The sequence below is a fragment of the Polyodon spathula genome, chromosome 22 (assembly GCF_017654505.1).
Source record: "Polyodon spathula isolate WHYD16114869_AA chromosome 22, ASM1765450v1, whole genome shotgun sequence".
Lineage (NCBI taxonomy): Eukaryota > Metazoa > Chordata > Actinopteri > Acipenseriformes > Polyodontidae > Polyodon > Polyodon spathula.
This window is the reverse complement of record NC_054555.1, coordinates 7,893,602-8,037,780: the sequence shown is the minus strand read 5'-3', so window position 1 is coordinate 8,037,780 and position 144,179 is coordinate 7,893,602. Positions and strand designations below refer to the sequence as shown.

The 144,179-nt window shown below is 38.0% G+C and overlaps 3 protein-coding genes across 8 annotated transcripts; 1 reads left to right on the top strand and 2 right to left on the bottom strand.

Moving 5' to 3' along the window:
• Positions 1-18,135: 18,135 nt before the first annotated feature.
• Positions 18,136-42,176, bottom strand: LOC121297478 (histamine H2 receptor-like). 5 transcript variants are annotated; one of them, XR_005947176.1, is made up of 5 exons: positions 41,984-42,176; positions 33,431-35,097; positions 26,004-26,447; positions 25,197-25,294; positions 23,352-24,486 (listed from the first exon to the last, which is right to left on the bottom strand). XR_005947176.1 is itself a non-coding variant. In XM_041223828.1 (3 exons), the coding sequence occupies exons 2-3, from the start codon at positions 34,561-34,563 to the stop codon at positions 26,297-26,299; spliced, it is 1,284 nt and encodes a 427-aa protein (XP_041079762.1). In that variant the 5' UTR covers positions 34,564-35,097; positions 41,984-42,176; the 3' UTR covers positions 25,756-26,296. The 5 variants fall into 5 exon arrangements, 1 of the variants encoding a protein (XP_041079762.1); XR_005947175.1 differs by lacking the exons at positions 23,352-24,486; positions 25,197-25,294 and adding an exon at positions 18,136-19,641; XR_005947174.1 differs by lacking the exon at positions 23,352-24,486 and having other exon boundaries at positions 24,585-25,294.
• Positions 42,177-64,156: 21,980 nt separating this feature from the next.
• Positions 64,157-141,896, top strand: LOC121297270 (dedicator of cytokinesis protein 2-like). Its single transcript, XM_041223479.1, is given in 52 exon segments — positions 64,157-64,290; positions 66,123-66,206; positions 66,944-66,984; positions 67,861-67,916; positions 68,315-68,411; positions 69,006-69,154; positions 69,319-69,454; positions 70,730-70,887; positions 71,265-71,346; positions 72,315-72,450; positions 72,758-72,833; positions 73,269-73,345; positions 73,581-73,831; positions 74,436-74,534; positions 74,995-75,067; positions 75,600-75,703; positions 75,946-76,132; positions 76,241-76,338; positions 77,039-77,105; positions 77,108-77,127; positions 77,225-77,325; positions 78,204-78,338; positions 81,224-81,332; positions 82,187-82,257; positions 82,720-82,826; positions 91,348-91,481; positions 96,982-97,077; positions 124,238-124,336; positions 127,913-128,007; positions 128,193-128,271; positions 128,572-128,672; positions 128,859-128,917; positions 129,310-129,458; positions 130,969-131,054; positions 131,773-131,929; positions 132,152-132,192; positions 133,576-133,666; positions 134,194-134,313; positions 135,118-135,207; positions 135,369-135,473; positions 135,651-135,792; positions 136,209-136,290; positions 136,737-136,821; positions 137,764-137,850; positions 138,154-138,330; positions 138,569-138,652; positions 139,005-139,142; positions 139,471-139,595; positions 139,864-140,047; positions 140,207-140,324; positions 140,753-140,925; positions 141,368-141,896. Coding segments are annotated over 52 exon segments (5,529 nt in total). The 5' UTR covers positions 64,157-64,247; the 3' UTR covers positions 141,443-141,896.
• Positions 101,853-117,473, bottom strand: LOC121297271. 2 transcript variants are annotated; one of them, XM_041223481.1, is made up of 5 exons: positions 117,113-117,473; positions 116,644-116,712; positions 108,546-110,508; positions 107,198-107,272; positions 101,853-102,893 (listed from the first exon to the last, which is right to left on the bottom strand). In XM_041223481.1, exons 3-5 carry the CDS (start codon positions 109,700-109,702, stop codon positions 102,689-102,691), a joined length of 1,437 nt encoding a protein of 478 aa, XP_041079415.1. In that variant the 5' UTR covers positions 109,703-110,508; positions 116,644-116,712; positions 117,113-117,473; the 3' UTR covers positions 101,853-102,688. The 2 variants fall into 2 exon arrangements, with proteins under 2 accessions (XP_041079415.1, XP_041079414.1); XM_041223480.1 differs by lacking the exon at positions 116,644-116,712.
• Positions 141,897-144,179: the final 2,283 nt, after the last annotated feature.

Genomic DNA, 144,179 nt, shown 5'->3' with positions numbered 1-144,179 from the left:
TTTTAATAGTTTTGGTCCAGTCAGCGGTTTTGGTTCTGCTCCAGTTTTCATATTTGCATAAACCCAGCTCAAAGGTGTGACAGGAGTAAAATTTCAATCAGAGTAAGAATTAATAGTTGCAGCTGAGAAGTCATATGAGTTGGAATTATTAAAGGGTATGTTACCACCGTCATTGCAACTGGGCACTAAAGGGAAGATTAACACAATAATTATTGAAAGCACCGGTCTGTAGCAATTCTGATGTAATTCTTCTGCCTCAAGCTGCTTGGATGCAAGGCCGTGTGAAAAAGATGAAAAATTTTTACTGAACCCCCCCCCACACTTTTCACATATATGTAAGAAATTAAAAAATCTGGTATGTACTATACTACCGGTCTTCTGTTTTGAATTTATCCTGTATTAATTCCCGCTTTTAAACAGAGGTAATGGATGACATATACATTGTGAATAAATCAATTCATTCCAAACACCTCAGAACTCTAAAGTTATTAACTGTGATAGCTGTTCCTGTTGGTTGGTACTGTAGGAATACATACAACTTTGTCATTCCAGTAACCAAAGACACCTCAAGGACACATCTTGTATGTATGTGTGTTTTCCTAAATAACCCAATAAACAAACAAACAGCAAGGAGAAATGAGCACTTCTGGTTTACTCTGAATTAAAGTTGCTGGCTAATGATATAGTAGATGAGTATGTAACTGAGGGGAGAGCAGGCCTTGAGATATTTTGTAGTGGGTATGTATTGAGTGTGCCTGACTGAACTCTGGAGACAAAGGAAGCCAATGGCAGCATAACTACTATTTCGTTTTTTGCCAGAGCTTCGAGGCCTAAGAGTGGCTGCACTGTTGAGTGTTCAAGGCCATTCGGAATTTGGATAATTTCAAAAGCACCTTTGTTGCTACAGTAATATTTTAAGGTCAGGCCTAGACTTGCATGCCAAGCCTGAATGACATTGGTTGTCCGGAAACCATTAAACATCACTCTGCCTGTGGTGCTCTGCATGTTTCTGTTTACCATGCCCCCTGTGGAACCTCTCAACAAGACTCTGGGGTTCTTTTTATAGAAGAATGTGCCATTTATGCCAAGCTTTGTGAAATGTTGCTGTGCTTTTCAGTATACTATCCACTGAGGTCTCAGTTAAGACCACCAAAATCCTTTCAGATATGACATAAAACATAATACAGCCCAGGCCTCCAGAGATGAAAATCTGGAGGTGGTGGAGGGAATTTCAGCGAATTTGCTTTTTTAAAGTGAAAGGAGCAGTATGTTATGGAAAAGCAACAATCTAAAAACCTCTCTTTACACTAATATGTTCTTAAAGTGGTCGAGAGAGCATACATATGGACAAAGGGATCAATGGTGTATGGTGGTAAGCTTGGATAAGTCAATTTATCATTTTTTAAATATATTAGTTTTTTTTTTTTTTTTTGTGCTGGCACTGTCTGTGAACTGTGATTGATCCGGTCCATCCCATGATGCACACCTTAATGACCCTATTATTTTCAAGATGAGAATGCCCCTTTACATAGTGTATGACTTCCGTCTCCTGTGACCAGCCTCTGTACCAGATGTGAACGTTATTGATCCCCTATTGTCCATTCTAAAGAACAGTTTTTGTGGTTAATTTCCAATCTTCAAATTTCCAGCAGGAACACAGGCTGTGGTATTGCTTCAGAAAAAATTAAACACATTGCAGACTAGATGCCATTTCAAATCAGTGTTTTAAGCTGCCCATGGTGGCCCACTCCTTATTTATAGTAATATGGCAAGTGTTTCTCATCTTAAAGTAAACTCAAATAACAGTGTGAGCTCTGTTCTGCAAGAACATCTTGTCTCTTTTTAACCAAAAGTTTGGTCACACACACACGCACACACACAAACCTACAGATTGAAGGATCAAACTGCTGGCCTGGCAATCAGAAAAATGGTATTAATATAGAATATATATATATATATATATATATATATATATATATATATATATAATATATATATATATTATATATATATATATAAGTTTGCCAGTTTTCAACAGTCAAGCTTCTCCTCTGGCCGACCCTTCTGTTTACAGCCAGGGGACTCCATTAAACGGATACAACCGCAAACAAGATGTCAGAACGTGCCCGAAGTTTGCAATTCACCATCCAAAGCGGTGATTGAAAAGGTGACAGCACTGTTTCAGGAGTGCTTAGTATGAGCATCACGAATCATACTCGTACGACAGTTCACCGTCTATTTGTAAAAATTATTTAAAGCGGAATAGACTTACAGTTTACATAATGGCAAAATTACACAGAGGCATTGACTTATTATTTGCGGGGGGTGGGGGGTGGGGGGTATCTTTGGTCCCTGCTTTTTGTCATTTAAGCTTTAAATCAAGGTCTGGCAGTTGAAGCAAAACAAGGCGGAACAATTAATGTCAGAAGCTATTACTGGTGGCCCTGTAATCCTCGTAAATGTGAGATTGCTAATGGTGTCTGCAATTAGGGCAAACAAAGTTGCTTTGCCATTAAGCCTATGAGATAATATTGAATATGTAACAATGCAATCTGGGGATAGATGTGGTTTTTAAAAAACCCTTGTTTTATACCTTTTCTGAAAGATGTTTTTAATGAGGGCTTAAATCTATGTATTAAAATGCACTCTTCTGGAATTGGTGTAATTTAATTAATTGTCAGAATTGTATTACTGTTGGCCCTGGGTCCCACATAATGAACAGCTAAATCAGCCCATCTTTGTGCTCAATTAAAGCGAATACTTACAGTTTCATAATGGCATAAATACACTAGACCTCGTAAATTGGCTAAATCAGCCCATCTTTGTGCTCAATTAAAGCGAATACTTACAGTGAGATTGCTAATGGTGTCTGCAATTAGGGCAAACAAAGTTGCTTTGCCATTAAGCCTATGAGATAATATTGAATATGTAACAATGCAATCTGGGGATAGATGTGGTTTTTAAAAAACCCTTGTTTTATACCTTTTCTGAAAGATGTTTTTAATGAGGGCTTAAATCTATGTATTAAAATGCACTCTTCTGGAATTGTGTGTAATTTATACTTAATTGTGTATAATTGTATTAATGCTGTTTCATAAGGTCTGGGTCCCACATTGTTCATTTCAAACCTGAGTTTACCTTGCTGGTATTCCAGGTGGTTTTCTTGTTTATTTTTTGCAATACTGGACTGTTCCATTTTTGTTTTCAAAATAAAACCCTGCCCTGAACCACTTGGTACAGTTTCTAAGGACTATAAATTTCCGGCTCCTGTGTGCTGCATGCCTATATGCATTTGCGAACAACATTCATAAAATAAACTTTTCTGTGCTATCATTTCATTATAGGAAGGGAATTTGTGTAAGCAATCAGTATTTGAAACTTTTAATTAGGTGTTTATGACCCTTCAAACAAATGACAAGCATAATATTTCTGAAATCAACTGACATGAAAATAAGTTATAATACAAAATTGTAATTTAAATCTGCTTGCACAGATTTAACAGTACAAAATGGTCTTTTTTTTTTTTTTAAACCAAAAATATTTTAAACTCAGCATTCACCAAACCATGTCCAGCCCTACTGCAATCAACATAGGACAGTTTTAAACCTGGAATTAATTAATTAAAACATTCCACTACTTTGTTTTAGCCAGGTCTTTTAATTGTTTAATTGGACCTAGGTGTTCAATTCAGTAATTAAGGACCTGGTTTGGAAAAGCTCCTGGATTGGAGCATGCTGAAAGATCAATGATTTAGTACTGATAGTAATATGTGTTTGTTTCATTTAGCTGCTTTCTGATTAGAACAGGTGTGAATGAGAGGCTGTGTACTGTTACAATCTGGAGAGACTGAAAATGAACCTATGGGGGGTTTTGAACTATTTATTCAGGTAGACCATCCCAAACAACTAATATGGAGTGCTTATTAATACTGTTTCCCATAGCTATAATAATACTTGTTTTACTCTTTCAGTACCAAGTATTACTAGCAAATAGCATCAAGTATCAGTGAGTACTTCAAATAAATACAACAGAGCTCACAAAACAACTGGTATCCCGAGACTCCATCAGAAAACCAATTCCACTGTAAACACTGCCGAGAGACAGTTAAAATAAACACACAATTAAGGATCATGCACGTTGTACGTCTGCTTGAGGACTATCCCTAATACTTTAACACGCTTGTTTTTACAGTAAAAACAACAAGAAAATGGTTCTCCTTGTGGGTGACAGAGCTTCTCTTGCGGTATAAAAATATGTTTAATGTGTTTGCAATCTTTGTACGACTCATCTGCTTTAAATGCAGTACTGTAAAAGATCCTAGGGTCCTACATTTTTAGTTTGTATCATGTCATGATTTTGTGACACAGACATCTGGATTCTCAGGCTGTATGCAGGCAGTGGATAGAGTTTTATGGGGTCATACTTTAATTTAAGAATCCATAAACAAGTGATTAAAGGTAGAGACTGTTATTAACAAGAAATCAGTTTATTATAATAAAGATTGAATTACGCCCTTCAGGAAGATGTTTTTGTGATTTGCTATAAAGTACCATAGGTGCATATCTTAAAAATCACTGAGATTTTATATAAATATATTTATAAATTCATTGAACCCTTCTTGTTGCTACTTTGTGAACTAAACAGTCTCCTCACTGCAGTTTAATCAGTTTATGTGTGATGTTTTCATTATATTTGTGTTATTTTACAACTAACACCGGAACAACTGATGTTTTTAACGAGGCCCTTTAAGCTAACAATCTATATGTAAAATCGTTTTTTAACACCATGAGGAGCTCTGCGGCATTAATAAACATGTCACAACATGTCCGGTTGAAATAATGCGTTGAAGTATAGGAGAGTATGTCGGGTCTGTAAGCTTGTGCCAGTGAGCCTGGCTCTTTTTAATAAGCGTTTATATCTGGGGATGAAGAGCACAAGGCTTCTCTCCCTAGTCTGAAGATTGTTCATGCTCCCGATGTCATTTTATGAAATAACCAAATTAATATTTGCAATAAAATGGAAATTGGTGAAATATTCATGGATAGTCATTCAGCATTTAAAAAAAAAGTAATATTGTGCATACTGCAACCACAGAAAGAAATGATTAAATGTGTATTTTATTCATTTTAACGTTAACTTCCTTTAAATATTTCTTTATGTTTTATTTTGTTCTAAAGCACATGTGATATACACAAAGACTGGTGTCAATTTTGTTAAAATGTTTGAAAAGGAGCAATCCCTGTAGAATGAGTCGTGATGGACTCTTAACAGCGCTACAGTCAAAAACACATTTACCTTTGATGCTGTATTTTCACAAATGCTCATGATGCAGTACAATAAGCCTGCTATCAAAGCAGCTGTTCTGAAGCTTCTTACATTTTTCAGCAACTGCAATCCAGGCTTGATATTACTTTCACATAGCCTCTAGCATACAATAATGTGTTACTCCTTTCAAGGTGGTCAGTACTGGCACATCAATAAGCTTTTTTTTTTTATAACATTGGTGCTGTATATCATTTGGTGACATAGTAAGGGTTACTAAGCAATAGTGGGAGCTATAATGCATTATGTAGATTGGATTTCAGTTGCAGTAGCTCTCACAGATGAACAAAAACAAAACTCCTAATATTTCATATAGCAACATTTTATCAAGGATGTAGAGCTACTATACTTCTCTCTGTACTCTTCTAATGAGGAAAATGGATGACAAGTGGAAAATTACGCAAATGGGTTGTATGTGAATATTGGTTTCGTACTTATTACAGTGGAATGTTAACACTGGCAAGCAAGTTGTTGTTTACTTCACTAAGAAAGGCTCTGGAAAAATTTAAGGCTTCATTTATGACACAGGCTGAACGCGTCTGCAATGCTTCTGTGCACAAACTAACCCATGTTTTTTTTTTTAACTCCTCATGTTCTGCACAGTGTAAAGCTTTTATGTGCCATTCGGAGACTTGCAGCAATAAGGAAACAGCAACCTGAAGCTTAAAGATAATAGTCCAATCTTTTAGTGACACTTGGTTTATGTGTAGGAACTCCTGGATTTGCGGGTGTACCTGGGGTCTTTTCCACTAGATACATTTCTAACCTTCCATTTACAATGAATGATTGGCCAGTGTAATATCCACAGTAAGAGAGTGAAACAAACATGTGTGTGAGCTGACAATGGACAAAATAGATCTGTTCTTTGTTATAGGCAATTAGATAAAGCAAAGCCTTGGTGTTTGTGTAAGTTTGTATTTATTTATTTATTTATTTTGGTCCTGTCAGAGCTGACAGCTTTGGCTGCTGAAGGAAGTGACATGTGAAGATGCTAACAGCATTTGAAAGAATTGAGTGGTTGCCGTAGGAGAATGAGCTCCCTGTAGAGGCCATCTTACTTATGGGGTCTGGAGGTGTCATTTCCTCCACTATTCAACGTGGTTCACTGGGACTTCTCAGCACTGGTAATAATCCTTGTCTGATAAGACATAAAAAAGTAAACTGCAGCAGTGGGAAAAGATGTTAAATCAATAAAAGATATAGTGAAAATTGAGTTGTATTGTATCCCTTTTCGTCCTATTGGCGTGTCATTTGACAGATCTTCACACTCCACTATGAACTCAAAAGACTGTAACAAGCATTTATAGCACCCCGGGGTGGTGTACTAAGCATCTTTACAATAAGAGCTCTTCATTTTACCTCAAATTAAAATACTAAAGCCAGTCAGACATGAACATCACATGACAACAAAACAAAACACAGCAGTTACAGTGAACCTAAACTGCCATCAGTGTTTGTCATTAGTACAGGTTACTGCATCGTCACTCCAGACTCACTCTAACCAGACAACAGAAACATAACCAACAGCATCCTGTATCGTGGGTGTGTGAATATCTTGTTTGAAGATTAAGTACCCTATAAAAATAAGGTCACACTTTATTTTAAGGGCTGCCTATGAACTATTAATAGAGCACTATGTTTTTCGCAAATACGAAATAGCACGAAATAAAACGAAATGCAACATATAAAACACAATAAAACAAAAAATCATTATAAAGCAAATATAGAATGACATTTTATAAGTTTATACAATACTTTAAATAATTACTTGCAATCGTAGTTGTCAAGGCTCAGCCGTTACCATAGACACGGATGGAAGAGAAGAGATGTTTGTTTATAAAATGCCTAAATCGCGCATAACAATTAAACAGCGCTGCAAAGAATTTCTCCTGACTTCTCTTAGCCAACTGTTTAATTGGGCATCAGTGGATAAGAATATTTTGTAGGAATGTATTGTGAACCTGCCACTGGTGAGGGAAGTGGAAATACATTATTGTGTGATGTGGTACCTGAAACTAAACGACAGTGTGAAAGATGCAGTTAACAATAACTTTGACGGCTCTGTAGATATTATTGGCATGCTGTTTGGGCTCAGGTGTCAGAATGACAGATTATTCAATAGCATGATTTCTTGTCTCATGTACCCTGTGGTTTCCATTTGAAAGTGAACTGAATTCACTGTTTGTAAATGACAGATGACAAACCATGAAAAAAGAAAATGTAGAGTTCTGTTGTATGCTTGCGTTTAATTCTTAATTTGAATATTTATGCTATTTTTGAGTTAATGCTGATATGTACAACATTCTAAAATAATCATTTTTTTTGTGTTTGTTGATTTAATATCTTTCATGCTGATTTGATTTCCATTTGCAGCAATACAAGTATTTTTTGTGTTATCTTATTGCATTATATATAGAGAGGGCATGGGCAGTATTTACTCCCAATAGGCAGTTAATTAAAAATAGTGGGGGACTTCACATATGTTACTGTTAATGAGAAATTATGGTAACTAAATTATTTTTCTGAGCTAGGTCTGTTTATGTCAAAATGATAATAAAAAAAAAATGATAATATTTAATAAAAAATATGTATACAGTTAAAATACAGGCTTGTCTGCATTTGTGGTGACAGAGCTTTTAACCTCATCTCACCTACAGAATCCATAACGGCAGAGCTTCCCTCAACACTGCCAGTTACGTTAGTTTAGAAATATCTTAATGCACAACCATTAGCTCAAAATGAACAACGCTAACAGTTAATGAATTAAAATAAAAATGTGACCAAAAACAGTTTAAAAAGATTATTACCTAATGACCATGTGTATATCAGCTGCAGTCACCACAAACTGATATGAAAATGTAATGTAAAATAAATCATTGTAAGATAATGCCATAGAAAATATGATAGGCATCTTGAATGTTTGATATAATAGTGCTTTTTAAAGCTCAGTCTAAAAAACAAAAAAAGAAGGCAAAATATAAAAAATATAGTTCTTGTTTTTCAAATGTATTTCTTACTACTCTCGCTAGGACCATGGTACCTCAGTCACAAGTCACTCAGGGATTAATCAAACTTGATCACTTCCTTCACACTTGTATTGCAAGTCTTAACAATTGAACAATGCATCATTTGATTAAAAGCTTTTTCACTGTATAATTAAAAAAAAAAAAAAAAAAAAAAAGCAACTGCCAAAAAGGCATTGAAATGGCTAGAAAGTGCCGGGAAGATAATTATAAAACTCATCAAGTGCCTAACATTCTCACATTGTTTATTGCACAAATTCAGTGTATGACTGAAGCACAGCGGAATGGATTCACAGTTTAAATGAAACTGACAGTGTCACATTCTTCTGACACCAGCCTCCTGTGTGTGTGTGTGTGTGTGTGTATGTGTATATATATATATATATATATATATATATATATATATATATATATATATATATATATATATATATATATATAGTGCTGTGGGTTCCTGTGGCACATTAATACTCTGGCCCTGTCTCCTAAGTTCTACTTTTCATTTCAGAAAAGAGCAAAGAAAGGGGGATAAGAACTAGGTTTTTTAAATGGATTTCATAATGAGCATTTGGAATTGTAATCACTTTGTGACCTTGTTATAATTCACACACAGTGCACTGTTACTTAACACAATTTACACAAAGTAGTTATTCTACCCAACAGGTAGCCTTTCCATCCTATTATTTTCATTAAATGTCTCTAAATGGCTACAGTGCATGTATGGCTTTTCTAAAAACGTGCTTGTGCCATTTAGGCTGACCCTTTTTGAGGCAACGAATGGCGCCATTTACCAGAAACTTTTGTAATAATAATCCAACATTTAAATAGGGCTTTAGATATATGTATAAAGTGCTTTACACAGCAATAAAGTGACTGTAGCAAGCATTTATGGTGAAGGACTGTATATCAGCAATAACATTTCCACTTTACTATGTTGTTTCTTGATGCTCAAGGCAGAAAAGATAGGATGTCTTGAAATCTGACAATGAGTGGAGGATGAATGGATGGAGGAGTAAAAGAAAACTCCAGCTCATGAAAGTCAGAGGGAAAGGGTTGGATTGTAGTAGACATCTAGCAGCAGTAAGATGTTAGTATCAGACCCAGCCCCAGCATGCTGCCAGTGTAACAAGAGATGTTGTTGGCAGCACAATGCAAGGGAAGCTGTGGCATAAGCAAGAAGCAGGCATATAGAATGACATCAGTGGTTGGGGGCCCCCATGGGAAGGGTCCAGCCGCAGGCGTTGATTGGCGAGGTAACGTTAACGACAAATGACTTGTAAGGTTGTGTTCAACAGTGCATGACAAGAGGAGCACGGGACCCAACAGGTTCAAGTGGAAGCAAAAAAGTTGATTCCGTTAAGATTGTGTCAGGTGACTTAATGCAGGAGGACATGAGAGCTGTACGTAATGGGGCGTGTTGGGTTCTGTGGTGAAGAGAACAAGGAAGAAAGTATTGGAGAGAACTGGAAGCTAAGAAATCAACAACATACAAGCTTTTAAATACGGGTTTCCTTTTTTTCTCTTCACAAATTGGATTGCGTGAGGATTTGATTAGATTAACGGACAGGAAGAATAATACAAGAGAGAGAGCTTTTTTGAAAGGGACATAAAATAAGTGGTGACAGTTCAGCATTTTGAATGTGTAAAAAAGTCAGCATTTAATTCAGAAATTATTGTTAGGTTATAAGGCTGCAGACTTAAGTGTTCTCCACAGATGATCTTATGATACACAAAATATGAGGAAGAATACGCAAAAGCAATACAAATACTGTTTGAATTAAGCACCTTAGGTAAACTGTTTTCCTTTTTAAAGGGGTTTTTCCCCATGATATATATATATATATATATATATATATATATATATATATATATATATATATATATATATATATATATATACTGGTAACTTGGCTATAATGAAGGGTATCAGACTGACATTTCTTAGCAACCTTAAGAGGCTTATGTTAGGAAGATTGTTCAGAGTAACATAATCTAGGTTTTGTCGACAGTTGAATTATGGGGACAGTTTCCTGAGTTAGCGTAAGCGTCACATTTATATTTGTTCAGAAGTAGCTGAAATAACTACCATAATAAATAGACAGGAGTACTGTAACCAGGGGCGATCAGGTTTACACTGTTACAATTGTTTCCTTTGTTTTCTATATTTTACTTTAATATTTGACCATGAATTGCTAGAAATTGAAATTATTAAGACAGTAGCATGCACAGTAGTTATAAACTAACATACTTCAGCCAGCCAGCATTTAAAAATAAACAAGTGTGTCGTTTTCAAAACATGATCAAAGTGACAGAAACTAAACAGTTGTCGATCACTGTTAAGGAAATAATTGCTCTCACCTTGATCATCCGTCATAGTTGCAGTTTCAAGGATGAAATATTAAATGCAATATTAAAGCTTTGGAGCTTGTTCGCGGCTGACAATGTTATTGAAGGAACGTAAAAACAAATGGTATTTTTGTTTTCTGATCATAGTATGGTTTTGACAGTAGAATATTTAATTTCTCTCATTCCATTTCCCATTGCATCGGTTTAGAAATTGGAGTATAGAACAATACACAATATCATTCTGAAGGTGCAACGGTGCCCCCTGTGGTTTACAGACACAGAACTTTAGGAATTATTCAGTCAAAGATAAGAAGGCGTAGGTCTGAGGCAGTGGTCTTCAGCCCCGGTCCTGACGAGCTACTGGGTCTGCTGGTTTTCATTTCAACCAAGTTCTCAGTTATTTAATTGCACCAATTATTGTCTCAATTAGTCAAGATTAAGAGGTGTTCCAGATCTTTAGCCACCAATAACACCTGCAGGATAGGGGATGTCCAGGACCAGGGTCGGAGACCACTGGTCTAAGGTATATGTTTATGTATAAAATGGAAAAAAGAATTCCTTGTAATATATCATTATTATTATTTTTATCTCAAGGAATTTGTTTTTCCATTTTTGAGTTCTTCAACTGTTGTTTTCCTAATTCTTCAATGAATAATAGCGGTAAATAGTTTTTAATACATGCACATTTGCCTCTCAAACAATATTATTTAGATTAACACATTTTTGTTGTTTATTTAATTGAGCCCTTCGTGCCTCAGATGCAGCCTCATGTCATAAAGTGAGTCCATGCTTTTAAAGGGGAATAAGTTGAATACATTTGCAGTGCAATTATCACTTAACATTCTTAAGTTTCAACAAATGGAAAAATAGTGTGAAAAAAGTAAAAATAATAATTAAGTATCAGATAAGCATGATAAAAAGCATATACAATACAGAATCAAGCATGGTTACAAATGATACCTCACAATACCATATTAAAGAAGAGAGATGTACCACAGCAAAACTTTTTTTTTTTTTTAATAGAGAACCAAACTAAATTACCATTTTGTAAACAAATAAATAAATATACAAAAAACGTTTTTTTTTTTAATTACGCTGAAGAAGCTGGGGGCTGGATTCTTAAGGTTTTGAAGAGGCTGGGGGCAATCAATCTTTTGCTTTTTAATATTCCCTCAGAACCACAAGAAAAACACACATATTTTGCCTCTAGCATCAATTTCCACCCATTTTAAATTGAACTTCGAAGCGCCTTTGTTGGAAGAGTTCCTGCTCATCAGAGGCACATAGAGCCAGTGGAGTAGCCTGACCCACTCTGCCTTGCACTAAAGCAACAGAATGGGTCACGAGTGGGCCAATACAATAGGAAAGCCTTTCAGGGCATTTGCGTTGGAGCTTCTTGTTCTATTTTTTTTCCCCAGTTGTATAATTAAAAGTAAACAGAAAAGGTTGAGAAAAGTATTTATGCTGAAAATCATGGTCAACTCATAACTCTTTACCAGCTCATTACTAAACAGCTAGAGGCTGCTACAAATGATTGAAAAAAAGAAAACCTGTCATGATGAACTTTAGAATTCTATCTCTCATTCTCTCCCTCTCTCTTTTTCTCTCCTGGGCAAGTAATGTATGATGCCAAAGCTAATGTTCCATAATGGTTTCCTGCTGATAAAGCCTAAGCCTTTTTAGTTTCCCCCTTGGATACTCAGGGTGACAGGTTTCACAGTTAAATAGAGGATAAACCATGAATGTTGTTTACTGTTGTTCTACTGAGTGAAATAACCACAGCACTCTAGTGCAGGGGTGTCCAAGCACAGTCCTGGAGGGCCATTCCACTCCAGGTTTAACAGGTAAAATGATTTAATGACCTACTTCAGGGTCTGCATGGAGTTAATTGGTTCAATAAAACAATTCAGAATAGTACTGGAACAAAGACCAGGAGTGGAAGGGCCTTCTTTGGCCACCCCTGATCTACTGTATGAAAGTGATGAGTATTACAAGTACAACGTACTTCATGGAAAATAAAATATGTATATAACTAAATTAAAAAGATAAGGGTTGGCAGAATTTGGAACTGTGCAATTTGCCCCCAGTCATCAGTCATTTTAACTGAATGCAAGACAGATTCCAAATGAGATCTGGATTAAGAAGAAGAAAAGAAAATCTCTCTGCAATGTTGAATACAAAAACTGTTGGATTCAATGTGCAATCCCCGAAGACTTGTATAAACATGAATTGCCTACAGATAAAATAAACATATTGTTAACTATTAAAGGGAATATTTTCAAAAAACTTTATAGTTCAATCCGTTGATGAAAAAGAGTGTCCGCTCTGAGGGAATTACTACACAAAACCCTTCCACTCCAAGAAGGTGCTTGTAACGGCATTGTCCACCAAAAGCCATTTGAAAAGTCCCTGTGAAGAAGCAGGAGTCTCTGTGAGAATGCCGGGACTACGGGAGCTTAAAAGTAATTCAGTTTAGGGGATGTTGACCCCAACAGTATAAAGAGGGTTTGCACAGAGTAGCAGGTTCCTGCAGGGAACTCCAGGACAGTGCTGAACGCTTATAACTGTTAATTAAGATAATACAGTCTGGGAGAGGCTGTGGCAGGGCTGAGGCCTGCCCCTTGATTTTCTGTAATAAAAATTTATAATTTTCTAAATCATGTGCTAGATATGGCATGGCAGGGAGATTAATTCATGTGCTAGATATGGCATGGCAGGAAGATTAATCCTTTTAATATCGATTCATTTGTGTTTTAGAGTCGATTTAAAAAACTTGACTTGCCTTAGGGTCCAGGAATTATGGGGTCACTTGGCAACCCTAATCCCTCCCCAGTTTATTTAGGGGGTGGTAGGGAGACGGTCCCTGAAGCAGAGCCTCCCTTTTAGTGGGAGTAGCATTGAGCCATTGGATGGCAAACTTTGGTTTTAGTTGTTTTGCCCACTGTGTTTTGTGTTGTGTTTTTGTATTATGTACACATGTGTGCATGTCATCCCGCAGTAGGGATACCATTGCTGGTACCCTAGTGGTGGCCACTGACCACTGCAACTGCCTGTTTGTTAATAAAACCTGGATGGCTGAGCAGCATGTGAACTGCAATCCTCTGTGTCTCTCTACATATCTCAGTGGATACCCGCACCATGATCCCCTGTTACAGAGGTATAAAACAGTAAGGTTTATCAGAGCATGTTATTAATTATCCCTGTTACCGTGACTTGTGGCTTCATAAAGAGGGTCTTCACCCACCAGAAAAGTTAATCCACGCTGCTTTGAAGCATTAAAATCACTCAAATTAGTGCCAGAAAACAAAAAGTCAAAGAGCAAATAATCTCTCTGCACTATCTCTCACAAGGATAATGACTGTCTTCATTATCCAAAATATCTTATCCTTGGCAGCCTCAAAAATAATGGCATGACTGATCTGATCTCCCCATGCCTGAGGAAGACAGAGAATTGCAGCACTTCTGTACTCAGTGTGTATGAATAGACTGTGCTGCTCCCCTGAGACACTTCACTCGCCTACTAGTTTGTTCCACCATTATGGGATTAGTCATGAGATGACTTTCATCCTGAGACATGGGGTATACCAGGCAACCCTCTCTGATAACACCAGCTCTGCTGATTTCTCTCTTTTCAAGCAGGTTCCTACTGCTCCCTGCTGGAGAAATGGCTACCTGCACCTTAACAATCTCATACACATTGCTCACATCATACACAGCATACTGTACATTAGTCCATCCTAAATGTAGGATAAGGACTTATTACTACTTGCCATGGATGCTTCCACAAAGATGATAACTATGACTTTTAAAGCTTTTTACTGCAATGTGCAAATTACTTGGTAGAAAGTAACACTGCAGCGATTCATTTTTAAGGTCTTTTAAGTACAATTATTTATTTTGTATTACAGAACTTGAAATAGTGTTTCTTTTAAATAAATGAATATGTTAATTTACAATTTTTACACCTTGCTGTGGGGTGGTTGACTATTTTTAGAAGTAACCTTAATTATGAAATCATGGTGTGATTAAACAGCATTAAAAAAATACATAGCAATTGTTAATGGGGATTTAAACAGGGAGGCCCAGGGAGACAGAGTTTTGGAGTAAAATTGCAACTTACAGCCAAACATATGGAAACTTCAAGAGGTTAAAACCCTATTGATCTGGCATCTGTTACAGGAAAAGTGCCAGGTATTTTCCGAGTTGAGCTGAAAGAGGACAGGATGGCATTAAGGAGACCATTCCCTGTGGAAATTGATGCTTTAATATATACTTATAAAATAAGTACAGTGCTTCATACAGCCTGTGGAGATACATCAGAGTAGATAGTAAGAAGAGAGCCCTGTCAGCTGTATCTAATGCATTTCCAGTGTCTGTAATGGTAGGGCAGAGGTCACTCAGCAGTGGAAAAAGCTACATTAATGTATGACTACAAACCGAAGCAAGTACTGCACAATGCCACCACAGCAATGCAAATTATACAGTGACCATAAACTATAGCACTGCCAAAGTAATGAAGTCAGTTGTGCTTTTTATGTGAGATTATAGACTGAAAGAACATCAAAACTCATGCTTGTAATGAAACCATACAGGGAAATGCTTTGTCATACACTATATACACCCTAGAAATACTGACTGTAGTTGAGGGCTATGGAGAAGCTCTATCCCTAGCGCTGAAAGCCAGGGGGTCTGCCACTTTGCTCTCTTACCTGAAGGTCAATAATATCTACTGCAGCCTTATCTGTTTATATAAATCACTAAAGAGAAAGCAAACTCTCGGCAGGCAAGTTTCAGTTTAACCTTCAGATTGCCAACTTGAGAACATTTATCCTTCAAGTGCAGGTGTTCCAAAGCATATTTATTTGACATGTTTTAATAACCTTCTCCTTACTTTCCACACTCTAGTCAGACATGCAGTTTTGCAGTTCTCTGTGTTTGTTCTACAGCCGGTTCTGGTGTAGTTATTTATTTGTCCTTTGGAGGAAAAAAAAACCCACACAATAATAAAATGGGCACTGGGCAGAATATAACACCCAGCTATATTATGACACCAAACTTGTTTTCCACAGAGGATTTTCAACCTGTTTTTGTAAGAGCTGATTGAGGAAAGTCTCAGGTACCCAAATTGACAACCAAAGCTGTACTGAGTATACATAGACAGGAATCCTCTGTGTTAAAAGACAGCACACTTGTCTACTAGTATTACTTCCAATTCTTTTCTGTACTACTTTGAATCTCTGAAGTAGATATATAGATGTACAGTGTAGATAGACATATAGACTTTATTGAACCGAAAAGTTCCTATTTAAAAAAAAATAAGCACATAGTATTCTGTAACAATTCCAAGCAAGGCAAATGGAGGATGCTTCAGAGAAAATATGGGCTATGACCCATAATTAGTAGCATATTTTATGCATTATGTTAATATATATGTAAATGGAAATGTAAGTCTATTTATTGGATTTACTGTATGTGTGAGAAGTAGGTCTCCACTTGCTACATCAGAAATGTCTAAATGTTTAAATATAATTGGAAAACAGAAAGTTAATTATAACTGGATCATTATAACATAAATATAAATTATTTTAGACTACTAATGTATGCAGTTACTAATACAAGGTTTTTTTGTTTGTTTGTTTTTTTATAGTGTGGCCAATTATTTTAGCCCAAAATAGGAATATCCAATACTTTTTTCTCTTTACCAAAGCAATTCCCCACATGGCTCAGGATATCCGAAGGTTCAGTGTGCATCTCCTATCCCACACCAAGCCAGCTTCCTCTTCACACTCAGGAACTCCAGAGCTACTGGCCTCTAGAGGACAAAAGCCAGTCCTGCAAGGTGTCCGCTCTGAGCTCATTGGGCGTCTGGCCAGCAGGGTTCGCTGTAGCACAATGAGGAGAAACAGTTCAATTAATTTAAGCTTTTTCTCATTACAAACTTCTAAGTACATTTGAATATGGGGGGAGTGCACATGCTTATGTGAATCATATCAGTTGATTCACAATCAATTGATTACCCACAATAACAGTTCTGAAGCCAAAGAGACAACACAAATAGTTTGTTTAGGTTTTCTTTTTTTTTAATATAGTGTTTCCTGACAGACTTTCAGATAAACGAGTTTGACTATGCTGACTTATTGTAATCTGTTATGGTAAAATGCAGAAAATCTTATTTCTTCCTCAGGTATTGAATATATTGTCTGGTTTTATGAGTAATTTTCCTTCATTTCTTCTTGTCAGCTTCGTTTTGAGGAGGCAGTACGTGATATGAAGAATACTTCACAGCTTAACCCTGGTTGGGAAATTTTCCAATCGTACCTGGTATGAACCCAAATGGTGGTTGATCAATTAAAGTTGAAGTGTGCCACTCATAACTATGGAAACGTAATTTGGCTGAGGGCATGGGGGTTAAGTTTTCTTTTATTTATTCATTTACTTTTATAATAATGTTCCATGTACCATGCATTTCTTTTTAACCTTTTTTTGTTACATTGTTTATAATTTTTAATGGCTTTTCAGATGTTTATTTACATAAAGAGCAAGATTGTTGTTCATGTTGATTGGCTTTGTGTGGGCGCTTATGGTTTGAGCTTAACATATGCATCTGGAAACTCTTTGTATTGTCATTCATAAATGAACCTAGGCTACACAGAGTCAAATAACATAAGTTGAAGCAGAAATAGCGTTTCAACTCCAGAAGTGTGATTCTTATTGATAGAGCAGTTGAATTTACCCAGATAGACCAGATACTCCAAGGATTACCTAGTTTTTTTATGCCAGCTTGGTGACAAAACCGCTTTGACAAGGGAATAATAGCAGACATGTAGCTTTATTAAATCTACCAGGGACTGTTGGAACATTTTGGATATGTTACACCTCTTGGGGATAATGGATCTTAATGTAAGGTAGACACCATTAAAACCACTGAGCAGCCTGATACAACCCATATTTACAAAAGGCAGCAGCCCTGTATCCTTCTTATTTTTGTTCTTTTAGCTGGTAGCTGTTTGCTTTCCATTGTTGTGCCCTGGCTTTCTGCACTAAAGAAATTGCCTTTTCTGGGTTAGCCTCTTTCCTTCATGCAGTAATATGCTCAATTTTGTTTCAGAGGCCCAAGGGGCTTAAGCTAATAGATGCTGCCTTGTGGAGTAAGGTTTACAGTGCCGTATTGATGTTGCTAGGGACTCGGCTGGAAAGAAGCTATTTACTTTATTATCCCCTCAAGTCGTAACACGTAGCACAACAAAAACTTTTAATACCTGCAAAATGAAGAAAGCCATGCAGATTATTGGTATGGTCACTGGAGGTGAGCTCAGACACTTACAGTAGTCATTATCTGACCCGAGGAACTAGTCCTTGCCTCCTGTCCCTAATATATATATATATATATATATATATATATATATATATATTTTTTTTTTTTTAATGTTTTTTATGTTGGATTTATCTGAGACTGCTCCAATTTTACTCAGATTAAATGTTTATAATTATGGATATCCCTCAGTTCCCCACAGCAGAAATTACTTCAAATTGTATTGGTGTTATGGGCAGTCTTGTGGGCAACACCATTACAGATTCTGGCCTGTGCCAATGTGGTGAGGTTTAAAGTCAGTCTGTTTTGTGCAATGGTGCATGTTTGTGGTGTATAGAATGTATAGTATGTGGTAGTTTTCACCCAGACATGTTACATTAGTGTCCCTAAGAAAATACAGTCACTTGAAAACTGGATTTTTAATTTTTTTATTTTTTCAATTGTATGGAATGAGTTTTTGAGATCCATTTCAAAGTTACTGCCAATCTAAGTTTAAGGAGAGAACACTTTTCAAAGCATACAGTACATAACTTAAAAGTGACATGCAACACTGTCAAGTCTGAAAAGAAAATGGTCAAGAAATGATAGCAGGCAGAATGTGACTTCATTCAGCATGCAGAGTATAACAGCTGTTGACTGGATTTCTAAAAATGTAGCAGTCCATATGACTTAGAACATTTCTAAGAGCAGATTCTGCATGATGTTGATTAGTTGCAAGCCATACTATTAACTAGATATCTGTTATACATGGCCAGAACTGTTTCAATGCCTAATCATCACAGAGTACAGTGTCTTTAGCTTTTCGAAGTGGACAAATGCTTACAGAAAAACTAGCAATCTGTTTAACTATTCAGTTTGTTAATCATTTTCAACAATCAGTTTATCTAAATGGTTTCATACTTTTATGACTATTTGAATCCTATTTAATGCTAGACATGTTAGATTCCCCAGTTCAATAACATTCAATTCCCCATCTTGTGTATTTTAATAGACATTTCTACTTAAACTGCAGTGGTTCTGCTGAAGATAGCTGACACAGTGTAATGATTCAATCTTCCCATTAAATAAGATCAAAATCTGCTCAGAAGCTGTTTTTATTCTCAAAAGCTGGGCATCGATTTTTCAAGAATATTTTTGCTTTGTAATACCAACAATTTTATTTTCACGGAATATGTTCTAGATTTGACTGTAAATTTAATCGCATCGGAAGACAATTTTGAGTGTCAAGGATCCTAACCTTACTGTTAAGCCTTCATTGTCATTAAAAACATCTTCATTGAAAACTTATTAAAAACAACACCAATAATTTTGGGGGGAGGGGGGGTTGCCTTGGCACCACAAATGGGATTTAATGATTAACAAAGAATAAGTACTCATCCTAGGTGAAAAGTAAAGGTTTCTGGAGTCCCTGCATATCAAAAACATCTCTGAAAGGCTCTCTTAAGATGTGCAGCCACCTGTAACTCTATGTGCCCTGTCTGTCTCACAAGCCACACAATTTAGAATAACCATTTATTAACAGTGCAAAGATGTTGCCCTCAGTCGCTCAGAGATGTCACTTGCATCGCCACGCTCCAGTGCTGCTGTGGCACCTCCATTCTCAGCTCCTGAATTTTAATACAGGGCTATCATATGAGCCTGGGGGAAGAAAGAAGAAAATAAAGTCATATTTTTCTTTCAAAGTGCTGAATACCGATAATCTGCATTCTCCGAGGCCAGCTGACATTTCTCATCGAGGTGTCAGGATGCATTAATTTCTCTAGCAAGGCGGCAGCCCAATAATTTGTTTAGAGAGATACAAATCTGGACAGAAATAAGAGGGGTATGATTCTCGCATCCTTTAATCAGGGTAGAAAATGTCGGATCTGGAAGCAGTTTGGTTCCATTTGTATTTTCACCCATTCATCTAAATGAAAACATTAGAGTTTAATTTAAATGTCAATCAACTCTTCTTTGCACTGAGAGATCATTTTCTTAGCAGGGAGTGAAAGACACTTTATTCATCTAGATGTTTTCAAAAGGCCAATCACCCAGTACATGTAGTATCTGAAAAGCTTTTATTTTTATAAATACCATCTTTTATTGGTGACCAGGTTAATGCCTGAGATCTCACCATTCAAAAACTATAACAATGCCCAGTGAAGAAAAACTTATACAGTAATACATTATAAAAGAAAATAAATTATCATTGTAATTCTGTTCATGAATAATAAATAAAATACGAGAATAAAAAATCCATACTGTTTGTAATAAACAAGATACACATGTATACATGTGTGATATTATAATAATCTATAATTGCTTTTTAATAATAGGCAACACCTAAAACATTCTGCCGAGTCTAGCCTGGGAATTTCTGTACTGGGCTGCTCTCTCGAATTGTGGTTTAGAGAACATTTTTATTATTATTATTTCAGATAAAATAACCAACTCTGCTTGGGGGACTTCAGAATTGATAGAGCACTATAGGTTAGCTTGCTTGCTGGAAGTTCTGAAGACGTGTGAAAAAGCTCTTCCCACACATTTAGGTAAATACTGTTTATTAATACCACTACCCCTGCCACCCAACTACTCCTAACCATCTACATCTCATAACACATTTAGATCCTCAAGGACATTATCCCATTTGAGGTGAATCATGAATGCATATGTATATTTATGAGGACATTTAAAACCAATGTTTCTTTAAATTACAGTTCATAATTTTTATGGTAGTATGTAGTTTGCAAGAAACCTGTTCAGATTTATTTACTCAGTAATACTTGGAATTAATTTCTCGTTGGAGCGAGATGTACATGTATGCTAAATAAATCTTATTCCACAGCTGATACCCAATGATTTGGAGCCAAATTGGGATGTAATAACATAGCTTTAGTGCATCCGTAATAACACTGAAGCTCTATATATTTTCTGGCATACTTTATCCTCAAAGTCTTCTAATCACATCGAGACAAATTTCTAGCAGAGACTAATTGTACTTTTAATTTTAAATGTTTTACCATCTAGCTTTATAGTCAGTTACCTCCACTAATGTATTCTTCTTGTTGTTTAGAATCATTTTTTTCAGTCGTCATGATAAAAACCCTGACGTCAAAAGCCTCTATAAACCTTTGTCATGTCTTCACCCTGGTAGACCAGAGTGTGGGCATCCATCTGCCATCCCTTGCAATCCCCTGCCCCCAGATGATGTAACAAATGCCACATGTGTTCTTTGAGGAGACTTGTTTCAGTTCTATAAAGGCCATAGGGGTAACTACTGATTTTTAAAGGGTCACAAAGGTCATGACAAACAGAAAATAACATGCAAAGTTAACCCAGACAGAAAGATGAATGGGATATTTGACACCCATGCCAAGTGGGGTTTTAGGTTTACACTTTTAAAAACTCATTTTGTGGTTCTTTTTTGGCAATATATTCTATGAATAAACCCTGATTCCTAATGTGAAGAACCTTTTTCATTACCAGGAAAATGCAGTGGCTGGTCACCAAGAGTGCCTGACAGTTGTTAACAGCCTGGTCTCTCTTTAATTTGATAAGGCTGTGTGTAGTTTAATTTTAATATGAAAAGAATCTGCATTGCTTAATTTCCTGCTGGACAATGAAAGTGCATTCTATTGGGGTCATTTGTTTACACTTCATTTGCTTTTCAATTCCCTGCCATTTGCAGATGGTAATTTTCTAATTGGCTGATCTGGCCTGCTCCTTATAACTCGCGTCACTGTCTATTAGCATCTGGTAGCAGTCACTGTGTACTCACAGTTTTTTTTTTTTTTTAATGGAATGCAAATCAACTCTTTGATATATAGCATTCTACTCAAAGCAGTATGTAATTGGCATAGCAGAATATATTATATATGACTACAGTTTAGATGAGTTACATTTTAAGCAGTGAAGCATAAATTATACCCAGATCTTGAGTATAACTTATCCACCTTCAGCCAGCAAGCTTTTATCAGATGGCATCAACTGAATCTAACTTAAAATCTGAGCAAGTGCTGGTGTCTTCATTTTGACTTGCCTTAATGAAAGCTTAGCTTACATCAATGGACATCATGTACTGAATAAAGACATGATTGATCCAAATGTATTTTATTATCCACCAAAACTAACCAATCAATACTTTGTACGAAGCAAACATATTAAAACTTCTCCATATTATAAGCCAGTGAAAGCCCAACAACTTATAAAGAAGACATTAATAGTAAGAAATAAAATGAAAAGCTAACAAATGCATCATTGTATTCTGAAACAAAAAAGAGAGACTTTTGAGATCTATGTATTTAAGGGTAAAAAAAATGCTGTGCTGCTGCAGTCCCTCTATTCCACACTCAGCTGCCATCTGCAGAATAGAAATATTACTGCATCGGCTGCAGTATTCATAATTGTAATAAAGCCAATAAATACAATATTGTAGTCATGGAATTGTTCAAATGACCATTGAAATTAGAAAATCTTTCTCTATTTACTGTAGCTAGTAAAAGTGAACTGCGCACAAGTAGATTATTTGCTTATAGATGCAGGTATTCAGTGTTACTTTACATGGTGTTTTGGCTTTCTAAGTACTGTAGCATTTCATTTGACTGTGTTTCCAGTGTTTCCTATGTGCAGTTCTAACTTTATGCTAAAACATTGTGACTGCTGGCCTTAAAGGGTACCTAAGGACCTTTTTTTTTTTTTTTTTTATTGTGTTACATGTTCTCATGTGTTGCTACAACTGGTTATGTAAGGTGTGTCTATTGTTTACATTTTTTTTTTTTTTTTTTTTTTTTTTTTTTTACATTTGACCACTTTTTTAAACTTTGAAATTGCATTCCCTGCCTCAAGATGACTTCCGATATACCTGCATGGACCTCTCAGAACTACATTTCCCATCATCCTCCTGCTCACTGGTAAATCCAAACAGTTGTAGGGAACATGTAATACAATAAAATAAAAAGGTCTTTATCTACCCTTTAAAATGATTAAAATATCGTCAGGAGGCACATTGTGTTTGGAATCTGTATAAAACAGAAGCTGAAATAACAGCACCTGACAGCAGATGGTAGCAGTATATTAGATTTTAGGTTAGTGTTTATAGTGTTTACAGTATTGTATAATATTTTACATAAAATTTTACACAAGTGTAACAGTCAGGTGTGTTCATGTGTTCTGTGTGCAAAGTGTTTCCAAAACAAAGGTTATGGGATATATATATATATCATTAATAATATATACATATTATGACATATTATATTATAATTATATATATATAATACTATATTATCATGTATACAAACAATGTTAAAGATGACGAAAAAATAAGAAAAGAAAAAATCCATAAAAGGTATTTTATTAAATGTAAAAACAATGCTATGTGTTTGTTTACAGCTTTCCTAGGTTTTTCATTTTTACAATGTGTTGTACATTTGCAGAAAGATATTTTGATGACCTCTCCAAAGGCTATTTTAATCCATGCAATATTTAGTACTGCATTATAGTTACATACCCTAACAGGAATATTTGTTGTCAACACTTCTTTTATCAGGTTATTAGGGAACACCTCTTAAAGTCAACCCCACTTATTGTCATCCTTTAAGCTCAGTCCCTTTATTGCTATTACATGGGAAAACAGTTAAATGAAAACCAATACTTATTTTACAAAATACCAGAAAACAAAACACAGTATTAGCACAGATTTACAGTTTGTAAAAGGAAAAGTGCCATTTATAGCACATACTTTGTTATGTAAATGGACTGCTCCTAACATGAATGGTTAATTCTGCAAATGTTACCTATGATATGAATGCTGCAATATAAAAGTTGCATCTCCCTGTTTCAAGACTTTAACAGAGATTTCTCAGTTGGCAGGTTCTTCTGTAGCTAACAGTGCATGTGGGTCATTTTAGAGAATAGACTTAGCTGCTCCCAAATGGAGTAATACAGGATGGTATCCATTGAGAAATTGTCATGCATCCAGAAAAATGTAAACACCTTAAGCTGAGGGGACACACTAGTCTACATGTTACCAGAAAATGTAGAACACAATCTGTTGCTTCTACAATGTTGAGTCTAGTTTCATTCTACAACTTGTAGAAACAATAGAAAGACATTTTAAGTATTTTGTTTTAAAACATACACAGAATGCTGGTGCATGCTGTTTTTTTGTTTTCTGTTTTTTCTTTTTTTTTTGCTAAAATGACAAATGTTGTTTGAATTTTCCCAAACTGTTTTTATTTAGTTTAAGCGTGAAAAATATCAGAAAAACAGCATTCAGCCTACATTACAAGACACAACAAACCTTCACCCAGCATCAACAATTAATATTAAGATTATATAAATACAATTTTTCAAGCTAATTGTGCATTATTTATGTATCTGAACCCACACCCAAAATCATGTAAACCCAGATATATTTATATTTATGAGCCCCCAAAACACCATACTACCCAATATTGAAACTGCTTGCATAAAAAAAACAACACTCACTTGATCTGTTTACTGTCACTAGAAAAGGAAAAACAATAAAAACGATAACTTTTATTAGGCTATTTATATATTAAGTAATATATATATATATATATATATATATATATATATATATATATATATATATATATATATATATATAAGACAATCAAAAATTGATCATGAGACTTTCCCTGACGAAATACCACACTGGCTTTGCCGCCATTATTTCTCAGCCTTTCTCCTGCAAGATAGCCAGTCACATGACTTTCCTCATGATTTTTCATTGGTTGACTAATCCTATGATGTAATGTTGCTTCTACAAAATCAATTCTCATTTGACAAAGTTGCTTCCAACAAAGCTGCTTGAAACTTGTAGTTTGCACGTCACTTCTACAAAAAAAAATTTCCCTTCCTACAGTTTTTTGGCAACATGTAGACTAGAGGCTTTAAAGTCTCTGTGAGATTTCTATGAGATATGTTTTCTCTCTCTATCTCTCTCTCTCTCTCTCTCCCTCTCTCTCCTTCCTGTCCATGTGTTTACAATCAGAACCACCTCTGACCTCTACAAGCAAAGAGTCTCTTGGGGATCAGACACTATTCTTGCATGGACACAAATTATTCTGAGCATTAGCCCTTGCTTTTTAAGTACTCTGACAGCTAGTCTTACCAGGATTTATTAATTCACAGTGCCCATTATTACCAGTGGCACTGTTAGGATTTTTGAATTGTATCTATTGAAAACTCACAACTCAGGAGTCACATTATACTTTTGCAGTTCCTGTTCTTGAACGGTGCTTCTAAAATCAGACCATTGGTACTTCCAGTGGAAAGATGTATTCTTGCGCTGGGAGACAAAGAGTGATGATTGTTTATAACAATGAGTGATGATTTATTTCCTTTTTTTATTTTTTAATTTAGTAGTCAATTGTTTTTATCATTATCTCTCCACTTTGGTATAGCCAATTATTTTTAGACTCACTGCTACCACCCCCGCGCTGACTCAGGAGCAGCGAAGTTGAACACACACTGTCCTCTGAAGCATGTGCCATCAGCTGAGCGCTTCTTTTACACACTGCAGGCCCACCATGCAGCCATCTCAGAGCTACAGCATCTGAAGTAAATGCAGCTTACTGGCAAGACTGCAGGTGCCTGGCCTGACCTCAGGGGTCGCTGGTGTGCGCTGAGCCGAGGATACCCTGGCCAACCTAAGTCATCTCCACCCAGGACAGCGATCAGCCAATTGTGTGCCGCCCCCTGGGAGCTCCCATCCATGTTCAGCAGCAGAATAGCCTGGACTTGAACTGGCGCCGTCCAGGCTATAGGGCGCATTCTGCACTCCACAAGGAGCACCTTTACCAGATACGCCACTCGGGAGCCCCCTACATTTCCTTTTATGCTCATTTGTTGGCATTCACTGTATCAAAAGCAACAGCAGATAAAGCTCAGTGAAAGTGCAGTTGTCTGGTACAAAAGGGCAGGGTGTTAGTTTAACTTTACTATGTGCAAACAGATGTAATGTGCTGTTTAAAATGTCTGCAGTAGACTCCACTCACCTTCATAGTGGTTTACAGCACTTAAACAGCAGCTCATCTTCAGGTGCTTTATTTATTCAATTATTTATTTATTTATTTATTTGTCTGTTTGTTTATTTACCATGACAAGATTAATTTGATAGCAAGAAAGTAGCTCAAATTGGAACAGTTCAATTCAGCATTCACCATGTTCTGGAGTTCTGTTTTAAAATAGTACATGTTCTGGCATTCTGTAATTCCAAGATTCCCTCTTAAAAGATGAATTATGTTTTTTTTTTTTTTTATTCAGTTTTTTTCTGTTCTGAGGTTCTGTATTAAGGCTCAACCATCTTCTGAGATTTGATGAGCTCAGCTCCATTCTCCTCAAAGATCCACCTGTTCTGCGCTGGCACTACCTTTGCCAGCCACACGTCCTGGCAGAAGGACAGGATCCACATTGACTTGCTACAGGAAACTGGCAGACCCCTGCAGCAAAGAGAAGACATTTAGACTTATTCAGCTAAAGCAAGTCATGAACCATTCTTAACAACCATGCATTTTTAAAATGCTGCAGCCATAATTTATAATAAATAACATTATGGGCCCTATTCACAAAGCTTTTAGTTGTAAATTATTTAATTAATGTTTTTTTTTTTTATTATCAATAAAAAAAAGGTTGATAACAACAAAGCTATTATAACACAGCACTCAAACAGGGCATACAATACATATGCTGGTAATCATGTTAAACTGATTTGATATGTTATCAATTAGAACAGACTGAAATAAAAACACATCTTTGTGAATACCATTGTACTGTATATCACACTTATAGATAGATCTGTAGAGCAGTGCCGGCTTTTGCCTCACGGTAACCCCGTGCAAAACTCGATTCTGGTGCCCATATTCCCTGTTCTTACCAGTAATATTACGCTACGATACAATGACTTTCAAACAGGGCAACAACGACACTGTTAAATGTATTGCATTTTACTACACACTCACAGAGACTGTTAGAAATGAACCTTTAGTGCTTTTGCAGCGGCAAAGTGCAATTATACCTGAACAAAAAGCATTTATGTGTTTATAGTGAGTCGAAATGAATACATTTTAAAATGTATTACTGTTTTTAGCTTAAACGTGGATTATATGATTACGAGGCACATAGTGACATAAATTTGGCACGGTTTTTAACCCTAACATGATCTGGTTTTTTTTATGGCTTGTGGCGTATCAATACAAAGAACGATAAAATGGCTAAGGCCAATCATTCTGGTCCAGACTTGAGGTGAATACAAGCTTTTTTTTATAGTAACTGAGCTACGACAATAGGTGGTCTTGGGGACCCATGCAATTGGTTGCATGTGCCTAAAACTGCTGCTGCTGTAGGACCTAAGTTACTGTGCTCCAGATAAGGGGAGTACCGTCGTAATTCCAGACTGAAAACAGCCATTTACACCCCCCCCCCCCCAAAAAAAATATTGAGGATTGGTTTACAGCCGTGGAAAAACAGATACAACCCCCGGCAAGCAAGTGTTTAGTTTCTCTGCGATGCCAGAAGCTTCTACTGGTACACTCGAGAATGACCGATTCATGTCACGACCGAGAACTGTGTAGTTTGTGTAAACATTAAAAAAACATATGATACTAACTAGATCCTCCTTCCTCTTATTACCGGTCTTTGAAAGACCTACAGCGGATAGACTACCGTTGCAACACTATAAAACTACGGATATTAATAAAAAAAAGCACGTTCTATACATGAGTAACAGCAAAATGAAAAATAACGTAGACATTAAAAATAAAGAATACAGTGGAAAATACAGGAAATCAACAGGAAATGGCTCACCGAGTGGTCTGGCCTGCGTTGTGGCTGCTGGATAACCACATAGCATTTTGAATTATCTCAAGCCAGCCATCTCAAAACTAGTCTACAGCCTGCTGAAAAAATCTTAAGATATAATTGACATGGTTCTACAGGATGTTAAAAACTACCAAAAATCAAAAACATGAAAAAAAACATGCTCATGAAAAGAACAACTGATGATTGGAAAGCCAAATTTAATTGGCTTGTTATTGATTCCAGTAGTACAGAAGATGGCAAAGAGACAGCAGAAAAGCTCAGCCCGACTATTTGAAAATATGTACTTATACTTTAATAAGCCTGTCAGTATTGTAAAAACATGTACATATACAAAAAGTGTAAAGCACAGTTATAACGTCATTATTTTGGTTTATTATGACTACATTTTCATGACTACAAATTCAGCAAATTACTCCTGTGCAAAATATCAGAAAATAATAAGTAACTGTACTAATTGTGACTTATTTTATTATAGTAAAAATGTACTATTGCAGTTCGTAAGCAATTTAAAATCACTGCTGCTGACAAATTTCTGGGAATGATAACTACTGACAAAAAAAAAATATCTGGGGCACTGCTTATGTAAGTATTGAGAAGATGGCTTGTGCATCTCCCAGTGCTTCATTAAAACTAATTGTATAAAATTAAAGCATAGCATGAGTCAGTATAACTAAATTAGCCAATTGGATTATTTAACAGTAGGTTTCTGACTTGACCAAATCAATGTAGCCAAACAGACCGAATCAGGCCGCTAATTATAGCATGTAGCTGCCCTCCCTTGGAGTCCCAGACTGCTCCAGCAAGCCTGTACGAAAGAACAAGATGGAACTGACTCAGCAGCTCATTTGAAATAAGGCACTGCCACATAATCATTGAGGAGAAGCTCGATATGCAGTATAGGGGAGTATTTATTAATTGATATATCAACATAATAAAAAAAATGGAAGAACATCTAATTGTTTCTCGAATGGTGTGGGGTGGCTCTAAATACTGTTACAGTGTTGGCTGTGCAACACACACATTCAAATGAATTTGTTTATTTATTGATTTGCATTTCTTTCCCCAAGGTACAGTACCTCTCTGTAACATGTTATCGCAGTGTCTCATTTCCACAGTGTAATCAGTGTAAAAGTCCTTGTTCAAGGATAATTGATAATAAATGAGTCAGTGAATGGCATGTGGTTTCTCTCCTGGAAGGTGTCAACAGACTGGACAGATAAAGGTGAGAGAGAAGGCCCTGCCAAAGCACAAAAACCCTTCCAACATTGAAATGAGCAAATTACTCTAACTCACAGCAACCACACCCTACGCTTTCAAATGCAAACTATCATTTCAGCTGTCTAACCCAATCAATAAAACTGTCAAGCCTTGCAAGCATGTTTTTTAGAAGTCAATTTTGTCTGCAGTCAAGAGTTCAAACACTATTTTACACACATATTTAACAAAGCACAGATTTAACAATGCATATATTGACTGTAATAAAGCCCACATTGGTCACTGAATAGGTCGTTTTTTCAAGCAAAAAGGAACAGTGTTAATATGGGTTTTATTAATAGTTACAAATCTGTTGCTTTTTCAGCCCTCTATGCAATGATTTTCCACTATACAGTAAGACTCAACTCAACAGCATATATCTCCTTGAGCGAAACTGGACTGGGTCCTGTGCTTTCCGGTGCCAATAACAGGCTCTTAGTTAATCCTTTCCATTCGCAGAGTTACTGAGTTTGGTCATACTCACCGCCATTCTGAATATGTTTTTTTTTCTGAATAAAATGCTTTTCAGCCTCCAATCATTTCATGGTGGGCTTGCGACCAGGAGTCGTGAGGCAAGGTTCAAGAGACAATAGGCTGAAGCAACTCTAAGGGGCAGATTCTAAGCTGGAAAGGGTTAAATAAAGAAAAATCAAATAATGAAAATGAAATAATAATAATAATATAATAATAATAATAATAATAATAATAATAATAATAATAATAATAATAATAATTTTAAAGTGGGCATTATAAACCATGGGAAATCACCATTAAGGGTTTGTTTACATTCCAGTACGTTCTATCTTGTGTATAGAGGTCATCCCGTGCATGGAACTCATGGCAGGTTTCTCAAGTTAAAAAACTAAAACACTTTTTTTTTTTTGTCTAATAGTAGTTCCTGAGTACAATCTTAATTTTTATGTGGTTTATAATAAGGTAGTACATTGCTTGTACATTGTCTCTTTTTATATATCTTCAAGACATCCTACACACAATCTATTAACTTTAGAAGAGATTGATTTAATAATGAGGATGGATCTTTCCATAAAATAAGAGGGTCCAGTGATGACAAGCTTGCCAGTGCTGTCACCTTTATGAGCAAGTATGCTAAACGTTAATGGAGATAAAGAGTGCCAAACTATTTAAAGAATAAATAACTAATGAACTGAAATATTTATTTTTAAAAACAGAAAGTAGAATTGATCATGGTAGGTAAATGAAAAGTCTGCACATTTCTAGGTACTTTTGAGAAACCAGGTAACTCAGCCATGACACAGAGTTTGTTTTCACTAAACAGGCTGTTCTATTATTTGCCGTCATTGATGTGCCTGAGCAACACTTCAGGCTAATGCTGTGCATACAGGGTGAGAATGAGATACTTCACTGGCCAGACCTCCTCTCCTGTTGAAATTCCTGGATGCAAAGAAGGAATTTTAATGGTAATGCAAAGGTGGCGAGCATTAGTTATGTTCAACACTCATGAAGAAAAGAAAGCAAGGCCCTAGATTTCGAATATACTTGGCACAGGGTCTTTTTATCTGTATGGTTAGGGCCAATCTGTATGAAAGTAGGGCTAATCAAAATGATTAGAATAAATTATTCAAGTTGGTGATTGTTTGAAATACATTTTAGCATCTGTTGGCACAAACAATTATTTTTATTCTCAAGCACATTTCCATTTGGTTTTCAATCAATGAAGCTTATGTTTAATCAGATTGATGTTTTAGTAATTAAAAAACACAAATTAAAAACCACCTTGTGTGGGTAGCTCCTCTTGGGTTTTGTTTGAATAAATTCTTTGTAGTGTCCATACTTATATACTGTATGAGGACTGGTTACAACAGTTTATCTTGCCTGTTTCTGCTTAATGCTCTACAAAAATAATTGTGTACAGTACCAATGCAAAACATTCTCAAGACACCACGTGTGCAGTTTTAAAGAATCATTGACCTTTTTAACTCTGACACACTGATGTCCTTGGAATACCATTCTGACCTGTTTGAATGACCCCCAAAAGGTTGGTTTACAATGGAAAATGATATGAACCTGCTTTTATATTATCTTTCCGTGTACAGTATAGTAACTCTAATGCATGGAAAAAAAGATAGCATGCTCTGTAAATACAGGAGTTCTGCCAATAAATAGTGTGGCAGGCCTTTCAAAAGATTCCAAAATTTATGTTTAGGTGGAATAGAAAATATTGTAAATGGTTGCTAAGCTACTTTTATTCTTTCTTTTCTAACATACCACAGTACAGTATGTGTCAGTTTTAGTATTAGTGGTTTGTTACTTTTGTTATGTAAGATTCTTACATTGATTTTACTTTATAAAATGGAGCAAATTGGATTTTAGTGTACGGATGGTGATCAATCTAGCCCTATACATTGTTGATACAACTGTCTTATTTTCTAAGTGCTTTCTAGAAGTCTCTGTGCTTTCTTGAATGGTAAAAGTTAGTCCATTTTCAGTTAAAATTAAAATGTTAGGAAATTGGTAACATATTTTGTAACTACACTATATTTACACATGTTGTTGTGTACATTTTATGTACAGTAATTACAAGATAGCATTATGTGTAAGTAAGGTGAAGTCAGTGACTCAATGAAAGAGTTAATCATGTATGTTTAATTAAAAAAGATATGCTCGTAAACAAAAGACAGTGCAGTAATAGTGAACAGTGCTGAATGTGTAATTTAGTTGCAAAAACAGAACCTGCTGTAAAAAATAAAATGTGATTTATGAGGAAGTGGGATAAGCTGAATAATTCCCACAGACATTTTCCCACAATCCAAACTAGCTGTTATTTGCAAAAATACATGACAAAAACACATAGCTGAAAGGACTGTGTTTTAAAATAAGTAGGATTCAATTTAGATGTACTGTATTTGGTTTTGTTGGTACAGTACTGTATTTTACTATAGAAATGAGTAAAACATAACAGGCAACACAATTTAGCAAAAGATACACAGTTTCCAGAATTAAAACAGTAGCCAAAGTCAGTATTCAAAATTGCAGAATATAGTGCTCGGCCCTAATGTCACAGTTCACCTGCAAATGAAAATGCACAAAAGCAACTAAAGATCACGGATTTTTAAAAAATCCATCACAGTATCTGAAACTGTTTAATGGTTAATTGTTTTACAATGCAGTAGCTGGTCTCATTCTCTTTGTTTTTGCTGCATTTTCGTCAGGTGAAACTGGAGGAAGCACTGTGTAAATGCACAATAAAGACTGATTTGTGCATGTAAGAATAAAAATGCACAAGCTGTGACGGATAATCAAATAAATTGTAACACTGAAGAGATGGGCTTTGTATTAGAAAACTGGTGACGGAGTCGAAGATCGCGCACGACGGGTAAGTGCATTTATTTGTTACATATATATACAGTATAAATAAAATGGGAATTGATTTGTTTCTTAATACAAGGATGGTAAAACACGACTGATGTGTATCTGAGTGTTGTATATGCCTGTATGCCTTGCAGTGAGTGTGATGCACTGATGTCTTGTCGCTGAGATGAGGCTAAAAGCTCTAACCATGAATGTAGATGAGCCTGGCTCTTTTGCATAGTGGTTAAGACGCTCACCTGCGGTGTGTGGGGTCGCTGGTTCACACCGAGCCTCCACTCTGTTACATCAACTGCAGTAACAGGTTCAAGTACTGTAGATGTAAGGCATGTATTCTTTGTCTATGCATTACTACTACATCCTGTTTAAAACCTGCACAGCACAGATCACAGGTAAAGTGGTCACATGCGATCCAGTGAAATCACCTTATTATCTTGATAAAGCGAATAATTGCCTCTGGGAGACACCACTCAGTATTAATCTACAGTCGTGGGGGAACAAACAGCAACAGTTTTCAACAAGTCTTAACATGTTTTATTGCAATCAATGCAATATTGTAGTCAAATTCCAAACAGATTGACTGAGTTTCCCAAACCCATGACTTTATGAGCTCTATAGTTTTTTAGAACCCATTCCACCAACCAGCTCTATTGTCTGTGCTTCTGCAGCTGTGTACCATAGTACCGTAGTTAAATTCAATGTGCTTTTTCCAGTTTTTCTCGCATAGCCTTTCAAAATACAGGCCAACTTTTGGGTCAATCCAGTATTTTGATTTTAAATGAAACATTTTTTTAATTCAAATTGTGTTTATCTTTCTGCTTTGAGGCATTTGTGATGTTGCTTGTCTAATCAAAAGCAAACTTAATCAAGCTTTGTGACAAGGACCCTGCAGGACCAATTCATCAGGATCAACAAATATTTAAGGATTACCTTGAAACATAAGAATAAGTCATGGTTTTGTCAATAGGACCCAATTAGTGTTAAGCTCAGTGGACAGTATTACCTTTCTGCGGTTTCACTGATGAAGGGGTTCTCCTTTCCATTTCTGTCCTGCATGGTGAGTGCTCTCTCCTCCAGTAGGCTTCCCTTACAGTCGGGGCTGTGTTGTTGGTGACTACCCCTGGGGACCTCTGCTCTTCCCTGGTGAGAATGAGGGGAGGCTGTGGCTGGGCCCACTTTGTGGCAGTGGAGCAGGCTGCTGTAGGCAGTGCGGAAGTCCCGGTTCAGAGCTGCGTAGAGGATGGGGTTGAGGGCAGAGTTGGCGTAGCCGAGCCATAGCACGATGGCAAAGGTCATTTCATCCACTTCCTCCTCACTAAGGCCCTGGTAGGTGAATACAGTGAAGTAGGGGAACCAGCAGATGATGAAGGCTCCCATGACGGTGGCTAGGGTCACCGTGGCCTTATGCTCTTTTGCGGGCAGAGAACAGTGGTTATTGAGCGAGGAGGAAGCGGTGCAGCAGTTGATTCGCTTGGCCTGTTCCCGTGCAATCTTGAATATGCGGTAGTAGGTGCTGCACATGACAACCAGCGGGAGGTAAAATGTGCCAACGGCGTCCACAAGCACGTAACCCTTGTTTAGCTCGAGCCTACATTTGTCCTCCTTGTCCTTTTCGCCTTTGTTCTGAACTGTGAGGTCCGGTGTGTTCCACCCCATATGGATAGGCAAGAAGGACACCATGAGTGACACCACCCAGATGAACCCCATGGCCACAGCCACACGACAGTGGGTCACCAGCGTGGAGTAGCGTAGGGGGGCAGTGACGGCATAGTATCGGTCCAAACTGATCATGAAGAGATTAAGGATGGAGGCAGTGCAGAGCATGACATCCAGGCTGGTGTAAATGTTACAGAAAGTGGCCCCAAATGGCCAGCTCCTGTGCAGTTCAATGACAGCAGAGAAGGGCAGCACTAGCAGCCCCAGGAGCAGGTCAGTGGTAGCCAGAGACACGATAAAGCAGTTGGTAAGGCTACGCAGCTTGCGGTTTATGCCCACAGCTAGGCACACCACCACATTGCCACAGATTGTGAGCACGATCACTGCTCCAAGAATGAAGCCAAGCATTACTGTAGATAACATGCTTCGTTTAAGACACAGGTCTGTAGCGGCCATTGTGTTGTTCAAGCATTTTTCCATTCCTTCAAACTGCTATTGTTCACTTAGATTGGACATCCCAGTTCTCCACAAATTAGGCATTTTGGCTTCAGTTTGGGGGTGTTTATGTGGAGGTGCACTCTTTATCCTGATGTAATGTCTTGTCAAAGGAGGGAGGGTTAAACTTGAATAGGGTTATTACTGTTAGAATTGACTATAGTACTGAATACTGTCCAAGAGGTCATTACAAATCCCCTTCTATTTATTTGCTTCTGTTGGTTGCTTCCAACTAGATTTTAATCTTGGAAAGTACTGGATCCAAAACTATTATGTAAGGCAATTTATTTATTTTTTGTAATTTAAAGGTGTACCATGTAATGGAGGAAGAATCAACAACGACATTCTGTTTTGGTATCTCTGCTCTAGAAAGAATAGCCTGTTTCTGCACTAACTGGTATCCAAGGCAACAGGCTCCCTCACAGTCTGCCTGGGTGCGGGCGGAGGGATAGATGGCTCAGTGCCTCAACATGTTCCTTCTGTCTTGCTCCCAAAATGTGTGAAACAACCTCCAAACACCTGCAAAAAATGAAAAAGAAAAATGACAAAGGTGTCACATGCACAGAAGTATTTTTTACTTTATTTTTTATTGAAAATCCTGCCAAGTTTTAAATTGCTCAGCCAACACAGTTGTGTTTACTGCAGTCTTTAAGTTTTGTAACCTTTAACATAATATTACAAAACTAGCAGAACCAAAGGATTGAGGTCCGTAAAGAGTTCTCCATTTTGGATTTCAGTTCATTTAATACTGGAGTAAATATTTTGAAGATAAACCACATTGCCTCTAAATATTCAGTCATGCTTTATTTAAAATGGATTACAGACACATTGATGGGGTAATATCATGTACACATCTCTTCTCCTTTTTTTCCTAAAAGGAGAACAAAACTAAATCATGCAAAACAAGAAATTCTTGTTTCTTATCTACATTATGAAGCACATAAAATTCTGAAATGACATAAACCTAGCAACATCATTATTGTGTTCTACTGTGATGTGCTTGTGTTATACAGTACAGGCACACAATATATTAATTTCATGGTTCAGGTTAACTAGCTTCCTGTCTGCTTCTCAGTGATGATTCAGTTTGTGAATCACAGGAGTGCCTGAACTAGAGTCGAAAGTCCAGAAGTCTAATAGAATTCCTATTTACGGAATGATCTATATATTCTTTTTTATTCTTTTTTTTTAAACACCAGAGGTTTTTAGATTTATCTTAAAAGATCTAGTGTTTAAGACTTTCCTATCCAGCACCTGATCGAATTTTGGGATCTGTCCCTTATTCATTCAAATCAAACTGAACTGACTAAGTGAAGTCTATAGTTTCGTCAAGTTTTTAGGCAGATGTGGATCTTGAATTCAGCTTGTTTAATTTAGGTTTAAATATATGTTCCTTTCAATACATTGCTATGTAAATAGAATACTGCAAGGATGTTCATAGAGTGATGTGGTTATTGCTCTCAAGTGGATGACTGTAATTCAGTTAGTGTCTGTCACCTTCTGAAGCTTTTAATAAAGTATTCAAAATGGATCCTAATATTATAGGCTATATGTTTTAGCACTGTAGTAAGCCCTACAGGATTTGATGCATACTGTACTGTAGGTTTCCCATGCATTTACAATAGCCTATTGTAGTGGTCATCAATGTAGTGGTATTAATGTAATCTTTTTTATTTTCCAGTATATATTATCATAAGGAGATTCAACATAAGGATATTTTAAAACTTTTAAGTACCACAGTACCAGTCCTTATTCATTGATTATTTGTATTGAAGTTTTAAAGGACTGTTTGCCAGTTGTACTGTATTTAACTTTTGGCCAAAGGTCTATGCTGTAAATACACAATTACAAATTTTCCAGTCATTTTTTTTTTGTTCTTTTTCTTTTTTCCAGCTCCACCCTCTATTATAACAGCTACACAATGATTACCCGCAACAAATTGTATTTGCTTTGGAAAAGTCAACACATTATAAAATTCTTCAAAGATTCCTCATGTTTTTGTTTTTTTTTTTTTTTTAAGTTATGCAGCAAAAACTATGGAACTACAAACAAAAACTTTATTTGTAATTTATTTACTTATAAAATGTGCACAAATCTGTATAACAAATTAACGCCAATGTTTAGCGATTGGGCTCTGTTTTGAATGGGCGCTTTCACTTCTTTAACAGTTCTGGATAAGCCTGCTCTGCATTAATCATCTTTTGTGGGGATTCAAAGAGATTATTATGATAAAAAAAACAGTAAAAATAATCCTGTTAAGACTTGTGGCCAGCACTGGTGCAGTTGTAATGATACAGTAATAGTAACTATATGGAAGTTTTGTTAATTGATAACAATCTGAATTAAATCAAATTCATTAAAGATTCATTATTCATTAAAAATAAATTCATTATTGCAAAGGAAAAATATTCCAATCATAATCCTAAAATGAATTAGAAATATATATTTAAGACTGTTATAAACCCCAGCATTAATGTCTGCGTTATCTACTCCTCCTTTAGTTTCTTTATTCGATTAGCCATCACATGCAGAATACAAAGTAATTTTCTGTCTATGTTAAAAAGAATTTAAATAGATAATTCTTCTTGTTCAGCTTTTTTTGTGTTTAACCACAGAGCTATGTGTTGACCTCAATTGAGAAAAGGTAAACTACAATAACGCTTCTTCTTAGCTTAATAGATTTAACATCAACAGACATGGTCTTTAGAGACACTGAACATGTTTTATTGCTGCACTAATAAATGGAAGAGAATTGTTATTACCTTTTTTTTTTTTAAAGATTGTGTTTTTATCCAGAAGTAAAGAAAGGCTTTGAAATGAAAGCTAACATTTCCCTATTAGTTAGGCAAAGAAATGTACAAAACCTTGTTTACAGTGTTTTAATCAGACACCCTGCCGGGAAGCTGAGAGGCAGTAAATCAGAAAGAGGAAGTTGGTGTTTGGTGGTGAGGAATTTTTTTGCTCTGTATAAACCATACACTTTATGCAGTATACAGACACATACAGTATGGAAACATACAGAGGCAATATGTTCATCAGTTAACCAAAAGCTAGAAATACTAACCAATTTTTGCTGTAAGCAGCAGATGTTGCCAAGCTCCATATTGAGCCCCTGAGATCAGTAGCCTGTTTGTAAAGACCGATGCAGCACTTTCTGTGCGTCCCCAACCAAGATCACCAAAACAACAAGGACAGGGTTTGAACCAGCCAGCCCCTGGCCATATGACTCTCCCCACAATCAGTACAGCAGGTGCGCCTGTGTATCCCAGAAGCACACTTTTGTGTAAACTGGCTGCAACCCTGAACTGTTGCATTAATATTGTGTCCAAATAAGGTGAACAGTGTATAAGGGCCATTTGCCAAGCTGAACAATCTATTTTATTTGACAAAAAGTTTGATCGATGTGGTGCTGGCTGCCCTGACCAGTGTTTATCAACATTAAAGATGAGGACCAGGCCACTGCAGAGGAAAGGCAGATATTGTGTAACAACATCACTGTAGCGGATTGCACAGTGAGAAATGTACGTAATGTAAGTGTCCATGTAACAGGAAACCAAAGCACGACACAGACTTTATTCAATAAAGAAGCTGCAGTAGAAGATTGATTTAGAAAACACATAGGTTCCTTCTGGTCAACAGCCCTTGAATACAGTTCTGAAAACCCCTGGGATCTGGAAATAGTCAAATCAGTTCAGTATGTTGATCTCAGCCAGATAATTAAAACCCATATAGAGAACTCAGTTTTGGGGATCTGAGAGCCAGCAAATCTAATACAGTATACAGACCTTAGTCAGGAGAGCGGATAATCAACAAATTCAATACAATATAGAGAACTCAGTACTGGTGCTAGCAAATCCTAATATAGAGTTTAGTTTGCAGTAGGTCTAAAATACAGAAATATCTTAAGGCTATATCTGATGAAAGCCAAGGCACTGGGTTATGGCTTATCTTTTTTTTTTTTTTTTTTTTTTTTTTTTTTTTTAATTAATTCACGCTCCTCAGAAATCTCTTAATAGAAATAAGACCACATATTTGCACTTGATAAGTAGATAGCTATCATACATTTGATTCCAGGAACATTATCTGATCCATTGACAATTTAAAGTTTTGTGAACAGGACACAAAGGGTATCTCGTCAAGGTCTTACATCAAATTGTAATTTGCACCATTCATTGTAAAAGGAAAATGAAACTCTTAATGTAAGAGTAACAAGCAGTGCTAACGTTTACTTCAGAAAGTGTGAAGTGTGCCTGAGATGGTTTTGTAAAGATTGATAAATCTGGTCTATGTGCCTTTTCATTAGAAAGGTTTGCACAACATTCAAAAATGCAATTACAATAATAGAAGAAGAAAGCTTATTCAGTATAATGTGTGGTGTTAACTTTGTGATGCTAAATCACAAAGACATACAGTATATATTTTGACAAAATGTATGCTAAAACTTGTTAGAGGATAAAACCAAACAGGAAATGCATTTAAAAACAAGTCTATTCTGTTCCTGCCTGTTTCAGTGTATTGTAGCATGTGATGGTATCTACTAGTTGGACCTCTCTGCAATACTCGGCAATATTGATCCAGTTCGAAATAACTCAATTGTTAGAAAAAAAAGGGAGCTTTTGGATTGATTCCTTAAAAGCAGGTTGTTTTTGTATAATCTCAAACTTTGACATCATGTGCCCGAAGAGAAGCATTCATAATGTCTGTTGTTTTAAGCATTTTTACTCGACATGAAAAAACGCTGTTGTAACTATGTTAGTAAAATGTCAATAAAGGGAACCTGATCTGTGTCAATAAGCGAGGTCACACAAGTCATAAATGGCAGCAAATTCAGATATGCATGATTTAATAGAAATTTCTGCCTTGCTATATTAATAATGCATCATACATACTAGCCCTTGATTCTCAAAGTGAACTGGCTTGTAGTATTTTCTTAATATGTTAGTGTTACAAAAATAATCTGAAATTGATAATATTAATATTCTAGGACAACGCTAAGTTTTGCCTTCAGCAGGATGTTTTTGTAATGCAATCTCTTCCTCGGATAAAGATTCAATTCAGTAATTTTTTCCATGCTACAAAACAAGGCAGAACAGCCATTCTCTGTTTAAATGTAAAATACATACAATTAAATAAGATTGGGCGAAATATTTAGCAAGTATCAGCTATTTAGTAATGTTTTGCAAATTATTGTATTCATTTCGAAATTGGTTAATACAGTAATAATCAAGCTCTTCAGCACAGTGTGTGTGTGTGTGTGTGTGTGTGTGTGTGTGTGTGTGTGTGTGTGTGTGTGTGTGTGTGTGTGTGAGTAAGCAAGTCGAAACCTGCGACAGCCAGGCGAGTAGCCAGAGTTTGTTTATTATTGAATAGAGAAGATTAGTTCAGAGATTTTAGATCCCACCAAAGTTTTCATGCACTGTGTTGTATGTACTCCGTGCGTTACCATTGCTGGTAGAGTCACGTGAGATGTTCAGTGTGTTGACATGTAAATAAATCCTGTTCACCTGCGGGGCGTAGAGAAGACTTCAACCTCCGTCTCATTCTGCTGCCTGACACTCAACAGAGAATGCAAGCACCCACACGGCGGACGACTACCCTGTCACAAGCATTACCTTGTATATTCTAAACAATGGATTTATGGGAGCTCCCTAATAAAAGTTGAATCTCAAAACAATAATTGTTTAAATATAGTAATTGTTACCGCTGTGTATAACGGTATTCATTTATCCGACTTTTTACATATCCGCTCTTACTCTGGTCCCACCTCAATCGAATGCATTACGGACTACTGTATATATATATATTTCAATAAAACTGTTTTGTTGTTTTTATATATTCATTTAAAATGGGCTCCAGGTCATGTATATGTAGATTAAACATATAAATTAAAAATCAGTCTTTAGATGTATTCAACTCGTATTATGCCAGCTTGTTTGGTGATATTAGTTGAAATCACCAAATTAATTTCACTTGACCTAAGCCGCCATTAGAGTATGACTAATACACTTTATAAACAAGCACCATTGCCCTGGGCCATATCCCCATTGCTTATCCGTCCTTAGTTCAAAGACAGAAGGCTCAAGAGACAAGAATGTAGAATAGTTTTTCTTCTATGGTCTAGAGTTTTTCTTCTAGGGAGAGATTTGTATCCTATAAACAAGGTCATAGGCATTTCTTAATTGGAATGACTGGGATTTAAAAAAACTTTTACAGAAAACATTCTCCCTCTGAATTCTGATTCATTAACCTTTTTCCTAAATGGTGTGAAATATAGATTCATTTTATTAATAATAATAATAATAATAATAATAATAATAATAATAATAATAATAATAATAATAATAATAATATGTTATTAATGTAAGTGAAATCTTTCAGAAAATATATATTTTTAATATTTTTAACAATGTACTATATCCATATATACCATTCTCACACTTACTTCAGGAAAATTGTAGAATAAAACTGTGCATCAGAAATGAAGCAAATGCAGTATCTATCATTCAAAAGCCATAAAGCCACAATGCCACAACATGGCACATTAGATACCGTACAAGATGTTTATGAAGGTGTGTTAACATGTAGTACATATACAGTAAGAATTACAGAATGTATTAAATTAAATAAAACCACAAACACGTGTATTATACAGAGTTGTCTCTTCTCTAAGGCAAAAATGACATGTATGTAAACTTTGCGAGCAATAACAAGAATGAGGGCTATCTTATTAAAGTAATTAAGACTCAAGGGTAAGAACTGAGGAGGAACCATTAACAGGGCCTTCAAAAGCAGAGCTATTCGAAATTAATCACTGGGACATTAGTCACTTTTAATATTCACTGCTGTGAACAATTTTTTCTCTCAAAATCAGCTACTTGAAGCTTTAGAGATCCCCCCCCCACACACACACACACACACACACACACACACACACACACACACACACACACACACACACACACAGAATCGGTAGAAAATAGAAGTAAAGCTAGAAAGTCTATTCTCCAGTGGCTCAGAAAGTGTATTTCTGTGGGAAGATGCAAATCTCAGTATAAGTGCCCAATTCAAACATTACATTTAGTTTTATTAATAATCACCCTCATAAAAGTTTACCTTAGAGTCTATTCTCTCTGCTTTACTCTTTAAAAAAAAAAGTGGCCATGATTTCTCAATGCAACTAAAACAATGCTATACAGTATATAACGCTCTACGACAAAATCTCTGAACCAATTCTTACTTTAAACCTATTGATTTACAGTTATATATTTGGTCAAGGATTTCGGTATACAGTAAGTTGTAGCCAAGCTCACATATTCAATCAAATCTATAGACACCTGTAGCATACCGATACAACATCTGTTGTAGCCATTTTCACCATCCCTTAAAAAATGGAGCAGTCCCTTACCTTGAAAAGTACATTGAGCCAGTCCTGCTAGCCCAGTGATACTCAATGTTGCTTCTCTGTGATGTCCCCCACACTCCCCCTACTTGTTGCTTTCCCAAGACTGGAGCAGTTTGTGTTTGTGTGTTTAAGTGGAGAGAAGTCTAGTGAGTTAGAGCCTGTCCCCTAATACTGTAACACTTTCACTGAGCCCAGAGAAGGGGCGGGATCAGCTTTCACAGTCTTAATACACACACACACACACACACACACACACAAAGAATGCTACTGTGCATCAAAGGATTTACACTGCATAAAATTAATATGTTTTCAACTTTTTTTTTAGTTAATTAGCTTTTTTGTTATACAGTAGGCTATGTGTGTGTGCTAATATGCAAGCAAGTCAGGGGCTGTGTTCTCTTAAATAAATAGCTTACAATAGTGTCCTGTTGTAGAGAAGCTATCTAGTAAATCCATATGAAGATGTTCTTGCTTTACAATTTAAACAGACACAGCAAGCTTTATCTATAAAATCTTCTTGAAAAACCAGTGCTTCGTTAGCATACTTCACCGGCATGGAGGAAAACATATTTGCATCTATGGAACTTGATTTCTTTCCAAGAGGTTTTATCAGATTAGTTTATATTTGAGTTGAGTGTTAGGATGATAATATGCAATGCCAAACAGATCCAGCAAATTGAAAAGATCCTGAGGTTAACCTCTAAATTCCAGAGGTGGATATATAGATGAAAAAACGTTCCCTGAAAAGTAAATATTTCATCTTTCCCTCCAATTGCGCAGGCAAACCATACATGCGAAATAGATGGTTTAAATGGAAGCTCTGTCTTAATTTACCATGTATGAAAAGCAGTCTAGCTAAATTGGATCATTAATTGCCAATTTACCCACATGTATAAAAGCATAGTTGAGTCTGTGTTTCCTGGGGAAAACCAGAGACCAAAAATCATACTGGTACAAATATCTAAGACAATCTACCTCAATACCTTTACGGGGAGACAGTTTTTGCTGTGTTATTCCTTTGGACCACTCGCCTGATTATCCTTAGGTTAGCATCATTATTAACTGCATTTAAGAAAGTGCTGTTTGAGTATCTCTATTCTGGGTACTGCTCTGATTGAGTGTATTGATTTATGTTCATGGTGTTATGATTTGATGATTGCAAGACCAACCTAGAAGTTTAGTTCAGGAGAGGAACTTGTGTGAAGAGGACAATTGGGGATGTCTTCTCATAGCTTTGCAATAAAAAATCCATAACCTTTATAAAAGGCTATTATTGTTTTGTGTCTTGTTTTGTTAATAAATAGAATTGTGTGGCTGTTTTTGCTTGACGTCCTGGCAAAAGAACATACACCGCAGGTGCATGGCACAGGTCGGGGGAATCACAGGGGGATAAGAAGCCTCTCAGCCCTTGGACACCCCCTTTTCTGTTCCAAGCCATTCACACACACACACACACACACACACACACACACACACACACACACACACACACACACACACAGAGAGCAGCTGGTTCAGTTTTAAATTCTTCCCATCACTTCTGGGAAATGTAAATATTAGAAGGGATTTTTTGTATTTTCTTACACTAATTGAATCATGCACTGTATTGTGCCTGTGTGGTTCTCTGCAATTATTTCTAATATATCTTAACTGTAAAATTTAGATGGAGCTTGTGAATCGACTCTAGGAACCAGCCATTCATTTGCATATGCATGCAGAATAATGACTGCCTGTAATTGCCTGTGTAGATTTCAATTTCTAAATAAAAAGTTTAAGAAAGGCCTAAGCTGTCAAATGTGTTTGTTATATACTGTACAGTACCTACACTGTTTGTATTTGAGGGAAAAAGCAATGTAGAATTAAATATGTGATGTGTTTATTTCTAATTCTGTAACTTCAACAGGTGTTTTTAACCTTTTGAAAATTGAATAATTTACCCTTTGACTAAAAAGCTTTGAAAATCTTTTTTTGTTTGTATTGTTTTGTTTTTTTTGCAAATTTTGATGGAAACGTCTATAGCAGACCATTGAGTAAATGATCTTGACATTTTTCTGTAATGAATAAAAGCTGCCTCTTCCTTCTGAAAGGCAAGACAGTAGGGCCAACAGACTTTGAGGGTGTTCCCTTGGCAAGTGATTAGAACAGTCTCAATAGCAGTCTCATCAGACCAGCTATTTCAACCATATTATACACTGAACAAAAATATAAACGCAACATGCAACAATTTCAAAGATTTTACAGTTACAGTTCATATTAGGAAATCAGTCAATTGAAATAAATTCATTAGGTCCTAATCTATGGATTTCACATGACTGGAAATACAGATATGCATCTGTTGGTAACATATACCTTAAAAAAAATGTAGGGACGTGGATCAGAAAACCAGTCAGTATCTGGAGTGACCACCATTTGCCTCATGCTGCACGACACATCTCCTTTGCATAGAGTAGATCAGGCTGTTGATTGTGGTCTGTGGAGTGTTGTCCCACTCCTCTTCAATGGCTGTGCGAAGTTGCTGGATATTGGCGGGAATTGGAACACGCTGTCGTACACATCGATCAGAGCATCCCAGATATGCTCAATGGGTGACATGCAAGAACTGGGACATTTTCAGCTTCCAGGAATTGTGTACAGATCCTAGTGACATGGGGCTGTGCATTATCATGCCGAAACATGAGGTGATGGCGGCGGATGAATGGCACGACAATGGGCCTCTCGTCGCGGTATCTCTGTGCATTCAAGTTGCCATCGATAAAATGCAATTGTGTTCGTTGTCCATAGCTTATGCCTGCCCATACCATAAGCCCACCACCACAATGGGGCACTCTGTTCACAATGTTGACATCAGCAAACCGCTCGCCCACACAACGCCATACACGCTATCTGCCATCTGCCTGGTACAGACTCCAACGTGTCAGTGGCCATCGAAGGTGAGCATTTGCCCACTGAAGTGGGTAAGGATGCCAAACTGCAGTCAGGTGACTTTGACACTGAACCCCTGAACAGTGCTGAGGACATTTTTTCAAGAGTCTGGAAGGTAAGATGGAGCTGTTGTACAAGGAGAAGTTATACGAAGCTTATGGTGAGTGCCTGAATAAACTCACAGATAAACCAGGCTATTGCAAGCTCTATATAGGTGTATATGTACAATTTTGAAAAAACAAACAAACACATAATACATGATACTTGGAACCATATAAAGCAAGCTTTCAGTTTACATGTCTTAGTTTCAGCTGTTCTCTTCACTCAACTATGTGAAACTCCCTCCACCCCTTCCTGATACACTTTACATGACATCTCTGTTCTGTGAATAAAAAATTAAATCCCACTTACTGCCAAAACATGTTCCTTTCAAGACAAAGAAACATAATGGGAACAGAAAAAGCAACTGGTCAACTGAGTTATGTATAAACTATTCATACTTGGGCTCTGAAAATAGATGGTGACGTGGCCTGTCTCAGGCCTCTGACACAGACTATGTGTAAATGTAGCCTTTCGCTGTCAGATAATAAGATGGATGAGTTGGACTTGCTACAATGTGCGTTTCCTTTCTGAACTGATGTATTGTTGGAAGTCTAAATATTCCCATAGAAACTCTGTATAATGCTTATCTTGCATTTCCAGCGTGAACCCCATTCAGCTCGGACCGCTGCACCCAAGGACAGTAACGCAAATATCAATTTCCCTAGTGGACTTCACAGACAGAGTTGTGATGTCCAGCTTATTGTTTTAGGAGGCAGGTGCAGTGTGCAAGATCATTGTGATGTCCAGCTTATTATTTTAGGAGGCAAGTGCAGGGTGCAAGATCATTGTGATTTTGTTACATTGTGATTGCAATGAAGTTTAGTGCACCCAAACTGCAGTCTAAACATACAGTGGAGACAGAAATCCACTCCATTTAGTGCAGACACAGGGCAAGCAGCAGCAAACATGCCTCAAGCATATGATGATAGCATGATGGAGAATCTAACCCCTTGGTCTGGTTCTGGTGCCTGCAATTGGTTCTTATTTGCAGTCGTGCCTAATTTTCTGGTGACTGTATGAAGTTAACCAACCAAGGCAGAGATCAACAAAATCTTACCACTTTTATGCGCTACTGCACGCTACAATATTCACAACAAAATTATTTAAAATCATATCAAATACATTTCACATAACTTCACAGGTGGTCAGATACCCGACTCGGATCACAGCCACTCCCCTGCCTTGCTTTGTAATCCCAGACTCATGCCAACCCAGCAAATCAGCCAATTCTATGTTCTAATTACTTGGGCTCCCATTGCTAACCAGTGGTCCCCCTCTGTCTTCCTAGAACACCCTACTTCTAAGAAAATAATTATAACCCAATGCAACCTATGGGGATTAACAGCTACTGGCACATCAGCAATGGAAACAAGAGTAGGGGGTCAGGCTAGCCACTGGCACACACACAACAGGTTGTTTCAGGGTATTATTCCATTGCAGTCCACTCAGTCCTGTTTCTCTCTCTGTGGGAAATATATGTGATCTCACATCTTATTACTGAACTTAGAATTCCAATATAATATATTGTTTCCGCTCATAAAGAACTCTTTCACCACTGCAATAAGTAGTTTTCTAGCCTGGCAGGCACTGATAATAATAACATATCATCAACTCAAACCCACTGCTTTAATCACTGAGCTTAGGGTGGCCTCTTGATTAGTTTAGTATGCATATTATAGGAGTATAGTAACGCATTCACTAAAGTATTAGTTGTATGTAAGGTTAGTGCAAGTAGAAAGGGAGAAGCATGATCTCAGAGCAGCTTAGTATGATAGGATTTACTGTAATTCAACTGTTGTTTTGTGGAGGTGAGTCAGCAATGAAAAAGACACTTAATCACAAAGAGTTTAAAATGAATCTCCCAGATACAGCGGCAACAAGAGCAAGTCTTTGAAGAGCAGGAAGAGCAGAAATAGCAAACAGCAGTTAGCTTTGGCAGGGAGCAGGTGCTGAAAATACAGGCAGAGAATCATCAGTAAATCATTCTATTTCTATGTGTTTGTTTTCTAGCTCAGATGCAGTATGGTAATGTTATCAGATGATCCATTGAGTCTACAAAACAACGTTGTTTTAAGACAGTGAGTCATTTCAATCTGCTGTAAAAAAATAAATAAAAAATTAATTAATTACAGATCTGAAGGCATATCATACAGTGTTGTGAATCAGAAGAGGTAAGCGAATAGGGACAGATTCAACTTCGTCTGTTTATAAATATGATAGATGTCGTCAGAGGAGCACAGCTACTATACTTAGCTGTCTGTGTTTTACATGTTTCTGAAACTGAAGTTGTTGTTTAGATAAGGATGCAATAATTGGACAAACAAATAAAAAAACATGTGTTATCAGCATACATTTATGTTAGTAGGCTGGCTCCCAGATTATTGATAAATGTGTTCAAATGTGTTATGGGCATGGCATCTCTGACATGTATTCTGTAATATATTGATCAGTTTCAGCCACAATGGGCAGGACAACAGACTTAGCAGCTTTGAATGTTGATATTGGTCGTCATTTGTTTCCAAGACCACATGTCTGAAGTTGTATGTGGAACAGTTTGAACAGTGGTGACTCTATGTACCATTCTGGAGAAAAGCCACCATCTGGGCACTCAACAAATTGCACCTGCATTCCATATTAGCTCTACAGTAATCACTAACTTCATAATAAACACCTTATTATTCAATATGAAGCAGAAGAAATAAAAAAAAACATAGTTTGTAGCAAAAGCCTGGCAAGCCTACTTATCCAAACAGCTCTTGCATCTCAGTCCTCTCATTACACAGATCTATACTGTATATGATTAAGTCAATAATGAAATCTGATTGATGCCACCTACCACACAGCACATGGACATTTCAGAGCAGTCTGAGTACAGCAAGTATGTGTTGTCTTTTTAATATGTATTTATCTGTGGGTTAACTGTATTTTAAAGATTTAAACATTTTAAAGATTTATCTAATGCTATATTTAAGTCACTGTTTATTCATGGCTTATCCTGCATATTTTATTTAAATGGATCAGATAAGGAAAGGATGTATTTCTGTCTGCAGTGGTTTAGGTTCTGGTGATTATATTAAACTAATATAATATTCAACACGTGCGTCAAGGGCTCAGTAAATGTTAATATATACAGGTACATCAGTTACTGTTTAACTTACTCTTCATAAGTTATTTGTTCATAGTATTGTTGTGGTCTCTAGTGGTCCTGTGCAATGTTTTTAAACGGGGGCACACTGTGTCCTTTTGGTTGAGGCTTTCATTTTGAAATGCTGCTGTTGGTTTGCTGGTGACCTTCAATATCCTATTGTTACCTGCAAATAAAACAAATCTCTTTAACATGTCCCCAAGTAAATGTTTGCATATGGTTAGCTCCCCATTCAGTGAACTTTTTATCTGCAAGCAAATTGCAATTGGGCAATGACGGATTAAAAGTTTAGCAATAGTTTTTTTTTTTTTTTGTATTCAATTCACACGCTAAACAGTAAAAGTCAACTATCCCTTTGTAATACCCTAATACCCTATAACTTATAAATGCACGACCTTCACATGCTGAAAACATGACTGTTGATGAAGGGAAAGGCAATTGTGTAGCTTTACCTGTGCATTATCTTGCTTACCTCAGTTGTCGAGGATTTAAACTGCATTGGTGTTCGTATTTATTGTAAAGCCTTTTTAACCTATTTATATACACTATGGATAAATCACCATGGTTCCCTACTTTCAGGGAATGACCTGGGGCTACACAGAGACCAGATTAGGAGACATTTAGCAACCTATCTCCTTGTTTACCTGTTGTTGACATGCACATTATATTGAAACAGTGGGGGCCAAAGAGACAGAAACAAACAAACAAGCCATCCATTAAAGACAGTCGTTTAATTGTATTTTACAATCTGTGCGTTTATGCACACACAACAATGTTGGGTTAAAAACTCATGCATTCACGGGTTTCTGGAAACATCTGAATATTGTTATTTGGTTTAACTGTTCCAAGTCATGTCAAAATGGTAGTAAATATATATGCCTATACACAGGTTAGACCAGCCATACAAGTTTATTCAAAGTGCCAGAGTGCTAAAAAGCATCACTTCGGTGTTTAAACAGTCACATGTACAGTCTAATAGATGGCTGGCTCTAGGGGCAGACATACTAGTACTCGTTGGAGCTGCCAAAAACCCAGCATTTCAAAGCAGTCTCCATCACAGGCTGGACACATTGGCCACCCGCAAGTAAATCTCAGCTGGCAGCCCTGGCTCTAAACTAGCCTCCCGCTGTTTGCCTAGCAGTTCAAAAGCAGGTGAGCAACTCGATGTACAAATTGTGCCAAAAAAAAAAAAAAAACAGTGCTGTATAAACTTTGTCTGTTCGCTTCCCCTTGATGTTTAAAGTGGGCCCTGTTCATTTAACCTTGCTGTTTTCTGGGCCATGTGACTAAGCTGTTATTGACTGGAATGTCTATGAGCAGATTTTAACAATCCCTAGATTTCAATACACAGTATAGAGGCAACTGTTGCCAAAGAGTATTCCTAAAAGACGCAAGTACTGTATGTACAGCTTTTTGTGATGTTACAGTCCAGCAAAATGTAGCTCAATGTTTTTCTGGTTAGACTTAAAGAGTATAGTAGCAGGGTTCTGAAAAAAATAGCATTACACATCCCCACATGTGGCTACAACTGTTTAAATAGCATACCTGTAATTTTTTTCTTTTCATTATTAATATCCTGACAACTTTGCACACTTTAAAGTCTGTTTCAAAGCTCTTTTCAAAATGTCCGCTTCAGGGCACTGATAGTTTAAGGATTGTTGCCCACATTGTCAAACAGGTAAAGCAGCAATAGCGATCCATGATGTGGTACAGAACAGAAATGCCAAAGCACTTGTTATGTTTTGTGTATTTTTTTTATTGCTTCCTGTAGTGATTTAGAGGACAGATCTCAAACCCCAGTGCACTAGATAAGATATTTTGAAGAGTTTTGAAACAGACTTTAAAGTTATAAATGTAAAAAGTTGTCAGGATGTTAACAGTGAAAAGTAAAATGACCTTATTTAAACAGTTGTAGCAACACGTGGGGATGTGTAACGCTATATTTTTAGGAACCCCGCTACTTACTTGTGCTCCATTCTGTAAATCTGTGATGAAGAAAGAGGCAAACATTCATCTTCCAGCTTATTCAGTTGTTTTTGCAAAAGACATTGACTTAATAATGAGCCCCAAAACTCCATCTTCTATCAGATACACAGGGGTTTGCTTCCTGATTCTTCAGTGTCTTCTACCAACCGTAGTCATCAAATATGTGCTACTTTAGTTGGTACTGGTGCATAAACAAATGTGTCCCATTTTGCGCTGATAGATAACCAAATTTGTCTCATTTAAACTTAATTTACAAATTAATGGTGTTAGAATGCTAACAGTGAGCATTGAATGACACGTAACAAGATGGAGGTATGTATAAAAAACAACGTGAGCTCAATAATGGTCTCATTGTACAAGACCAGTTTCATAAAACAAAAAAATTCTCAGACTGAATCTGTGACAAGACTTGGGATTGATAAGATAAAACACACACAAGTTATAAATAGCTACAAGACAGCAAATTAGATTTCTGTACCCTTTTACACTTTGTGAAATGATTGCACGCATTGAGTTATTTGTTTGAGAGGAAGGGGAAAGTGTGAAAGGGTTCAGAAAGCAAAAGATAAAACCAGACTGGACTAGAATAACTGGTTAAAGGCACTACAGCTAATTCAATAATTCCATTATTTAGCTTTTTAGGTTTTGTTTACCATAATAAACAAAAAAAGTTCTGATAGCATGCTTTACTTTCAGAAATTCAGTAGGTGTACAATTCCTCAAGGTAATTAGACTTGGAGACTGAAATTGCTTCTACCCCTTCAGTACCTTCTTTCCTGTTATAAACCAACCAGCAGCTTCCCATAATGGCTGACCCTAGCAGCTTGCTTCCATACAGTAGCTCTCCTATTGAAGTAGAAAATCACCACATAAAGCGAGTTCCAATACTTCTATGCTATAGAGGAATATACGGACATACAAAATTGGAACACATTTGTTTCTGTGTTCACTAAAAGAAAGCAAAAGTATTTCAGAGACTTTCTGAGGGGCATTACAATGGGTTCCCATACCGCATTGCCCAACCTGCCCTTAAAGATGTATCTCACATGTTCATGGGATGTGATCTTCCAAGCTGTCAAGGGTGTGGCAAGCAAGATGGTTTACTGAAATCGCAGCAGTTCAGTGAAACACTAGGCTGTGGTTCAGGCTAAAGACATAACAAAGAGTCCAAGAGACATTGAGAATAGGTATGTCATTCTCAAATGTATCTGCCTTGTGTTATACAGTACATCTGGCAGTGACAGGGGTTTAGATCAGTCTACTGTGAAGGTCATTTGTTTGGCTTTTGATGGTAAACAGTATCATTCTGCCATCACTGCTGTTCCTAAATCCTATAACAAAGTAAACACATGTTTGTGGTCTTGAACATAGTAAGGGAGGTGAGGTATGGTCAGTCAGGCAAAACAGTTTTTTTCTCTTACCACTCAATTCTCAGACAGAGGAGACCACTCAATGGTGGCTCATTCCAGCAGGACTGTTGAGAGCAGAGGCTGCATGAATAAAGTGTTTTTTTCCTCTTTGGCACTGATGGAAGAAAGGTTTGTGGGCTGCTAGCGATCTTTTAGCATTAAATCATTATTAGGAGCAGTGCCCTGCTGAGTGGCTGGTGACTATGGTGCAAGTTGCTGGGATACTGTAATATAATGAAGGGGTGCATTTAGAGTTCACATGTATCATTGGTGGCAAATGCACAAACACACTTTCATCTCTGGGGTCACTACTTCAAAACAGGTTTAGAGTTGCCTGATTGAAAATCATTTGACTGTCTACAGCATTTGAAGAGATCCTAATAAGGTGTGCCATACTGACACCTTCAAATGAACCCTAAATCTTCTTTATACAACAAGCGGAGAGGGATCTAGCTGTGAATAACTTTTTCTTGTATGATTTGTGGTTTCACCTCAGGTTTTCTACCATTAATCTTGGTCAAAACACATGTAAGAAAACCCCCACCATCCCATCCAAAAGTCAGATAGGAAATTATGTCATTAAATCTGAGTAGGAAAAAATGGCGTCAAGTTTCTATTTAAATGAAAACGTAGTTAAGAGTCACCACACTCACATTTTGTTACCTGCAGTATTTACAACTATTCTTTTCTTTGTTTTTTGCAGCTTAGAAATAGTTAAAATAACTTTTTTTTTCAGTTATGATCACATTCTCAGTTAATACAAATCACCATATGGTGGGTTTATTAACATATAAGACAATAATGTTGTTATTTGTTCCTTGATAGGGATACCTGGTCATTATTGCTTAGTTATGGGTGGGATGGAATTTTCTGACTTTTGTGGCATCAAGCTGCACCTTTAAAGTTAATTTGTCATTTTTTTGTATGGAATTTTTTTACTTTTGTGGCTTCAAACTTAAATTTTGGAGGCAATGTAAGTGGAGTGCATTATTGGAGGGATGGGGAAGGTGTGACCGCCTTTGTGGTCATCAGGGTGGAAAGGCTCAAACCAAGCCTTCAACAGACATCTATGAAGTCTATAACTGTATCATGAAAACAATTATATGAGAAGATCCTGAGTCCTGAAAAGAAAGCCAGACCATATGGCTTCTACTGCATGCATTCAGGCATTGGGGTTTAAAGGCACTGTCCAGCATTTTTGGTGCTGATCCTAACACTTAGGTTAATTTTTGTATTTAGATTTAGGATATTTCATAGATCAAGGGGTAGACATATTTGTGTAAAATTATTTCCATTCACAGGTTGATTGAAAGGAAATAGCAGTTCTCCCAATTATAAAAAATGTAAACTGTAATCATAAAGGAATACAAAGTGCTGTTAACTGACAATGCAAGCACCTTTTTAAAAAGGTATAATACGCTAATCTCTAAATTCATATATTTAATTGGACACCATTTAATAAATACTATGGTATATGCTTTTTATTATGAATCTAGCTGCTGTGTACGGAATGAGCAAAGGGTATTGTTGCAACAAAGCAAGTCAACAGGTAAGCGACTGTGCCTCCTGATTCAGGCTTGTGCATTTCAAAAGCCTCAGTTTTTTTATGTACAGTATTTAATAAAATACAGAGGTGCTTTTGTAAATGATACACTTAGTTCCTTTATTGCAAACTGAAACTGATTTGCATTATAGATTCATTCAAGGCATGTTGTATTTTCTCTATGTAGAATGCTGCAAAATATTGTGTCCTCACAGCAGGGCTGTTTTTTGCTCTACATGAAATACAAACTTGGCACTGACTTACTCAACATACTGACATTTTATCAGGCGTGCTATATCAAAATGGAATGACAAGTACCTGGCAATGTTCGATTTTAAGACTGCATGTACATAGCCAATGCCATCTCTGCCATCCCAGCCTCATCACTCTGCCTATATATATATATATATATATATATATATATATATATATATATATATATGGTATGTGGGACAGGTCCCATTGCTATATGATTTGAATGGCACAAGGTAGGCAGTGCAGGTGCCTAGGGTTCTCCAAACAACCTCAGAGCCAGGTAAAGTCAGATTTTGATCAAATAAACTGTAATAATGAAATACTTGAGCAACAGAACCCAGTAACAATCAAAATGATTGCAAATACCATAACATAGTAAGGGGACTTTATAAAGCACTTAAAGCTATGTGTTCTTTAATAAAAAAGAGGTCTGCCTTCATTAAACATGCTGGAGAGAAAAGAATAGGAACTCATTAGCACTTCTTTCAATGTAATGTAAAGGTGGTCCAGTGTCAAAGTGTCATAATGTTTGGTAATTCACACAGTCTTCTTATATTTAGGTCTGCATTCACACGTGTGTGTAACATCCTGAATCATGGAGGTTTGCTGCGTGACTGTGATTCTAACGGTGAGTAAAGATTCCAGGGAGTAGAAATGCAATACAAGTGGAGTGCGTTACTATAACAGAGTCTATTAGCTATTTTCACATTGCTTCCATAATTGATTTAAAATATAAATATATCAATGTATAATTTGAGAGCTGCAGTCAAACATTTTACATCACCCTACAGGTTTAACTCATTTTGCTTCATAAGGTCAAATGAATCCTGCTGAATAATGTCATGTTAACATATTGAATTGCATTTGTAGTTTTCCATATGCTTAACGAAATAAAAAATGACAAAATTGTAAAAAATTAGACATTTCAAAATCTAATATGAAATGCAATACTAATGTTATGGTTTCTGGTAGACTTTTGCAATATAATTGTGTAGTTTCTTTGATTAAATAAAATATTTAAATTATGTTCATATAGTTGTTTTTGGTTTTATTTTAGTTTTTTTTAATTATGTCTCAATCCTAAAATTCTAGGTGATGCAAAACTTTTGGCCATAGCTGTACATTGTGAATGCTAATAAACTAAAGGTAATGTTAAACTGTGATTTAATTGCGTTACAATGTCGTACAGTAGTTTAAAGATCCCTCATTATGATGCATTACGCAAAACTTTCCATTCTGACATTACTGTGTTTTTCTATAGGCAAGCTGACCTAGAATTTTTGTAGAACTGTCAGACTAATCATAGAGTAGTTATAAATGATTTTCCATAGTAACTGTTTACTACCCAATTACTGGTACATGTGCAAATATATTATTATTATTATTATTATTATTATTATTATTATTATTATTATTATTATTATTATTATTATTAAGTGTGACGCTAAAGCCCAGTTCTGTTTGATCTATCAAAGTGTACTCATGGACTACATAGTTAATGAGATGGTTGACAAATACAAATCTATTTCAGTGTGAAGCTACATAATCCTGCAACAAACTTCTATTCAAGCGCACTTTATATGTAGAGATGGCCCTCTTGTTTCTAGAGACTGTGCATATTAACCTTATACACTCTGACATGTTTATTATGTTGGAAATGCTGATGAGTAGTGGTAACAAAGTAAGTGTTGGGTGTTGGAACAAATATTTACTGACCTTTTACTGGGTCCACAGCAGACAAATAAAACCCTTGAAAGTGCTGACAAATAGATTAATTAGGAGATTAAGCCTTGTGTTTTCTTGGATCATTTGCCAGTCTCCTGACCTTGCACGACCTGCTGAAAACCAGCAAACCAACAGCTCTGACCAGTATACACCAGTGTGAGTCATTGCCAGAATTATATTAAAATGGTGCCTGTTGTAGAATATCTATCAATTATGCCTTTTAACTGATTGAGATTATTTTATTTTATTTTATTTTTTTTTGTGGTTCAACTGATTTTGAACTACACCACTACAGCTGCTGTTTGTCTACTTATCGTTTTGATAAATGGCTGGGTTCACAGAACCTAATTAGTACTAATCCTGTGCTAATGTATGACCAAAAATTACTGCAAGTGCCAAGCTTTGCCTGCTGTAAAAAGATAAGGCTGCCAGTTACTAAAAATAACATCCTAGTCTTGATAATTGAAAATCCGACACAATTTCAGAACACTCGTTCTGAAATACATGCATATTCCAAATTGAAAAATGAAATGCAATGAACCAAAAGGTGAGAAGATAATTGGACAAGTGACAATATTGCGAGCTAGTGGTAGGAAAGTTCATTTTGGCTAGCAGTCTTTTTACCTATCGTACTTGTTTAGTTGACTGGGTTTCTTCTAGTGGTATATCTGTTTATAGTTGCTTGTTTAAAGCTGCTGCTGATTTTCTGCTCTTTTATGCACTGGTCTGCCAGAAGGTGAGAATGTAGATAGTGCCTTCTGGTGGAGATTGTCATCTTAAATCTGACAAGGTGTTTGCTGTTTAAAAATTAGGAGTTAAACTAAACATATTAAAAAAAAAAAAAAAACAAGAAGAAAAAATGTCAGTTAATATACATTTTAGACTAGTAAAATATTGTATACATTGGAAATAGGGTTTTATACTGATGTAGAATTAAAAAAACAGCAGAATTATATATATATATATATACACACACGTATATATATATATATATATATATATATACACACACGTTGGGAATTAACAATATAATAGCCTTTAGGTTAACGCAGGACTTATTATTACTATTCCTGGAAAATTGTAAGCAGTATATTTCAGTTCATTTGTGTTTAATTCTATATGTAGCATTTTGGCCATTTAGAGACACTGGATTTCGGGGGTAGACGGGAAGTTAGTGAGGAAGAAGATGGTGACGTCAGACACTAGTTAACGAGAAGCTCATTCACTCTCGAAATAATGTGAGTTTGAAATAAATAGCCACAGGTTAGGCAGAAACAGTAAACAACAAGAAACCCTCATCTTCCTTACCAAAGCCTGTCTACATCAGGAGTTTCTGAGTGTAGTTTGTTCACTAAATAAATAAAAATATAATATATATAATATATATATATATATATATATATATATATATTATATATATATATAAGATATATATATCCTTCCCTGCTAAAAACCTTGTGAGAATGCACATTTGGGTTTAATTGCTTAATTGTTTAGTAATCCCCTGCACCTGGTGGTAGTTGTAAATTAGAGCCAGGTGCAGGGTATATATGAGTCATGTAATGTGTGTGTGTGTAGCCAGTATCGAAGGTAAGTACGGAGAAAGAGAAGCCAAAGTATCGAAGCTCCCTTCATGACTGGGAGTCCACCAAACATAAACCACCATCACAGTTTTGGAAGTTACGGAGTGTGTAGTGCCTGGCCTGTGCAATTACAAGGTTCCCGTTAATCGAGTAGGTTTGAAAAGAGAGCTAGGTGTTTGTTTCTGTTTTGTTTGTTTTGTTTGTATTCATTTGTGTTTATTAAAAATAGCGCATAAGCGCTTCAAAATCCATTTCCGTGTCCTTGGGTCTGGTCTTAAAGGGGCAACGAACGTGAAAAGTGAAAGGATCTTTTACAATATATATATATATAAAGTGAATAGGATCTTTATACAATATATATATATATATATTATATTTACATACGCTGTAAGCGAACCAGAGATCAACAAGCAGCCATGTTCTTGGTTTCAAGTCTGCCCTGCTAAATCTATACTACTGTTGTATCAAGAAGAAAAATAAATAACCCTACCTCTCTGAGATTTGACTGTGTATATATGGCGCCTGATAATTATTCCAAAGACCACACTACAGAGATTTGGTGGTAGCAGATGGAGATGTTTTATCCCCTTGTTTTCATTGCCGAGCACTTAAAAAAAAAAAGAGAGACTCAGACTTGCTTGTCAGCAATGGCGGAAGAAGATACTGGGATCTCACCATTACCATTTAAAACAGAACTGCCTCCCTGTTTTACAGGAGAAAACAATGAAAGCTTCAGTCAGTGGATAAGGAGGTTTGAAGTAAGATGCAAGATTGCGACTAATATGAGACCTGAACTCTTAGTTAAAATATTACCATCCAAACTTGCAGGCCCAGCTTTTAGATATTGGGATAGTCTTTCAGACCAGGTTAAATTAGATTATGAAGCTGCTAAACGCCACCTACAAAATGTATTCACACAAGATCAATATTTGCAGACTATTAAAACATTTCTCAATGCAAGACCACGCAAATCAGATGAACAACTTGAGGTTTATGCAGCAGAGCTCAGCACACTTGTACTGCATGCCTTCCCAGGATATGGTAGGGAAGCTATAAATGGAGAAGTATTTCGTAGATTCCTTGCTGGACTTGAGTCAATACTTCAGATGAAAGTACAAGAATTTGGAGCTGATACAATTGAAGATGCAATTCGTGTTGCCAGCCAGTGTGAAAGGGCACAGCGGGCACTGAACATCTTTAACTCTTTATTTACCAATCCTGCAATACCAGCTGTGACACCAATGGCCAGTCAAACTCCAACCTCAGTGACCCTAGTTGCTCTCAATGTCCAGGGCATAGAGAGAGGAGCTGAATATAATGCAGAAAGTGGATCATATAACAAACGAAGTAGCAATGCTAAGGATGAATGTGGAAACTACCCGACACCAGAGGAGCCATTATGATAACAGAGATCCAAGAGGCTCTGAAACGCCATACCACAGATATCCAACTGCTTCATACTCATCAAGTTCTCCTCACACTCATGACTACACAAGGGGTGCCAGACCACATTCACCAGCTCGTGATGAAAGAGCACACCGTTATGAGCCAGACTTCTACAGATCACATCAGGACTATCAACCAACATACCGAACTGATCAGAGAGGGAGATCAGAGGAGAGTGCTTACAAGACCTACAGGGATGCAGCCCTTCTCATTACTCCACCTATAGGGAAAGGCCCCCATATGCATCAAGGTCTTATGAGCAACAGTGCAGTTCCAGCCCCTGCTGTTGTCATCATAGGAGAGATCATTCTCCTGCCCCACCAGATGATCGCAGGTATGCAGAAAAACGCAATTCTTCTCCAGGTTCCAGAGAACATCAAAACCGAGTTCGCTTTGCCAGCCCAGAGCGTAGGAGAAACTATTAGGAGCTGAGAAGGAGGGTCACTCCTTAGCTCCTACCCTTACAACATTGGCCCTAAAGAGAGATGGGCAAGTGGAGGACATGTGTGACTTAGTTGAAGATCCACCCACTACTTTTGTGCAGCTGATCATTGAAGGCAGAGAAGTAAGTGCAATGATTGATACAGGTGCTAGCATTTCATTGATTAGTGAAACCTTTCAGAAAGAAGTACCAGCACTGAAACAGAGACCTCTGTTCAAAGATTACATTGTTGTTCGAGCTGTAACGGGAGATCCAATCGACACCCTAGGTTCTGTCCAGTTGCAGCTTAGACTTGGGAATGCTACTACACATCATACTTTCTGGGTTGTTCGCAATGTCAGCAAACCTGTACTGCTTGGATGGGACTTTATTGAGAAGAATGGACTCACAATTGATGCCCATAAGGGTCAAATTCGACTGGGAGACCAAGCCATACCATTGCAGCGATCCCGTCAGCTTGTGCCAGCTTGCTGTAACCTTTCTGTTTACTCACCTGTAATAGTGCATGCCTTAACTGAAGTTGTCAGCACTGCCAAGATTGAGAACTATGACCAGTTTGCTGTCCCTCCACATGGTTACTTTGGGATATTACAACCCTCAACTTCACTTCCTGATGGATTGATGGTAGCCAGAACTGTATCTGCTGTAGACAATGGACTAACCATGATCAGAATCCTTAATTCCACAAGAGCTGATTTGGAACTCCAACCCACTCATTCACTGGGACAGTTCTTTCCTGTAGGAGAAGGTGAATATGAGATTGTTGAGACACCTGTCAATCATATTTACACAGATGGATCAGCCATATTAGATGTTCTAGTTGACCTGAACCAGACCCCCCTTACTGTAGAACAGCAGCAGTTAGCTAAACAGCTACTTTCGCAATATCAGGATCTCTTCAGTAAACATTCTGGTGACTTAGAAAGAACCAACCTAGTAAAACATTCTATACGAATGCATGATGTGCCTTCCATCCGACAAAGAGCCTACAGAACACCGCCACCCCTGCGAAAAGAGATCCAGCAGCAAGTTGAGCAGCTTATAGCCCAAGATGTCATTGAGCCCAGTTGCAGTCCTTGGTCTTCTCCGCAAAAAGGATGGGAGTTATAGATTTTGCGTTGATTACCACAAACTCAATGCAGTTACCATCAGAGATTCTCCTCCATTACCCCGGGTGGATGACACCTTGGATGCATTAGCAGGAGCTACACTTTTCAGCACCATAGACCTTTGTAGTGGATATTGGCAAGTTCAGGTGTCCGAGGAAGATCAGGAAAAGACAGCCTTCATTACTGGAGATGGCCTCTACCACTTCAAAGTGATGCCTATGGGACTCTGTAATACACCATCTACGTTTCAGAGGCTCATATAGCTTGTCTTGAGAGGTATGCATTGGCAAAAATGTGTTGTGTATTTAGATGATGTTATTGTTTTTGGACGAAACTTCACTGAGCACATCTCCAACCTTAGGGAGCTCTTCAGTCGCTTCCGAGAGGTGGGATTAAAGTTAAAATCAGAGGTGCCAGTTCTTCCGTGGCTCTGTTGTGTTTTTAGGTCATCAGATATAAGCTGAGGGCATCCAGCCGGATCCCAAATCAACAGCACGTGTTCAAAATTGGCCTACACCTAAATCGGTGACGGAAGTTCGTGCCTTCCTAGGCCTTTGCTCATATTACAGACGGTTTGTGCTTCGCTTTGCATATCATGCTGCCCCACTTCACCAGCTCACCCAGAAGAATGTTCCATTTAAGTGGTCTTCTGAATGTGAAGAAGCCTTTCAGTGTTTTAAAAAGGCTTTGACCAGTCCCCCTATTATGGCTTTTCCAGACTTTCAACAGCAGTTTACCCTTTATACAGATGCATCTCTTCAAGCCATTGGCTCTGTGCCAATTGCCTATGCCAGCCACGTCCTGACCCAGGCGGAACGCAATTGGTCAGCCTATAAGAGAGCTGTGGGCTATTGTCTGGTCAGTGCGCCACTTTCGGCATTATCCTTGAGGGAACATGTTTGTAATTATCACCGATCACAAACCTCTTATGGGTCTCAAGAAACTACCTGTAGAGGAAGATCTTACAGGTCAACGTGCGAGATGGGCTATTGAACTTGACTTGTTCCAGTGGGAAATTCAGTACCGACGAGGCAGGGACCACAATAATGCTGATTCAATGTCTCGTCGGCCCTCAAAACCAGAAACACCTACATCTGACCCAATAATGCATTCAGTCCCAGTAGACACCCGTGAGATATCAACATCAACCAATGATATCAATACGGTTATTTCTGATGTTTTACTTCTGGAACTATTTGGAAATGCACAGATAGATATCGCTCACAAGCAGCAGCATGATCCACTTCTTTGCTACGTGTTCCAGTGGAAACGTCAAAGACAATGGCCTGCATACAGGGAAATAAAGCATGAGTCACCAGCGCTCAAAAAGCTATGGCATGTCTATCCGCAATTAGTAATCTCATGCAACATTCTTTACAAGAAAGCAAAGAAACAACCTGGAAAAGGAAGTGCACTACTAGTAGTTGTGCTGGAATCTTTGAAAGAAGAAGCTATGACTTAATTGCATGGTCACACCACGACAGGACATCTTGCGAGCATGGGATGTGTGCTATTAGCCCACCATGGCCAAGGACCTCACAACTCACTGCACCATGTGTCTGCTTCTCAAAATATGTTAATTTATAACCACTGCAAGATCAACAAGCTTCTACAATTGCTGTATGTCTCTTTGAGCAGTATGTACAGGAACATGGACTGCCAGAAATGATCCATACAGATCAGGGCCTGTCAATTTGAAGCAGACCTCATTCAGCAACTGTACTCTTTTTGGCATAAACAAAACTCAAACCACAATATACCACCCCCAAGGACATGGATTAGTGGAACGATTTAATCGTACACTAAAAGATCAGTTGGCGAAAATGTTATACCAGAAAGGAACTGAATGGGATGAACATCTAGGACAGGTTCAAATAGCTTATAACACCAGTGTACACAGCAGCACAGGTTATACCCCATTCTTCCATGTTCATGTAAGAGAAGCTAAATTACATCAGTTGCTACTCCTGGCACACCAGCAGCATACATCACAAGTCTCCAACGCAAACTCTCTGAAGCTTTTCGCTCCACTCAACAAGAAGCTGAATATCAAGAGGCTCGTCAAAAACAGTACTATGACCAGAAGGTATAACATGTTCCTTACCAGCCCAACGACCTGGTTTGGATGAATGATCCAGTTCACCGACGACACAAACTGGCTGCAAGATGGAAAGGACCATTCAGAGTTGTCCGTTGCATTCGTAGCCAAGCTCATCACCATGGAGTCACCTATGAAATGACTGACCCACATGACCCACAAAAACTCAGTAAGGTTGTACACTATAATCGGCTCAAACCATATATCACCAAAGCTAATAGCTCTGTGACTGCAGGTCGCAGATCACCAGACATGTCTCCCCAAAACTCAGGACCAGTCCAATTGTTTAGGCCTCCACCTTTGCACCACCATCGTGTTTTCAATCCTTTGCATGCTTTATCCAAGAGAGCTGAAGTTCCTGTAGCACCAGCTCCACATATGCCTTCAACACAGGGGACTGAAAATACAGTTCCAGATGAACTTCCAGCTGTTCTCATATCTGACTTCAGATCACTTTTGCCTCAATCCCTGATGACAGCTGACCCAGTCTCAACAGAGCCTTCTGATGAGTTCAATGATACCGCTGTCCCAGAACCAGCTATTCCAGTTCCAACAGGAGACAACAATGAACCACCAGCTGGCCAACCTGAAGATGGTATTTCTGCAGGGTCCAAGAGCGTCACACCTGCTTATACCACAAAGACTGGCAGGATTGTTAAACCACCTGAGTACTTAAAATAATTTAAACTGTTCAAGAAGTAGAGAAAAAAACTTGTTACTTGTTAGATAACTTGTTATGTACGTTTTGTTGAAAATATATTTGTTGAAATGAGGACGTTTCTTCTACAGGGAGGGAAAGAGATGTAGAATTAAAAAACAGCAGAATTATATATATATATATATATATATATATATATATATATATATATATATATATATATATATATATATATATACACACACGTTGGGAATTAACAATATAATAGCCTTTAGGTTAACACAGGACTTATTATTACTATTACTGGAAAAATGTAAGCAGTATATTTCAGTTCATTTGTGTTTAATTCTATATGTAGCATTTTGGCCATTTAGAGACACTGGATTTCGGGGGTAGACGGAAAGTTAGTGAGGAAGAAGATGGTGACGTCAGACACTAGTTAACGAGAAGCTCATTCACTCTCGAAATAATGTGAGTTTGAAATAAATAGCCACAGGTTAGGCAGAAACAGTAAACAACAAGAAATCTTTCTTACCAAAGCCTGTCTACATCAGGAGTTTGTGAGTGTAGTTTGTTTACTAAATAATTGATAATATATATATATATATATATATATATATATATATATATATATATATATATATATATATATATATATATATATATACATACGCTGTAAGCGAACGAGAGATAAACAAGCGGCCATGTTCTCAGTTTCAAGTCCGCATAAGCGCTTCAAAATCCATTTCCGTGTCCTGGGTCTGGTCTTAAAAGGGGCAACGAACCGTGAAAAGTGAAAGGATCTTTTACAATATATATATATATATATTTACATACGCTGTAAGCGAACCAGAGATCAACAAGCAGCCATGTTCTTGGTTTCAAGTCTGCCCTGCTAAATCTATACTACTGCTGTATCAAGAAGAAAAATAAATAAACCTACCTCTCTGAGATTTGACTGTGTATATATGGCGCCTGATAATTATTCCAAAGATCACGTTACACTGATAATTGAAATGTTTCTCTTCCCCAGTTGAGTCTGTTTATAGTCCCTGTGTTTAGTAAAACCTGCAAGACCTTCTATTATGTTCTGTATTTGTCAGCAAGGGGAAACCCCAGAACCCTAGCAACAGAAAGACAGGAACTCCCATTAATAACTGCTAGAAAACTGAACTTACACAATCTACACAAAGACAACCTGTTCCCCAACTACCAAATGTTCCTTATTTTATGACTTTAATCAATCAAATTCACAGGCATGTATAAACATGTGTAATGGGCAGTGTTGTGTGATAAAGATTTTGTCCAATCCTGTCGGTGAGATGAGATGCGGTTAAAAGCTCTAAAAAAAATTAAAAACAATGATGCAAACTAGCCTGTGGTTTAGACACTTGCTTGCAGTGCGCAGGGTCACATTATCATGCCCAGCCTCCACCCTGTTACACGTGCCACTGCATACTGTGAACACAAGAATAACAAATTCCATTCTTTATAATCTTAAAACACAACATATACAGTGCCTCTGGAACTCGTGTTGATAAAAACAATGAGCTGATATAATAATTACAAAAAGTTGTTAAACTGGTGTCATATATATTGTTGCTAATACACACACACACACACACACACACACACACACACACACACACACACACACACACACACACACACACAGACAGATGCTGACTACTGTGACTCGGAGAAAGGGAAGGAAGGAGGGGGGAGGAGTGATTTCACTGAAACGCAGAAGTGAGGCGTTCAGAAACAGAACGGAAACCTGTCACACCAAGAGAAAGAGAGAAAGAGTGCTAGAGAGAGGGCCCTGGCATTGCAAGGGTTAAAAGATGGCACCATGGAGCAGGTCAAAGGAGCAGAAATATGGAGTGGGTAAGGATAATGGCACCTTCTGTTGATAGACATTATGCAGTTACCACCAGCTTCTCTCTGTATCAGTAAATTATTCTTATTTCAGGTTAAGGAAGTACTATAGTTCTCTGTGAGGCTTCCTCAGCACAGGATGTGGGCAGGTGCTTGATGGCTGAATGTTGACTATCAGCTACAAGTCTTTGATACAAAAATATTGTTATTTTTGTTGTTTCATTCTGGTCAAGACAGTGTAATTCTGTGCAGCTTTGTTGGGAGGGAGGGAATGGACTTCACAATTTCAAATTCATATAACAGTAGTGGGAGGGTTTCACATTGACAAGCAGTAAGACTTTTATAATTTGGTGAGAATACAGAATTTATACAGGTTGCACTGTTGTATAGGCTGTGCGTGCGTGCGTGCATGCGTGTATGTAGAGTACGTATATAAGCATTTGGATCAATCAATTAGCAACTTGGGAAAAGCAAGATTTATGTGGGGAAAAAACGAACACAACGACCTCTATTTAAACAATGTAAGCAAGGAGCACAATTTGGTGGTTTGTGTGTTCCAGTATCAAACTTAACAGCTAGTTTACAAGCCTTTTTCTGCAAATCATTATTAGAACAATTACGCAAAAACTTAAGGCTGCTTACAAGCCACATAAATATCTGTGTTTTTTGTATTCTTGGTATTGTAAGTTATATTGGGTACATTTTTTTTTCTTTTTGAAAAATGCTAAACATGATTTAGGTTCTCCATAAACAAACAATACAACAAGATCTGAAAAGTCTCTTGCAGCATCTTTCCATTGCATGTTTTACAATGATGGCATGCTGAGACAAAGACAGGGTTAACGGATTCAGCAGTGGTATTAAAGACCAATGTTTCTCCCATGTACACACATATTAGTTCAAAGAGCCAGCTATATATATACACACTGTGCCTGCAGAGATGTAGGCTCATTTCCCTCATGCTGAGCTTGGGTTTGCAAAATGAGAGCTAGGCTATGTAGCAACCAGTTTGTACTATTATATTTGTAGAAATGCTGAAAGCTTCGAATCGTAGGAAGTCACAGAGGAAGTCTTTCTTTGACACAGAATCTCAGACAGACACACATACTGAGTACCAGTGGTGTGACTGGGATGTACAAACTATGGGATCGACCCAGACCCCACTCCCTGTACATGTGCCCAATGAGCTTTGCACTGTACAAATATGATTGTGTAATGTATTAATAATGAATCAGTACTTTATACTTCATGTATTTATAGGGCATTATAAAAATAAAAAAAAACTGCATTTGCAAATGGATTTTAATACTTACAGTGTATAGGTCATATTGTGTGGGGTCACGGTTGATCTAATTTACTGTGGGGCCCTTGAACCGCCCAATCCCACACTGAAAACCACCACAGTAATGTTAGTATACAGTCATTCCTGTATACAGAAACCACAATGCTCAATGTTTTGCTGAAGTGTACAGCATTTTTTGCAACATTCCTTTTTTTTTTTCTTTGCAAAAGCAGATGACTTGGAAAAGGATCAACTTTCTATACTTAGTCTTGATAGCTTACTTGGCAAGGCTCCAAATGATCTTTGTAAACCAATATTGCTCTGAGATCAAGCATTGCAACTGTGCAGACAGAAATCCTTTACTGCATGTTTTTGTCGATCTCATTAAGATTACACCACAGTGGTATTCTGTGTGCTGTAACAATACATTAGTTCAGTAAAGCCAATGAGCACTGGTAAGAAAAGCATGTGGTCTTTTATTGGTATTTGGAAAAGGATACTGTGTACTTTAAATCATTTGAGGCTTTCAGTGATATAATCCATTTACATGTTATTTCAGCAACTTACAATTTCAATGGGACAGGGGAAATACATCTGTCCCTTCAGATTGGGGACACCGTCCACATCCAGGAGACCTGTGAGGGTGAGTTCAACACATGCAAAAAGGGAACCTGACTTCAGTCAGAAAATCATGCTATATTATTTAATAAAGCTTAGACTAGACAACACTACTACAACATAAATATTTTATGAAACTTTCGTCAGCATTTGGCCTCGCCTTTTGGGTATAAATCAACTTGCAGACAAAGTGAAGAGGTTGAGCATGGCAAAGCCATGGGCAGGTGGGCAGGGTAGCTGCCCTCCCACATTAGACACCCAAAAAGCAGGTGGAGGAAAACTCTGGTGCACATCAGAGATGTAATAGATTGAGGTAACATATAAATCTTTTCCTTGCCAGTCATTAGAGGTGTTGTTTGTCGAAGGACAAATATGATACTAGCTATCTAACTGACGGTTTGATCTGGTACTGGAAGCGCATAAGATATGCTTCATATTTATGTGATTTGATCTAAGGTTAAAATGAGTTCCCTACCAGAATCATCACTTTACATAATTTCTGGCATTGTAGACAACACATTAACCTGGGACCCGGGTTCAACCCTCAGTGCTGACGTACTATTCCATGCATTTAACCTAAATATGACCATTTAACCTGGTTTTTATATACATCATAAAATGTGGGATTTGTATGAGAATGCAAAGGAGCATGGATTTTTATTTAAATACACCCTGTAATGAAACACTGCCTGAAATAAACCATTTTATTTGAAAGCACTGTGAAAATCTTGATTGTAAATTTTTTTTCTCTTTTGGTTTTAGGTTGGTTCAAAGGGTACTTGACAAAAAACAAATCACGTGAGGTAATTTTTAAAGTGATGATTCATGACTTTATTTTCACTGGCAGTGTCACAGAAAATAGATAAAACAGCAAACACTATTATAATCAAAATGGGTAGATGTATAATATCTACAATTTTTCACTGCCTTTTTTTCCAGCTTCCTACATATGCTATGGAGTGGGCAATTTGCCTATAGCTGCCCAATTTGGAAAATACAGGCCTAGGTTTCAAAAAGCGTCATGATTTAAAAAGGCAAAGTTAAACAAGTAAAATAAGTTTCCAAAAGCAGCCAAGTCTGGGTTTCTAATTTATGGCCCCTTTTCATTCCTTTTTTTTTTTTTACTTGGCTGTTTCGTACAGGTGGCTTGTTCTTTTTAGATACGGTGAGTCATGTGTGTGTTTTGCTTGGTTCTTATAGGTCAATGGTCATGTGTACCTCTTGTTTTAAAACAGAACCCTTAGCTCAAGAGAGGTTTACTTGTGCTATGTGTAACCCATTTCAATTCAAGTTCTTTTGAGTGAGTCTCAGAAAAAGAATTCCCTATTTCCAACTGTTTATAGATCAGGGAGTACAGTCAGAAAGCTAATTTCCTTTATGACAGCTGTTATTGGGGGCTTTTCTGGGGAAAAAAAAATAATAATGTGATGGCTCTCAAAGATAATAAAGATTTTTTTCTCCATGAAAATCACACAAATTGCACACTGGACTGTTATTGTGAGTTATATGTCTATCCCCAGCCTCAGTATATCTTTGTATAAGCCTTTGAGAGCCATTAACTGCCTCCCAGGGGGTGCATTATTGTCCACAGTGATGGGATGTAGAGTAACAGTGGAGTGCATACTGCTGTAATGGGGATGGCTGTGTGTTTGATGTGAATTCCCCTTCTTGTCGTACAGGGTGTGTTTCCAGCTGCCTTTGTCCATGTGAAGGAGGTGATTGTTGAGATGAAAGGGTAAGGAAAGAATTCTCTGTAGTTCTGACTATTTTTTATATGGGCTAGGACTCAATTATAGTGCTTATCCATATAGTGTACGATAATAAATGCTGTGTAAAAATAAGGGTTACCACAGAACTGCCCCTGAGAATGCAAAGGCAAAATGCCATCACATGGAATTGAGCCAAATATGGCTGTGACAGGAATGTTTAGGAGCCAACCACAGGAAGAAAAATGTGCACAGGAATGACACAAGCCAATAATACAGGCAAAATCAAAGCAAATGTAGAAATTGTGTTGTAGCATATTTTAAACCATCACAGTATTTGTTGTATTTTATTGCCTCTGATTGTATTGATTTGTTTTAAAACGCAATGTCGTTGTCCCGCTCCCCCCCCCCCCCGCCACGTCTGCAGGGAACAGGAGTGTGTGACCTCAGCAGACATGCCCCTGGTTAAGGAGGTGACAACTACCCTCAGGGAGTGGGGCAGCATATGGAAACACTTGTATGTGGTAAGAGCTTTTTTTTTTTTAAAGAGTAGTAGCTTATGTTCTGATCTTATTATTTCTTCATAAGACAGAAAATGTCTGCAGAATTAGATTTTTTTTATTCCAATATATTGTCTAAATATTGTGATCTCGACATACCGGTTTGCTATATCAAGATCCTGAGATCATTTATTATGCGATCCTGATATAACACCATTTTTATTTTATGTTTTTCAACTGTCCTTATGAAACTTGCATGACCCAGTAGCCAAACGGCCATCAGAATTATACAAAACATTTATATGAATCATCCATCACTTAAAACACTCTGAGCTAAAACATATAGATCATTCCAACTGAAATGGACTATATTCTGGGGTGGCATTTGTAGTTGATGATACATTAACCACATGTATTGGAGAAAATAGGCCCAAGGGAGGTATCATGAACAGCAAAAATAAATCTGTTTAAAGTATACCCCTCTTTGTTGGTCCAACATAAACCACAATGACTCTTGCTTTCTTGGCTTCACTGTCACCCTGTGCCACTTGATTAGGACTGTCTCTCATGGCAAGCTGCATTACAGTTTGAAAGGTATTGTGACTCTCACCTCTGCAGACCAACAAGCAGGACAAGTGGCGGCAGGTGCAACGCATGATGTGGGAACTGATGGAGTGGCGCTCCCAGCTGCTGTCTGGGACATTGCCCAAGGATGAGTACAAGGAGCTCAAGCAAAAGGTCACCTCCAAGATCGACTATGGGAACAAGTAGGTGGCCTTGACTCTCAATCTGTTTCATTGAAGGAGGATAGCAAGAGTGATTGAGATTGTTACTGTACATCACAGCCATTCCAACATCAGTTCCAGTCGGGGTCCGTAAGAAACGGTCTCAAGCTATCAGCCTACACTATCAATCTACTTGTTCTCTGTAGCATTCTGGAGCTGGACCTGGTGGTTCGAGACGAGAATGGGAACATTCTAGATCCAGAAGACACCAGCGTGATCAGCCTGTTCCGAGCTCATGAGGAGGCAACCATTAAAATCTCTGAACGAATTAAAGAGGAGATGGTATGTAATGCACTGTAATACTGTTAAGGTACCAGTGACTTAAAATACATGCATTCAAAATAAACTTGTTTTTCTTATATCTATCTTAACTAGACTTTACTAGGCTGTGAGCTTGCTTAGAAGATTCCAACTGCCAGGCATTGAACAGAGTAGCTCTTTCCATGTAAAATATGTGACAATGAAATATTTCAACATGCTGGCTCAACCTTTCTTTGCAGATATAAGTAAAGTAAAGAAGTTGGAGCCAGCAGAGTTGAAAGGTCACATTGTCACATGATTGCAATTGAATGAGGGGTCAGTTTAATGCCTGGCAGTGTGGATACATATCTACAACTTGTTTAATCCTAGTTTACATAGATATGCAGTCACAGTCAGGCAGCTATTGATGGGACTAGCACCTGTAACCACAGTCAACCACACTGAAGCAATTCTTAGACTGAAGCATTCTTCTCTATAAATGTAACATAGTCAGACGGTTTTGTTTTCTTTAAGACTAAGTTTAACTTAATGTTGAGAGCATGTTAAAACAATGCATTGGAAGCTATTAGAAAGTCTTACATGGTCTGACAGGTATAATGTGTCAAGTATACATCATTCTATATGCAGGTACAATAATAACACATATCCTTACTCGTGCTTTATCTTTTCATGGTAAAAAAAAAAAATGGTTATTTCAGGCATTTCACGGTCTAAAAATAGATATTTCAAGATATTTCACGATTTACGCCATATGTATTAAAGCAGAAAAACAGCATTGTCACAAGCACAATTTGTCATTTTATCTAGTTATCATACAATAAATGTTCTTAAATATTTAAATTCTTACCTGAAAAACAGTAAATGCCATATTGTACAATATTTAGTTTTTGGTTTTTTTTTTTTTTTTTTTTAATTATTATGTCTTTTAAAGACATTCTATTTTCACCATCAGTTAATTATCAAACAAAAAAATTAAAAAAAATTTAAAATTAAATATAAACCTAATGACACATGAAATGTCCTCTTCTTGTAGTGGATAGAAATATTTCTGATCTTTGATGCAGCTGGTGTCTTTTTCATTGAAGACATTTGAAAGAAATTGTGCAGCTTTATGCAGTGTGTTTATCAATCATTTACAGGAAGCGAACTAAACTGGCTGCCAGGTTCCTAAATGCAGAGTAAATTCCACTTAAAATAAAGCATTGCCCAAACAAACTAATTCCTGTCCTCCTGTCCTAGCTTAATGAGTGAAAGTTGCTTAGCAGTAGTTTTTCTCCTTCTCTCTCTCCCATGCAGTCGAATGTGCAGACAGACCACTCGGGTATCTCGGCCAGGATCCAGTCCTCCCCCACTCACAGCCTCTACGTCTTCCTCAGGAACTTTGTGTGCCGGATCGGCGAGGATGCTGAGCTTTTTATGTCCCTATATGACCCTCACAAACAGGCCATTATCAGGTAGTGATCAGAGAGCAAAGAACTGCTGTCCAACATTGTGAACAGGTGCAGAGTATGCAACTGCTAAATGCTGAGCCATTCATTAGAAAATTATTCTAAACTCTGAGATGTCAGCCACTAAATACATCCAGTCCTTTTTATATGTGTTAACCTGAAGTTTTATTTAATGCAGTCTGTATTGCTTACTAAACGGAGAGCTATGTTTTAGCAATGCTGATTAGAATTACTCAGTTTCTAAATGGAAGCATGAGTTTCTTTGTGAAGCTGGCACAATCAATAAGTGTAAACAACATGTACTGCCAGATTCCAGATGGATATCACTATAGTTTATCATGAGAATCCCACACCGTCTTATACCTGTGTTTCCGTCTTCACAGCGAGAACTACCTGGTGCGCTGGGGCAGCCAGGGATTCCCCAAAGAGATCGACATGCTCAACAATCTGAAGGTCGTCTTTACAGTGAGTGACCATCAAGGGACCATATCAACCCCAACACATAGAAACACAGCTATCCTAATACAGATCGTGTACTGACCCTCACTAAACTGGACTTGTACAATTCTAAACTTCACAAGGCCATGGCCAGTCACTGTGACCACTACATGTGTAATTACTATTTCAGCGTTGAAAGTCATCTCCTAAATTGAGTTTTAAGTTGATAAAAAGGAGCTCAAATTTAATGTGGACAGTGTGGTATGCGTAATTCATGTTTTTCAGTAGTTTCAATATTAGGGCAATGTATACATAAAGCTGTTATGTACAATGTATTAGACATTATATAGAGCAAGGTGTTGAAACAACATTTACCAATGCTTTATAAATATTCTGGTAATATTGTTTGTTACATTTGATCATACGTACTGTGGGGTTAAACACTGTGTGTGGCTTTGGTTCTTCCCCTTTAAAACAATGCCATTAACAGTTGACTCAATAACTTTTCATATGCTAGTCATTTAAAAAAAAAGAAAAACTGACTCAATTGCATTTGAACATTTTCATCAATTTTAACGGGACTCTAATTAACCATCAATATGGTTCTTGATAGTTTTCTACTGTATTTTTTTTTTTTTATGTCCTTCCAAAAAATGTCATCTGTTTGAAAATGGGGCCCACAATGTTACTCCAGTACAGACTGTGAAAGTTAAAGCTTTCACAACCCACTACTATAATGTATTATTCACTTTCCACTGTATTTAATAGATAATCAATTGTGGGGTTTTTTTGTTTGTTTTCTTTAGTTTTTTACTGTATATCATATCATGTATTATGCAGTATTTGAAGTATTATGGATTTTCTTGTCGTTACTGCATCTTGTAAAGTGCTTTATGATGGTGGTCCACTATGAAAGACGCTATATAAAATAAAGATTGATTGATTGATTGATTGATTGTGTGAATCAGGTACACTAACTAATTGATTACTCTCAGGATCTGGGGAATAAAGACCTGAATCGCGAGAAGATCTACCTTATCTGCCAGATTGTGAGGGTGGGCAGGATGGAACTGAAGGATACTAACCTGAAGAAGTGCACCATGGGATTGAGGAGACCATTCGGAGTGGCAGGTAAAGTATGAGTCCTCCCAAATTACAGTATGTAAAACACATAAAAATCTGAACAGTACAAACCCACCTACTGTATATAAATCAATCAAACATGCAATGTCATTTTTGACATTTTGGTTTGAGAATGGCAGAAATGCTTCCAGGAATACAGTTGCTAGGTAGCCACTCCCATAATTCTCCTGCTGAGGTTAAAGCCTACTGTAGGCTATAGAAATTGCAAGTGGAGATGGACCCCCTTTCAATGGCCAGCCACAAGGAGGGATCAATCTTTATTCAGTCTGTTTCTCTCTGACCTGCTTTCTTGTAGTGATGGACATTAGTGACATTATCAAGGGGAAGCTGGAAAGCGATGAGGAAAAGCAATACTTCATTCCCTTTCATCCGTAGGTCTTCAAAGATTTAGGTTTTTTTCATCAAACCCATTGTTGTTATAGACTGTTGGTGGTTTCATTATGATTCATATTGTCACGAACATAAAAACATATTTTATTAAAAAAAAAAAAAAAATCCTTGAAATAACATACCTCAAGTTATACAACTATGAATGTTATATAAATCACAAAGCTTTAATTATGTGTGCTACAACAACTTGTAATGCTTTATTTTTAAGGGACACCTTTTAAGCTTATTTAGTAAATAAGTATTAACAAATGTATAAACTAATAAAAAGGTATAATAAAGTACACTAAAGTTATAATAAAGTTAATCCTCCTTACTTTAACCTTACCCCTTCCTGCTCTCTCTCTCTCTCTCTCTCTCTCTCTCTCTCTCTCTCTCTCTCTCTCTCTCCCTCTCTCGCTCTCTCTCTCTCCATGCAGGGTTGTTAATGAAAACGACTTTCTCCACTCGCTGCTCAACAAGGTGACTGCATCTCGAGGAGACAGTGGGGGGCAAGGTATGGTTATATCAGTTCCTCACAAGTCTCTCTCGCTCATTGCATCACAGGTTCAAACCTGGATGCCTTTCTATCAGACCTTCTCTGACCGTCTTGCACTGCTATAAGATCCCCCACTCCTCCCTGGAATCCAGGAATGATCTTCATTGGTATTTGGCAAAGATAGTCTTTCTGTAGAATCCCTTTTACCCTCCTCTGTGGTCACTGGGACAGCTGCCTCTCTTATCTCTCACAGGCCTGTGGGTCACCATGAAGCCGTTGGTGGGTGACATAGTGCAGATCCGCAAGGACTACCCTCACCTGGTGGACCGCACTACGGTGGTGGCACGCAAACTGGGCTTCCCTGAGATCATCATGCCAGGGGACGTCAGGAATGACATCTACATCAACCTGCAGAGCGGGGACTTCGACAAGTACAACAAGACCAGCCAGAAGAACGTGGAGGTCATCATGTGTGTCTGTGACGAGGAGGGAAAAGTGGTCCCGGTGAGAGAGCCTGAAAGCAGGCCTGGGTTAGAAAGGGGTTTAATAATGTTCTAGTTTGATTTGGACTACATTTTTTTGAACTTTTATTGTTTAAATCAAGTTCAATTAATTGTCATTTTGTGTTAGAAAAAAATAATAAATCTGGCTACAGATACCTGTGCATCAGGTATTAGGGCCCCACCTGAGCTTCATGCTAACTTTCTATACTGTATTTAGTATGTGGTGGCAAGAGAACTTGAAAAAAAAATCACTGATTAAATAACTTAAGGTGAGTTTTGAACTTGGAGGAGAGAGTAATATTAGGATGAAATAACAATATCAAATTAATATTATTAGTATGTATCTTTTAGAATTACCATGTTTTTCGCTACTGGTACTTTAACTCAGTACTTTTTTTTGTTATCCTGTGGTGTAGAAATATTTGTAGCAATTTATGTTTTGGCTAGTGGTACCAGCTGTTCCCTTTTTTTCTTGTTGCCTGTGGCTTGCATAGAGATATTGCTTTTAGCATCTAGTAATGAGATCTTACTGGGGATAGAGGACGAACCGAAGGTATCATAGTTTTTAGGTCATTCTAATAAAGCACATTTTGTATCCTCTGCAGCAAGCCATCTGCCTCGGTGCTGGAGACCGTCCGGTGAACGAATACAAGTCTGTCATTTATTACCAGGTGAAGCAACCACGCTGGATGGAGACTATCAAGGTAAGAGATGTACAAGAGTGTGTAACATGTTTGGATTGGAGGTATACTTCTCTCAATAATCTGGTATAGCATGGCAGTGATGTTCTCCAGAAGTGCCCTATGTCTCATGAAACAGAAGTATACAGAAGCACTTACCAACCGTTCACCACCTCTCATCCCTGTCAGTAAGATCTGGAAACTTTCCAATTGTGACTCAAACTGACTTGCAAGAGGAAGATACAGCTTTTACATATTACAGAAAACATGTGCGGGATAATATTTGCATGAAAACGAATCAGTCATCTGAGGGACAACCATTTAAACATTTAAATTATGTGTGCTACACACAATTTCCAATATTTTTTTCCTCCACTGAACCAGAGTTGAATATTATTGATACTAATATTGTATATACTGTATGCTGTAAAATGTGTTTAACTCTGAATTCAACAAAACAGTCCTGTGCTCCTCCAACCACTAGGTGGTGATACCCATTGAGGAGATGCATCAGATACACCTGCGCTTTATGTTTAGGCACCGATCGTCCCATGAGTGTGAGTATGGATCTCATTTGCTGTCCAATGAGAAGCACCTGTATTATTTTCATAATATTAGTATTTGATCCAGGCTTGCCATCTGTTTCTTGAAATACAGATTTTGTGCTTTAAAATATGATTTATGAGTTGCTGCACATATCCATATTTTACCACTCTGCACACTCTTATCACTTTAGCAGAAATCAAACAACGCTCGTAAATGGGCTCTAGACAGGAAGGTGATGTCAGACCTCCATCTAAACCACACCCCTTCATTTTTTTTTTTGTAAGACATGACCCAGGATGACCTAGGATGTTAGCAGCTCTCTGGCTCATGAATCACGAATCAGTACAAAATTCGAAACTTATTTTCCATTTATATTTAAAACAGCAAAGAGGCACTTTTGTGCCTCAGTTAGAGGAATAAAGGAGTATTTTAGTCATTAGTTATTTATCTGACCTGTGTTTTCATTGTCTACTCAAGAACCCAAAACTGAACCTTATGTGTTTCAAGTTTTACTGTTTTTTTTTAATGTTTTTTACTCCTCAGCTAAAGACAAAAGTGAGAAGAATTTCGCCATGGCCTTCATCAAGCTGATGAAAGACGACGGGACTGTTTTCAAAGATGGTTGCCACGATCTCGTCATTTTCAAGGTTAAAAAGATCTTTTATAGATTGTTTTATAAATGCCCTTGAAATGCCCTCAGCCTTCTTCCTATAAAGGAAGATGGTCTCTGTTTCTTACTGATAATAATAACAGATATTGACAGGTGCTGTTGCAAGTGCCACATTTCATGTTTCCCAAGCCACACAACCAAGAAAAAACATTGTGTAGGCACCTCTTGAACCAGTGGTTTTAAAGCTTGTATCCTGAGCCCTGTGTGCCTCTCCTACAGGGAGACAGTAAGAAGATGGAAGACGTCGCCTCCTACCTGTCTCTGCCCTCCACGCGGCAGCAGGTTGATCAACATAAGGGGACAGGTCTGAGTCGAAGCAGCAGCAGTGTGGGCAGCTTGTCCTTCAGCTCCAGAGATGTCTTCATCATCTCCACCCTTGTGTGCTCCACCAAGCTCACTCAGAACGGTACCCCTTTTTACACCTTCACAGCCAGAGATGCAAGAAGCATCCTCAGACTAGCCCTCTTGCACGAGCTCCACTAGGTCAGTTTTGTGATGCGCTCTTTCTGTTTAGTGGGACTACTGGGATTGCTGAAGTGGCGCACACGACCTGAGATGCTGAAGGATAACCTGCAGCAACTCAAGTTGGTTGATGGGGAAGAGGTGGTCAAGGTACACAAGCCCATGTCCTTGTCTCAAGTTCTTTTATTTTTAGATGATTTAAATAAAAATGGTGTATTTCGTAGCTTTGTGAATACACAGTTCCAAATGTTTGTCTGTATTTTTCTTGTTTTTCTGACAAACAGATTATGGTTTCTTTAGCAATAGGACAATTGAACGACATCATTAAACAATTTGTTGATTTCTTCCCTTTCTAAAGAAACATTTCACTAATAAGGTGCAATTGGTAAAGTACTCTTTTAGATAGTTAACAGCCTTGCTTGCAATTGAGTACAACTGCTACAAAACTAACAAATGATCACCAGCAAAGAGGAGGTGGCCATGTTAGCTTTCCCTCTTTCCCTGTGCATCTCTGTCTCTGCGAACATAACTGAACCAGTAGACTGAGAACATTATCATATTATAAAGAGTCATTATTGCAACCCTTCTACATATCCAAATCCCTTTCACTGGCCCAAAGTAGAAATGGCATTCTGTTGTGGGGCATATGACCCATAGGTATCCAATACAGGCCACAAAGTGAATTGTGCTGAGCTGCAGTCAGTGTGAGATTGATTTAAAGAGCACCTCTCTCTCTCTCTCTCTCTCTCTCTCTCTCTCTCTCTCTCTCTCTCTCTCTCTCTCTCTCTCTCTCTCTCTCTCTCTCTCTCCCTCTCTCCCTCTCTCTCTCTCTTTCTCTCTCTCTCTCCAGTTCCTTCAGGACACTCTAGATGCCCTTTTCAACATCATGATGGAGTACTCCCAGACTGACGAATATGACTATTGGTATTTGATGCCTTGGTGAGAGCTACATGCAGCAATAATAATAATAATAATAATAATAATAATAATAATAATAATAATAATAATAATAATAATAATGCTGTGTCCTTCTCAGATCTACATTGTTGGACTGATTGCTGACAGGAAGTTCCAGCACTTCAACACTGTCCTGGAGGCGTACATCAAGCAGCACTTCAGTGCTACACTGGCATACAAGTGAGGACTGATTACTTTCTGTCTGTCTGTCTCCCTGCATGGCTGTGTTCCTATCCGCAGTCAGCATGGAGCACAACTGGACAGCCCATTACAATTGAACTTCAGCTTTATTTGGAATAAACTATATTTACTGTATATTGTATTGTACATATTGTGATATAGTGAATATTGAGAGTGTCGAAAAGCACTGTTGTGATTCTCACTGCTGACAAAAGAGGGCAGAAGAGGAGAGGAAATTCTACCAGTTGCATGAGTGTTTAAATAAAAATTGTATTCTCTGGTGCATACTATCCTTATAACCAAATCTATAAGAAATAGAAAACCAGTCAAAGGAAACTGCTCTCCTCTCATTTTATTGCACCAGCGTGCAGTAAAGACGACCTGTAATAAGTTAATGAATGCTCTAAGTTATTGTAACTTCAATAACAATTCTGATCATTTTCTTGTAAATGTGGAAAGTGCATAATTGCTGAGATATATGTCTCCTTTAAATACCTTATTAACATAGTTCAATAGAGGGAAAAATAGACTTAATACCTTGCTAGCACAGTATTCGCCCTGTTTAATGGAATCTAACCTCATAAGACAGAATTGGCAGGGGCAGTTCCTCCTCAGCAGCCCCTACTGGCTGGGCGCTCGAAGCGGACCTCTGCAGAACTCACCTTTGTCTTCCAAGGGGTTGCTAGCTTGGCAACATCCACTGTGTAGCTCATGGGGGTCAAGAGGCAGTTGGGTTTGGTTGTGGGATTGGGGAATGCCCACTGACCTTCAGTTCTCCTGAGTTGTTGTGGGGATTGATACGGTGAGGGAACTCAATGCTGCATTCTAATTTGTAGAGGATAATATAGTGAATGATCCCCAAACCCCATGTTTCACAGGAAGCTGATGCTGGTGCTGAAGAACTATCTGGACACTTCGAGCCGCGGTGAGCAGTGTGAGAATATCCTGCGCACATTGAAAGCACTGGAGTATGTCTTCAAGTTCATCGTGCGATCCCGCATGCTCTACTCACAGTGAGTACTCCTGTCAGCTCAGGTCTGCTCCAGCTAATCTGGGGAAATACAGGTTGTCAGAAAGGGCTCAGTCAGTTTAACAGTGTTATATTGTATCATAATCACAAACCACATGCTACTCTAAATCCTGGTAGTCTGAATTAACCTATAATTCAAACTGTGCTGTCCTAATAAAATGCATGCATAATGAAATGAACTTTAACATCGTAGTTCCATGCTGTGCATGTACAACGTTTACAGCTGTCTCTGTATGTTTTATTCAAATAGTTATTGTTGATTTTTGATTAAATGTAAGTATCAAAAACATTAAACAATGTCTATGCAAGGCATTTTGAGTCTGGTACAGACTGATCAGTATTCAAATCACTAATATGAACTGTGTTCTGTCCCAACTACTTTGGTTTAGGTACGGTCTGATAAATTTGATTTTATTTATTTTAAATAAATGTTACAGTGTTTTTCCTACTTGTATATTTGTGGACTACATGCACTGAGTAGTCCCATATAACTAAATTGAATTAACAAGTGATGAATCTCTAATCTACATTTAGTGAAGTGAAGACACTCCTTCCTTAGATAATCACAATCAGCCAAGATAGCATGATTTGATATAGGTTGTTTAGCAGAATGCATAAGAGGAAACAACATATCATTTATCAAAGTCAGATCTCAAGGCTTTTCCACTGTAAGTAAAAGTTGGCAAAAACATGCAGCTTTTATATATTACAGAATACATGTCAGGAATGCCATTAAATCCGTCATTTGAGAGGGTGTGTATACATATTGCAGGTGCAAGCACTGCAGTTTCATAAAACCACTAACTCCTGATTCAGTTGTAGAATGCTCAGTTTTCTGGTTGGTTTTAAGTAATCGAGGCCAATGCTGATTCTGAGAACAGGATTGTGTATATGTTGTCTGCTTTGAACTTCATTGCTCTTCATACTGCTCACTGATTTGTTTTAGAACAATGCAGTAGCCGTCTGCGCAACTTTTTGCTGTAAAACAGAAGCTGATGTTGATCAATTACAGAGCGATTCATCATCTCGAACACTGACCTAGCTTCAACAGCATCCTTTAAATAACTACGAAATGCAATATGTCTTAATGGCAAATGGATACAGTAGCTGCAGAAACAGACAGAAAGACAACTTCTTTGCCACACCTGCTGCTGAAAATAAGCTCCCAGTTCCTTAGTACAGTCACAGTGTGCATATTGGTGTGGTATCTGATTGTTTGCATAACTAAGGCATAACTGTGTTGTGCATTAACATATTAAAGCTGTGTTTCTTTAATTAGCTGAGATTGTTTTGATGCTGTCGAAGGAGATAGCAGGTGCTAACTGGCCTGTTTGTTTCAGTCTGTCTGCATTTCTCAACTCTGACATTGCAGTTGTCATTAAGCCATATGCTCTCCTGTGATACTGAGAGCTTCAGTTTTATGTTTGGTTCGGAAATCTTACATACTTGAAAAAAAAGAAAGAGTGCTTGACTTATAAAATGTGCAGCAAAACTGTTTTCTTCTGTCTTTTTGTTGGTTCTCAAAGTAAGGGACTGTCTGCACAAAACATATTGCAGTAGCATCAATGCCATCAGTGATGGATGCAAGTGAACAGTTGCACAGCATTATGACTGTGGTTTATTCATTTCAAGTTGTGGTTAACTGAACAGGAAATTTGTATAGGACAGTGAACCTATATTAATTAAGCAATATACTGTAGATGGGTTAGACAAACTAATACAAACATAGACAACAGACACAAACACAGACATTTTACACTTTTATGTAAATGGATTGCCCTAACATGACTGACATTGATATTAACCTCATTCTTGTCATACTCCCTCACAGATTTTTATCAAGAATAGATCTGGTACAATATGTTAACAATACAGCCATCGGCAGTCTTAAAAGTATGCAAGCAATCTCAAAGATTGAGCAATCTAACTGTAATCTAATACAAACTGGCTTAAAGGCAATTTATTACACACACAAAAGAAAAAACAGATGTATTTGATTGCAAACAAAGAAAGTTATTTTGACTGCAATGTTTTGCTGTAAACATGTGGGGCATCTACAATGGTAATCTTCGGAAATTTGACCTTCCAATGTGCTTTATCTTAGCCAAGGTACAATATTAAACAGGCTGACAACAGAGTAGGGCAGCCCTGGTCAGAGTCACTCCACAGAGAAATGATTTGTTGTGTAAGTTCTTGTGAGTGTTATGAGATGCTGGTGATGCATAATAGCAAACAATTTGAGCTGTTTACCGGGTGTAGGCAGCTAGAGGTGTATGTTTAAAGATTGATTCAATTGTTCTGGAGGGATATAACGACACTAGAGGTTTTACTTTATTTCAGTTTTATAAACATTTAAGATTAAACATGTTTATCCACTTATGCTTTAACAAATTGGCAATCTTTGTAACCAATCAGAAAAGCCATCACTGTTTTATATTGTATTACTGCGACATGCAGTGCAATTGTACTGTATATGAAAAACAAAACTGTGATGACATATTGAATATGAAATAAATTGACCTACACTGTACATTTTATGTAACACTAAGGCTAGCACCTTGGTATATATGGTTTTGACAACAGTTAAATGTTTAGGTGCCTCTGTGATTACTGCTTCTTTCTTTTGGGAAGTTAGAAGATTGATTTCTAATTAGGATGTTTAGGATGGCTTGTAGATATATTCATTCTGAGACAGGTGAAATATTAGTAGTTTTTTTAAGTCTTGGAAACTGAAGCACATGCCAGCTGAGTGCGTTCTATGAGATCTGTTCCCATGCTCACCATGATATAAGCTGACTTTAAGGCATGGTAAGTTTTCCCAGCACAAACGCTGAATGAATCAGGCTGTCTGTCTTTGCCTCTCTGCAGGCTGTATGAAGGGAAGGAGCAGATAGAATTTGAGGAATCTCTCCGGCGTCTCTTCGAATCCATCAACAATCTAATGAACAGCAAGCACAAGACAACCATCCTACAGCAGGTCAGGTCTCATCTCAAGTCTCCCTCGTGCACCCTCTCAATCCCAGGCCTCTCAGTGTTCCTTCGGGAAAACTTGTATGCTTATCATGACTTCACAAATTAGCATATGTTCTAGTAAACACGCATTTTCATCTCAGAAAGGATTTAGCCATTTCACCCAAAGACTAAAATTCTCCATAGCAACCTCAATAGTAAATGGAAGTAAACAAAAGAAAAGATTTATGGAATTCATTTTCTAGCTACAATCAAGGATCAACATTTATTAAACATTATCGCAGTGTACCATGGTAAAAGCAGAGGGTCTCCTGAGGCTCTGCTTGGAGTACAGGGTGAGTCATGCAAGTGGAGTGCTGTATTTTTTTCCCTCCACTGTAGAAAATCATCTGGGGATAGTTTAATTCATCAGTGACCCATACTGGTCAGATAGTCAACAAGCCCCAGGCTTGGCCCCACCTCCGTGGATAAGTGTCTTGGGTGTTTTAAATCATATAGTGTTGCTATAGCCTGTTATTATGAGTAACAATTAACAGCTGAACATAACAGTTAATAATGTAACAGTTTAAAGATTCAATAAAGCAGCCTTTATATATGCTTTACTGATTTTTTTTTTATAAAGGATCCTAAAACTAAAGGATGCCCATGTACTTCTATATGTATCTTAGAATTGTTTATGTACACCTAATTTAAATGAAAAACACTATTTGTAAACAAGGTCTTTCAATAAAAAGTTCCCTGTCCTTGTGAAATAAAGTACAGGGTTAAGTGAAAAGTGCCTGTCAGCACTCAGCAGACAGCTTTCTAGGATTAAGTGACAGATCTTCTACTTTCTGGTCTTGTGCATTTTCATATCTCTAGGTGGCTGCACTGAAGTATCTGCCTGCAGTTCTCCATGACGTAGAGACTGTTTTCGATGCCAAGCTGCTCAGGTACACCGCACTGGTGGGCAATGAAAATTTATTGACTGGAAGTTGTAATGCAAGAATCAAAAAGGCACTTTAGTCAAGAGATGAGGAAAGAATGAAAAAAAAAAAAAACACAGCTCAACTGTGAGATAGCAGAATGCATCCTCAATAATGACTCTGGGCTGAGAAGGCAGTCTTTCCATCACCGGGTATATAGAGATGCTGTCTTACTGATCACAATATTGGCAGAGCTCATGTTCTGTTGTGGCCACCTCTCCTCTGCATTTAAAAAAATAATAATGATATTCAGTGTTGCCGACAAGCGTTCAATAAATCCCCCTTGTGTTTAAATGGCCACAACACAATGTGTAGGTGAGATGCTGTTTATATAATTAAACACGCTCCCTGTGTTCCAATGCATAACATCCTGACCCTTCTGAATTATGATCTTGTATCTCACCCCATAAATGCCCCCTCACCCCACAGCCAGCTGCTGTATGAGTTCTATATCTGCATCCCACCGGACAAGCTGCAGAAGCAGAAGGTACAGTCCATGACTGAGATTGTCAGCAGCCGGCTCTTCAAGAAACAAGGTAAGGAGTGCTGGACAACCTTCAACTTTCTTAATTGTTGTAAACAGGATAGATCCACTGACAAACAGATCATTTCCAGGATTGTCCTGTTTAATGAGATTGGTGGAATGAAAGCCTTGTATTGTTTAAGCATTAGACAAGAACCAGGCAAGAACTTCATTGACCTGTACTGGATTTTTTTCCATGACATTACAGTTAACTCCTTGCTCTTCTTTAAAAAATGTCAATGGGATCTGTAAAGGCCATAGTGTAGACCTGACCTCTGCTTACTCATTCAAAGGATCTTTATAACTTCAGTATTGTCTATACGTTTTGCCCTCTAACCATGTCAATACTATCCCTCTAAGAAGCATGCAATGCATGTTAATTTGTGGTTAAATGTTTTAACACCAGGATGAGAATATCATGGTTCTTGGTCTATTTAATCTGCACTAAGCAGTTAAAACATGCTAAACTACTTGCAATCAAGAATGTACCATGCATAGTGTTCATTTTATTGTAAGTGTGGCCATTCCAAATTGTCAGTGAAATGTAAGTAGTAACAGTCTATTCAGACAGCTAAATGGTTCACTGAGTATCTCAAACCACCAGATGACTGTAACTATTGGAAATGTTGTAGGGATTTTTCCATTGATCGAAACACCTCCACACCATTTATTTGTTTGCTGGGGTGTGTTTAAACTGCTGAAAGCTCAATTCGTGTCTTGTAAAATTCTGTTAATTTCTTAGTGTTTCTAAAATAAAAAAACACAAATTAAATCTCGCAATGTGTTTTTGTATTGGTAAAATATAATGAAACTGCTCTTGAAATCTAGTCTAAGCTCCAGTTATCCGCAGAATATCCATCAATATGATCAACATATAGAGCAGTGGCTCTGGGAGCTGTGTTACACCTAAAGCCAGTGCAGCATGATTGATGGCGCCCATTACCTTATAACTTGCCTGCAATTAATTCATCACCCTGTGAACCATGCTGCGCTGTCAGAAGTCACTGCTGGTAATTAGTGTCTGACTGATCACATCCCAGTTCAAGCTGATTACAAGCGGTCATCGAAAATCAACCTTCAATCGATTCCCTCTGAGTAAAAATAAAGTTCAGGTAAAAACTGACTGACTGAGAAATTATCTAAAAAATATATTTGTAGGTGAGAGCTAAAGAAGGTAGAATATGGCCTAGTGGTTTGAGGGGATGGAATGGGATTCAGCATGGCCTTGTGTTTAAAGTTGAAGGACTTAGAGGCAGTGTGTCCTAGGGGCTTAGAGCTGAGTGATTTGGAGGCAGTGTGTCCTAGGGGCTAAGAGCTGAGTGATTTGGAGGCAGTCTGACCTAGGGGTTAGAGCTGTGGGACTGGGAGGCAGTGACTATGTTTACAGTAGGTACTTGTCATAGATAAGGAGAGGCAATTTGGCCTTGTTGTTGGAGCTGAAGGACTAGGTGACAGTATAACTTAGTGTTTATAGCTTAGCAACTTAGAGCCAGTGTGCCTAATAAAGGACTGAGAGGCAAGGGGCAAAGCTAAGCTGTACTTAACTTAGATTAGTGTGTATGTGTATATATATATATATATATATATATATATATATATATATATATATATATATATATATATATATATATAAACAATGTTGTAACATTCTATTAATCATTCTTAAAATACTTTCTTTATTGAACATCATTTTCACTGAGTTTTTGAAACAGTAACTTAAACTTTGTAAATGCTTTAGAGATTTCTCTGTAAAACCCAAACTGACAGCTACAAACGCATAACAACATTGTTTCCCTTTGAGTCAGGCCGACTATGTTGCATTGTTCTGGAGCTTTCAGAGTTGGTGTCAGTCTGTTTCAGTTGCATTCTTACTGTTCAATTATTTTGGAAACCCTTTGGTTAGAAAGCCACAGGCAGTAAGATGAATAATGATTTAAAAACATTTATAGTAACTAAATGTAAGATGGGCCTGTTCTATCTACCTAAGCCTGAAGGCACTGTGCTGTATAGGGAAGGATACAAATGTTGAATTGTAAGTGTTAAGCTTGAAATTGTAAGTCATATAGCTGAACACAAAAATATTGATAGTTCTTCCAGCTTTACTATAACCAGCTTGGTTCCCTTTTATTGGTACCATAGCTCTATGAAAAATAATATAGAACTATAATGTGTGCTTTGTTCATGTACTTTGATTGTGAAAGTTAATTGAATGTTAATTCTTTGAATGGGTCTGGTTTGTAAAACGAAAAAAAAAAAAGAATGCACCGAAACAAATCTCATGAATCTCTTTTCATCCTAACCACATTTACAATCAAGCAACAGCCCTAGTAAACAGAAACAAATAAATCATTATTTTGAATCCCAGACACTTTAAAGTTCCCAGAACCAAAACACTACTCTTTAACAGTGTTTAAAATTGACATGCATTGCATGATTGCCACATTGAGCACAATGAGCAACACTCAACAGCTGACACCTGGAATTCATTTATGAGTTTACCGGTATATGTTTAGACTCTAAATGTACAAAAGACAATGTCTACTGTTCTATTAAGCCATCTTAGTCAGTAGAAGTGTGCTTTGCTACTGCAAATAAAAAAAAAAACTATACCATAATGCATATGCTATATATATATATATATATATGCTATATATATATATATATATATATATATTATATATATATTATAAATAAATTTTAAACTTGTTTGGCTTTTAAATGAACTAACAAGTTGATTCTAAAATGTACCCAGACCTGTTTCCTCTTTGTTCAAAGTGAGATGCCACTGCAGTTCTCTACTCAAGTGAAGTGAAGTTTTCAAGCTGTTCCTTCAGCAATCTGCATGATTATAAATGCCAGTAAGCGCTGCATCAAGTTCCATATAAAAAATGTAATAAATATGAATCTCTTTAAAAACAGACCCTCTGTGTGAGAATAAACAAGGAGGTATTTATGTGCCAGAGGCAATTTAAACCAGGTTAACAGTGCTGGCTTGCTCTGCTTCCCTTTTCTTCCTGTATCTTTCAATCGTCCTCATCCAAGGGTGCTGGAACTAGGGGTGCTGGGGGTGCGGCAGCACCCCTTGGCTTTGCATGGCTTCTAGCATATACTCAATGGCTTTCAGTACCCCCACTTTAAAAAGTGTATTAAAACTGATATGCTATAATCGCTATATTTCATGTGTTACATTGTGTTGTGAACATGCCTTGCCACAGATGCATGAAGTCAGGAGTTGAAATAGTGAAATAGTTGAATGTTGCTTCTTTTTTTTCCTGAAAAAAAAGCTGTTAATCACAAAACAATGGCACTTGTTTTTACCTTCATATCTTGGTTGAGCCTGATTCTGTTTTGATTAATTTGTATTTCAAAATACATGATTTGCTTATCGATGATCCTAATTGCATTTCGTTCTTGCAGTCATCTAGTTTATTGTTGTGCATTTGATTATTTTCACTTGTTGACTGGACTGATTTTCTTTTCAGCTTACCCAACACAGAGTGTACACTGATGGCAAGCCCATCATTTAAAACCTCCTTGATTTCTAGCAAAGAATAAGCAAAGCAATAATCTGAAACCTAGTCTTTAATTTGTAGTTTTCTCTTTATTAGGTTATAGATTTGTAAAAAAAAAAAAAAAAAGCCTAATTATAGATGAAAGGTGAAAAAGTCAGATGCAATTGTAAAATAAAATATTGTGCAGTTGTTTGCAGTCAACAGCTAGCTGATCGCCCCTGGGAAAACATGAAATATTAAATCTTATAACTGTAGAAACCCTAAAACCCTAAGGTGAAAAAAACAAAACAAATAAATATGAAATTGTCGTTTCAATCCCTTTACTCTTATGAGTTAATGAAGGGGCTAAGATTGTTTGGATATTTTAAAACATTAAAGGCTACAGTAGAATCCAACCCTTTTTTTAAAGCGCTGTGACATGAATTTTTACAGGCTTATTGGCTGCAGGGAGGCTCTCTAGGCTACAGAGGCTCTGTCTGATAATGTGTTTGCAGGCTAGCTGCATTATTAGACTCTGCCAACAGGCATTGGATCTCTTCCCTTTATGAGCGCCTGTTTCCACACATTACTTAAGAGCAGACAGTGGAGAAGGATGAAATATGGATGTGGAGGAGCATTGAGACTACTGAATGTATATTAACACAACTCTGCAACTCAGCTCTCTCAGTTATTAACATCCAGTTATTTGTGGGGGTTGATAGGATCATGTCAAAGAAATGGGCTTTAAAATGTTTTTAAGATTTCTATTTGTTATTACAGTATTTTGGGTGGGGGTGGGAATGAATGGAGGACCACAAAGCTGTATTTAATATGTTGAAAGTCATTTTGAAGACTGACAATCTCAAAGCCTTTGATAGACAGTTGAAAATAGCATTCAAAAGGAATGATATGGTAATGTATTCCTCCAGAACAATTTAAACACCTTATAAACTCACTGACACTGTCATCGTGGCTGACCTTGGTGGCCCTACACCCAGCTGATAATGATATGGCAGGTGTTTCCAATTTTTAACACACACACACACACACACACACACACACACACACTCAGACACACACACGCACGCGTACACATATCCCAGTTGCCTACAAAGAATCCACAAATATACTGAATCTTTTCATGTTCTTAGACAGTGTAGGGAGGGCCTGTCTGTACAGAACAGTTACTTTTAGAGAAGGTTTATTCTTCTGTAAGGCAGCTTGTTTGTGAACACACACAGCGGCAGGGCGCAGTATTAATAGAACAGGCTTCACATTGAGTCTCTGCGCTACCTTTCCGCAGAGAGTGTAACTTGACAAGTGCATGTTCAAGAGCTGGGCGGATGTCAGACTTACAGTACTGCAGAAACAGCAGGAGGCTGGGATAGAATTCCTCCCTCCCTTCTCTTACAAAAAACAGTTGTCCAGGGATTATTGTTGATGCTTAAGCTATATTTAATAGTATGCTGCTTCACATGAAATGATCTCTAGAAAATGATTCTGCATACAAGTTAAACCCAATACCGATTTCTGTGAACTTGGTTCTATTAAAAGGGATTACAGCAATAATGATGACGAGGCATGATGTAGGGCACTCTCCATACAAAGGACCTTTCAATCAATTTCAGTAGACCCTGACAACATACTATCTATCTTAAATGGCATCTTTGGGTTTTGCAATGTAGATTCTGACTCAATTGAGGATTACGTGCACTTGTAGCTATAGATGGTACAGATTTTACTATAGAAAATTTGGAAACGCTTTACATTGCGTGGCATAAATTAATATTAAATAGACATGCAATTGCATATTAAATTAATGTTAAATTAATATTTAGTAGATATGCAGTTTATATTATATTTACGATCAATTATTCCTTGTCACTTTTCATTAACATTTAAGCCAGATTAACTGTATTTTCAATTTAAAAAAAAAACATGTAAACAATGGGAAATATTAATATGAATGGAGGTGATATGCAATTACATTTTCTATTGACTTTTGATTAACATTTAGCAAGAAACCAGCTATTGTATATTTATTAAATATTAATTTAACATTAATTTAATATGCAATTGCATATCTATTTAATATTCATTTCATTTATGCCATGCAATATAAAGTGTTACCGAAAGTTCTTATTAAGGCAGGCAGATATAATTTGTGATATTGCTGGAACAATGCACAACAAACAGTTCCCAGGGCCTTTCTACATTGTGGCAAATAGATGTTCTTATCTGAGGATGATATCGCATTCAATTAATCCTGACACAACAAGATCCCTGTCACTCCAATGGGAATGTTACATTCACTCCCAGCCAGCTCTCTGTATCCTTCTCCACACTCTCCTCCTATTAAAAAAACTACAGTACAGAGGCAGGTACCAAGCAGAGCTGAAATTCGATCTGCTCTTTGCTTTTTCCTTTTCTCTATGCAGCCAGCATATTGATTAATTTTGAAAGCTTTTGATTCCGGCTTCTTCTCCAAGTCTGAGGATTTTGTGAAACAATGCTTACTAATGGAGTCTGCTTGCCAGCGCTTTGTACTGGTAGTTCTGTGTACCAATAGACTGTCAGAAGCATTAAGTTAGGCAGTGCAGAATTGACCTCAGTCTGACAGGACAGAGCCGAGCAGATCCTAAGGACACAGCTGGCAAAAGACAATCCATCAATAAAACTCATAGCAGCTGACAATATCCATCACTCATTACAGTGACTGGAAACTGGAGAATTCAAGCTGAACATTGAGAGAATATTAGAATAATACAGCTGCTCTTCAACTTTGTATTAATCCTCCTGTTGTTACCCACCCCCCCATAGATGATTTATTGACCAGTTTATTAACATTACGGTATAATAAAAATAGTCAAATAAGGTTGGTATTAAAAGAGTATTGTTTTATTGTAATTATTTATTTACATGTTGAATAACATGATTACAAACCAGTGTGTCATCTCTGTAACATTTCATTAAATATTAAAATGAAAAATACTCTTGAAACTGTACTGAAATTCATGTGAATGTCTGGCCATATTAATTCTTTAAACTTTGTGATCTGGATTGTCACGTCAAACCGCCTAAATGTATCTCCTCTGGACTGTTGACATTAATTAGAAGAGCTCCTGTGCCCGGAAACAGGTCGCACAGACCAGAGGAGGAAACCAGAGAAATAGGTCATAGCCACTGCCTTTATATAGCAAGCTGTTTCCTTGTTGCTAAGGAACTATGCAACTTCAAAAGTAAGGCACAAATAAAAGAAACCACTCACTTTCTTTTTTTTTTTTAACATAAAGTGAATTTATAACAGGGGTGTCCATTCCAGGTTTAATAGGTAAACTTCAGGTTTGGGTGGAGGTTTAATTAGTTCAATTAAATAATTTAGAACCGGGTTAGAACAAAGACCAGGAGTGGAAGGGTCAACTTTGGTCACCCCTGATCTATTGGCACAGTGTGAATTCAGTTTTAGCTCTTGGTTAGTTAACTAAGTTAACTAAGCTAAGATCTCAGGGCCTGTGAGAAGAGGCTTGAAACACGAACCTGTACATATAGACTATCAGACATCCAGCCAGTCTGCAACGACAATACTAACCCTGTCAATCTCCCATCTTTCACAAGCACTGAGTTTAACTCTTCATCTCTCTGTCTCTTTCGCCTGTTATATTAAACAACAGTCAACATGATTTTCCAGTGGAGCACTCACACATAAATTAAAGTCAACACTGTACATAGGGATTATGGAGAAGAGCAGCTTTGATCAATACTTACAACTCAACAATAATGTACCGCAATTCTGCCAGACCAGAGGAAGGCTGTAAAGATATTGGTTTGCTCTGAATCCCACAAAAGTATTAAACCCAAATATATTAACAGAGGGCTGTTTGTATTCATGCCTGGTCTTCTTGAGATTAGGGGACATAATTGAGATGTCCTGGTGGTGCTTTGTCAGCAATAATAGTAATACTCATCTCACCTTTCATAAGAAAATAGTCCTAATATTATGAATTTAACCTGTGGTGTCTCAGCAAAGTTCAAAGGCTATTCCAGTAAACATTGCTTTTCAATACTGTGATAGTGAGGTGGGGAAGCATTTTAGCTAGTGCTGTGAAGCTTGTATCGAATTCTGTGCTACTCTAATATGTTTCCCCACCTTACTTCCTCAAAATCAGTTTTTCAAGAACCATTTTTTGCTGCAATAGTTAGCAAGCATGGCAAATAATCTAAGCAGAAAGAGAGACTGGGAATCAATCAATACCCACATTATAGAATATAAAAAAGGTAAGAAATATAATATTGGGAAAAGGTATATGATTTAAAAGTATATCCTAATAAGCTTTTGTCAAACCACACAGAGATCAAGCATCCTTTTGGTGCATTATAAGATGTTTTATCCAATGTCTTGACACTGGAAATAAATGCATTGCTGTATGTGAACCTATTATGAGTAAGATTTGAATTTTAATTACTTTTTACTGAAATTCTTAGATTTTTTTTTTTTTTATTACACATACAATTGATAAAGAACAGTGCATACTAGTTAAAACTGTGATAAGAAATAATTTGTTTAAAAAAAGCACAGCAAATTACTTCAACTATAAATAGTTTGTTTTGAATTAAAAAATAATTAAAGCTTGGAACACAGAGAGCTAAAAGTCAGCAAGCCTGCCTGTTCTCATTGAATATTTTATTAGAATATTGTTTGCATAACATTTTCATAATTACTATCTTTCTTTTAACATAGTGATTTTGTAACACAGTCCCACCATTGACTTGTCTGATGTTTTCAATGTACAGGGTGTTTAATTTAAAAAAAAAAAAATCTACTGGATATCTACCAAATTCTTTAATGTTGTCTTGACAATGGAAGCCGTCCTTGAGACAGACGTTGCCTATGATAAACAAACAGGGCCTAGTTAAAGATTTGTTTAGCATACAAGAGCAGCTTGTAATTTATCAGTGTGGATGCAAAGTGGTTTTTTTAGTGTATAAAGCCTATAATATGAGAGTTGTGTCAATGTCGTTGAGGTGTCTTTCTCTTGCCTGCAGAGTGTCGCGATGTGCTGTTACCCATGATGCTGCAGGAGCTACATGTGCTTCTGGATAAGCATGGGGACGTCTCTGCTGAGTACTGCGTGATGTTGCTCAACAATGTGCTGGAGGTGCTGAGCTGCAAAGACGTGGTGAGTTTTCTCTCAGAGCTTTCAGGTACTCGGGACCTCTGGTCTTCACTCTCAGATCCATCGAGTAACAACACTCGCACCTCCTCTAAACTGGATTAAATTTGCCAGCTTTCCAATGCTTGTTTCTCTGTGCTGAGTCACTAAGTTACTTCCAGGTGTGAAGTTTTTAGCTTTGTGTATCTTCTTGTGACTCTAAAAACTACTCCCACTTAGTGCATTCTTCCTCACAATGGGATTTCCAGGGTTTTGTCGCCATCTGCCCTTGAATCCTGTGGTTCAAGAACTTTTAAACATAAAGCTCCATAGGTCAGATTGCTAAGCTTTTGTTACTGTACTAAACAGGTGGCATTTTATTGTGATAGGAGCATTTTCTGAAGTGCTCCAAAGTGCGTCTTAATGCTACTGTACTGTTTGAAAACTAATAGTTGCATTTTTTTTTTTTTTTTACTTTTTAAAAAGTCAAGCTTCCAAAGAATGGGTCAGTTCATATTTAAATAAAACTGAAGTTGTATAAGTGTCTGCTGTGTGTCTGGTTTCTTTACCAATATATACACACACAGTAAATGTTAAGCATAGTAATCTGGAACATTATTTCCCTATGTTTATAGGCTACAATAGGTATGCATTATTACCAGTGTTAAAGTGATTTTTTTAATATTTTTCACCTCTTAAAAATCCTGTTGTGTGTTTGCTCTTTCATTGTTTCTGGTGTAGATAAACAGTAGTTGAGCAATCCCTACTGCTCTTGTGTTTTGTGTCAGTTCACTACACTTTCACCTGCTGTTTTCTTCTTATGGGTCGGCCTGGATTATATTCAAACCCCCAACCTCTGGGGCTGCAAGATGGGGAGAAAATAAAAACAAATTGCACTCATTTTAATAACTGTATTACATCTTCATAGCTGCTCCCTTTCAGCCAACGTCAGGGAAAATTAAACAGTACTTCCATCACCTTTAAATATAGAACTCATTTCTAGCTGGAAATGCAATTTTTGAGATTTTTTTTCTTGGCAACCAGTGAACTTGTAATCAGTCTGGCCAGTGCTGAGGCTCTGTTGGAATCCAGATGGATCAGCGGAGAGTCAGATGTCTTTATAAGTCTGGTGATTTATCATCTCACTAAGCACACCTCTGTTAACATTATAATAGGGTACCACTTTTGGCAGCAGAATGAAATAATTTCCTATAAAACCTGCATCCCCTAGTCTTCAAATTGCATTTCTATTCCCCAGAACATCTCAACACTAATCCCTTATATAATATACCTCTGTCTTTTACTTTCCAGTTACAGATTTATAATATTGCTGGTCAAGTTTCCATGCCTTATTCACCCTGTAGTTTAATTACACTGTGCTGTAGAAAAATAATTGCTACTGGACACTGCATTACAGTGGGATAAAGACAAAGTGCTGTTACCTTACTATTTACTTGTAATAATCATCATCAACTAGAGGCTGCAGTAATATGTATAAAGAACATATCAACACATCCCAGCATCATTTTTTTTTTTTTTTATCAATGGGTGCAGTTGTAGCATGGTGAGGAGAAACCATCCCTGAAAACCCAACAGGACCAATGTGACAATCATTGTATCTTCTGTTGCATAAATTCACAGCCAGAACACACTGCCCTCCCCTGACACTATGACTATTGGCCCTGATTAATACCAATGGTTGAGGGCCAACATATGATGGCTTATGCATGTTTTTTATGTTAAACACTAATCACCTGTATTGAAAAAATATGATTCTTGTTAGTTACAATGTTCTAGACCAGTGATATGTGCCCACAAGCCTACTTTTAAAGACAACAACTCACTATGAAGACTCAGATGCACTGTCAGCAGTGTTAGTTTTGATAACCTTGATGCTCGAAGGGTCCTAATTAAGAAACACTGCTGTTTACAGCAACTGCTGAAGACCATAATGCGCTAAGCAACAGCAGACGCAGCTGCGAACAGATTGTTCTCTCTTTTTTGCTGATTCTTTTGTTTCACTGGCAGTTGTCATGGTTATGTTTACTTTACATCATGTGAAGCAATGCTAATTCAGGGACACCAAGTTTACTTGTTATTCCCCTCGCTCCTACATTAGAGGTGAAGGCAAAGGCATACAGTATGCTAAACATGATTACTGCCACTGTGTCAGCATGAAAAGAAGTACAGTGTATCATTACAAGTCATCAAGTATAATTCTATTCCCATGATCAGGGATGACAGTTCTGCATCATGTTACTGTGTATGGATTTATTAGCATGCTGATTTTGTGATGATCATTTACAGAAAGGCATCAAGCCCAGTATATTAGTGCTTGTTTTGTGCAAAATAATTTTTAAACTTCAATTTTCATATTATAAGTGTCTGATGGGAAAAAAAAAAACAATTGCTTTAACATCATACGTGAGAAGTTGAACACAAATTAAGATGCAGTAGTCTAAAAGAGTCTTTTCCTTTCATTCTTTACCTCTTGCGTGAGGAAGCTGAACAGGGAAAAGAAATTAAAGGATGGGGACCCCTTTTAACTACTGATGATCTGTCACAAGACAGTAGTTCATTTAAGTGTAAAAATTGTTGTATGAAACACAGTATTAAATTGGATCCTATGAATAAAGGGCAGAATCTTCTGAGGTTCAGGTAAAAATCACATGGTGTATGAAAAATTCTAGTGGATCTTAACTTGCAAACAGATACATAGAATAAAATATACATTTAATGTGGACAATTACATTTTCCTGCAATTTTCCCACATTGAAAAATATATGCCCCTGAGTACAAGATATGTTATTGTGATTTACAATAAGCTAATATATCATTTGTAGGATGTCTGTCTTTATAATAGAAGGCATGATTTCAGACTTGTCTCCGCAGTCCTCTAGCCCAAACTACATGAGATGATATATCTTATACAATAAGAGACACCTAAAAAATAACTTACAATATTAACTTATTAAAAATAGTCATATATTTAGACAAAGATTAAGGGGCATAAAATGCAATACAGCATGGGTATCTGAGAAGCTAACATAAAATGCAATACAGCAGGAGTCCCTAGGTTTCTTGCTAAACAGCATGCAAATGTTCATTCAAGTCTTTTTTTTTTCTTTATTACTTGGAAACACGCAGCCCTGATTACTTGAGCATCTGTGCAGTGAGAGAAAATCCTTCTGTTCAACTGAGAGATTTTAATGAAACACAACATATTTGTGAAGATACAGGGACTAGAGTAGGATGGCAGCTGTGGAATTAAATTAATGTTTTGGTTTGTTTTTTTTTTGGGGGGGGGGGGCACCTTCTACTCACTAGATCATATTTATGTTAGAGCAAACTTTTAAGTAAAAACAAAAAGCACATTGCAGAGTAGTTCTAGTGATTTCCCTGTGCAGCTGTTAGCAGCGTCCAGGAATCTTATCAGATTGTCATGCCTTGTTGGCAGTTCTGTTTTCATTCCCCAAAGGTAGTTTTAACTTTGACAACACAATTAAGTTCCTACAGTATTATTCAAGTTTCCTATAGTAAAAGCATAGCATGGTGTAATAAAGTCTAGTGAATGCATGGTAAAGCACAGGTAAACATTGTAAAAAAGCAAGGTATGGTAAAGCATATCGATAAACGTGGCAAACCAGAACAAACTATGATCAATGCACAGAATAACCATGGAAAAAGCATTCTAAATCTGCAAAAAATACAATGCAAAAATATATTGGGTTACAAGAGTAGCTACTTCTACTTGCAGCAGAAATATGGAAAGCTATACAGCCATACAATAAAACAAATACCATTTACTGCAATCAGTCTCAGAGCTCATATTGGCTTATGATATAACAACCATCTTAAATAAAGTTAACACTTTATTAGTCACTACACCTTTAAGAGGATTATTGAAACTGTGTGTCTTTAAATTGTTGAATGTGTGCCAGCTCTGACCAGCATGGGCACATCATAGTGATGGCAGTACTAATGCAACGACAGACCCCTGGGCAGATCTGAAAGCAATAAGCAATAAAAACACTGTTTAAAACAGTGTATTCATGTAGAAAACACTCAGGGGCACTGCAATCTGTCCATGAAAATAAGACCTTAAACAGTAAGCATGCTGTGCGCTTTTTTAAAAATAAACTTTGTAATCTAAACACGGATGGAGGCACAGATCTTTTTATCTTTAGGTTTCAGCTAGTGTATTTTAAACCCCAATTTGGAAATGAGATTTGCATAGTGAAAATGGTTAAAATACTGCTTTATCCTTATAAAATAACATCTTATTTTAGTTTTTTCACGAATGGTAGTGGAAAATCAGTGGCTCAGTTTAACTTTCAATAGAAAATGTTTCTGTTGAATGAAACTCAGTATTTCAGGTGATTAATTCACAGGGGTTACCACAAAGAACTTATGGCAATGCCAGCTTTTCAGCACACCCAGGTGTATATCTCACCTCTTCAGACTGCCTTTCCTAGTCCAGAGAATAAACTGGAACAGTGGTGCTCCTCTCCTATTTCTTTTTGTGAGAGCCATCCTATGCGTGGACTACTATGGAAGTGAGCTGCTCCAATAAATCTGCAATGACATTCTGTAGGACTGCTGGGGGCTCCCCTGTTATCTGTTCACTGAGTTTCCCTGTGGAGTTACAGTTTGACAGTTCAGAAGGAGGCTTTCTCGGGCAACTTGGGCCTTTTACAGAAAAGTAGGGTACAAACCAGAGAGTGTCTGAGTTTGCTAACAAAAAACCCACAGGATACTCTAAGAAGTCAGGGCAACACCTGCTCAAAGAACAGCATCGTAGCATGGTCCTAGTGGGTTGTCTCCCTGGTTTAGTACAGTTTAATGTACTGGTACCTGTACTGGTTTCTGACATACACTGACTGACCAAACAATTGGTGTGACCTGCTACCAAAGCCCTCAATTCACAGCTCCTGTTGCATTGCACAAGGTGTGTCTTGTCTAGTATAGAAGGTTTTTGTTATGTTGGCCATTGAGGCAGATCAATTTCTTATCACAATATATTGCACACTTCTGCAGGCTCAATCCATCATGAACCCGGAAGGCTGTTTAGAACATAAGAACAAAGGAGAAGTTACAAATAGAAAGGTGCCATTCAGCCTATCACCACTTGTCCAGTACCTAGTAGCTGATCGATTCAAGAACTTTGTCTAGTCGGCTCTTAAAGAATTCTAATGACTCAGAAATGGCTTGGTAACCCATTCATTCACTCACCACTCTTGATCTTAAGTCTGTCTGTGCTCAATTCCCAATGGTGTCCTCTGGTCCAGGTCTCTGTGCTGTGCTGCAAACAGGGATTGGCACCATGTTCAGTGCAGCCACAGCATTAAGGAGCAAGCCAGTAAGGTGGGCACCCACTATTGTGCCCCTTGGAGGTTATTGAAATCCTTCCTATGATTGTTGCTGAAAAGCTGCTCGCAGTTTTCACACAGTAAAGTAAGTCTAGTGGATCACGTAAATGCGCACACTGTACATTCATGCTAATGAGCGTGCTGGTTTTGTTTTTCAGGGACATACACACCACCATATTCAAGAGATTGTGATGCAGCTGCTGCGGACGGTCAACAAGACTGTGATTATTATGGGCAGAGACCATAATCTTATCGTGAGTCTTTCAAAACCTTTTCAAGCAATCCCATACAGTTCAATATAATCAGCATGCTTCCCCCTCTGAACTGTTAACAGTCTCGGTACTGTATTTCCAAGGAAACCATGCTGCTGTTGATGATGTTGTGCTTGTTTTGATGCAGAGGGCTTTTGTTTGCTCTCTTGGATTTGTGCATTTGCATTGAGTGACTCAGCACTGCAAAAATTCCTTCCCAACTTTTGAGAACACACATGGAAATAAAAAAAGTCATCTTTCTCCTTTTACCTCTATTATACTTTATGATTGTATAGTACTAACAACAATAACATCACAATACAGCTTGGATCATCTGATAAGAAAAAAATAATTATTCAAATACCTTGGGGGGAAAATTCTCCAAGATTGTGCTTCGAAATTCTTATCGGCACTTTTACTGAAAGGAAACAAAAATTGCGAAGACAGCAAAATGAAATGTCTGAGTTGTGTATTTTGTGGCTGTTTTCTCTTTCAAATGCTACGAGATTCTAGCCTTATATTGTAAGAATTGCACTATAATTGAATGGCTTATTTGCAGTACAAGCTTCACATTCCAATTAGGATAAAGCCTCTTTGGTGCTGATTTATTAAACTATATGAATAAAACCTAGAATTGTAATCCGAAGTGAGGAAATCAGGAGCTCAATGCCCTACAAGTACTTAAGATTTATAATCAGGTTTTCCCATATAGTCCAAAATTTGGGGTATATATATATATATATAGGTTATATATATATATATATATATATATATATATATATATATATATATATATATATATATATATATATATATATATATATATATAGGTTAAGTAGCTCAGTCAATGAGGAGTAAAATATTTTAATCAAATCAATACTTCGCTGGTTTAAGAGCTAAAGAGATTTACTATCTTCAGTCTGTCTGCTGCATTTTGTTCTGCTGTATGTGAGGCATCTGGAAGGCTGGCAAACAGTTGCAGTACTCAACCCTCAAATTTATTCTTATGAGGAATATCTAGCCCAAGCCGCTAACCTACTGAATGAACTCCATATTATCACCCCAGGGATACCCCTTAACCTACAGGAGAAATCAATTTTTTTTCAGTTCAGTTTCTGTTATTCCTCTGTAATTGCATGCTTATTAATTAGCAGAAACAGACATATTTTTAATTGGCAGACTCATATTCATTTTACTGTGTGAATAAATGCTGAAGCAGAATATTGTTTTGTTGTTGTGACAGATTTAACATATTTCAAAGTATGGGTTTTTTACAGTGCTGTTCAAATGCTTATTTAATTTGAATTCACTCCAGTTAATTAGACATCAGTTGTTGTTTTTAATTAGATGTGTAATCATTACTGGGCATGTCTTGGTAATATTTTGAAAAACTATAATTGTATTGGACAAACTTGCTTCAGTGAAGAGTACAATCTTTAACATTTGCTATGGGGTTAATCCTCTATAAATATGACAACCAATTTAACCACAAACAGTATATAACTATATATGTGAAATACCATAATGAATAACACATGTAAAGATTGAGTATAACCGCTAATAATGGATTCCTAAACTAAAGTTTTACCCATATTTGTTGGTTCACCCTGTTCTTTTTACATAGATATGAACTTATGTCTGATATATTACACTATGTAACACAATTTTTGTTCCTGGGTAGTAAGTGTTATTTCCTAATTGCTTATGCCTCAAAAGTATAGAAAATGGCTATTATTCCCCACAAACTTTGCTTTTGTGACCAGGACAGTGATATTTTGAAATTTACCTATTTCCAATGAGAAAACAACATATGAATCCAAATTAACATGTATTTATAGTAAAGTAATACAAAAATGACTACAAAAGATTTAGAAGTGAGTAGTTTTTCAAGATTTACGATTATACTGTAAATCACTTTCATGAATCAGCCCCCAAATGTAGTCTCCCATCATGTTCTCGTTATACTGTCCTTGGCAGCGGTGTTCAAAGTCCAGTATATCCTGGTGGAAGCGTTCGCCTTGCTCCTCCGAGTACACTCCCATGTTGTCCTTGAATTTATCAAGATGAGCATCAAGGATATGGACTTTGAGGGACATCCTACAGCCCATTGTGCCGTAGTTCTTCACCAGAGTCTCAACCAGCTCCACATAGTTTTCGGCCTTGTGATTGCCCAGGAAGCCCCGAACCACTGCGACAAAGCTGTTCCAAGCCGCTTTCTCCTTACTAGTGAGCTTCTTGGGGAATTCATTGCACTGCAGGATTTTCTTTATCTGTGGTCCGACGAAGACACCGGATTTGGCTTTTGCCTCAGACAGCTTAGGGAAGAAGTCTTGAAGGTACTTGAACGCTGCCGACTCCTTATCTAGAGCTCTGACATATTGTTTCATAAGGCCCAATTTGATGTGCAGTGGTGGCATCAGCACCATTCGGGGGTCCACCAGTGGCTCCCACTTGACGTTGTTCCTCCCCACAGAGAACTCGGTCCGCTGTGGCCAGTCCCGCCTGTGGTAGTGCGCCTTGGTGTCCCTGCTGTCCCAAAGGCAAAGATAGCAGGGAAACTTGGTAAAACCGCCTTGGAGACCCATCAGGAATGCCACCATTTTGAAGTCTCCTATGACCTCCCAGAAAAATGCAGATATGTATGCACTTAGGCAGCTGGAACTAAACTGAACTGGTGGGCTTAAGGCCCCTGTATTTATACTACTATTTATATTACTGGAAAGTTCTAGAAAGTTCTAGAAGTTACTCCAAGTTTACTCAGCACTGAGTCTATCTGGAATGTTCTGGAAAATAGGTAAATTTCAAAATATCACTGTCCTGGTCACAAAAGCAAAGTTTGTGGGGAATAATAGCCATTTTCTATACTTTTGAGGCATAAGCAATTAGGAAATAACACTTACTACCCAGGAACCAAAAAAAAAAAAAAATTTGTTACACGGTGTTATCATGAAGGTGTGACAAGCTCATTATCAGATGTGTTCACAGGTTGGCTTCAAGTTAATGCACTAACACCCATTGGGTTTCTTAGCTTTTTAATAAGAAAACTAACACCACCTCTCACACACACACATACACACACACATAGCACACCCAGCAACCAATACTGCAGGAACAATCCATATATTTGCATCTCAATTCAACTTTTCTACAACAATTAAAGTTAGTATAGTTCTGAAATGCTTGACATTGTACCTCAGCCTGGGCATCTGTTCTGTAGTAGGGTCAATTGTAAATTATGCAATTGTGAGAGACTCTCAGGAGAAGAGGCTTTGAGAGGCCACAGGATTATTGCCTGGAATCAAGCAGGCAAACCATGGACTTTTATTAACTTGTAAATGACATCTGATTTGTGACTTTTTGAAAATAACTGATCTGTCTGAGAGAGGTGGCTGTAGAGTCTGAATATTTTGTAGAGCAGCTCAAAACTCATTATGCCAGGTAATGTTTTATCAGTTTCATAAAAGTACTTGCTTGCTGCTGTTGAAAGTTTGCTGTGTGAGGTCAATGTGTTCTGATGAGGGGATTATCTGTGAGATGCTCCGTTTGCGTTGTTCTCAAGAAGAAGGAAGCGACAGAGCAGTAAATAAGAGAATTTCCTCACACTATAGTGTGACTAACATATAACTGCACTTTATTGCACTACAACTCAAATGTGCATCTAAACTGCAATGTGTGTGCAGTAAATCAGTATAAAGCACTCTTTTAAAAGATGATATCAACTGAAGCCATCATGGCAGGGGCTTGATAATATAGACTTTTCAGAAACAAAGAAAGAAAAAAAAAACATGTTTGAGGTTCTTGCTCTGACCAGGGACCATTCTGCTCCAAATAGTTTGAAACATAAATGCTAATCTATATATACCTATCATTTAAGCCACTTACTTCCTATAAAAGACCATTTGAGGGCATTTGAAGCAGCTGGATTAATTTTCAACTTGGTTCATATTTCATACAGAGACAGCATTAGAACTTATAATACCCATTTATAATCGCTAATAACGTCCTCTGGGTGTTGTTGCATGAAAATACAATCTCTTGCCATTTTTGCAGATAAATAACTGAGGGTGAACATGAACATAATTTCTATTTTTAGTTTTGTATTTGCCTTTTGAGAGCAGTTTGTTTTCGTCATTACGTAGGGCAGCTGTGAGCAACACTCTCTTCACGTTGTCCCTCCAGAAAGAAGACCGGAGGCACACATCCTTGTTGCTTCCCTGCTCTCTGAGCTTTCACCAGCCTGTCCTGCCAGCTCACCACGATCCAGTCCTATTGACTTTGTGGGGCAGCTAGTGTTTATTTGGCTGAAGACACAGAATCTGCAAGATGTTTAAATTATGTGACAATGTAATCCATTTTTAGACTGTTCCTTTGAAGCATGGAATTTATGCAATCTTGCTACCAACTGAACACCGACAATCAGCCCTCTCTCAGTGTCAGTTATATCTGCTCTCTGGCCTATTGGGAATCAAAGTGACTTGTGACAGAGAGACATGGTTAGAGCAGAGGACTGGGAGTAGTTCCCAGGCCATCCACTGAATTAGTATGTGTCCCTATTGCATTGTTTTATAAATACAGACTAACAATGTAAAACCAATAAGCCCTTTATGTGTTTTACTGATTTAAATCCAACACAGTCACATCTGTTTGCCATCTGAGTGACATAAAACCTGTGAGATCCCTTGGAAGAAGGATTGCTGTCAAATCTCCCACATTCCTCTGTTTGTTTGCTTTTTCAATATATATGTATATTAGAAAGGCATACTCGTACAGCAGTGACAGAGGCTTTTTATTATACTTTTTTTTTTTAATAACAAACAGTTCCAAAAAATTTAGAATTACAGTGCAAATCTTATCACTAAATCACCTAGAAAAATATTCAACCATTTCGTTTTGTTTGTAGACATATAAAAATAAAATAAGTGGCATGAATTACAATGTAATTAGGGTTACAATGTAGTTACAATTTATATGCCACCCCACTTGCAATAAACATATCACTGCAGGGTGTTGGCAGTAATGTTATTTCACCCATTGAATAGCTGGGATGCGCATGACTTTCAACCCACTCATGAATAATTCAAACTGCTCCGGTGGGAGTCACCCACCTCTTTGACAGTTTCAGGAACAAGACTGGATGACATGAAGAGCAGGGGAGGAGCCACAATACAATTAGCTTGAACATGTATAAAGTTTGATTTCAAGAAACAAAAGTTTGGTTAAGTCAGCCTTGTGCTTTGCTTTATAACAAATTGGAATAAAAAAAAAAAAAAAAACATTAAATACATTGCTCTATAATATACTGGAGGTGGGGGGGATTAAATATTTCAAACATAAAGCACAAGTCAATAGTGTTGGCTTACCACCAGTGACCTCTCATATCTTGCTCTTATGTGTGCTGTGAACTGAAACTTAGCTAGAAGTTTAATTGGTTTCAGTTTAATAATTAAAGACATTGTTGGAACAAAGAATGTGGACTGGAAGGACTGAAGTTGCCTTCCTTGACTAATACAGTTAGAAGAAGAAGAATGAATTACTTGTGACAGAAAGACATGGTTAGAGTAGTTGAAAGATGTTTGCTCTGTGATGGGGTACCTCCGAAGCAGAAGCAGAATGTCTACAGCCACCAGAAGCATTTCTTCTGCAGTTTTTTAGACTTGCTCTTGGCTCGGTGTCCCACGGTGGGTTGGCGTGGTGTGGCTGGCTCTGTTTTTAGGGGTTGCGGTTTTGGGGGATTCTCTGCCTCCTTTTCCAGTGACTTTTCCAGTAATTGCATGACCCCCTGAAATCCACACTCCTGTTGCCTGAAGTCATGCTCCACACTGGAGATAAAACACAAAGGTGTTGAAGCAAAATGACAATACATGAATGACATCATTTCAACTACATTACAAGTTTGTAAACTGATTGAAATTGAAGCACAGCTCTTACTGATCAGTTCATGGCAGCACTGGGCTCTGTTTGGACAGCTCTGCTGCAATCGCTATATATATATATATATATATATATATATATATATATATATATATATATATATATATATATATATATATATATAGTGGATACCTAGACAAATAATGCTTTTAATTCTACCGCAGCTGCTGTTGAAAGCAAGATATTTAATGGTTACTGCTAGTTCACTGGCTTAAATCGATAGGAGCTGATGTGTTTGATTCACCACAGTGTTTGATGGCTATATGTTTGATTGGATATATTTACAAAGTAATAGACAATTTAGTGTTTTGTGTAAATTTACCGAAATATTTGTAAATCAACTAGGCATTTTTAAGTTTTGCTTTTAAATCTCTTTCTCTCAAATTATATTTTACTTAATTAGCTTTAACATTTTTGAATTTATTCAAACCGAGATAATCAACATGACCACCTTTGAGAGTCAGCCAAAGTCTGCTTTAAACACTGAAGCTTCAGCAATACTAAAATAAACTGACAAACAAACGTTTCAACAAGGTCTTTTTGAATGTGCTTAGACAGTGTGAGCCAAGATGGAATTCACACAGCAACATCATAGACATTGAAAAAGCCATTTTGTCAATAATGAATTTACTAGGGTATATTTAATTATCTTAACAGTGGCTAGCCTTAATACCTTAGCACTGACATTTTATTTCACTGTAATTGTATTGTTTAAGCACTCGTTGCTCAGTATGGCTGTATTGTTTATCTTGAGCAAATTGCTCTGTTATTACAGTGAAGGGAACCTGAGAGATGCTTCAAAACCACAGTGGAGTGGCTGCCAGTTATCTCGCTCTGTGTGCAAATAAGGTGATCAATTCAACACTCATCTGTTTTGCATTTTCAGCAAAAACCAAACAGAGAGTTTAGCCCTGACTTCAATCAGTGGCTTCCCAGTGAAGAACACAGCCTGGCTCATTAGAGTGAGAGCATGTCCTAATCCCTACACTTATCTCATTATATCCAGGCTCAGTTTGCAGATGCCACCAGTCTCCAGTTCAATAGTTGATCAGATGGCCTCTTTGCGGCTGCACTGGGATCAAACTATCTGGGTGTCTGGTCTGGCACTCAGCAGCAGTCATACATTGAATGAGGTTCCAGCTTTTATTGTACAGACTAGAAAAAAAAAACTGCTGTGTCGATCTACAAAGAAATAAGGATTGACAGGTTTATTATGAAGGGGAAATCCATTTCCGCCTCTGCAGTGCTTCAGCCTTGCATCTTAACCCTTTGTCAGAGTCAATAATAGGGTTCTCACATAAGGTGGAAAGGGATACAAATGCACCCCACTTACATAAATGTGGTTAAGTTATAACAACAGGCAGGAAGCTGATGTTTTATACATGCATAGACACTCATTCTAAGATTGGAAATTGACAACATAGGGCTTAAAATCAAGCAGCAGGGCTCAATCAATAATTTTCTAAGAGATACGTTGTTTCTACATCTTCCCCCCTCCCACCAGCTGTCAAGCAACTCTCAACAATCTATTTTTCCAGAAAGCAGGAGCTGTGATTGTTGAAAAATGTTTTGCAACCCTCTGGAAACAGAAAGAGGTGCAAAAACACCCCAGAAATGTACCTTGTGCCTCTTGAAGAAGGAATTCTCCCCTTTTCTGAGTCGTATATATCAAAATGAAGGTAGTCTTTACATATAAGGATATCCTGGTATCATGAAAGAGTTATGAGAGTTCTGTTCATTTTAAACACACTGAGGTGTAGTTGCACCCTTTGCCGCTAACAATGGGTTAATAAGAATTCTAAAAAATTCTGTTTTCACCTCTGAATTACAGTGCATAGGAAACAGAAATAAACAAACAAGGCAATGAAGACCATTCAACTGCACTTTTAATTCCATCGTTGAAATAGTCAAGTTCTGTAACTGTTGTTCGTTATCTTTGTTTATTTTTTTACACTGTGTGCATAAAAATAGAAAATTAATTCAAAATCCTTTTGATATTTGACTGTTTTTGCAGGATTTCAGTTAGGTTTGTCTTGTATTTACACACTCACATCATTAAATAACATGATTGTTGGAAGCAAAAATGACTGCTTCGGGTTGAATTTGTGTGGCAACTTCCGCTGGCTTATTATCAGTTTGCAAAAAAAAAAAGCCTGCATCCCTATGACATTAAATTAAGCCAGTCAGATCAAAGAACGAAGCATATTTAAATGATCCTTTAATACCATATATTCCTAGACACACCCACTCAAATCATAGAATGCCAGGTTGCTTACTGCCCCACAAATTAAAAAAAACAAAACACAGGTGGTAGAGTATTCAGCTATAGGGCCCCAAAACTCTAGAATGATCTGTCTAGCTCTGTAAGGGAAGCACCAAGTGTCACTGCTTTTAGATCAAGATTAAAAATACACTTTTATAACGTAGCGTCTTTATGATAAAATGATGTTCCCTTTAGTCTTTGCCTTGTTTTACTGTTCTATTTTACTCTTTCTTTAGTTTTTATTGCTTTTCTTGCATTCTTTTTTAATAATTGTCAACGTTTTTATGCATGTGAAGAGCTTTGTGTTCATTTTTATTGTGAAAGGTTCTATATTAAAAATACGAATTCTTCTTATTATTATTGCAACCCTGTGGCAGGAAATGGCGTTGCGGTGACGTCAGCCCAGAACCCGAAACAAAAACAGACAGGCAGGTACTGCAGGTCACAGGTGCGGCGTACTCCTTTTATTAAATAAGACAAAAGTGAATAAAATATTTAAACAAAAATAAACTTGCTCACAGACCTCAAAAAATAAAGGTTCAAACAAAAATAAATCTTGAACACAAAACAGTCAGGTCCGGCTGGGCAGTAGCTTTCACAGCACTTCTGAGTTTTAGTTTCGTGTTCGTGTTCGTGTTCGTTTTAAATCTCCTCTCGCTTGCTCTGCTCCGTACACCTATCCCGAAGTGCAGAGAGCTGCCGATATTTATACAGGTGACCAAATTACAAAACAAATAAATCATTTAACAAATTAATCATTTAATTAATTTCAGGAGATGGGCACCTTCTGCCTGAGTTTTTAATGTGGATGGGGCTTCCCATCCATGCTGCAAAAACAAAACCTACACCAAAACAATAACAAAACACATGGCGCTTCGACATATATACAATAACTCGTTAACCAAAACAAATACAAAATACAGTACAGGGGTGGAGGGGGAAACCCCGTTCTAAAATAAATACTGAACAGGGCTCCTCGCCCTGTTACAAACCCTAATTTTTGTCTTAGGGGAAATGTAATATTCATAAAATACAGCAAGACTGCATTTTGCGATTTCTTTAAATGTAAGTGCAGCACTTCAAACATCACAGCACAGGTAGATACTCAGCTGGTCCAGGTTATCTCTAAAATTACGTAAAATTTACAATTGAACCTTAACTAATGACTCTCCATGCATAGATTGCCGGGAGGGGAGGGAAGGCGTGTCAGAGGTGATGAAATGTTGTGAAAGGGTAAATTAAAAGAGTTTCACAAAATGAGAGATGAAGGAGTAGAGGGATTGTTATATCTGGGTCCTATTGCAAATTCAAAGAGCCAACAGGCTAGGAGCGAAACCAGATATCAAAAGACTCTGCCTCTGTAAGAGCAGCTGGCTTGGGCTTCCAAGGTGCTAAATTGCAACTCTTATCTGGGGGCCCGCGGGGAGCACAATAATGGTCATTGCCGTCCCAAGGGTTAGGAAGGAAAATGGGCTGGGGCTCATTGCATTTTAGTGACCCCTATTGGTCAGGAGCCTCACCACTAAGGGTTCATTTGATTGACAACATCTGCTTAGGTATGGCAGGTGAAAAAAGGCAATATTGTAATTTGTTACATTATTTATCATTCTGAAAAATATAAATAATAATATTATCAGTTATTTTGTGTGTCAGACAGTCATCTAAAGCTATAAAGGATTAACAGTGTCAGCTCACTTATGTTATTCTGTTTGCCCTTCTGCTGTAACGTGCTTTTAAAGATGAGATTCCCGTGTTTTAAAGCAGGTGTCCGCATTCCAGGGAACCAACCTGAATGACTATTTGTTAATAACAGATTATTCTAGCAACAACGCAACAGGACAGGACTGTGACAGATTTAAGGGAGATGGAGGCCAGTAATTTTCCATGACAATCTTTTTCTACTCTTGAAAACGAGGACGGTTAAGTTACCTGTAAATGATGCAGGCAGTTTTCTGACAGGTGGTGCAGTTATTGAGGTCCTGGCCTGTTCGGTAGGAACGCCGTCTGAAATACAAAAGCAGAAACATTTCCCCTAATTGGTAAAGACAGATGGAGCAGATGCTGTCACCTAGGGATTAAGATGAATTAAAACAGAACAGTAATGAAATATTGGCTATTTTAATCTGTTTTCTGGACTGGTGGTTAAAGGTGAGGGGCTGAGAGGCGGTATGACGTGGTTATATCCATAGGACTGGGAAGCATGGAGGGTCAGTGTTTAGATCCAAGGGATTGGGAGGCTGTGTATAGTCATTTGAGCTGAAGGTCAGGATACAGTCCACTGAGTCGCATGTTTGAGAGTAACTATGAAGGATAGTTTTCTGCAGTGCTATCGATCCCTGCACACACATTAAATAAAAAGTACAAAGTAAGTTAATGAAGGGGAAGTTTGATCACAGTGACTGAACAGTCGTCAAAATCAGTTGTTGGCAGAAACTGTAGTGTCTGCCTAGAATAGAGTACCATTCATTGGCAGTTATCAAGGACAGGCGCAGCTACAGTACATTACACAAAGTACACTTGAGAGAGGGGACCAGCAATAAACCAATGAGAACCAATGTCACTTCTCGCTTCAAACTGCACCACTGTCAACTTGATTCACAGTTCCTGGCACAGCTGCCTCTAGTGGGAACATAAAGATAGCTGAAGACTTGAAGACAGGATCAATGAATATTATATTATAAGAAAAGGAGAGGGAGGGATTCCAGATACAATTACAAATATGGGCATATTAGACACTAGTAGCTTCACTGCAGTTATATAATGTATTACATGCACTTAACAATACGTTCTGTGATTGGAAGGATTACTATATTAACCTTTTGTTTTCCTTTTAATTGCTGAAGGCAGGGTATCTATGATAGATCAGACTGGATCTTTTGTTAGCCTTTCTCAATGACCTTGGAAAGACTATTTAAAAAAAAAAAAAAGGTTAAAGTAGTATCTGATCAACACTTTTTGTTGTCTTTTCTAGTCATATTGGGACCCCCTTTTGATTTTGATTATAGATCATGTCAATATTGTAATGTTAAATACATCAACAAAATTACAATTGAAATACTAACTATAGGGTAGTTAAACATGTATCTGTTACTTCAAAAGTTACTTCTAGATATATTTAATCATATAGAATTCTACTAATGAAAATAATAGCCGACAGTAATATCTGCGCATTTCTTTCAAACATTGTGAATTTCCTGATGTCCTCTATGTTGAGATAGAAGTTTAAATTACAGTCTGATTGCATGAATATGAGTGCATATTAAAGACCGGCCCTGACCCCTCACTGAGCGCCTTGCTCCTCTCCAAGTCCTGGATGACACTGAGCAGCACTTTGATCTTCTCCTGGTTGGAATGGAGGCACTCCTCTATGGTGTGCAGCCTGCACTCCAATGCTGCAGGACCCCCATTAGCCAAGGGAGAAGGGCAAGTGTTCAGGGCCGTAGTTCCAGGCCCATGATGTGGGACCTCTACGTGGCAGTGTGAAGCAGAGGATTCTTGGTCCTGTCCATGGCCCGAAGAGCCCTCCCTTCTCCTGGGACAGGTGGCCTTCCAACTTGGAAGACCAGAACCTTGGCAGTTGCCATGCTGGAGCAGGGAGGAAAAGGTTATTGAAGGCTTCAGCTGCTGTGTTGAGCTTGGAGCCCCAGTACACTCCTCATGTCTGGGGGATGCGGCTCTGTGTTCATCAGTGTTGCAGTTCTGAGAACGGCTGTGTTTAAAAGAAACTCCTCTCTGACTCTGACCTAACTGGCTGGTTATAGTGTGTATGACAACAGGTTCAAGGTAGACGCTATGGGCATTGTCAACTTTCTGCAGAGACTCTGCCAATTTGGGTTGGCACTGTTGTGAACTGTTTGTAGGGGGTACTGTGTCTGTCTTTTTGGTGACAGCTTTAAACCTGTCTCTTTGAGTAACCGCCCCCATTCTGACGTGAGAGGACACGCACTCTTTAACATGACTAGAAATGCCTCTCATTCCATCTTGGTTGCCAGGAATTCCTTTGAAATCACTTGAAATTCCTCGCACTTTGTCTCTGGGGTCCACAGACCCTCTATTAGACGATGTCTGGATACTGCTCCTCCTGCTGACTGGACCTACTCCTGCAAACTGCCCTGATTTGCTTGCCTGTGTGGGAGAGAGTAACTCAGCTCGTCTCCTCCTTCTGAAGGAAGGGTACTGCGCTTTTAGGCTGGGTGAGGTCTGTATTGCTACATTCCGCAGGCCAGGCACCAGGGGAAAGGTTTGGGAGCCCCATCGCTGTGGTGACAACCCCAGACATGTTTCCCGTCTTTCCTTACTCGCCTTCTGGAATCGCACCTGTCCAGAATGAGATTTGCCCTCCTTCATTTCCTTAAAGCCTCCTCCTTTCCAACCCCGACCGGCTGCAGATGGGCAGCCTAGCTCAGGTGCTGGATTGGTCTCCTTCCTCCCCATTCCTGACCCAATCAGGAACACGAGTCTGGTAAGCAATCTCTCACCCCCCTCCTCCGCCTCTTCCTTGCTCCTAGTGCCGCAGGTCAGTCCTTGTGCCACAGGGGGCGCTGTTACTATAGGAGTCTCTGAGGCAGGAGACGACGCCCCAAAACTTTGCTGACGACACAGGCAGGGACACACACATTGCCAGCACAGTAGGGACACAGGGAAGGAAGTGCAAAAAACGCTGAAAAAAGTTAGTGAGTCAGTCCAATTAAGACAGCTGAGTGTTAGATTGGCATGTCTCTCAACAGCTTTTTGATAACTATATCACTTGTTTCTAATGAGTGTAGGGAGCTGATACAACAGTTGATAAAAAGTTTGGTGAATCTTTTGTAGCACACATTGAGAGCTGATATTGGACTTGATATATTTATCTATCAGATTCTGTGGCGACATCCTTCCTTACCAGAAGATAATCCACCAGAACAAAGCAAGAGGATTATTTTGTGGTTATTTGAATTGTTTTATTTGATAACTGTATATCCAAGAGCTGAACCATCTTTGTTTTTCATGAGTTTTCATATTCAGTGCTGTTCCAATGAGGTGAGTGCTGAAAACTCATTCCTTGCTGAGTGGGGTTCACTTTGCAGCTATGTGTTGACTCCTGTATTAGCAGATGTAAATATTAAGATATTTTAATTCACAGTGTGATCACTTCTTGAGTTGGGTGGTGTGAAACTGGAATTGAGCGAGTTGTTACTGACGTCACATGCTACAGAAATGTACCACCTGAGGAACGAAGGTTCAGTCCAGTACAGCCAGACCTAAAGAGGAAAAACAGAAACAAAGTGGGATTGTTAGGTGCCACTGGAAACCATAATAAATAAGACACAACATTCATCTTCCTCAGGATCTAGATCAAATTGATGTCAAGTTGTTTTAAAACTAATTTTATATGTTTGAGTATCGATAAGTATTTTGTTCCAGAGTATAATGCATGCAGGTTCTTAATGACTTAATTTGTTCTTGACATAGAGAAATAAATTAGTGCTGTGCCATTTGTTGCTGTCTAATGAGGCAGTACAGATATGATTGTTCTGGAAATGTCACAAAAGCAGATTTCTGTCTCTAAGCAGTACCAGCAGGGCCTGTTTAGCACAGCTGACACAAGTGAAAGAAGATTGGAAAGCATCAGGCATTTCCAGCTTGTATGACCAGATCTGCCTATCCAATGTGTAATTCATTGTTCCTATTTGTTAATTTATTCTCTCTCCTTGCCCCTTAATTATGAGCACTAAAGCACTCCATTCTCTGTTGTCCCCACCACATAAAAATCAGCACTAAAACACTTCCTTTTCAGATTTCTAGCTTTTCAGTCTAGCACCTTGATGAGTACTAAAACACACAAGCTTGGATTTTAATAAGCACTTCAAGCACATAATGACCTTTGAAGAATGAAAGAGAAGATGTGGAGCAGCGTCTTTTATTTCTTGATATTGTTCAGGCACCAGAGAAAGGCAGCGTTTGAAAGTGCAGTCCTCTCTTTCTCAAATCAGCCCTGACGTGCATTTCATCAGTAGTCTGGTGCGAGGGACAACTCAACATCGAGCAGATGAAAACTAGGATCTTGAGATGAAATAATACTGCTAGCAGAAATTTCACAAAGTTCTTTGCCTTCAGTCTGTACATTGCATTTAATAACGCCAATTACACTTGAGGGTGTTAAAAAATACATCAGTAAGATATTCTACAGTATCCACCAGGGGCAGGAAGAGTACTAGTTATTAGACATGATTTTTGGGAGCTCTATGAAGACCTTGAGGGGTGTTCTATTTCACACCCACGTCAAATTGTTCTTTAAGACACCTCATTTCTACCACTGACTGACTAGGTAGTACAGACAAAGTGTACCTCAGTAATGTATTATGTCAAAGCTATTACTTATCCACCTCAACGTAAGAAACTTTTTTGGTTTTTCTGGTCAGCAGTAAGCCTCAGAAAATAACAATGTGTCTGTATCAAGAGAGTCATAACAATGTAAACATGAGCACCTGACAAGAAAATAACTGAGATCTGAGAGCATGCACATTTATTATAGTATTGAGAACTCAATATAGGGGATCTGAGAGCAAGCACATATATTACAGTATTGAGAGCTCGGCACTGGAGTTTGGAGAGTCAGCAAAAGCAACATAATAAAGAGGACTCTGTGGATATGAGTGTCAGCAAATTCAATACAGTACAGAGGAATAGGTTAATTTAGGTTAATTAAAACCCAATGAATAACAAGTTGCATTCCATATGGAGATGTATATATGAAGTGGCATTGTGGTATTCATTTGTGAATGTCAATGAGTATTAGAGATGGTCAAAAAACACTTGTTAATTTGTTAGCTGTTGGCACTGGCAGACTGTGTGCAGGTCTCTACCCGCTGAGCTCTATTGAAAATGAAATGAGCGTCACAGCAGTCTCATCCAGCCACCAGATATACAGGCACAGGCCCAGGGGAGCTGGGAAGTCTTTACTTTTTCTTCAAATTAATATTTAGAGCTATTTGTTGGTTTTATCCACATGAAAGCCTCTTCAAAAGCTTTCTGTCTTTTAGTGGCGTTCAAACTACAAAACAGGTGTAAAGTGTAATTAAAGAATAATTAGTAGTAGTAGGTTTTTTTTGTCTTATCAGTGCAGCATAGTGGAAAATAGGGCCCAGTTTATTTTGTCTGAACACAATTATTTTTGCAGACTTTTGGAATTACAGCGCAATCCAAAAATATATAAAAAAGAATGAAAGAACATTTCCAGTCCATACTACAGTAATTTCAGTATAAAACAGGTGCTTTTCAAGGTAGTAATATTGAATTTTTATTAGAGAAAGGACCTCGTTGTGTCACATTGACGAAGAAACAATTAGCTCTGTTTCACTGGTATGAGCGGCTCAGAGTTAAAATTGAAAGAAATTCTGTAGTTATTAATTTACTATATTTACACAAAAAAGTCATCTGTGTATGTAATGGGATAGGTTTTTATGTGAATGTCTCACCCTATTTATTTAATGCCCTGTGATAAGGGGTGGAGAGACATGGAAGTTGCAATTGAAAAAAACACTCTGGCACTCAGGGTGTATTTACAATAACAAAAGAAAAACATGTTACTCTACCAGCAATGGCAGCACACAAGGAACTCGTAACAATGTACAATGTTCGAGAAGAGAAAATACAAAACTGCAAAAGAAACAATGGGAAAACAAAACCAAGAAATTAAGGTTTGTCAATACCGGTGTAGTGTTATTTTGTGGTATGGGTTAAAAAGTGGTACACTTGTACTGCGATTGCCCGGAAATGCGCAAATCATTTTCACTCAGAAAATCAGGAAAAACCCATCTGAAGGGGGTACTGAGTTTGGCCCTTATAGTTCTTTTTAATTTTTTTTCAAAATTCAGTAAACGTATGTAACTGATGAGCAGCAAATTGAGTTATCTAAAATTGACAGCACTAGCAGCTGACCATTTTGTGGCATTACACGGGTCAAGTTTTGGTATGCGTACCACATTCTGGCCCTACAAATTTTAGTTGTTGCCCTGGAGATGCACATCTTCTACTTTGGATTATATTATAAATTACAGTGGATGGAGGCACACTACAGTTTCTGCAAATCTCTTAACATCCCAATACAAATTGAGGGATACGCTGATTTTGTAGCTGACCCCTTATTTCGATACTGTCGTGGGGCTAATAGGGTGCTAGCAGGGGGCGAGCCTTTATGAGCAGAACAGCCTCTTCAATATTTCTCCAATTCTCATGAGTCTGTTCCATCTCTCTCCTATGATTCATGTAGTCTTATAAAGTTAGTGAGTGTCTGCACACAGCAGAACTCAGAAGTAGAAAGTTTATTTTCTCAATAAGAAGCATCTTCAATTTTTAATAAGTATGTGACAGGCTGGAGAGTGGATAGAGACCCAGATACAGACTGCAGTTCAAAAAAATAATACTTTTATTACAAATAAACACAAAATAAAAATGCACGAGGGCGAAAACAAAGATATTTAAACACAAATAACGAAACACAAAGCAAAACTTGCAAAAATAAAGGTTTCCAGGCTGGGAGATGCCTTCACTGGATCCAAAAAAAAAAAAAAAAAAATACCCCCACAGAAACCAGCAAGCACAAACACCAGCTTGCTTCCTCAGCTCCCTCCTCACCCTAATGGGAAGCTGAGGCCTCCTTTTATGTCAGGTGGCTGGGTGCTGATTTATCATTAATTACTCTGATCAACCCCAGCCACCTGAACACAATAAACCCAGGCAGGTAGGGGAATTTAACCTCATAACTGCCCATTTATAAAGGGCAGAGCTCTGCTCTGCCACAGAGTAGCTATTTAATTTTCCACTACTGTCACACACACACACACACACACGCGCATTTATTTATGCCTCGATACAAAGTGAGAGTCTGCCACTATCAATCGTTCAATGCCTCAGTATGATTGGTTTGTCTGCACAATTAAGTATCAGTTTCTCATTGATATTCTGTGCAAATGATAAAATCTAAACCTGGGCGGTAGATATGTGTTCTTCTCAACTCAAGTGTATAACCGGTATCAAATGAGATATTTGGTGTTCAAGCCACCATAAGCATTAACACATAAACAGATATAAAATGGACTCACACAAATAGACACACACATGAAAGAAGCCAGCAGAAATGATTTACAGACAGGGTTATGAAGTGTTCCCCATCTGATGCAGGGCTGAGCTCTGGTCAGAGTCTGACACACTGGCAATCAAAGCTGCATGGAATAGTTGGTTTATCAAAGCCATGTCCTCTCTGTTTGTCTAATTGAGGATTTCAAAGTGCCTGCTGACAGTTCTCATTTAGATGTGTAAGTATACATGTGAATTGTATCATCTGACATTATCATTTCTAAGTGGATATCTGTGGTATTTCAGGGTTCTAACTATTATTAGAATAATAATCGTATTTATTATAATATATAAACCTTTTCTTGATATCGCTCTCTGAAAATGACACCAGATTTACACATTATTTTAAACTCATAACTACTCCATCTAAAATAAAGTTAATTAATTGTGTTTGTTACAGGGGTGAATTCTTACCAGGAATTTCTTCAAAACAATGGATTTTTGAAATTTATTAAGCATGTAATCACATGATATATTCAGAAAATTAATTACACATGCAATAACGCAATATGTTCAGAAACTTAACAATGACACAATCAATATTACACTACACAACATTAAAATAAAACCAAGGCATTAGGAAACAATTTATTAATGAAATGTTAGTTCAATTAGTCTTAGTATATACTAACGATTAAAAAAACAGGCACAAATCACAACACGATAACCTAGCTATGCCCAAATGGAGATAGAATTGAAGAGTTATTCTTCATTACATTCCAATGAGATGGCAGAGAGTCTGGATGAGCAGAGCAGCAAAAAATCTCAGTATTTCCAGCAGTGCGTTCTTATTGGTTGACTGTGTTTGAGGCGTGTCCTAAGATTGTGTGCGTTAACGCCGTCTCGTCTTCCAGAATGCAAGGTGATTATAATACTGAAGGAAAACTTTTAAAAGTATATTCCTATGTGTCTAATCTTTTATTCTGAATCTCTGTTACACTCCCCTGAATAAATTAATTTTTCTTACATACTTAGATACGTCAGAATGCATTAAGGTTTTAAATAGGTTTTGTCTTGTCTAGGGATTTGGAGACTGTAATATTATTAATGCGTTTGTTGGGCATACGACCGTGAAATTCTTAGATTTCATGCCCATGGTGATTTTAAATCGAGATGAAATGAGAATTTTGCTTATTTTTTTATTTTTTTTTTAGTTCTCTTAGTTTTATGCTTATATGGGTTATTTGGAAATTTATCATCTGTGCTTACGCAAGGGGACCCTTTTGTCTTTGTTTGGAAAGAGATTCACCAGTTTGCAATCATCATTCTTTGATGTAGAGCTGTTTCTGTTTGGTATGCGTCCATTTCAGTGGAGGTGGTACTGTAAGATTAGAATCACCAGACGAAGCATCTCTGTCTCTGAAAGGGGTGAAGGGGGGCCCTTACTTTAGTGGAAGGGATTTAGAAATTGTTAGTAGTCTTTGCTAAATAAAGCTGTTATTAATATCACAATATACATGTCATTAATGATAAACAATTGCTAGGGGCTTGGGGGTTCATTCACAAGCCTTTCATGCTTTTTAACTCTGGTGATTTTGGTTTCAATCTGACTGAGGTCACAAGTGATCTAAATTTCTGGGCTCACCCTACCCCCCACTTCACAAAACCTCCACATTTGTCTGATTCACTTCAGAAAGGCTCATGGCTAAATGGGGTGCTGTAGGTCAGGGTCTATGTATGCTTGCTTGCATGAGAGATACTCTAAGGGAGTCTGACTTTACTGTACATGACAATAATTTGAAATAGAAAGTGATGGATTATGTTGTATATCATTTAACAGTGATGAGATTTGGTGGAACATGTACCAATACTGACAGTAGTGCAATGTTTTTGGTTTTGCCTCACAATAGATGGGTGTAATGGTCTTTCACCAGTAATCAAGGCACAATGAATCATTTCACCTCAACCCCCCAGGGGAGACCCTTGTTTTTCAATGACTGGCCCTAATGGGATATTTGTCTGTGAGCTCCACGTACACTGCAGGGCAAATCTGCAAGTCATTAGCTCCTAGAACTGTATTCCAAGTGACTTTTATTTATGGCAGTGTCAGCATCCCTTAGGGCTTCGACTGTAAGGTTGATATTGCATAATCTTTCACTGAAGGAATCAAGGCACAGTGGGATTGTGCAACATTTTATTTCTTGTTTTACTTAGGTGTTCATGAAGATAAATGGCAGTGGCTACAGTTAAGCATGGTGTTGCAGTGTAGTCTTCCCCAAAATTCGGGCACTGCACCTCCTGTCCTGATCTTGCCTTACCTCTGTGTCATTCTCTCCAGGGTACATCTCCAGTGCTGAACTGTATGGTAGATTTTTGGTGTGAACTATCTGCAGTATAGAAAGAATTAAGCTGAAACCACCAAATTTATTTGGCTCGTAAGTCGGATTCTGAGTGTATTTTGTGTTTCTTTCTACCTTGTGCACATTTATTTCTATTCATATAAGACTATTGTTTTCGGTCAGCTGCTTTTAATTTGACCAGATCTGTTTACCCATGACTGCTTCTCTGGAGGAGCTTTTATACAAAGTACAGTTTTTGCAATTAAATGAATGGCTTCTCAAAAGCATGCTATGACAAGTTGTTATCTAGACTAGCAATACAGCAAAGAAATCGATTACAAGGTGATGTGTGCTGTGCAGAAAAAAAGTCAATATCAGTGTATTTTTTTTAATTATTTAATTCAATTTAATTAGGTTAATGAATTAATAAATCAATTCCTTGACTTACCAGATGTGTTGCGTTGTGCTGTGCTCAAGACTGTTGATGGACAGACTGCCTCCATTCCTATCTCTCCACAGCAGGTGTGTGTCCCCAACTCTCCTCTCCTTTACATCCAAATTTGGTCCAGGTCTCAAAAACACTGACCTTGATTCATATCCTTTTAAAAAAGGGTTTTTTTTACAATATGTGAGTTTAGCACACAAACTTTCCAGTCCACATAGGTCCTTTCATCAGATGACTGGTGATCTTTGAAGAAAAAAAATCTCTTTTAAAATCCTCTGTGTAGATCTGCCCTCTCCCTGTCCCTTCTCAGCACTCAATCAGCTTCCCACAAATAGACCTGAACTCATAGGCTTCTCTCCCAACTGCTTCTGTGGAGGTAAAGTAGTGGAGCATTCCTGGAGTCAGTTGGAGAGAGAGAGAGAGAGAGAGAGAGAGAGAGAGAGAGAGAGAGAGAGAGAGAGAGAGATCTCAGCCAGGGACAGTCTCAAAAGTACTATTGGATGCCTACTATGAAGGAAAATAATGGAAAGACTGATTGTTCAAATTAGATTTCCTTTGTGTATCTTTCAAAGAGGGGAGTACAGTATTAAATACATTCACAGCTATAAACACCTGGCCACAGTACCTCCAGTATATTATAACAGTATGCTATTTGTTAATGCTAACACTGCATATAATGCCAAGTTACCTTCATCGCTATTGTTGTTCATGTTGTCATTTTTTAAAACCTGGTATAAAAGTAGCAGCCCCATATTTCAGTGAGCCCAGATCAATCTCCTTGGCTCACCTTGTAAAATCCAATATGGCACTGCTGCCAACAAGTGAGGACTAAAGCCAAGCCCTGGAAGCTCCAAGAGACCAGCTGAATTGGAATGGCCTTCACAAACTGATAACAATATCTGGATTATTCTCAAATGTAAAAACAAACATGGAACAAGAGGGCTGGGATCCTAGAGATTAAGACTTAGCGGTTGAGGATGTGGACAGGGAAGCAGGAGATCAGGTGTAGTAGTTGGAAAAGCTTGGCTACAAAGTAGACTTCTACAGGTGAAGCTCCTTAAAATTGGATGTTTAAGGAGGGGGGGGGGGGGGGGGGGGGGGGGGGGGGGGGTGGGATCTGTTTTTTTTAGGACCAATTGCCATCACTAATAACCATGATAATCACAGAATACTCCTACTGCTAAAAAATACCAAGCATTATGTAAATCACCTCACACTGCACTACTGGGAGAAAAACATACTTAATCTGAGCTATGACATAATTTCATTATTAAACGTCACCAAGCAATTTCACAGCATGACATCACAGATTCAATAACAAGCCAATAAAAGCAGTATCGCTGGCATCATTCTTATTATCATTATTGTTTTTATTATTACAACTCTTACAACAGTGATTATTACTCCAACATGCTGTAATCTGTGCAAGTGGAATCCTTCCCACTGTCTTCAGAAGGAGAGAGCAATGGGAGCGAGTGGATAACTCTAATAATACTAGAACACCCTTCGGCAGTCAAGGCACCAAGCAACTACAGCTTATTAAACTTAGTCTATTTAATCTTACTAAAATAGTTTTTCACTCAAATGGTAATATATCCACCTCTCTCGCTTGACTGTTCTTGCTCAGATTTGTGATTACATCATATCAAATATTCACTTTTACCCTTAATAAAAAATCTCAGTCAGTGTTTTGAAATGGACCCACCACAAGCTCAGGCTTACTATATGCCTTCACTTATGAGCCAAATTTGGTTGAATAGCCTTTTACGGTCCCCTTGAAAGATATGCGAATTGGCCTCAGATAAAAGCCTAACATTAGAGGGACTGTCTTCCAAATAAATGGATTCAAGCAGGCACAACAAGCTGCTTTAAGAAATAACAGGATCTATTCACAAAGCTTCATTTCTATGGAATGTTTTTTTTGTTTGTTTTTTTTTAAGTTTCTGTTGAAGGATCACATTCAATTTGGCCAGTAAAGCACTTGAAGTGTGAACATTTCATTTCAGTGGGAAATATCAAACCTCAATGGTCATATCTACACATTACAGAAGTTTGCAGAGGATTGCGCAGACTGCCCAGTAGGTTTGGTGCCTTTATTAAACATGCCAAAAATCCAGGAGGGCTGAAACAGTAACATATTATTAAAGGGTACATAAGGACCTTTTTATTTTATTGTGTTACATGTTTCCATGTGTTGCTACAACTGTTTACGTAAGGTGCGTGTATTGTTATTTATTTATTTATTTATTTTTTACATCTGATCACTTTTTTAAACTTTTAAATTGCATTCCCTGCCTCAAGATGGCATCCCAGTACCCACATGGACCTCTCAGAACTACATTTCCTATCATCCTCCTGTTCATTGGTAATTCCATCTCAGTTACATATGTGAGCAGGATGATGATGGGAAATGTAGTTCTAAGAGGTCCATGCGGGTACACGGGAAGCCATCTTGAGGCAGGGAATGCAATTTAAAAGTTTAAAATGTAAAAAAATGAAAATTAAAACAATACACACACCTTACGTGAACAGTTGTAGCAACACATTTAACACAACACAGTAAAATAAAAAAGGTCCTTATGTACCCTTTAAGAACACATATAATGGGGGAAAAAAATATTTAATAATATTACAGTTTGTTTAAGATTTGTGGATTGGATCCCACCCTCAGATTTTTAGATGGAAATGGGTTGTTCTGATTTTCCAGACAGCAAACGCAGAGGGAGTTTAAGCTTCTTGTCCTTCAGGCTCTGTTACCTGGCTCCTTTCAGCACAGAGACACTTTGTAAGACATTCTCTTTTTTATGCCAGACTTATATACAGCAAAACAGTGCAGGCTATTCCAGGTCACAAATGTTTCAAATACAGACATTCTTAGGTGAATGCTCACAGAAGCCAATTAAGCCATCCTTGCAGTGAACATCTCTATTCCTTCCAGGTGCGTGCACACCCAATTATAGACGAGTTGTCATGAAGAATTAAAATCCTGCGAGTATTGTGTGAGTGGAGAATGGTTAGGATTGTGAGATAATTTAAAAAGCAAGATATTTTATTTAACATCATGTAATCAAAGAAACTACAAAAAATAGCAGCCCCGTATTTCAGTCAGCACAGATCCTCTCCTTGACTAACCTTGTGAAGTCCAATGTGGCAGTGCTGCCAACAAGGGAGGACTAAAGCCAAGCCCTGGAAGCTCCAAGAGACCAGCTCAATTGGAATGGCCTTCACAAACGGATAATATCTATAATAATATATGATAATATCAATATCAGGATATTGCAAAAGTCTAACATAAGCCATAATAGTAGTACAGAATTTCATGTTACACTTCGAAATGTTTTTCAATTGTTGTCAGTTTTTGATAAGTATGTGGAACACTACAAAGCGGTATGTAATTCAAAATCCTAACATAACATTATTTAACTTTATGAAGCAAAATGAGTTCATTCGATAGGGTTACTTAGCATACAGTGGTCAGCTTGCAGTTGATGTCCTAGTTAATAAAGAGCAATGTATCTACAGCACAGTGGTTTTCAGTTTGTTGAGGTAAGAATACTCAGATCTCAACAAAAATAATAATAAATGAGAATTTGCTTGTTTTTTTGTTTTGTTTTTTCCTAGAAAGAAACCATGGAAAACAGACATGTGGACTATTGTATCTCTAGCACAATTGTATTTTCTTTCAGTGCAACTGTTATTGTGCACATATACTCTGCTGTATCCCTGTAAATGTGTTTTTTTTTTTTCAGTGGACATTAATTTATCAATTAATAACTGAAGAATTTTCCAAGATAATGTCTAGCTTTAAAATTAATTAATAAATAAATAACTAGTAATACTAAGACTACTACTAGTAATAATAATAATAATAATAATAATAATAATAATAATAATAATAATAATAATAATAATATAATAATCATCATCATCATCATCATCATCATCATCATCATCATCATCATCATCGGCTTTTTGAATGATTGTCTCCTCTCACAGGGAAGTCTCCTGGGGGGAGCCGTCAGGACACATTGTCTGCCTGCCCATCCTGTGAACAGACCTCTCCCATGGCTCAGTGGCAGTTCTGTTTTAGCAGATATTTCTATGTCAGTCACATTAATTCAGTTCAGTATAGAGAACTCAATATTGGGGATCTGAGAGCTGACAAATTCAGTTACAGTATAGAAAAAAGACTGGGGAATCTGAGAGCTGGCAAATTCAATACAGTATAAATAACTTAGTACTGGTTATCTGAGAGACACTTGTATTAGGATGAATCCACTTAGGAATCTATATGTTAGTGATTCTTTAACTCTGTTCTACAAGAGCTGAGGAATCAAAGACTTTGTTGTGAGATCATCAGTCATGGGGGAATTTAGCTAGGTCAGAATTTTAAAGAGTAAGTAGCTTATTAGAATTACCTTTTATTTTTATCTTGCTGTTTTATGGTGTCTGCAATCACTGTGGTTGTTTCTGGGCTCTGTTACTCCAAATTGAGTTATCTTTTTTCTCCAAATTACTTTTGGCACCCGGAATGGAACATTCTTTTTCTAGAATGTTGATGTCACCATACAGTCATTTTACTATACTTTTCTAGGTTTTTGAAAATGTGCATTAAAGCGTGGAACACCTGGAGGGGGTAAGCCAGTGCCACTTTGGTACAACTAACATCGTTTCATGAGTCAAAATGCATCAAATTCAGAGTTGGGGTTGACGAATCATCATCTTACGGAGATAGGAGCACACTTCCTTATCCCACGCAATACAATTGCAAGTCTTGTGTTGAGGAGACTCGTGTAAGGAGAATTGAAGGCTTTCCTTTTTGATTGCTCTGCGCTTTTCCATGCTTTTTGCCTTGCTTTTTGCCCTGCTCTTTGCCCAGCTCCTTGCCTTACTCCTTGCCCTGGATTTGTTAACCTCATAAGTGGAGAGACTGCTCCTTTTATACACCTGTGGCTGGGCTTAATTGATTGTTAATTAATCAATTAAGTCCCAGCCACATTCTACACGTGTATTTGGCTTGGACAGTATTGCCAAACTGGAAGAACAACAATATAACAGTACATTATACATTATATGCATTACATTATTAGTTTGGTATTACAAGACAGTTATTTTTCCCACTGAGGATAAATATGTAGTTATAGTGCATGACCCAAAAAAAAACTGGCTATGGATATTCTTCAGTATCAGAATCTGGGGGATATATGCTAAGGCATCTTCTCTGTCTGTCTGTCCCAATGTAAGATCATCTCTAGCTATCTTGTCTGTTCTTTCATGTGTCGACATTTTTGACATGGTCATATGGTGAACATGGGTCATGGTGCCTTAATTATACTAAACTAAACTAAGTAAATATAATACCTAGGAATTTATACGCTGATGAACTCTGTAAAAACAGCATGCCATACATTTAAAAAAAATAATGTTGCTGGGTGCATTGACAATCAAACATATTTTACATAGCATTGCTGCACACTGTTGTGCTTGACATGACAACTTAAATAAAATCAATCAACCTGACAGTGGAGTATAATTTTTTATAGCTAATTTTTTTCACTGGCCTGCCTTACTAAGGAATTAATCATTTTCTGCATAGTGCTGAGCAACCTTAACACATCCTACAATGTTTTCAGTTATCCTTGGAGTGAACTTGTGGTACACAGCATATACCATACAGGAGAATAATCAGGTTGGATTTGTGGCTCTATCAGGGATACAGGATGCTAGGGACCGCTAGACAAGGAGGCAGGCAGGAGCAACCAGTTGTGAACATGGGTGAGGGAACTCAGGTAGGACAGACAGACACAATCATCAAGCAGGACTGATGCAGAGGCAGACAAAGGGGACACCTTTCAAGAATGCATTTTATCTGGGTGGTGTTTAGATTTGTTTTTGCAATACAAAAGTGTCACAAAATATACATCCCTGTATGTCCAGGTTGCATAATGTATAAAGATATATGGGATGGACAGCTTTGCATGGTGTGATGAGGTAAAACAACAACTGAAGAAGTTAAATTACTTGCTGGAGCAGTGTAGGTTGTATAATAGATAACAAACGTATGCTACAATATTTCGTACCAGCCTCTGGCTCTGCATCTATGTTAATAAACCAGCCTGAGAAAACAACATTTGCATATGTAATACATTGGAGCAGTTTTGACATAACTTTTATTCTGGAAAGAGAAACATGGGAATCAAACCGTTGTTTAAGAGATCATAACTATATTACCAGTAGATGTTTGGGTCTAGTTAACAACTGCAAAGAAAGCTTTGAATATATACACATTTTTAACTGATTATGAAATTAATAATTGTCTAATTGAATTGATGACTGTAATAGGCCACATATGCAATTGATTAAAAATGATAAATTGCATGAGACTTTTTAGAAATTGTTTAAGATGCCTAATTAAAGCACATAGTGTCACACGAGTGACTATTATTTCTATATCACTGATTACTGACTGAAGATTGAAATTCATGCAGGTAGTTATATAAAGGGTATAAATGACAAATCTTGAGGTAATATATCCACACACACTGGCACTTTAAGAAAGATAAGGAGATGTTTATATTATAAACTATAAAGTATATTAATAAACTGTGTGAATGATACTGCAAAGTTTATGTTAATCATGCTTAACTGAAGTGATCCCTGCAGCTTCCCTAGTTTGAAGTTGTTCACTGGTTTGGATATTTCAGGGCAATTGTGTGCTGGAGGTTTATGTAAATCTTGTTGGGCTCCTCATCCATCACTGTGTCCACCTCCTGACCCCACATCAATCCTCTAATACCTGCCAAGCCATCACTTGCAACTTGAAGCACTTAACACCGAGAGAGAGGTGGGGAATGTGTCCTTCATAGGCCTTCTGGCAGGGTAGGGCAAGAGTAGGGGAACATCGGAGGACTCCCAACGACACTCTAAATAAAAATAAATAAAACCATTTTAAATTTTGTTTTAAAGTGGTACCTGCAATGTAGCTTCTACATCAAAAGGAATTCAAGTTCAACTATAGCTACACTGCATAGTGATGGTTGTACTATGCTGTGGTTTGGATATCAAGTCCCTGGATGAATTAACACATGGAAGCGCAGTTTGATAACTCTGTCTGTCTCTCTCTGATAGAGCCGATTTGTGGCGTGCATGACAGCCATCCTGAGCCAGATGGATGACCAGCACTATTCCTTCTACATCGAGACCTTCCAACGCAGTTCTGATCTCATGGTGAGTGGAGAGGCTAACGCCAAGAAGTCCAATGCTCACTAGAGGGCTAGACAGTGAGGTGTTAATAGAGTACCACTGTTCTATGGTACAGCACAACACAATATGGTGTTAGTAAAGGTCATTAAATGTACAAAAGTTACAGGGCAATATACACTGAACAAAAATATAAACACAACATGTAAAGTGTTGGTCCCATGTTTCATGAGCTGAAATAAATGATCCCAGAAATTTTCCATATGCACAAAAAGCTTATTTCTCTCAAATTTTGTGCACAAATTTGTTTACATCCCTGTTAGTGAGCATTTCTCCTTTGCCAAGATAATCCATCCACCTAACAGGTGTGGCATATCAAGAAGCTGATTAAACAGCATGATCATTGCACAGGTGCACCTTGTGCTGGGGACAATAAAAGCCCACTCTAAAATGTACAGTTTTGTCACACAACACAATGCCACAGATGTCTCAAGTTTTGAGGGAGCGTGCAATTGGCATGCTGACTGCAGGAATGTCCACCAGAGATGTTGCCAGAGAATTGAATGTTCATTTCTCTACTATAAGCCACCTCCAACGTCATTTTAGAGAATTTGGCAGTACGTCCAACTGGCCTCACAACCGCAGACCACGTGCAAGCACCCCAGCCCAGGACCTCCACATCCGGCTTCTTCACCTGCGAGATCGCCTGAGACCAGCCACCCGGACAGCTGATGAAACTGTGGGTTTGCACAACCGAAGCATTTCTGCACCAACTGTCAGAAACCGTCTCAGGGAAGCTCATCTGCATGCTCGTCATCCTCACCAGGTCGTGACCTGACTGCAGTTTGGCGTCGTAACTGACTTCAGTGGGCAAATGCTCACCTTCGATGGCCACTGGCATGCTGGAGAAGTGTGTTCTTCCCGGATCAATCCTGGTTTCAACTGTGCTGGGCAGATGGCAGACAGCGTGTATGGCGTCATGTGGGTGAACAGCTTGCTGATGTCAGCGTTGTGAACAAAGTGTCCGATGGTGGCGGTGGGGTTATGTTATGGCAGGCATAAGCTTCGGACAACGAACACAATTGCATTTTATCAATGGCAATTTGAATGCACAGAGATACTGTGAGGAGATCCTGAGGCCCATTGTCGTGCCATTCATCCGCCACCATCACCTCATGTTTCAGCATGATAATGCACGGCCCCATGTCGCAAGGATCTGTACACAATTCCTGGAAGCTGAAAATGTCCCAGTTCTTCCATGGCCTGCATACTCACCAGACATGTCACCCATTGAGCATGTTTTGGATGCTCTGGATCGAAGTGTATGACAGCGTGTTCCAGTTCCCGCCAATATCCAGCAACCTCACAGCCATTGAAGAGGTGTGGGCAACATTCCATAGGCCACAATCAACAGCCTGATCAACTCTATGCAAAGGAGATCTGTCGCGCTGCATGAGGCAAGTGGTGGTCACACCAGATACTGACTGGTTTTCTGATCCACGCCCCTACCTTTTTTTTAAGGTATCTGTGACCAACAGATGCATATCTGTATTCCCAGTCCTGTGAAATCCATAGATTAGGGCCTAATGAATTTATTTCAATTGACTGATTTCTTTATATGAACTGTAACTCAATAAAATCTTTGAAATTGTTGGATGTTGCGTTTATATTTTTGTTCAGTGTAATATGGTATACAGCCTAAAACATTAAGGAATCTTTTTGTTGTGGTTTGTTTCTTTATAACCCATTTTGATTAATTTAATCAAGTCTGCCTTGCATGATATCTTTTTCATCTGTTTCAGAATGGTTTCAAAGTTTCTTCTCATTTTTCAGAGCAATGTTGAACCTAAGAGAATGGTTATAAACACTCTTCAAAAAACATTCCTTTAAACAGACTTCAAGTTTTGTGAATTTAAAAAAGAACCACAAAATTTAATGATTGTCACTACTGTTTTCACTTCAAATATCAGGTCACCATATTCATTTTGTTAGGGAAAAAGGGAAGAACAGGCTTGACATTGTTAAGTTAAAATAAAATGTTTTTTATATTATTTTAATAGGGGTAACACTTATAATCCTTAATAGAGTATAGCAGCTCTCTACAGTACAGTGTACTATAGCTAGGGTTACCACATGACTCCATGTATACTTGGGTTGTTTGCAACAGTTCAGGCTTTTCAACTCACACTCCAATGCATTTGGTAAGTGTAGTCCTGTTGTAAACGGTACCTGAGACAGGTAAAACATGCTAGAATGAATTATGATGTGAGTTGAAAAGTTTGAACTGTCCCAAACTGTCCTGGTGTACATGGCGTTCTACGGTAACCCTATTTCCAGCTTTCTACTGTGCAATATAGTTTGTTGATAGTAGAGCACCACCGTTCGTTTGTACAGTGCAGTCTAGTGCACTGTAATACGGGTTTAATAGAGTGCCTCTTCTCAGTGTTCACTCACAGCCAATGGCAATGTGTCAATGGTGACCCTCTGAACATCACAGTGCATGTGGTATCTCACAATAATGAAATGCAAATTAGGGATCAGTGGGTCAGGGCAAGTCATTAAGTGGAATGGCACTCATCGATATCCATAATCCAAGAGCATAATGTCCAATCCCATAGGAATAGAAAAATATGGCTGTATACTACTGTAGGTGTGGAAAGAGGCAGGAGATTTTCAGCTTGAAGTATTGAGCAAGGTTATTAACAGATGACCAATATTACAGGAGGATTACAGTGGGTTATGATTTGTCAGTCCTAGAGCCTAAATTTACTTCCTCTTTTAAATGCACTACTCTCATTCTCTACAGGAAACAAAATTGAACCAACAGAACCATACAATACAATAAATATCCCCATCTAGTGGTCAAAATGTATAATGGCACCCCCCCCCCCCCCCCCCCCTCACTGTGATTGGTTGATTTCTGATATGCGATTTATAATAGCTAAACGTGCCCCATCTACCAGCATCTATAAGTGGATTCAGCAAATAGTCAAGGAGCATAGTTAGGCTGCAGTTTACTGGAGTATGGAACTGTGCTATTTAACCGTACGCCCAGAGTGGTTAAACAGAACCTGTTATGTCTCCATTTATTGCACTACCTGAACTGTAATTATTTTAAAATTAATGGGGTGTCCGGGAGTACCAGCACAGGGACAGGCACCCTCTGTCAGAAATCTCTTTGTGTCATAGGGAAGGGGACTTGCTTGTGTTTGGCAACAGAACAAACCCTGCTTACCTTTAACAAGGGAGAACAGGAATGAGAAGAGCAATAGACATAGATGAGAGGACATCATGAAAGAATTATTCATCATGCACTGTAGTTGTGTAATTTCAGCGAAGTTACTGTTTAATTACTTGTCCAACTAAGTTTAGCACATGTTTTATTTATTTGTAATGGATTACCAGGGTAAACGTTTATAAGAATTCTTAAGGAAATAGACAGATTGGCAGGCAGACAGACAGACAACAAGGAGACAGGCAGTTTTACAGACAGATAGACAACAGGTGGACAGGCAGACAGTCTTTTCAGGCAGGCTGACTGATAGTCATTTAACAAGTGGGCAAACAGACTGGTGAATATGTGTTTGTGGTCTTTTCTTGCAGTATTTCCTGATGGAGACCTTCCTTCTGTTTAAGGATCTCATTGGGAAGCATGTGTACCCCCCTGACTGGATGACAATGATCATGCTACAGAACAAGTGAGGAGGAGCGAGAGAGTGAGAGAGGCAACACTGTAGTGACCCTAATTTTGCATCCCAGACCCATGATAAACACAAACTATAGACCATAATACCTCTGCCATAGAAGCCAAGTACAAAGAAGTAACTAACTAATAGCATCAAATCATAACTATTAATTTGTCTACCACTCCCACCCTATCCAGAGTGTTCCTGAGAGCCATCAACACCTTCGCAAAAACTATGAACCAGAAATTCCTGGAAAACATGAACTTCGAGGTGCAGGTGAGAAATATTTATAAATACTTTATTAACATTTTTTAGGTTCTGTGTGTAAACATTGTCAGTAAGGAAAATGTTTTAAACTGCAGGAACAACTTTAACAAATGCATTCGTAATATTGCTTTTTTTGAGAGGTGATAGTTTATCAAAATATTTTGGAGTTCAAAATCGTATGCTAAAAACTCCCCTGCACAGTATTGTCTTGATATGTATGTATCTAATTCCCACACAGCAATCTTTCCTGCACAATGAATTGTATGCAAACCCTGTGGTTTTTTTTAACACACTTGTCTCTCCTCACAGCTCTGGAACAACTATTTCCATCTGGCTGTGGCCTTCATTACCCAGGATTCCTTGCAGCTGCAGAACTTCTCATCCACCAAGCGTAACAAGATCCAGGCCAAGTAAGTCGCTCACTGGTACAATTTTCTATTATTCTTGAACATTTAAAAACATATGTTAGTGTAGCAATTGTGGCTTGCAGTTTATTGAGGTTGTAACACACTATATACAGCACACAGTACAGAGACACACAGCTTGCTTGCGCTTAATGTTTAGATCCATCTAAAAACAAACCTGTCTCAACACAGGTATGGGGACATGAGGAGGCTGATTGGGTTTGCAATCCGTGACATGTGGTACCAGCTGGGTATGTTTTTTTTTTCTTTTTCAGCAACGTAAAATATTGCAGATTATAAAGCAAATTAGGTGTATTTGTATACAGCTCAGAGAATGTAGTGCTGATGAAAGAGGAGAGATAATGGCACTGTGTACAGTTCGATATAGTGCAGGCACCATTAGAGCTTCCCTTCACAGCTCTGAGACTGCAGTCTCAGAGCTGAATTGTACCTAATTGCATAGCTGTCTTGTGATGCATACAAATGTCCTCTGGAGTCTAGGAAGAGACCACCAAACTCCTTTCACTTGAGCCAGAGTTAAACCCAAGTCTCCACAATTGAGTGACATGGGAAGCTAGGGAGTTATTCTAAGGAAACAAGCCCACAATGAAGCATCTGTCTGACTGACTATCTGGGTTTCCAGGCCAGCACAAGATCTGCTTCATCCCTGGGATGGTGGGTCCGATCCTGGAGATGACTCTCATTCCTGAGGTGGAGCTGCGCAAGGCCACCATCCCCATCTTCTTTGATATGATGAAGTGTGAGCACGACAAGTCTGGGGGCTTCAAGAAGGTAATTCTGTGCACTCTGTTGCACTGCGGGGTTAACGAATACCATCTCAAAAGCAGCTGACTCCAATTATTTTCTGATTGTTCTCTAAAACTTCAATGTTTTGAATTTTGTTGTGCTCTGGTAAAACTTGATTGTTTAGAACACCCACAGTATGACATTAAGTCGACTGCTCACTGGAGCACAGGCTTCACAAAGGCAATCTGGAATTCAAAGCCATGTGTTGTTCTGATTCTCCTTGCCATCAGAGCACAGCAAACAGTTACTGGATACTGAGTCACTCCATCTTTTACAGTCATGAGGTCAATACTGAGGTCATTTCAGAAAGGCCAGCAGCAGCAACGTGATAAGAAACCTGTGGATGGAGGGTGAGCTAATGTAACGAGATAGCACAGCATGTTCAAACTAGCCCCAGAGGCAAAAGCTACTTTAATAAAAATTAGATTAATCAGATTTCTGATTTTTTTTTTTTTTTTTAATGTCTGATTGCATGATTTCAGGGAATGTCAACATCAGAACATTAGACACATTTGTTGGTCTCAGTTTCAAACCTCAGTTTTATCTCCCAGTGGTCATAAGTACACGACACAAAAACTACCACATCATTTTGACAATAATGGGAGTTTCATGCATTAAAGTAAGTGTAGCTAAAACAACTCAGGAAGTGCAAGACATTCTAAAAGCATGACTTGCTAACAGAAATGGCTTTGAACTATTAGAAATCACATATCAGAAATCAACCAATCACAGTGAAGTATAAAAAAACACACAGTACCTGTGCAGGAGATAAAAGTTATGTTTTACTTATTTATTATAAGTTAATATATGTCATGTGTATGGTGTCTCTTATTATCTAAGAGACGTTATTTCACAAAGTCCAAACTGCATGAGATTACATCTCTTATAGAAATAGAGACACCCTACATATTAACTTATAGGTAGGACGTTTTAACAACGTGTTTTTCTTTCCAAACTTTCTCAACATTTGAGACATTGCAGCTAGTGGGTGTTCATGGCAAAGAACATTCATGGGACTATTTTGTTAGCTTCAGTTACTTGTGCCATACACAAGATGCCAAAGCATTCATTGGAAACAAAGTAATAACCATGAACATTATTCAACATTATTTTGTTAGTTTGAGAACAGTGTCAGCAACTATTTTCTATTTTTCCAGATTTTATACTTAAAAAAAATAAATCAAACTTAAGGAAAAAATAACAATCTGTAAAAAAGTAAATAAATAAATGCATAACACATTAATAATAATATATAGTATAATTAAGGTTTGAAGTCATTTTTTGACCCCCAGATGTGGACTAAAGGGTTCTGTAGCCAGTGATGCCAGTTTAACAAGCGTGTCCAGGCTCTTCTGCTGCTGACAAACAAGTATCTACAATAACCCTCCTGTCGTATTGTTCACTGTTTAATAAACGTGTACCCTGCATCTTTCCACTCTTACTGTACGCCAATAGTGTCTTTGTGTTTCTGATGAGCGCGTTGGTGCCGTTTCAGTTTGAGAACGAGATTATCCTGAAGCTGGATCACGAGGTGGAGGGAGGCGGTGGAGACGAGGAGTACATGCAGCTCTTCCAGTCCATGTAAGGAGGACCGATATCACTGCGCTGGCTAAGTGGGCAAATCTCTCACTATCTGCCTTACCAGCTTACCTTCTCCATGTTTATCAAACCTGGGTATCCCATCAGTTAGTGCATTGATTACAAATGATTAATAAAGCCTTTCTAAAGTCTTATAAATGTTGCCAGTAACAGGCAATGGCAATATAAGGTTATACAATATGTAATAAAGCACTATTAGAAGAATTTTGCTTCCTTTATGATGCGTTAATGGCATGGAAGTTTTCCATTAGCAATTTGTCGTTAAAATTGTGTTTTATAAATGTTAAGCTGATGTGTGGCCCACTTCTGCTGTTGCAATCAATTAGCTGTGCCATTTCTTTTTATTTTTTTTTAAGCATCATCTGGCTGCTAAATGAGCTCCTTTGAGGTGCCAGATGAGAAATGGTCTTTCTGCCACTTCAGTCAGAGAAGAAAAATGATATTCATTCAGATCACAAGTTATCAGAGAAACATTTTGTAGATCAGAATATATTTTTTGTGGGCTGTTCTTTTTAATGTAATTTGATCATTTAATTGTGATCATTTTTGATCATTTAATTTACTTAAGTGTGCAATGCAGTGTAGACTTTACTGCAACCTATTTATCCTTTATTGCCAAAATGTGGGACTGAGGTTTGCCAAATGAGGTCTTTGTTACTGCTGGATGTTGGTTCTATAAAGCCCCTCTCCTCTCTACCAGTCTGCTGGAGTGTGCCATGAAGTCACCCCCCCTGGCCAGCCTGGTGCAGCAGTTTGTTGTTCTGGTGAAGGGGCTGCTGGAGAGACTGCTGGACTACCGAGCGGTGATGAGTGACGAGAGCAGAAACAATCGCATGAGCTGTACTGTCAACCTGCTGGTGAGTTAACCCTCAACTCCCACCTTGCTACACACACACTGACACTCAACCTCACACATTGATAGACACTGACAAAGACACACACGCTGACAGACACTGACAAAAACACACACACACACGCACACAGACTCACACGCTGTTGGACGCTGACAAAAACACACATACACACACATTCTCACGTGGCCACTGCCTATGACTTAACTGTCTATCTCTGTTTTTCAGAATTTTTACAAGGACATTAACCGGGAAGGCATGTACATCAGGTATGAACATCCTTTTTCATGTTTGTTATTATTTGTATTAGTATTATTATTTGCATCTGTATAGACTACAGGACTTTACAGCCTTTGCATTTGCAGTTGTCAAGCAACACCTTTAAAAAATGAAGACCGCAGCCTTCTGTAGTTAATATACATAACCATCTTCACCGACTTGGGTGTACAAACCAACTCAGCATATGAAAATATAGTCCTGATTTAAAATTTTGAACAGGATGAAAAAATACACTAAAGAACAGAAACAAATGTACTGCAAATGTACCATTAAATTGTTTACAACTAAATATAATTAACAAAATACACCTTACGTATAAGGGTGTAGTTCCTTATATGTCACTAAACATCCTTGATGGAATTACTGCATTTTTATGTATGGTTGGGTGTGCATTATTTGTTATATTATTAATACTGACACTTAGATAACTGTCTCATATAACGTCATGTTCTAACTCTATAATGTTAGTGTTGTAGAATGTATAGTATTGTATGTAGTTCCCTTCACCTGCATGTCAAGAAAGAAACATTGCATTTTTCATCCAAAAGCCCTCACTATCATTTTAAAAACTTAAACTATTTGCCCAGGTTAAATGTCTCTGATATAAAAGTAATTAGAAGCAACTTGAAAGAGCTAAGATTTCTGAGTTGCGTCTTTTTAGTACTATAACATCAAGATTGTTTGCGCCATTCTTGAAACAACTGTTGTTGTATGTCTCCAAATGACATTTTCAGCTGCTTAGCTAAACCTAACTCAGCTTAGTGTTTGACATTCATATTATACAGAATATTCCAAAGAAACCTCCATAAACTGTGTTTTTTAATGCATTCATGTCAGGGCAGAGCATCCCTTCACATGTTTTTTGTGCATAATCTAGGTGGGAATTTCATTCTCATTTATTTTAAAAGCTGCTAAAGCCATGCCAATGAACTGACACTGCTGAGATAAAGAGACAGATTAAAGACTCTTCTTTTGTCAACGGAGAGAGTAGAGTAACTGAATGAGAGAGTGAGAGAGGAGAAAGATCGAGAGGAGGTGACAGTTACATTAATGTAGATTCATTATGTGAAGCGTAAAAACATAATATTCCCTTTAAGGATGCCCAATCCCCAGTCGGTAAGAGAAGATGTTTAAGAATGCCTGCAAGGATAAATGAGCAGCTAGTGAAATCCCTGTCTAAATCAATTGCAATAAAAAAATGACCTGGTTTTCCAGTCATCTTGAACCACCTTGTATTCATATGAGAATACAACGGATACCTGCTCCTGGTATTAACTTTTGCAGTAAGAAATATGTGTCAGCGCTATAATAGAGTCTGAACTGCATCAATAAAAGTTGTGTCTGAAGCAAACTCTTGTAATCCTTTTCCTCAGGTACCTGTATAAGCTGCGGGACCTACACCTGGACTGTGAGAACTACACTGAGGCTGCCTATGCATTGCAGCTGCACACACGCCTGCTCAAGGTGCTGGGACTGGCAGAGTTCTGGGGCTGGGAGGGGGACAAGAAAGGAGAGAGAGGCTGATAGGGCTGGGGGAACTGAAGGGACTGACAGAGGGGCTAGGGACTTTAAGAGGTTTGGTGTCACTAGTTGGACTGTAAGCTAGGAGAGGTACCAAAGGGGTTTGGACTGGGGGAATCTTGGAAGGGGATAGACAGTGGCACAGAGAGAGGGGCTATAGGGAACTGGGAGAATTGGAGTAAAGAGGTGGGAGGGACTGGGAGAGGGCCTTGAGGAGCACGGGCTGGGAGAGGGGAGAGGAAGAGCCTGGGTGAAGTGCTATAAACATGGTGCGGGGTAAGTAGAGAAGGATAGGGGGATAATAGATGTTGGAGGGGTGAGGACCAGGAGTGGGGCTGGGTTAGGGACAGGAAGAGAGATTAGGGGAGAAGAGATGGTGAACTGTAAGGAAAAAAGAGCATTCAGGGAGTTTGGGGTGCAGGAGAGCAACCTGTGATTGATTGTGCTCTGTGTTTGTTTATCTCCCCCAGTGGTCAGATGACCAGTGCTTGCCCCAAATGATGCCCAGTGATTTCCGCAGCTCTCAGACCCAGCGGCAGCTCAAAGAGACCCTGTACAGCACCATCATCGGATATCTGGACAAGGGCAAGGTAACGACACAATACAGTGGGGGGGGGGGGGGGGGGGGGGGGGGTGTGCAATGGGGGGGGGGGGGGGGGGGGGGGGGGGGGGGGGGGGTGGTCACACATCAGAGAACAACATCTCTTTGGGAGGGATTACCAAACATGCAATCAAACATTCCCACTTAAAATACAGTGTTGCAAGCATCAGGTCAGATAAATAGATTGCCTTTCACTGGAGCTAGTACATCCTGCGTTAGAAGATAAACTGTCAGTTGCTGCCAATTCAAAGGATTGTAGAATGGTTTGAGTGCAGGCTTTTCCAAAGACTTAGGTCAACATTTGTCATACAGTGAGCTTCACAAAGGAATTTCATTAGAATACTTTTTTTTGTCCTGTGTCTTATTTATTGGCAAGATTGGAGGTTTCAAACAAACCTTAATATGTATATAAATCTTGTACATTCTAAAGTGACAACATTCTGAGAGAGTCATCGTGTTCATTTTTTGAAATACAGAAAGCCACCTAGAAGCAATACTACAGGCAACAAAAGTAGAAAGAGCATATCAAGTGTTATAACACCATTCTGTAGTATCTAATAGCGGCAATCTTATGCAATTTTTTGTTTGTTATCAGCTATGGCTGACAAATATTCCAGCAAACGTACTTCTGAAAAGACTCCTTATGACTGATTTCCCCATGTCACGTGCCCACAATTAGCCCTCAGGAGTCTTTTCATAATCAGTCTGTGCAGGGATAGTTAATAAGCTTGGCAATAAAATGTCTAAATGGATATTAGGGCTGCTTGACTGCCTTTGCTTTGTGTTCTGGTAGATGTGGGAAGATGCAATCTCTCTGTGCAAGGAGCTGGCAGAACAATATGAGATGGAAATCTTCGACTACGAGCTTCTCAGTCAGAACCTGGTAACTGAGCACTGCCACCTATATGACCCTCTGTCTGTCTGAACAGCAGAGGGGTTGTAGCCATTCTGTGCTTCATTAGGCTTATTCTATTCAGTGGTTTGATTTAATAACACACAGTGGAATGGCCCACGGGCTTATGTTGTTCTTCTTTGTTTCTATAGCAACAGCAAGCCAAGTTCTATGAGAACATCATGAAGATTCTGCGGCCAAAGCCAGATTACTTTGCAGTAGGCTACTATGGACAGGGCTTCCCCTCGTTCCTCAGGGTAAGACATAGGAAGTTCAAGCTCCTGTGCTTTCAATGTTCTTCATGAGCAGGTTCCCAGATAGTGTGGTTGTTTCAGGCGTAATTTCAGAAACAGTTCAATACTGCCTTGGTACTAACCTTGTGCTAGCAAGGACTTTCTCATTCTCACCCTTTTCCATAATCCTTATCTCTGCAGAACAAGGTGTTTATCCACCGTGGGAAGGAGTACGAGCGGCGAGAGGATTTCCAGACTCAGCTCATGAGCCAATTCCCTAGCGCTATGAGACTCAACACCACCAGCACCCCCGGTGATGACATTCGAAACTCCCAGATGCAGTGTATCCTTGTGGGGATCATCCGGGCCACTGTATGGGATGGGGGGGAGGAATGGGATGGGGAAGGGTCAGATCTCAGGCTGGGAATCCTTGTTTAAGATGAAGGACTGGAAGGCAGAGCAAAATTGAAGTTACAGCTAAGGGTCGAGAGATTGGGAGGTATTGTGGTCTAGTAGTTAGAATTGAGTGACTGTTATTCTCTGTGGTCCAGTTGGTTAGTGCTAATTGACTAGGCCATGTGACCTATTGTTTAGAGCTGAGGGATTGGCAATACATTCAATTAATAACTGCATGCATGTGGATGTATTTGGATTGAATTATTTATGTAGACATGTAAATGGTATTGTATTGCTACATAAATAAATAAAACCCGGTCTGGCTGTAAGTGGATTCCTGCCTTGACATTGACCCCCTTTCAGATATCCAGTGCTTCACAGTCCAGCCCATCCTTGAGATGCAGCCCCGCCTCAAGAACAAACCTGTCCCAGACCAAATCATCAAGTGAGTGCCCTCATGCCACCATGGCTATACAATGAGGACACAGCATTAGCAAGCGAGCTATGTGATCTCATTCTGGTTACAAAAGGCAACGAATGAAGCATTTCAGAGCAAGAAATATGGAATGTAGTTTTTGAGTTCTTTGTGGTATACAAAACATGATTCAGAAACTCTTGAATACCACTGGAATACCATTGTAATAGTGCACCAACCAGAGTATTACCCCGAAGAAACCCAGCAATGGCAACACATTGGAGTTGGAACAAATATGGCACAGCGGTCCTGAAAGGGAAGCAGACTGTCTGGCACAGATATGATACAGTGGTTAGGCAATATGTTATCATTCATTGTGAACCGTTACTGGACTGCCACTGTGATGACATTGGAGATGACATGCTGCAATCAGTTCACACACAATACCTGCCTCTGTGCTCTCCTGTCTCCCACAGCTTCTACAAGTCGAACTACGTGCAGCGTTTTCACTACTCGCGTCCCGTGCGCAAGGGATCAGTGGACCCTGACAACGAGTTCACAGTGAGTGCTCGACACAGTCTGGACTGTGTATTTACACAGCATTTAGAGTCTGCATGTAGGTGTGTGTGTCTGCAGTCGTATACCTTAATAATACCTTTTTTTTTCTTTTTTTTATCTATCAATGGCTTCAGTAGCTGCTTTTCAGTTTTAGTTGCCTGCCATATACATGTGTGGTGTAGGACAGTTCAGCGACAGTGTCTTTTTGTTAGTCAGTGCAATCTAGTGCTCAGCAGTGCCTTGTTAGAAAACAAAAGGACACTTGATCCACAGTGGCAGATCACTAAATATAGTTATAACTAAAGCTGTTTTGCTTTCCAAAGTTTTATATATATATAGCATTTGTGTTCATAAAAAGGTAAAGAGAGTTATGAAAATCTAAGTAAATGAAAAGTAGCTACTCTTAAAAAAATATTTCTCTATAAACAACAAAATGTAAACATTCCTGTCTTATTGAGCCATTTAGTTGAATGCCAGTGCACCCTTGTCACTTTTCACTCACAGTATATTTTATCACACAGCATCAGTTGACATTATAGACACTTGTGTCTGTGAAGCAATTTTCAAACTGTTTCACTGGTTCAGTGAAATGAAGTGTAGATAAATTGAAGGGCCGACATATGTCAATGATATGGTGTTTCTGCTTTAAAGGAAGAATTGTAATCTCTGATTCAGTCTCAAGGCAGAATTGACCCTACCCACATAGCTTATAGAGTTATTTAAAGACTCTTCTGATTAATTAAATAAAGGGTTTTTTTGTTTGTTTTTTAATTGTAGTTATAGACTTTGTTTAACAACAGTCTAAAAATGTTTCATGCATCCAAACATTAATCCATCAAAATCAACTCTCTCTCTCTCGCTCTCTCTCTCTCTCTCTCTCTCTCTCTCTCTCTCTCTCGCTCTCTCGCTCTCTCTCTCTCACTCTTGTTCTCTCTATTTCTTTAGTCCATGTGGATTGAACGGACCACTTTCTCCACAGCCTACAAACTGCCTGGGATCCTGCGGTGGTTCGAGGTTACCACCATGTCACAAGTGAGTAGGAGTTCATTGGGGGGGGGGGGGGGTTGTGTTCTGATTTTCCATAATTAAGTAAAGGCACCAATCCCCTTACCCAATGTTACCAACTGGGATGTATTTCACCTTACATGAAAAGTGAAACAGAAATGTTTTTATCCTTCCCTGTCTGCATATGTAGCAATACCTCTTACTGTCGACTACACTTCTGTACCCATTGGAGCTAGCTGTGAGGATCTCCATGATTAGTAATTTGTATAAAGAACAATAGAATCTGTGAGGCTAATAAACTAAAAAAAAAAAATTATATTTATTCACAAGACAACCATTAGCCCGCTGGAGAATGCCATTGAAACCATGGAAACCACCAACGAGAAGATCCTGACTATGATCAACCAATATCAAGGCGATGAGAACCTTCCCATCAACCCCCTCTCCATGCTGCTGAATGGCATTGTGGATCCTGCCGTCATGGGCGGCTTTGCCAAGTATGAGAAGGTGGGTCAGGGGCAATATAGGGCACTGGGCCATTGTGAAAGGATGTTAAAAATGTTACCCCTTTATTATATAACCCACTACTTGGTAAACTAGTAGATTTTAGGAACCGGTTTGGGATAATCTCTATAAATTCCCTCTGTATTGGGTCATATTGTTTATAAGCATAATATTATATAGAAGTATTCATTGCTAACTGACACTGCAGAGTGACAATATGTCTCCTCTTGTTCCTTTTCAGGCCTTCTTCACAGATGAGTACATGCGGGAGCATCCTGAGGACCGTGATAAACTCAACAGACTCAAGGACCTCATTGCCTGGCAGGTATAAATCAGGCAATATCTGACTATATTAAGTTTCTGTTCAATTGAGCCAACTACCTAACGGTTTGTACATATGTTTAACATATCTTTGAAAACAAAATGGAGGTAACTATAGGCTTTTAATGCCATGGTAACTACAGTTTTGTGTATTTGCATTAGTGGGCAATTTAAAGTAGTACTTATCGAGTGTTATACCAATTATCAATACAGGTTGCTATTTTTTTATTCATGATGTGAACTAAATGAAATAATGAGAAAATCAGTTCAAATAAATGATTGAAAATAAGGGATTGTTTAAACATGTTTAAACTATGAACTGCCCCTGCTTTTTTCTTGTTCCCCCTTTCTGACAGATCCCTCTTTTGGGGGCGGGGATTCGTCTGCACGGGAAGAGAGTGATGGGAGATCTCCAACCTTTCCACGACCGCATGGAGGAGTGCTTCAAACAGCTGAAACCCAAAGTGGAGAAACAGTACGGAGTGAGAGAGCTGGTGAGCAGGGGGAGTGAGAGCTGGAAAACAGGGGATGGAGTTCTGTACACCTTGCAGTGAACAGAAACAGAGTGGTGTTTCTTACAATCTGCTGCCACCTGCTGGCTGAATGCAGAACAGCAAAAACCTGCTGAACAGCAGTCAGGAATATGGATTCAACACCAGACCAAGACTTCCACCATAACATTATCTGTGGTATAAGTGGATTTTAGCTATTGTGGTGTTCAATATAGTAGTTTGTTTTGAGTCACTGAAAGTGCAGTATATGAATTTAATATTGTAATGGCTCCCTCTCTCTCTCTGTCCGTCTGTCCATGTCTGTGTCTAGCCGGAGCTAGATGACCGCAGAGCTAGTCGCCCACGCTCAATGCTGAGGTCCTACCGTCAATCCATAATCTCAATGTCCTCAATGGGGTCTGAGTGCGGGACACCCACCAAGCTATTCCCTGACAGGTAGTCCCCCTTCTTTCCTCTCCTCTTCTTCTCTTTTCTTTCTTTCTCTCTCTTCCTTCTTCTTTTATCCCCATCCATTTGCTTTTTTCACTGCATCCACCCTTGTACAGTTCCTCATCCCTTTAATTTCCACACACCCTGCCTCTCACCCCCCCCCCCCCCTCTCTCTCTCTCTCTCTCTCTCTCTCTCTCTCTCTCTCTCTCTCTCTCTCTCTCTCTCTCTCTCTCTCTCTCTCTCACTCTCCAATGTATCTCTCTCCCTGTGCAGTGTTGTCTCCCCAGAGACCCCAGTGCTTCATTGCGCCCCCTTCAGGTTGGAGGAGACAGTAGCCGAGGTAGCAGACTCAGCGGAGGTGGTGGTCAAGCTGAGAAAGTCAAAAAAGAGGAAGAAGAGGAGCAGTGTGATCTTCATCGGGGAAGAGAAGAGAGCAGCTGAGCTGGAGAGCAAGCGGGTATGAGAGGGGGGAGAGGGGGAGATAGTCATGAACTGACATGAGGCTCAGACCCTGGTCAAAGCAGACCTTAGCCTTGTAGTCAAAGCAGTCCTCAGCTTGCCTGGCTCTTGTAAAGCTCTGCCTCTAACCCTGCTTCTTGTGCTCTGGGGGTTCCAGATGTCAAAGAAACAGGAGTTCCGGAGCGACACAAACCTGTCGGAGCAAAGCGAGCCCCTGGGGTCAAGGGCTCTGCTCAAACAAAGCTTGAACAGCCGCTCCATGCCCACCATAGCAGGTAAGAGCATTATCCACCCCACCACCCAACTCCCCAACTCGGACTCTCAAACACAGCCTGAAAAGAGACGCTGCACCTTATACCTATTAAAATCCAATCCACACCTCCCCTCTTCAGAGAAACAATAATACCCTGTGTGATGAGCGCTCCCTACCGGATGATAACAAATGTTCAGTACAAATTTGGGATGCTTCAATAAATTCCAGCTAGCTCTTTTGACACTGCAAAATAACAGCAGCAACAAAAATACAAACTTCTTCTCTTGTTTACTTTTTCACTGCTCTTTCAATATTTCTGTAATGTGAATAATAGATAATGTCTTTTTTGCTCCCCAAATAATGACAATAATAGAGCTAAAAAGTTCAACGCTGTTGGTTCTGCCACTTCTTTGAACAGTGTATTTCTCTCACTCCCTCTATCTCTTCCAGGGGTCGCATTCTCTATCATGAATGGTTCTGATCTGGAGGACCCGGAGCTATCCCAGCATGCCAAGCGAGACAGCAAGTCCATGTCGGTGAGCATCCCTATGGAGCGCCCCCCTACTGAACGTGCTCCAGACCGCAAGTCTAAGGGCATGATGAACCTCTTCTTCAAAAGCAAGGTAAGGGCCAGTCTGTACTTCTGAATTCTCACTCCAGGGCACATATTATCAGAGTGGGGGATCACAGCTAGAAAACGGAAATTGTAAGTTAAAAAAATAAACAAATAACATGGAGCCATATTTCCAAGGCTGTTATAACAGTGTCTTTGGTGAAATGTGATAAAAGCATAGTAAAGTACAGCACAGTGAAATCCAAGTTCAGCAAACGTAGTGAAACACTGGGCATTGTGGTCATTTGTCACTAATCTTGAATTTAATTATTTATTGTAAAAAAAACGTAATAAAAAAAATAGAAAACTGATCTTAAAAATGAGTACACTAAATGCTTTTCCTAATCCACAATATTAATGTATGTGGATAAAACTGTGAGCAACGACATGGCTCTGTTGTTTAATCCAGACATGGCTGTCTCACTAACTCTGTGTCCTTCTTTGTTTCACAGTTGGCAAATAAAGCCCCTGAAGATGGGAAACAGTCAACTGAACAAAGCCCAGACCCCACCTCCACACAGTTCTGAGACCCAACTGTCCCTTTGCATTATCCACTCTCCCCTTCCTCTGTTTACAGCTCAATGCTCAGTGCTCTACTCCCATCGCCCCTCTCCCCTTGCCCCCTCTCTGGTCAGAACCCCCACCTAGTGGGGTGATGCAGCTTTTCAACAAGACTGAGTGTGTGCTAGAGCCAGGAGACACCAGGCCTTGCACAATGCAGAGAAGAAGATCCATTCTCTTCAGTATCTGCCTTGAAGATTCTAATCTTAATTCCTGTTTGTCCAGAGATTAATTCTGTCTTTTTTTATATTCATTTTTTAATCTTTTTTTGATAACAAGGATATTGTTTTGTTTTGTTTTAATGTTTTGACTGCATTATTTTTTTATAATTTCATGTTGTTTCTTTTTTTACTGAAATGAAAGACTGTTAAAAAGAAAGGTATTGCTATCTAAGTGGCTAATAAATGGAATGTCTTACTACATCAGTGTTTTTTTTTTCAATGCAAGTTTAAATTGATTAAGTATTTACATAAAGCAAGCATATAGATGTATACTTAAAGCTACATAGGACTGTGTAGTGTTTTGAAGTAGATTGGAGTAAAATACAGAAAAAAATCTACAAAGGATGGCTATTTTTCAAAACAAATACATCCCAAAAGTAGACAAACCAAAATTTAAAATAAAATGGCCAAAATGGTTTAATAGATCATATATATATATATATATATATATATATATATATATATATATATATATATATATATATATATATACAGAGTTACACAAATAGCAAATATATTAAATGATTACTTTTCACAGGTTATTACAAAGGAGAATACGGACAACATGCCCACATGTCGACCTGTTCCTATCCAGTTTTAAATAACTTTAGCATAACAGAAGCAGAAGTGTTAAAGGGACTAGGCGCTCTTAAAATAAACAAATCCCCTGGGCCGGATGAGATCCTCCCAATAGTACTCAAAGAAATGAAAGTTATTTACAAACCGCTAACTAAGATCGTGCAACAGTCTCTTGAGACAGGGGTTGTACCGACAGTCTGGAGAATTGCAAACCGATCCACAAAAAGTGAGACAAAACCGAACCAGGTAACTACAGACCAATACGTTTGACTTCTATTGTTTGTAAACTTATGGAAACTATAATAAGTTCCGAAATGGAAAATTGCCTATATGATAGCAGTATCCTGGGAGAAAATGGTTTTAGGAAAGGGAGGGCGTGTCTAACTAACCTGCTTAATTTTTTTGAGGATGTATCATCAACAATGGATAATTGCAAAGCATATGAAATGGTTTATTTTGATTTCCAGAAAGCTTTTGTCAAAGTCCTGCATAAAAGATTAATTCTCAAACTGAATGCAGTAGGGATTCAAGGAAATCCATGCACATGCATTAGGGAGTGGTTATCATGTAGAAAATAGAAAGTACTGATTAGAACATTCAGAACTGGGCAGACACATTGCCTGTGACATTTAATATAGAAAAGTGTAATGTACTGCACGCAGGCAATAAAAATGTCCATTATAAATACCATATGGGATACACTAAAATAGAAGAAAAAATCTATGAAAAAAATCTAGGTGTTTATGTTGACTCTATCTCGTCAATGTCTCCATCTAGACAATGTGGGGAAGCTATAAAAAAAAGGCCAACAAAATGCTTGGATATATAGTAAAAAGTGTTGAATTTAAATCAAGGGCAGTAATGTTAAAACTGTACAATGCATTAGTAAGACCCCATTTAGAATACTGTGTTCAGTTCTGGTCACCTCGCTACAAAAAGGATATTGTTGCTCTAGAAAGAGTGCAAAGAAGAGCGACCAGAATTATTCCTGGTTTAAAAGATATGTCATATGCAGACAAGCTAAAAGAATTTAATCTATTCAGACTTGAAAAAAGAAGATTACATAGCGATCTGATTCAAGCATTCAAAATTCAAAAGGGTATTGACAATGTCAACTCCAGGGGCTGTTTTTGACCTTAAAAAAGAAACAAGGACCAGGGGTCACAAATGGAGATTAGATAAAGGGGCATTCAAAACAGAAAATAGGAGGCACTTTTTTACACAGAGAATTGTGGGAGTCTGGAATCAACTCCCCAATAATGTTGTTGAAGCTGACACCCTGGGATCCTTCAAGAAGCTGCTATATGACTTTCTGGGATCAATCAACTACTAACAACAAAACGCGCAAGATGGGCAGAATGGCCTCCTCTCGCTTGTAACCTTTTTTATGTTCTTATGTAACTATAGATGCATTAATACCTGTCACAGCAAAATTACATTATTACAAACCACACTTGATTCCCGAGTAATTTTGCATATGATGTGTTATGGTTCAATTTGTCTTGCTTTTACAATGGGAATCTTTGATCAGCGAAAGTAATTCAGATTCTTCTGCTCCCCTTTGATTGTTGCTGAATAGTTGCACACAGTTCTCACACAGCTTATACAGGTATAGTGGATCAAGTGGCACATATATTCGCAAATTGCAGTCTAAGGGGTTTTCTTTCTCAATTTTGTTGCAGTCTAATACGTTTTACTATATTAGTTTAATCAACTAACAATTTCCTTGATTTTAAGGATGTTCATTTTGTTTTGTTAATATATGTGAACTCTCCTAATTGACTGTAATGACCCAAAGCGCTTGGCTGGTGGTTTAAAATTGTAATGAGAATGCACCTGCTTCAATCGTGCACAATGAACCCCCATCAAACTTTGGAAGAAGTATATATTATACACCAGTTAC

Coding starts and splice junctions, on each gene's coding strand:
- LOC121297271 (XM_041223481.1), bottom strand. CDS start 109,702: ATGGGGAGGAAGGAGACCAATCCAGCACCTGAGCTAGGCTGCCCATCT. Junction 107,273..108,545: donor AGCAAGGCGCTCAGTGAGGG/GTCAGGGCCGGT, acceptor TTTGTATTTCAG/ACGGCGTTCCTACCGAACAG. Junction 102,894..107,197: donor ACTGCCTGCATCATTTACAG/GTAACTTAACCG, acceptor TTTTATCTCCAG/TGTGGAGCATGACTTCAGGC.
- LOC121297478 (XM_041223828.1), bottom strand. CDS start 34,563: ATGGAAAAATGCTTGAACAACACAATGGCCGCTACAGACCTGTGTCTT. Junction 26,448..33,430: donor ATCAGTGAAACCGCAGAAAG/GTAATACTGTCC, acceptor TCTTTGCTGCAG/GGGTCTGCCAGTTTCCTGTA.